We start from the raw sequence: 102,908 nt of genomic DNA, 5'->3' as shown, positions 1-102,908 counted from the left end.
GCTCTTAGTTACAGTCATGGAAAAAATTATTAAACCACCCCTTGTTTTCTTCAATTTCTTTTTCATTTTAATGCCTGGTACAACTAAAGGTAAATTTGTTTCAACAAATATAACGATAACAACAAAAATAGCTCATAAGAGTTTAATTTCAGAGCTGATATCTAGCCATTTTCCATAGTTTTCTTGATAATAACCAAAATCATTTCAGTTCTTACATCAATAGCTATGGCATTGTACAATGCTTTTAGGCATTCCATGTTTTCATTTCTGTCTGTTTTAGTCACATGATCCACACAGGAGTTAGTACTTGATTGCATAACCATTGTTTTTGATGACTTGTGATGGTCTAATAATTTTTTGGCAACTGTATGTGCTTGGGTAAATACAGGTGGATTAGACTTTTTATTATACTGTAGTACACACTGTATGTCAGTCAGTCAGTCATCTTCTGAACTACTTTGTCCTCAAGGGGGTCACAGGGGCGTTGGAACCTATCCCAGCTCCCTATGGACACCCTGAATGTGTTGCCAGTTCATTGCAGGGCTGACACAAGCCACTTTTACTAAGAGATCTCTGAAAAAAAGTGAGATGGTGATCTGACCTTTTTTCCACCATTGACCGATTTCCACAGCCAAGACAAAGAGGCATCAGAGGTGAGACAGGCTGGACTTTTACACAGCGGACCTGCATTCTGGAATCAAAGGGGCGGTGATGCAGCACAGCATATATGTGACATATTACTTGCGCATCGGAAATACCTCGAGCATAGCGGTGTTGCTGACCTCTACAGAGTCGACCCGTCTTTCTCCATTCCACAAACATTAGCATGGATAGAGTCCTCCACCCGAAGTGACAACAGCTCATGGATCTCGGCATCTCCCCAGTTCGACATCTTTCTGGTCACGTTGATATGTTTGTTTACTGCAAACAGCCCGCACTCATTTTTAAATCCTCTCTGCACATGGGTCACGCACGCAATATGTCATCAAAACATCACACCTTGGTTGCGGAATGAGAGGTGTTTCTTTTACATAGCGTTCCGGAATCACGATCCCACCTTTATTACGGCTCTGTAACTACCTCCAGAGGCGTTACAAAACAGAGGTGGGACCAAATGATCCCACCATTTCATTTACTCAGAAGTCGTACCAGAATAAAGGTGAAATATTCCCATAACAGAAGTGCTGTGTAAAAGAGACAAACAACCGATCACTCTCACATTCACACCTGTGGGCAATTCTAGCCTGACCTGTTAACCCAGGGGTGTCCAGTCCTGGTCCTTGAGAGCTACTGCCCTGCATGTTTTAGATGTATCCCTCTTCCAACACACCTGATTCAAATGATAAGCCTATCATCAAGCTCTGCAGAAGCCTGGTAACGACTGTCAAGTGTGCTGGAAGAGGGATACATCTAAAACAGGGGTGTCAAACATGCGGTCTGGGGGCCAAATGCAGCCCCCCAAAGGGTCCAGTTCGACCCCTGGGATGTTTTTGCCAAGTACAAAAATTCCACAGTCTTGAATTGAATTAAGCAAAAAAAAAATTTAGCTTGAATTAAGGAGAAAATCTTGAATTAAGCCAAAAAAAAAAAAAAAAATCTTTTGTGAAGTTAAAAAAAAATCTTGAATCAAGCCAAAAAAAATCTTCAACTAAGTTTTAAAAAAAATCTTAAATTAAGCAAAAAAAAAAAAAAAAATCCTCAATAAAGTAAAAAAAAAAAAAAATCTTGAATTAAGCCCAAAAAAATCTTCAGTTAAGTAAAAAAAATCTTCAATTAAGCCAAAAAAAAATCTTCAATTAAGTAAAAAAACCATCTTCAATTAAGCAAAAAAAATCTCAAATTTAGCAAAAAATCTTCAATTAAGCAAAAAAAAAAAACAACTTCAATTAAGTAAAAAAAAATCTTCAATTAAGCCAAAAAAAATCTTCAATTAAGTAAAAAAAAAAAAACTTCAATTAAGCCAAAAAAAAAATTCGATTAAGTAAAAAAATCTTCAATTAAGCAAAAAAAAAAAAAAATCTTTAATTAAGTAAAAAAAAAAATCTTTAATTAATCAAAAAAAATTCTCAAATTTAGCAAAAAATCTTGAATTAAGCCAAAAAAAATCTATAATTAACAACTTAATTTTTCCCCCCTTTGTTTTAGTACAAAAAATAACATTAAATCATGAAAATATTTACATTTACAAACTATCCTGTACCAATAAAATGTGAATTATCCGAACAAAAAAGAACAACCTGAAATGTCTAAAGAAAATTCAACACAATTTTAACAGTTTTTCTGCCTGTTCCTCAGTGTTTAGTGTCTTTGTAGATCTGATCCATAATGCACATGGAGAAATGAGAAGTTGAGGAATAATATTGTTAAAATTGCACTAAATTTTCTTACGTTTTTTTTTATTTAAATTTCAGTTTTTTCTTTTTTTTTTTTTTTGGGATAGTTTATAAAAGTAAGTATTTTTATAATTTAATGTTTGTTTGTTTGTTTTACACTAAAACAAAGACAAAAATTTGGAGTTGTCATTATTTCTAGGTTATTATGTTATTATTTTTCTGGTTTGGCCCACTGCAGATCAAATTTAGCTGAATATGGCCCCTGAACTAAAATGAATTTGACACCCCTGATCTAAAACATGCAGGATATTGGCCCTCGAGGACCAGGAATCGACAGTTAACCTATTAATGTATGCCTTTGGATGGTTCGAGGAGGCCGGAGTACCCAGAGAGAACCCACACAAACATGGGGAGAACATGCAAACTTAGTGAATATGTAATATTAAAAAAAAAGCAAATCATTTAGACTAAAGTATATGCATTTTGCCACATTAATAAGTTGCAGAAGAAGAAGTAGAGGCTGTCAACAACAGACTTGTAACCACAGATATGTCAAACAGCTTGCCAGTCAAGTTGAAATGAGGTGAACTGTTCTGTCCCCTTTTACTTCACAGACTTTAGCACCTGTCAACATTGTAAATCTAGACATTTGACTCTACAAACGATGGCTGTTTGATTTCCAGTTGCAGTATCAACTACAGGTGTGGTGTTAACTGAATCTATAAGCGAGCCTGTCATTTAGTATGGGAACTTGCATCCTTGGCAGGCCACATAAGGTTAAGGTACTGCAAAGTTTCCACTAGTTTGACCTCATACTAAAAAAATCTTAACATCTTAACTGACTGTTTCAACACTTTAAGAGTAACACTACTGTGTCACTGAAATAACATTCAGATTTTTAAGTTGTTTCAATCACCCACACAGGGCGTTGTTTAGATTCTTGAGTCATGATTTTATCTGTGTTCCTAATGAACAGTGATACAGTCAACACGGTTCAACACAAAACATCCCAACCTGTTTAGTTTGGTGTATCTTGTAAATAGATGTGCAACTGTGACAGAGAGTTTCCTTAATGATTGGTTTGTCATGCTATAAATTCAATCCGACCCAGCGAGCAGTATGGAATGCAGAAATGAAATGTCACAGTATTGTCTAGTAAAAACTGGGCACATCCAAAAACAATACAGATTTATTGTGTGTCAGATAAAGCATGTAGAGCTGATACAATGAAGACCAGTGTGGGTTTTCTGTTAGCTGTCAGTCATTTTATCTGATAACAATAAGCCCAGAAAAAATACAGATATTCAACTGCACTAAGCCCTAGAACTGAATATAAGAAATAAATGAAAAAAAAAAAAACTTTATTGTGGACTATTTACAGTGACAACAAAGTCTGAACTTTTCATAAAGATCTGACAGATTGAAGAATTTTTGTTTTATTTTAAAGGTTATACATTCATTCAGATGGTGCTTCAGTGGATCAGAAACACTAAATGTAGTTGTATACACAGGAATCATTTGTTCATGAAAGATAGGGGCTCAGTGTACACAAAGACTTAATAATTAATGGTCAAAAAGTAAGTACTGCAAAAATACAACAACCAGAAACAAAAATAAACGCCCTTTATTACTCTTCACATTTTTCTTTTTTATTATGCCATTTGTTCCATAATACTTGAAGACAATTATTGTCACATGATGAGCATCCCACGATGCACCATAATGCACTGCATGAAACCCTGATGAAGAAAAACATCAGCAATGGTTTCACTGTAGGTCACAGAGCACTTTTATTTTGCATCAAAGTGCCTTTGACTTGTGTATTACTGTTGTATTTGGACCACATATTTTCTGAATGTTCAATGTTGATTCTTTATCTTTTTTTTTTTTTTGGCTCCTTTGTTTTTCACATTCCTTTATTTAGCTGCTTTTCATCAGCTCTTAGTGATATTCTGTTTAATTCTCCACCTGACTATTGTACTACTGAAAATCACATAAAATAACCATAATAATAATAATAATAATAATAATAATAATAATAATAATAATAATAATAATAATAATAATAATAATAACTAGAAAACCACTCGGAGAGCGCAGACCTCCACCAAAGCAGATCAGAAATTTAATCATTTGTTCCTTGTGCCAGTATCAACATTTCCTGAAATTTTCATCCAAATCCGTCCAAAACTTTTTGAGTTATCTTGCACACAGACAGACAGACTCTGGCAAAAACATAACCTTCTTGGCGGAGGTAGTAATAATAATAATAATAATAATAATAATAATAATAATAATAATAATAATAATAATAATAATAATGAGAAGAAGAAGAAGAAGAAGAAGAAGAAGAAGAAGAATGGAACATTATTTAATCTTCTATTTGTCACTTTTGTGTTGTATTTCCGAGTCTGTCCACCAGGGAAAGTTATTATATTCCAAAACTGTCGTAACTGTATACTCATGCATATATGATTCATATTATCTGACATTCACATACAGTGTGGTCTTCTTTGTAAATGTCCGGTGGTGCCTCTAAGTTTCCTAACACTATGAACGTAACAGGATTTGCTTATCTCTAACCCTCCCACTCATGTATCCTGTATATAAAACCTGCTGTGGCATGTAGTTTCACTTCACACCGGTGTATTAAAGGAATGGTCCTCTCTCTAATGATAAGCCTCTGGAAGAATATATCATCTGGATGAAATATGGAGATAATGCACCTTTGTCTTTTTGTTATGATGGTAAGAACATCTATAAGCTGCTGGTCTAACTGAACAGAAGAACTGAATACTTCATAGATTGTAATAAGAACTGTGTTTTAAATAACTATACAGGTGTGTAAATAGAGCTGGACGTTTGCAAAATATTCAATCGCAATTTTTTTTTCTTTAATGTTAAGCAAGATTTATAATTGTATTGAATTATTTTCTGGCTAAATTTTATTTAACCTTTATTTAACCAGGTAAGTTAGTTGAAAACTGATTCTCCTTTTCAATAACACATGAATATTTGAACTGAAGACAAAGCTTGATTAAAGGAAATACTCTTTCTTTACTAAAACTATATGAAACATTTTCATCAGAATATTAACAAGAAGTGAATATTTTTGTAAAGATACACTGAACAAAAATATAAACGCACCACTTTTTTTTTGCTCCCATTTTTCATGAGCTGAACTCAAAGATCTAAAACTTTTTCTGTGTACACACAAGGTTTATTTCTTTCAAATATTGTTCACAAATCTGTCTAAATTTGTGTTAGTGAACACTTCTTCTTTGCTGAGATAATCCATCCACCTCACAGGTGTGGCATATCAAGATGCTGATTAGACAGCAGGATTTTTGCACAGGTGTGCCTTAGGCTGGCCACAATAAAAGGCCACTCCAAAATGTGCAGTTTTATCACACAGCACAATACCACAGATGTCACAAGTTTTGAGGGAATATGCAATCGGCATGCTGACTTCAGGAATCTCCACCAGAGCTTTTGCCTGTGAACTGAATGTTCATTTCTCTGCCATAAGCCATCTCCAAAGGTGTTTCAGAGAATTCATGAAGAAGACTGTGCGAGGAAAATGGTGGTCACACCAAATACTGACTGGTTTTCTGACCCCCCTGGACCACCCAATACAGTAAAAGTGCACATTTTAGAGTGGCCTTTTATTGTGGCCAGCCTAAGTCACACCTGTGCAATAATCCTGCTGTCTAATCAGCATCTTGATATGCCACACCTGTGAGGTGGATGGATTATCTCAGCAAAGGACAAAGGTGAAGTGCTCACTAACACAGATTTAGACAAATTTATGAACAATATTTGAGAGAAATAGGCCTTTTGTGTACATAGAAAAAGTTTTAGATCTTTGAGTTCAGCTCATGAAAAATGGGAGCAAAAACAAAAGTGGTGCGTTTATATTTTTGTTCAGTGTAAAAAGGCCTCCAGAGAAAAAATCTTAATTTTTGGATTTAGACCTTCTTTGCTTCTTTCAGAAAATAAAACCTTAATGATAATTTGATATATTGCAGAGTTGTATTTTAACTCAATTAATGAGATTTTCTGACTTCACTGACAAGGAACTAAGCTGAGAGAGCATACAGATAATATACTTTAAACTTTAAATTAATTAATAAATTATTATTATTATTATTATTATTATTATTATTAGTTTAGGGAGATTTTGTCTTGCATTTTCTTTATTTTTAATTTTATGTTAACAATAATATTCATCATTATGTAATAAATTCATAAACAGTAATGATGATGTTTATATTTTTTGCAGTGTGTGGACGTCCATGCCTCATCCTTGCCTATTTTGCATCGACAGAAGAGGAATTGGATCATAGAATCTTTTGACATTGATGAAGGTTATAAAGGACCTATTCCCTATTCACTGGGCCCAGTGAGTATCTATGAATATGTTTTACAAATATGAATGTGATTTAACACTACCACAAAAAAAAAAAAAAAATGCTGTGGCTGTATGTTGATTCCTTACAGATTAAAGTTGAAAAGAACATCAGGATTTTTGAAATACACGGTCAGGGTTATGACGAGGAGCCCAAAGGTGTGTTCCAGATAAATAAGAGGACAGGAGAGCTCACTGTGCACCGCACCATAGACTTTGAGCAATACAAAAACTTCACGGTAAGACAGAGTTTTATGTTTGTGTGTGTGAGAGAGAGAGAGAGAGAGAGAGAGAGGCGTGAAGGGCTGAACCATGATGTGACGTTTGCTTTCTTTTGGATTACAGCTGACATTTCAAGCATTTAGAGAAAACAGGTCCATTGACACAAAACTAGGCATTGAGATAACAATTAAGGATTCCAACGACAACCCTCCACTGTTTGAATCTGAAAAGTATGAGAATAGTATCAAAGAGTCAAAAGCACAAGGTAACATGCTTATGGATGTTTTCCTGATATTTACTGTGCATAAAGTACATAAAAAACAAATAAAAGAAATGTGTCTTTCTCTGAACAGGAACTAAAGTGGTCACTGTGTTCGCAAAAGACAGAGACACCACAAAGGAATTTAGAACATTTGATCTGCGAATAGTATCTGTCACTCCTAAACCATCTGACCTTGAGTTCTACCTGACCCAGAATGATGACACAGGATCTATTTCATTCAAAGGTTGTTTGGACCATGAGGTGAGCAGAACTGTTGGTTGATACAAGGATGATCAAACTAAATGTTTTGCTGAGACCCAGGAAAGTAAAGATTTTGACTTCTTTACATCCAATAATTGCCTTGATTGGAAACAGCATGATGCACCAATTTTTTTTTTTTTTTTTGAATGTCTTTCACGGTGGACAACGTTTTTATTTTAATTTTAATTTTTTTTTAACCCATAAAGACCTAGTGGCACTTATCTGGCAGTTCCAACTATGTTTGCCTTTTCTTAAATGATTTATTATTATATTATCCTCTGCATTTTGTGTTTTTTTGGGGGGTTTTTTCAGTGAAAATCAGGTATTTTCCTATATTTCATTTACTGATCTTGTAGATCAGGGGTGTCAAACATGTGGCCTGTGGGCCAAATGCGACCCGCCAAAAGTTCCAGTCCGGCCCATGGGATGGAAGTGCAAAAAATTCCACTGATGATATTAACAGTTAAGGTCGTCAAAATCATTTTAGTTCAGGTTCCACATACAGACCAATGTGATCTCAAGTAAAATAATATCATAATAACCCATAAATAATGACAACTACAAATTTTCTTCTTGAAAAATTATGTGGAAAAAAATATAAGTGAAAAAAAAATATTACGCTATGAAAATATTTACATTTACAAAACTATCCTTTCACAATAAAATGCAAATAAATACACAAATTAAAACAAATATGAACAACCTGAAATGTGCAGTTTTAACAATATTCTGTTACTAAATGTTTTGTGCATTTATAGATCCACTGTGATTGTAAGTTGTGTTAATAAGCTGAGATGTAATATTACAGAAATTGTTTTTTATTTTAGGTCCAAACTCCAAAATTTTAATAATATTATAATTATATTTGCCTCTTACCAAATTTTTAAGTAACACTGTGTGTAATGTACATGTATAAATAATAAGTTGAGGCATAACATTGTTAAAATTGAACAAATTTTTTAAATGAAATTTCAGTTTTTTTCAGGTTATTCTCATCTTTTTTGTAAAATGTAAATATTTTCATAATACAATGGGAGTTTTTGTACTAATACAAAGAGAAAAACTTGGAGTTGGCATTATTTATAGGTTATTATGTCATTACTTTACTGGTCCGGCCCACCTGAGATCAAATTGGTCTAAATGTGGCCCCCGAACCTAACTGAACTTGACACCCCTGTTTTAGACGTTCACAAAAGCTCAGAATAAAAGGTGAAGGTTATTATATCAGAAAAAGAGAAAACTGAAAATAAGTGACTTTTTCAGTAAAATATATCATTAACTGAACATAAACCAAGTGTCTCCATCCACTGTCATTGATCCAAGTCCATCAGTGCTGCAGAAGATGACAGCGTTTCCATGGTAACTACGGAGCCTCTGAACATCCAAATGGGTCATATCTGATGACCATGAAAAGATGACAAACTGTATTTTACTACAATTATTTACATGTACTGATAGGATTAATGGATCAACAGGTGTTAAACAGTTCAGATCAGTAGATTCTTTTGGTTGCCAGTGGCTGTTTGGGTCTTTATGGGTTAAATAAAGCTGTGAAAACACATAAATGCATTGCTGGATCTCAGGAGGTTAAAGAATTTGACATATATATAACATAAATATCAATTCTTTCAACACTTCTGTATACACAACAGAAAGCAGAAAAATACACCATTATAGTAGAGGCCAAAGATCACGGAGAAATACCGCTTTCCAGCTCCTGCTCTGTCGTAATAAATATAGAAGATGGAAATAACCACCTTCCTGTGATCACAGGGCAAACGGTGAGTATCTCCTTCCTCCAATTACCTCAGTTATGTCAGTCACTTAAAAGACTAGATTTTTCCATTCATTTTAATTCATTTTCTATTCCAGGGTTCAAAACGGGTGAAAGAAGGAGAAAAAAATGTCCTTGTCTCACGTCTGCAAGTCTTAGATGAGGACACTAACGGTTCATCAGCCTGGAGAGCGAAATATACAATTCAAGGAGACTCCAACAGTAACTTTGAAATCAGGACTGATCCAGAGACAAATGATGGACTTCTGTATGTAATAGAGGTAATGTTTTCCTGTGATTAGACATATAAATATTTGTCTTGTCAAATTCTGATGATGAAACTCAAATCTAGATCCTGAAACTCTTTTTGATCACACTTATACTCATGTCTGGTTCAAAAACAAGGAAGAAATATTTGACCAAGACAAACTATGTACTGCCGTTCCTGTTTAGAATGGTTATGCAAATAGTCATGAAAAAAATTATTAGACTATCAAAAGTCACCAAAAACAATGGTTATGCAATCAAGTACTAACTCCTGTGTGTGTCATGTGACTAAAACAGACAGAAAAGAAAACATGGAATGCCTAAAAGCACTGTTTTTGGTAGTACAATGCCATAGCTATTGATGGAAAAACTGAAGTGATTTTGGTTATTATCAAGAAAACATCAAAAATGGTTAAATATCAGCTCTGAAATTAAACTCTTAGGAGCTATTTTTATTGTTATCATTATATTTGTCCAAACAAATGTACCTGTAGTTGTACCAGGCATTAAAATGAACAAGAAATTGAAGAAAACAAGGGGTGGTCTAATTTTTACCGCAACTGTATTTCAGCCTTTTTTTTTTAATTTTTGTTTTTTTATTTTATAAATAACCATACCCAATTTACTATAAAACAAGGACTGCTTTTGACGACAGTGCTTTAGCTTCGGGCAGTGCTAGCAATTTCAGCATCAAGAGTCAGACTCATGGATGTTTTCCACACAATGTTTCTTTATCCCACTTTTAACTTCCTGTGGTATTGTAATGCTTATTCAATGACAGAAAGGCTACATGAATTCTGTCCAGCCTTACTAGGACTTGATGGGAGAGTCGAACTATAAGGCACAGTCTTATATCCCAAATAATCTCAACTGGGTTAAAGTTTGGACTCACATGCACATTGGCCAATTTATATTGAATAATTATGCCTCATGCTTCTTGAACTACTCCTACACAAGCCTTATGAACCAGATAAATCCTGATGTTGTGCAAACGTTATGCTCTTTAAAATAAATAAGTAAATGAGAAGCTAATCACTGTATCAGCCAGGGTTAAGAAACATGTCAACTACTGCTGTAATTATGCAAAGGGAGGCCCTTAACTATTTGCTTTGTTAAATCCAGGAATGGATCTGTTCCATTAGCCATGTATTGTGGAAACTGTCTTCATGTTATATAATGTGAGCGCACATATACTTACTAGGGCTGTCAAAAGTAACACATTAACACGGCTTAATCCATCATAATGATTAATCTGATTAAATATTTTAATGCAATTAACCCATCTGCAGCGCAGAATGACTCTGAATGTCTCTGGCAGTGCATTTGGGGCAGTTTGTCCAAGTAGAGTTTGCATCATGCATGTGCAAATGGGCAGTTGGTCAGGTAGTGACAGACAGCAGAACCAACCCATAAAGATAGAAGACACTGAACAGCATGTTGGCCCTCTAGATCACAGGTGTCAAACATGCGGCCCGGGGGCCAAATCTGGCCCGCCAAAGGGTCCAATCTGGCCCGTGGGATGAATTTGTGAAATGCAGAAATTACACTGAAGAAATTAACAATCAAGGATGTTAAAATCATATTGGGTCAATTGAATCTAAAGTGGGTCAGACCAGTAAAATACTATCATAATAACCTATAAATGATGAAAAAGGCAAATTTTTCTCTTTGTTTTAGTGTAAAATAATTTATATTACACAATAATGTTTACATTAGCAGACTAGGCTTTTACAAAAAATGTGAATAACCTGAAATATTTTATGAGAAGTATGTGGAATTATACCAATATTCTGCCTGTTTCTAAATGTTTTGTGTATTTCCACTGTGATCTGTAAGTTGTGATGCGTATGTATAAATGATAAAGTAAGGTGTAATACTGTTAAAATTGCGCTTAATTTTCTTAAGAATTCTCAGGTTGATCACATTTGTTCATGTTGTGTTCAAGTACGGTTCGTAGATGTAAACATTTTCGTTACGGAATTTGACTTTTTTCACTCAAAAACACAGAAAAAAACTTTGGAGCTGACATTATTTATAAGTTCTTATCTTATTATTTATATTATTTTACTGGTCCAGCTCACTTCATATCATATTAGGCTGAATGTGGCCCCTGAACTGAAATGAGTTTGACACCCCTGCTCTAGATGGAAATATGAGGACAAAAAAAACCCAAGATGGAACAGGTGTTTCAAGTTGTTTTGTTGAAACTGTTAAAGGTGTTTAACCCTCAGAGGGCCACGGTCACAGCCCCGTGACTCAGTCACATGACATTTTCAATACGTCATTACGTCGTAAGTAGATCATGTAGACCACTGCGGACAATTGCATTCAAAAGTGTGGACTTGGGGTATGACAAAACAGGAGAAAGAGCCTATGTAAAGATAGGCTTCTTTGTCAAATATTTGAGTATAGTTTTAATTTATTGCAATTTTGATTCTATATACCTAGTATTTGGAACCAATATTCACTTTAAAAGTCTTTGAAAAGGTTTGTTAAGCATATTTGTGTTATTTATGCAATAAATTATGTACATTTTTCAAATCAGATTTCATATTTTTTGAGTCTTTTGGCCTTTTGCATTGATATAGGTAAAAGTGAAAAAATAATTGGCAGATGAGACAGATGAAGTTGTGCTGAAAAAACAAGATACCAAACATGGGTACAGTAAACACTTCTTTATATAGTATAAAAAGGCAAAATCAAAAGTACTGAAAAACAGCCATAAAAAGCTCAGACCACTAAAGGTTAATAAACACATTAAGTGCATGTATAGTCCCTTCTTTCTTGAGTCTGTTTGCTCATGCAAAATGAAACGTGATTAATATAGATTAAAAATGAATGACATTTAATTGTGATTAATCGAAATTAATCCACAGCAACCCTGTGATTAATCTGATTAAGCACTGTAATCATTTGACAGCACTAATATTTACATATCTGTCTTGATCGCTTCTTCTCTCACAGCCTTTGGACTACGAGCAGGGCAGTGTGAGGAATGTAACTGTAAGTGTAGACAACGACATCCCCTATTACTCATGCAAAGTGCTGCGTCGCACCACCACTGGTCTTTGGAACGTGCACACTGTGGGCGGCTCCTCTGTTTGGACTCCTCACGAAGCATCCTCCATCAATGTGACAGTCACTGTGGAGGACGTCAATGAGCCTCCCGTCTTTGAAAAAGACTACAAGAAAGTTATAGTTGCTGAAAATGTTGATACCGGAAAGTATCTTGAGACATTTACAGCAACAGACAATGATTTTGGGAGTAAAAATAAAGTTGTGTAAGTCAGACTGTCTACGCAAACATAAGACATGAACATTTGTCACAAAAAACTTGTCTTACGGTAAACATTTGTGTGTTGCAGGTATAAAAAAGGAAAGGACCCGGCTGACTGGGTTGTAGTAGATCCTGTGACTGGAAAAATAACCACAAAAACCACCATAGACAGAGAGTCATCCTTTGTGAACGGCAGCATCTATGAAGTCACCATATATGCTGTGGACAACGGTGCGAATTTAGAATACAGACAGACAGACAGACAGACAGACAGATAGATAGATAGATAGATAGATAGATAGATAGATAGATAGATAGATAGATAGATAGATAGATAGATAGATAGATAGATAGATAGATAGATAGATAGATAGATAGATAGATAGATAGATAGATAGATAGATAGATAAACAGGATCAACAGTACAGTGCAAAAATAAATTGTAATGTGCAAAGTAACATGTAATTTTTCAGTAAGGTAAAGGTGGATACATATCAGTGAAGTGCATAGTGGAAATATGTTTATATTTGTTAATAGTCACCAGGGGTGTAAGAAAATATCGGTATCGCAATATATCACGATATTTCACTTGACGATACTGTATTGATATCAAAAAGTACTGTATTGATATTTTTAGGTATTTATTCCAATGCAGATATGGCAGAGGTTAATTTTTGTTTTCTGTTTTTCCAGCTCTTTTATTTCTATATTCACATGGGTATTTTACTTTTTTATTCCTATATTCACATGGATATTTTACTCTTTTATTTCTATATTCACATGGGTATTTTACTCTTTTATTTCTATATTCACATGGGTATTTTACTCTTTTATTTCTGTATTCACACAGGTATTTTTCTCTTTTATTTCTATATTCACATGGGTATTTTACTCTTATTTCTATATTCACATGGGAATTTTACTCTTTTATTTCTATATTCACATGGGTATTTTACTCTTATTTTTATATTCACATGGGTATTTTACTTTTTTATTCCTATATTCACATGGGTACTTTACTCTTTTATTTCTATATTCACATTGGTATTTTACTCTTTTATTTCTATATTCACATGGGTATTTTACTCTTTTATTTCTATATTCACATGGGTATTTTACTCTTTTATTTCTATATTCACATGGATATTCTACTCTTTTATTTCTATATTCACATGGATATTTTACTCTTTCATTTCTATATTCATATGGGTATTTTGTTCTGTTGTTTGTTTACTACAAAAGTACTATTGTGATACTGCAGGTCATAAATGTATTTTTTTAAACTGATAACGCTGTATTGTTAAATAATGAATATTTCAATAATCCAAAAAGCACTTTTGACTGTCTGAAAGAGGCAAATGTTTGTTTATGTTTATTGGGAATGCACAAAAATAATGTTCTGATGTTGGATGATTCAGGGACTGACCACTATGGATTCTTTTCGCAACAGAATACGAACATTTAAGCAGGATTTTAAACTGTAATGTCTGTAAAACATTGTTTATTTGTGTGGTTTCTTTTGTACTGGTAAAGCCACATGTTAAAACTTTATTTATTCAAATACTACACTAAAAGTTTTTCCAGGAAATAATCTTTTAAAAAAAGAAACAAAACAAAAAATATCGCCTTGTTAACAGTATTGTGATATATCGCGATATATCGTATTGTCATCCTAGTATTGTGATTTGTATTGTATCACCAGATTTGTGCCAATACACAGCCCTAGTAGTCACAGTTTTTAAATCAGACCACTGAATACAAAACTATTTCTGGTCACTAGGTCAACCACCATTGTCTGCCACCGCAACCCTCCACCTCTACGTCACTGATCAGAATGACAATGCTCCGTATCTGGGGAATACCACCATATACATGTGCCAGTCTGATGGACCTTCCATATCCAACATCACAGCATTCGACCCAGATGGACACCCCTATGGTGGTCCTTTCGTTTTTAAACTCCTGGGGGACGTCAAGGGCAAGTGGACGGTTGAACCTGAGAAAGGTGAGTGTTACTGTCACTGCCATCATGGTAGCCTTTTTGTTTTTTTACTAATGAATGATTGTGACTCCACCTGTTGACTTTGTATCTGTAGGGTACTCAGTGAACCTGGTGAAGGAGCCCACTGTCCACTCAGGACACCATGAGCTGATGATGGAAGTGTCTGACAGTCAGGGCAAGTCCTCCGTCCACAGCTTCTCAGTCACTGTTTGTAAATGTTCAGACGTGTCCAGACCAAACTGTTACGTCCGCAGAAGTGCAGGCCTCATAGCACCACAAGCACTTGGGATAGTTTTTTTCACCCTGCTACTGTTCGCAGGTAAAATGCAAGTCCTTAATATGGTGATTATTGTGAAAGTATATAATACATGCTGAATTTAAAGGGGTCATATTTTTCTAAACCTACTTTATTAGTCTTTGGTTCATTTATTTGTGTATTTGGACCCTAATAGTTCAAAAAGTTTGAATTTGAACCCTCCAGGTGCTGCAAAGCTATCGTTATATTCATTTTTGCAAAAATCGAGTGGATTTCTGCAACCTGTTTTAATTCCTGCTTAATTTGTTACATTTTATAACTAGTTACATCATGACATTTGCACATATAAGGTCAAGACTTCCGACGAACATTTTTCAGACTACGACAAGTTTTTATCAGCAGCAGTGGTTGTAGTCCATACTGAAAATATGTCCAAACTTCAAGCCGATTACCTAAAATATTCAGTTGTTGGTTGAACAGGACAGAGCAGCACAGCCAACAACCTGGAGGGGGCGGGGCATGAAGTGGCTCATGTGCATTTAAAGGGCCAGTGCTCAAAATGACCTTTATGGTGTCATTACTCAGAAATAGGGTTGAAGATGGACCTGTGGAGTTGAATTAATGAAGAATTCAGACCCAAGGATAGTGTAGGTTTTCCAATATAATCTTCCACCGGAGCTTATGGCTGACTTGTGTTGCAAAAAGTGTGTCCTCCACAAAAGTTTGTCTTCTCAGATTTATTGAACAAAAACACAAAAAAACAAAAAGCACATACATACAAGAATCCACTGCGTACGTTATTCTTTCCACAACAGTCAGAACACGGTCCAACACGGTTAGAAAAACCATGAGCTCTTCTCGGCTCTAATGCCGTATACCCCCCAGGCACATAGCACCCCCCCCCCCCCCCCCCCCCCCCCCCCCAAGCTAGTGCAACTTCTGAACGCCACAGGCTCCCACATCCATCCACCCATCCATCCTTAGTAACTTGCCCACACATTGACACAAAACAACCAAAACAACATGACTGTGCAAATAACAATGCAAAAATCAAAATTCAATCATGCAACACCTCTTCAAATGCAACCAAATTATAAGATTACCAATCACCAATCAATAACAGAACCAAAATTGTCATCAATTACACAAACCATGCACATGGCACCTATACATAGTATTTACAGTTTATGGAGACCACAGGGAAATGTTTTAAAATGCATAATTCCATTAAAAAAAAAAAAAAAAAGCAAAATATCACTCCTTTAAAGATTAAAATACGATAGTAAAAATGCATGTTAAAGTGTATTATTCAATTTATTAAAATGACATTAATTGTGAATATTTGGATTATGATATATTTGTGATGTTAAAATAAATAGCTCCATTATACACATGCAATGCATTTTGCTTTGATTTTCAGGTATTTTACTACTGGCTTTTCTGATGTCATGTAAAAGACAGAAATTTCCCATCAAATATGGAGAGTCAGAACAACATCTGATGAAATCTAACATGGAACATAAAGGAAATGACTGCATGGTAAGTGTATTGACAACCTGTACTTCATTATACCAGCTGGCTAATACAAGCAAACAATAAAAAAACATTTTTTTTTTTTTTTTTTATTATTTTTTATTTGTGTTTATTTTCTCCAAGTTGGATTTAAAATCTAAAAATAAATGTAAATGATATACCGTAACAAAATGGAAAAATGTTGAAATGAAAATTCATTGTCGCTATAGGTGATTTTGCCAAACCCAGGATTCAGCAATAATAACACACAAATAATAACAACAACGAAGACAACAGTAAGTTCTATATCATATTTGTCTCTAATAAGTCTCAAAGACTATACAAGCCTATAATATATTCAAGTATTTCTTGTCCTTTGACAGCAGGGAAATTCTAGTTATTCTGCATGTTTCTTCCACTTTTTTTCTATTTATTGTCAGTGTTTTTTATAGGGACAAATATATATTTAAGTTTTACATGTTTGTTTTTCCAGTTTGGAGCCTCACAAGGCCATTCAGCAACACATAACAGAACTGTTTTAGAAGAGAGGTCTACTCGGGAGGATGTCACTCGATGGGTATCGTATTTATCATCATTTTTTTAACCCATAAAGACCCAAACATCCACTGGTGACCAAAAGCATCTACTGATCTAAAAAGTGTAATACCCATTGATCAACTAATCCTATCAATACATGTAAATAATTCATGTAAATGCAGTTTGTTGTCTTTTTATGGTCATCAGATATGACCCATTTGGATGTTCAGAGGCTCCGTAGTTACCATGGAAACACTGTCAGCTTCTATAACATTGATTTACCAGTAAAACCCATGGAGTTGGATCAATGATAATGGATGGACACACTTGTTTTTATGTTCAGTTATTGATATCTTTGCTGAAAAAGTCACTTTTGTTTGTTTGTTTTTTCAGTTTCTGATGTAATAACTCTGAGCTTTTATGAAAATCTACATGATCAGTAAATCAAATATAGGAAAATACATGATTTACACTGAGAAAACATAAAATAAGGAGGATAATATTACAATCAATGGTGATAAATCACTTAAGTAGGGTTACGATAAGGTAAGATAAGATAAGATAAGATAAGATAAGATAAGATAAGATAAGATAAGATAAGATATACCTTTATTAGTCCCACAAGAGGAAATTCCAGGTTTACAGCAGCAAAGTACAAAAGCACACAAAAGCAAAGGAAGTGCAAAAACAAGATACACACAATCAAGAAAGCTATATTCGATGGCCAAAAAACAAAACCTCCTATCTGCAAATTTTTAGATTTTGAGTTTTTACATTAAATGGTGAGAACAAGGATGACTCCACATTTTCAGTCTATCTGCAAGATAATCCCGCCCTTTCTTATGACACGAAGGTCACCTGAAAACAACAACAAAGATCATACTATAATAAAACTAAACGTTTTTTTTTTTGTTTCCTGAAAAAAGTGCTTTTTCAGATAGGAGGTTTTGTATTCTGGCCATTATGCATTATTTACAGCTGTGCACATGCTGATCATGCAACAAGTTTATTGCACGCTTTGCTGTATTATTTATTGTAAATAATGAGAAAAATTAATTTGGGAACAGCCACAAAAGTAGCACTGGGTCTTTATGGATTGAAAAGTGTAGGCAAATGTCAAGAAATCAATGACAATCTGCAGGTAATATATTCTACTACAGTACTGTGCAAAAGTCCTATGTCAGCATTAGGTTTAGTAAAGCTATAATGGCCACACATATACATTTCTCTGTCTATGTATTAAGATACAATCTGGATATATGGGAAGTATGTACAGCAGTAAAAACAAGTTTCAGGGAAAAAAAAACAAACAGCTTCTATAAACCACAGTGGTACTATTTAGTGTGACCTCCCTTTGAACTTAATATCTCTTTAACCTTTTTGTTCAGACAATATGATATTTACTGTATAATTTTTTAAAATGTTTTGTACCAGGTTTCATTCAACATAGATGTCTCTAACTCAGGGGTGTCAAACATGTGACCCGGGGGCCAAATCCGGCCCGCCAAAGGGTTCAATCCGGCCCGTGGGATGAATTTGTGAAATACAAAAATGACACTGAAAATGTTAACAATCAAGGATGTTAAAATAATTTTAGGTCAATTAATTCTAAAGTGGATCAGAACAGTAAAATACTATCATAATAAACTATAAAAAATGAAAACTGCAAATTTGTCTCTTTGTTTTAGTGTAAAAAATGTAAAATTACACAAAAACGTTCACATTTACAGACTAGTCTTTTACAAAAAAAAAAAGTGAATATCTGAAATGTCTTAAGAGAAGTATGTGGAATTTTAATAATATTTGTCCTGTTATTTAATGTTTGGTGTATTTGTAGATCAACTGTGATCTCTAAGTTGTGATTCACGTGTATAAATGATAAACTAAGGCGTAATATTTTTAACATTGCACTTATTTTACTAAAGAATTTTCAGGTTGTTCATATTTGTTCATGTTATGTTCAAGTACAATTCGTAGATGTAAACATTTTAATTACGGAATTTTCAATGTATTTTTGCATGTATTGTAGAATATTTAAGCATATTTAAGTGTATTTTTGTGTGTCTTGTAGGATATTTAAGCATATTTAAGTGTATTTTTGTGTGTCTTGTAGGATATTTAAGCATATTTAAGTGTATTTTTGCGTGTATTATAGGATTTTTAGCATAATTAAGTGTATTTTTGCATGTATTGTAGGATATTTAAGCATATTTAAGTGGATTTTTTATTTTACGGAATTTACTTTTTTCACTCAAAAGTTCTTATCCTATTGTTTATATTACTTTACTAGTCCGGCCCATTTTATATCATATTAGGCTGGATGAGGCCCCTGAACTAAAATGAGTTTGACACCCCTGCTCTAACTGTTTATGCTGCTTCTTGTTATGGGGTCAGGGGTCACATTAAATAGTGACTTTAACCTTTAGAACCCATTTAGTTCACTTTTTTGTGTCTTTTAAAGCTATACACCTATTCCCTGTATTTTCTTGTTGTATCTGAAGAAAATAGAATGAGATAGAAATATGTGTGTGCATTTTAACTCTGCAAAAACAACAAAACTAAAGGTGGACTAAGACTTAACTGCACAATACTGTATGTGTCAATCTGTGTCAGTGCATTCATTATGGATATTCTTATGTTTCCAGTCAATGCGTGTAAAAACAAGACAAGGAATGAGTAGTACTCTGGGAAGCCTGGGCCAACATCGTAGAGGTTATGAAGACAGATACAATATAAAGGTACTGTAATCTGTACTGCACTTTATTATTTTTTCATTATCAGTTCTTTGTCTAATACATCTTCCATTTTTACCCCACCCCCCCATAGGGGAGGCAAGGGGTATTGTTTTTGTTTTGTTTGTTTGTTGTTTGTTGTTTGTTTGTTTGTTTGTTGTTTGTTTGTTTGTTGTTTGTTTGTTGTTTGTTTGTTTGTTTGTTAACACTCTAGCAACAAAACTATTGGTTGAATTCATACCAGTGAACCAGAATCAAGGTTATTATTGTAAACGAAATGATGAAAACTAGAATTGAAAAAACATTTTCGTTAACTGAAATAAATAAAAACTATACTTAAAAAAAACAAAAACAATAACTAACTGAAACTGTATTGTGTACTTATAAAACTAACTAAAATGTGTAAAAATTATGGATAAAATTCCCTTCGTTTTTAGGTTTTGTCAATGTCGGATTGATATGAAATTGATTTATTTCACTCCAGTAATTTTAGCTGCTGGCACCGTACGTCACTTCACAGTCCGTCAGTTGGTTTGGAGTCGTCTTCTGGTCCCCACTGTACCTGGAAATATGGCGACTAAAGCAGCAGAGTCCTATCTGGGATTTATATGAATACGACGGAGAGGAAGAGAAAAAAGTCAAACTAATATTAAAACTAAATTAAAACTAAGCATTTAGAAAAAAACCCAAAAAACTTAAATCTGCTCTAAAAACTAATTAAAATAAATGAATTAGAGGAAAAAAAAAACTCAGAACTAAATAAAACTAAACTATAATGAAAAATCCAAAACTATTATAACCTTGGCCAGAATAGATGTCATTACATTTTGGGAAAAGTAGGTCAAAGTTCAAAGTTTTTATTAATTTTTAAAATCTGTCTTCTTTTCCCATTTACTTATAATGAGTGAAATTTCAAATGTTTATAAAAACATCAATTTTGTTTCAATTTATTTCAAACTTCGCACATATATAAAGGCAACTGATATGCTGACATTAGCAAACGATGCTAAAATAAGCTACAGTATGTGCGAGGGGCGGGGTTTGTTGTGCCTGACACCATTTGTTTCTTTATATTTTGACAAGATAAATTGAATTTTATGTTTAACATTGATATTGTTTTTTTAAATGAGTGAATTCATTCACCTTTGTCATTTCCCAGGCCTGGGAACATCGCATAAATTCTGGACATTATGACGCACTCTTTCGGGAAACAATGCTCAATACTCTAGCAAAGGTAATTATAACAAAATTAAGAAAAAAATTGCAATTTAATGTGTGTGTGTGTGTGTGTGTGTGGGCTTGAAGTATACATTTTTCTGTTTGTGTAATGTTATGCTGCAGGGGATGTACAAACTCCAGGCCCCTGGGGAGGAGCTGGGTCATTATGACCCCCGTGTGTACGCCGAGGAGGGAGTCATGGAGTCCAACTACCAGCTTGATGCCATTTCCATGCCAGACATTTCTTTTGACCCTGACTTGTACCGGGGCTTGGAGGCCCAATTCAGTACTCTGACTTCCATCTGCTTTCCTAATGCTAAGTCCAAACAGGAAAATCACCTGAATCATGTTAAGACTCAAAGCAGTGAAGTGAGTAGAATCACAAATTATAGGTAAATATCAAAATATCCGCCTGTAGATCACTGGATTAAAGGCTGTTTGTGGCCAAAGGTTTTGTCAGTGACACATATATAGGTTTTTTGTGTGCTTCTGTTTTTGTTTTTTGAAGATTTTTATTAATGAAGAACAATTATTACCAAGAGTGTATAAAGTACTTTCTGATGGTAAATAACACTAACCTACATTTACAGAAGTCACTTTGCTTTTAAAATGGGCAAAAATAAAGTAGAAGAATTACTTAAAGGTGCGGGAGACTTTTGTCAAACCCCAGTCATATCCTCTGTGTCACAAATCCATAAGTCTTTCTGTGATAACTCACTTGAATCTCAACAATTGAACAATTTCGAAGTGCCATCCACCGTAAACAAACCATTTCTTTACAAACAGAGCTGGGAGGTAACTCGGGCATCTTTGGAATTTTGTTGTGATGTGCACTGTGGGAAGCGAAGGTTCATGCAGCTGCCTGGCAGCGGCAGTCGTACCATATGATATTATATGGCTGCAACAAACACGACACGGAAACGGCTGAAATGCGGAAGCGGAACAAGCGGAGCTCCACCTGGTAGCGGCAGCTGCAACAAACAAGATGCGGAAATGGCTGGAACTCCGTTTCCCTCCAGCTGTTTCCACGTTTCAGCCGTTTCTGCGTCGTGTTTGTTGCTGCCATATAATATCATATGGTTGCACGGCTGCTGCCGCTGCCAGATGGCTGCGGGAACCTCTGCTTCCCATAGTACATGCCGCGACAAAATTCCAAAGATGACCGAGTTACCTCCCGGCTCTGCTTGTAAACAAATGGATTGTTTATGGTGGATGGCACTATGAAATTGTTCAACGTGAGGGAATAGATTCAGGTGAGTAATCACAGAAAGACTTACAGATTTGTGATACTTGGGCTATGACTGAGGTTTGACAGATCTGATGAAAAATTGGTGACGAAAGTCTCCTGCAGCTTGAACCACCTACAGTATAGACTATACAGTAACATTAGGCCAAATATATGGCTGATAAAAGTTATCAGTGGTATCTCTGATCTTTCAAAGTTTACGATTATGTATAAAAATTTAAATATAACTATTATATTTTGTTGTGTTATAGGTTTGTTTTATGCACACAGCCTTACCACACCAGAAAAACTGAATGTAAAGATTTCTGTCTTTTTAATACTCACTGTGTGTTCTATGTCTAACATTAGCCACCTCAGATGATAGTATTTGTAGGAGGCTTTTGTTATAATATTGATGGTAATAAATGTAGAACAGGAGGTATATTCTCCGGAGGTCAATAACATACATACTCACTGTATGAACTCTGACCAAAACTGCACTGAATTTATTGTTTAAAAAAAAACAAAAAACAACCTCTTACTACTACCACTACTGCTGTTAACAATAATAATTACATGACAAAAGGTCAGAAAACATATTTATCTGTCTTTATGTTAATACAGACTTTTAACACTCTGGTGTTCCAATGGTTATTGCAACTGTTTTGATTGAAACCAGACTGAGCGAGAGAACATTTCACCCGTGAGACTGTTTTGAAGTACGGGAAGAACATTTCCTGATGATTCCTTTGTAGAACAAAAGACGTCTACTGTGACAGACATTACACATAGATTTAACCGCTCTCAAAGCATGACAAAAATTGCTTTCTAACCAGCAGTGAAACTCAGACATTATTGTGATCAAATAATAACCACAAAGGTCTATTTAGGTCAGCATAACATTCTCTTCATGCTTTGGAATCTTTTTTCAAAGACTGTATTAAATTTTTTTTTTTCTCATTTTCTTCAGTCTTGAAGTGTTTTTTTTTTTTTTAATATATGTAGGTGCAGCAACTTGCTCTATTCATGTGAACATAAAAAAATGAGTAGGTGTATTTGGAAATAAAAGCCTTCCTTGGAGGTCTGACATGCACTGATGAGCCATAATTCCATGGAAGTTGCACTCACCCATCAGCGTGTCGAACCAGTTTTGTGTTTACTGCAGAGGAAACAAGCGTGGCAAAGGTGTGTGTATTCAGGTGTGTCTGTTCTGGTAAATAACATCATGTCTACCGAAACCACGCCCTCAAACCCGCAGTCTAAATTATGTGTTGTCTGTCTGATATGTGTGAAAATGTGAATAATAACACTGGTCAGCAACAAATTTATTGTTTAAGTTTTTTGAGCTGATTTAGGATAATTTTGGTGTGCTGAATCCAAAAATCACATTCATTTTGCTCAATCAGGTCAACTTTCTGAACTATGCTACATATTGGCTTTTTAACATTTTTGCTTACATTTATGGGCATTTTCACATCACATGATACAAAATTCTTTCATATTTCTTGCAATAAACGAGTTCTGAAGATTTTACTTTTGCCAATTTATGATTGTTTTTTTTAATATTACAGGTGAATGAAATGGCTTCGACTAGAAGATCTTGCAAAAATAAGCCTGATGTATTCAGCTACATCTGCGGTGAATACATAATAAATAATAAATACATCCTGTTAGAAAATGATTTTTTTTCTCTTAAAACCTATTTTGGGTGAGAACTATATAAAAAAATCAACTGATAAAGTCACAAAAGTGTAATCAATTTTGTGAGAAGATCAAATTTTTCAGAATCAAATTAGCAAAAAAACCTGACCTGACTGAGAAAAACAGATGTCATTTTTGGATTTAGCGGTGCAAAATGGTCCTAATTCAGTTGAAAAGACCTAGACAACTTGCAAAAAAACATCTTTTTGTAACCCAGTGTAATGATCACCATTTTGTAGGCAGTAGATTACAACTTCAACCTTATTATGGGAGCTGTTTTATCTCCATATTCATCCTTGTATTTTCAGTTTAACATAACATACAGTAGGTTTATACTGAAATTTCTTAATTGTTGTATGCATTTACTGTGATATTTTTAACCTAATAAAATAAAAATTTTGATTTATTGCTGTGAGCCTAACTTGAATGATAGAACTCTGCTGCAAAAAAGAATTTGGGTTTCAGAATTCCTCCTCCTATTTCGTGACGTGTGCAATAATACTACTGATACCACAAATGTAGACTAAATCGGTCCTGGTAAATGTATTAAATTTTTAAACCTTATTTATACTTTTATGGCAATTCCCAAATGAATTTTTCTCTTTATTCCACCTTTCTTGATTGATTCATCACCATTTATTATGACATTATTCTCTGTATTTTACATTTTTAAGTGAGAAGCAGCATTTTTCCTATATTTAATCTGCTGATCAGGGGTGTCAAACTCATTTTAGTTCAGTTCCACATCCAGCCCAATTTGATCTGAAGTGGGCCAAACCAGTAAAATGATAACTGTGAAAAAAGGAAAATTATATTATGATCAGGTTTACATCTACAAAGTTTCCTTAAAAATCTGAATAGCATGAACAACTTGAATTGTCTGAAGAAAAACAACTGCAATTTTAACAATATTCTGCCTCTGTTTATCAGTTTATCGTTTACACATGTGCATTACAATCGCACAAAACATTTAGTAACAGGCAGAATATTGGTAAAATTGCATTTACTTTTCTTAAGACATTTCCGGTTGTTCATATTTGTTCAGGTTATTCACATTTTTTGTAAAAGTATAAACATTTTCATGTAATTTTACTTTTTTACACCAAAAAAATGAAGAGAAAATTTGGGGTTGTCATTATTTATAGGTTATTATGATAATATTTTACTGGTCTGACCCACTTGAAATCTAACTGGACTGTACGTGTCTGTATGTGGAACCTGAATTAAAATGATTTTGACACCATTGATTATTAATATCTTCAGTGTAATTTATGCATTTTAAAAATTCATCCCGTGGACCAGATTGGACCCTTTGGCGGGCCGGATTTGGCCCCCGGGCCGCATGTTTGACACCTGTGATATAGATGATCATAAAACCTCAGAGTAAATTTAAAGCTTGTAATACCAAAAAATGAAAGTGGAGAAAAGACAAAACATAAATCATATGTCTTATTTGTCAAACTACATGTTTTTTTTTTTTTTATATCGGTGAATCAATATTGCGGATTTCCACGTTCACTACAGAGACTTTGAATATCCTAATGAAACTGCATTTTACTTGAAATATTCAAATACATTGAAATGATTAGAAGTTAAAAAGTTATTCAACACTTTGCATCAGTAGAAGCGTTTGGTTGTTAAGATATCTCTGGGTAATTAATATGTGGCCTTTGTTTTTGTTCGTACTTATATAAAGGCCTGCTTTGATTATTATTAGTGTGCACTGTTTAACCCTATTTGACCTTCAATTAAAAATAAGGAACAAATGAATGAGTCCAATGAAGAGAAGTATACTCTAAATTAAAAAAAAATCTAAAAAAAGGATTTAAAATATAGATTCTAAGCAGTAGATCATAAATCTTTACACTACATATTAGAATTTCATAAGTCATGTTTCCAGCTCATTTTGGATTCATTTCACTCTTTCATTTCATTCAGTGTTCATTCCAAACCATTTCTTTAGTAATTATGGCTTTGCTGTATTACAGTCAAATATTTTCATTTCATGCATAAATCATGTTCATATTTTAAATAATATTAAGACTCATTGATGTGATGAGGACGCCCCCTGCTGGAGCTTTTTCAAATGACGTTGACCTAATACAAAGACACATTTCAAACAAATATGGAACAGCGAAAGTGAAAGCCAGTATGTTTTCTGTAAATCATCTATTTCCAGGGCAATAGACCGGACAGTTTTGAGCCAACACACACATAAAAAGCACAAATATAAAGATACATACAGAAGTTTAATTTCAGTGGTTTATTTTCCACCATATATTTAATATTTACTGTTGAGTTTACTTAATAAAAAGTACCATATTGTCTTAAAATATATATGTCTTTGTTAAAATCTAAAGCTGTGTTATGAGTCTTATATTGCATGTCACCATTAACCCTTTCATGCATGAATTATGAGAACCTTAATCAAGATTTTTTTCTCCTGAGTATTTTTATTCCTCTTTAAGCATGAAAAAAACTGCGATTGAATTTTTTTTTTTTTTTTATGAACCTATTTTTCATGGAGTCCACTCAGCTGGACACCGTGTGTTTAATTTTTAAAGCAAAGAAACATATATTTAAAACCCATCATCAGAAAGTGATATACTGTGTGAAAACTATGAAATAAAAACATTTCTGACGCAGCTAATCTGATGTTTTCTCACATTTTAACATACTCTAATCTAATACTTGTTATTACTCACTTCATGGAAATAATATGCAAAAAACCCCCAAAAAAACCCTTTTTGTTTAAGACAACTATTAATTATAACAATTAGCAGTTGATTTAAAAAACATGTTGGTGCAGATCAGGTTTATCCAGAACAACAAAGTTACAGTAATAGTCTGAATGTCAGTGTATGGGATGGTACATGAATGTCCACTGTGTTGGCTGATAAGGAACTACAACAACCAAACCCATGAATATACAGTCATGGAAAAAAATTATTAGACCACCCCTTGTTTTCTTCAATTTCTTGTTCATTTTAATGCCTGGTACAACTAAAGGTACATTTGTTTGGACAAATATAATGATAACAACAAAAATAGCTCATAAGAGTTTAATGTCAGAGCTGATATCTAGCCATTTTCCATGGTTTTCTTGATAATAAACAAAATCACTTCAGTTCTTATATCTATATCTATGGCACTGTACTGACAAAACAGTGGTTTTAGGCATTCCATGTTTTCTTTTCTGTCTGTTTTAGTCACATGATACATACAAGAGATAGTACTTGATTGCATAACCATTGTTTTTGATGACTTTTGATGGTCTAATAATTTTTTCCGTGACTGTACAAGAGAACAGCTGGAGAATAGCTGTCCACTGGAGTGACCACTATGCACGAAAGGGTTAAAAAACAAAAAAGAAATTTCTGTTTGCTTTGATATATTTATTGACCCTTTCATGCATACTGGTCACTCCAGTGGACAGTTCTTCTCCAGCACTTCTCTTATATATTCATGGGTTTTGTTATTTTAGTTCCATATCAGCTGACACAGTGGATGCTTATGTACCATCCCATAATACACTGTAATTCATTCCATTACTGTAACTTTGCAGATCAGGTTGGTAAACCTGATCTGCAGTAACGTGTTAAATCAATTGCTAATATTTATTAGACTGTAATCAACACTCTTCTTAATCAAAAAGGTTTATTTTGCATATTGTCTGCATGAAGTTAGTAATAACTAGTATTAGAGTATGTTAAAATGTGAGAAAACATCAGATTAGCTGAATGAAAAATGTTTTTATTTCATAGTTTTCACGCAGTTTATCACTTTCTGATGATGGGGTTTAAATACATGTTTTTTTGCTTCAAAAATTGGTGTCCAGCTGAGTGGACATTTTTGTAACTCCATGAAAAATTTGTTCCTAAAAAATTTCAATCGCATTGTTTTTTTCACACCTAAAGAGAAATAAAAACACTCAGGGAAAAAAACTCAACTAAGGTTCACATAATTCATGCATGAAAGGGTTAAGCAATTTAAATACATCCATCTCAGCCAGTATATGGCACATCATATAAATATCAGTAGACAAAGGGATTACTACATCCCAGTAGGTTTTGCTTTCCCACCTGCTTCACCCAGGAGGTAGCCATCATACAGTTCTCTGAGATGGAGGATAAGCTCCTCTGTGTTCTGTCCTGTCAGAGCAGATATAGGGATAACTCTGTGGGTTACAAGGCTCTTTAGAGTATGAAGCTTCTCCTGGGCCTCCGGCAGGTCCATTTTGTTGGCTATGATTGCATGCGGCCGTGTGGATAGACCTGGTTCATACTGATCTAGTTCATAACGCAGGTGTTGGAACTGAGTCCAAGGTTCTGGAGCAGAAAGGTCCAGAACGAAAAGGAGAAACCGACAGCGCTCTATGTGTCGCAGAAAAGAGATGCCCAGGCCTCGATTTAGATGAGCTCCTCGAATGATGCCGGGGATGTCAGCAACTACACAGAGAAAAGGTAGAGGTGTGATATTATTTCATAAAGTAGGAACATATCTGTGTACAAATATTATTATATAATTATACATAATAATATAATAATAATATAATATTATAATAATACAAATATTATGCTCATTATTTACTGTGCAAAAATCTAAATGACTTTATAATCATGAAATAAACGTCAGTCTATTTATTCAGATACTTGACAATACAGAAAATATGTACACAGTATTAAAAGTCAGCTTCTTGTGAGATCTCCATTATGACACAGGTTTAGGTCACAGTAAATAATTACCACTTTGGCCTTTTGTGAAACTTTAGCTTTAGGGTCAGGTCAAGCAGTGACATGATTACATGTTTTACGTTCAATGTGCTCTAACTTTGTACATATATAACCTATATCCATGTGCATTACATAGCTCAATAGGTATTTGTAAGTATTTAACCCATACAGACCCAGTGCTACTTTTATGGCAGTTCCCAAATAGATTTTTCTCTATATTTAACCTTTCTTAAGTGATTTATCACCATTTATTGAACTATTATCCCCTTTATTTAGATTTTTTTCAGTGAAAATGATGTATTTTCCTTTATTTCATTTACTGGTCATGTAGATGTTCATAAAAACTCAGATTAAAGTTGTTATATCAGAAACAGAGAAAACTGAAGAAAAAAATTACTTTTTCATTGAAATCCATCATTAACTGAACATAAACCCAGTGTCTCCAACCACTGTCATTTATCAAACTCATTGTGTTTTACTGGTGAATCAGTGTTGCAGAAGATGACAGTGTTTCCATGGTAACGATGGAGCCTCTGAACATTCAAATGGGTCATATCTGATGACCATGAAAAGATGAAAAACTGCACTTTACACCAATTATTTACATGGATTGACAGGATTAGTGGATCAACAGGTACTGAACATTTTTGATCAGTAGAGGATTTTGGTCACCAGTGGAGGTTTGGATCTTTATGGGTTAAACATAGTAAGGATAATGAACTAAAATTTTTGACCAAAAATATTTTAAAATGTGCTTGGTAACACGGTTTCATCAAAATGTCACTGATTTTAACAAGGTTTATGCCAAAGTGCTTAACATGCAGTTCCCACAGGAAATTCACTTAAATTTGCCTATGATGCGTTAAAAAACATATTAAGCTACATTGATGTCAAAATTTAGGAAAATATATCAGAAACCTTTGGAGTCACTGACAGATTTAATGTAACATGGTTTCAGTGGGGATAGTGACATGGTTTCAATTCCTGATCCTATTATGATGTAAGGACCAATGTATCTAGAAACACGTCAAATATTTTTAACACAAGCATTTACTATACAGGGTGTCCCATAAGTCTTCATACATAGGAGACATAATACATTCCATACATATAAGGTTCTAACATGTATTTCTTTATATTTCTTCTTTATAGTTCTTCAGCAGTGGAGGACACGCATTGAAATGTGTTCCCGACAAAATGGCAGTCACATAGAGCATATTATATAAATAAAAATGGTTTATGTCAAGAAACGTTTATTTTTCCTATGTATGGAGACTTATGGGACACCCTGTACATCACAGTAGTAAGCTAACAAATGACTGCATACAGAGTAGGATAAGTGACCCAGAATAGATGTGATTACATTTGGGGAAAAGTAGGTCAAAGTTCAAATTTTTTTATGAATTTAATTTTTTTTCTCCCATTTACTTATAATGGGCAAAATTTCAAATGTCTATAACAGTGTTTCCCAACCTTTTTTGAGCCACGGCACATATTTTACTTTAGAAAAATCACAAGGCACACCACCAAACAAAAATGTCATAAAAGTGTATTTACTGAAATATTATACAAATCTAGTCTCAATGTACTTACTCGGTGTGAAACCTGGACCTGTTCAGTTGAACACAAAGCTCATATTCCTGCAGGAATTGAAGAAAGACACACACAAATACTCCTCAACAGCTCTGAGTCTCTCTCTTTTTTCGGGGGGGGGCAGGGCACATCGGGGCACATTGTCACGGAGTGTTTGGAACAAGAAAGCTGAGAGCGGTTCGTCAGCGACCCCTCAGAGGAACCTCCTGATTGAAGTCCGATGTGTAATAGTATGGGAGGGATATCCCCCCTGCCCCAGCCTGATACCTGGGGTTTGGGGGTTATTCGCTAATCCGTGCGTCACTAGTGAGGGGGGGCTTTATCAGCAGAATGCACCGCATCGGGGCTGGTTCACTTTCACTTTTATTTTTATTTTTGCAAAGGCAAACAGGAGACTGTTGTGGTTGAGTGGATCGTTAGTGCGTCCACTCGTATGTATCTATATCACGCTGTTCTTCCAGTACCAGTCAGGTCAAATTGGATCATCTTCCACGGCACACCTGATGATTTTTTATGGCACACTAATGTGCCGCGGCACACTGGTTGGGAAACACTGGTCTATAAAAACATCAATTTTGTTTCAATTTCCTTCAAACTTGGCACATATATTGAGGCAACTGATATACTGACATCAGCACACAAAAAGTCATGATGACATTAGCTGGATCGACACCAAAATAAGCTACAATATGTGTGACACCACTTGTTTATAAATATTTCCTGTATCTTATAGTTAAATCACAGACTGAGAAAAGCATATATATGGTCATTATAAACTTGCTACACCAACAAACCTAAAGATGGCAGAATATTGTATGTATCACAATAGCTAAAAATAATCTATTGGTGACAATAAATAACAGTAGATATAATAATAATAATACATTAATTTTCAATTCAAGTACCTGCAACTTGCTCGTGGTCTCTGTAATTGACAATTCCTACATGTGGGTGAAGGGTTGTGAAAGGGTAGGCGGCCACAGCTGGCTTGGCATTGGAAATGGCTCTCAATAGTGATGATTTCCCAGCATTTGGAAACCCAACCTGATAAAGATGAAAACAATCTACGTGTTTTAAGTGCTGAAAACAAATATGTAAATGGTGAGTCAAGCACAAGCTTTTACTGACCAGTCCGGCGTGGGCCATGGTGCGCAATTCTAGCTGAAGGACTCTTTCCTCGCCTTTGACTCCTGGCGTTGCGTTCATTGGGGAACGGTTCTCATTGGACAGAAAAAAGCGATTTCCTTTCCCCCCGGCTCCTCCAAATACAGCCAGGTACTCCTGACCATGCTCAGAGAGGTCCACTATTGTTTTACCCTGCTCCTTCACCACCGTCCCTAATGGTACCTTTACAACCACAACAATATCAAAGGCAGTTGTAATGAGATAAGCTTGATAAAGCGGTCGTTTGCATGGCATTTGTTTTAAAGGGGTCATATTTTGCTAAACCCACTTTTATTAGTCTGTGGTACATTTATTTGTGTATTTGGACTCTAATAGTTCAAAAAGTTTGAATTTGAACCCTCCAGGTGCTGCAAAGCTATCTTTAAATTCATTTTGGCAAAAATCGAGTGGATTTCTACAACCCGTTTTAATTACTTCTTAATTTGTTACATCACGACATTTGCAACGAACATTTCTCATAATTGTTTGTCAGCGGCAGCGGTTGTAGTCCATACTGAAAATATGTCCAAACTTCGAGCCGTTTACCTAAAATGTTCAGTTGTTGGTTGCATTAACAAACATAAGTGGCTGAACGAGACAGAGCAACACAGCCAACAACCTGGAGGGGGTGGGGTCTGAAGTGGCTCATGTACATTTAAAGGGCCAGAGCTCCAAATTTTATTATTTTTTCTTTTAATTTTGCCTTTATTTAACCAGGAAGTCTCATTGAGATTAGGAATCTCTTTTGCAAGGGAGACCTGACCAAGGTAGCAGCCATACAAAGTCCAAACAACATAAAACACATACATGATACACAACTAACAATAAAACACAATAACAACTATTAAACCATAATGGCATCAAGTAAAACAGTGACTGCATTCTCCATGATACTTTTAAAGTTATTAATAGAAATGAATGTATGTAGTTTTACAGTTTTTTGAAGATTATTCCACGACCATGGTGCATGGTAGGAAAATGCTGTTTTTTCAAAGTTTGTCAGAACTTGGGGGACAGTCAAAAGCAACCACTTAGAGAATGACCTTTCTGGTGTCATTACTCAGAAATAGGGTTGAAGATGGGCCTGTGGAGTTTAATTCATGAAGAATTCAGACCCAGGCATAGCATTTACAGTTTATGTAGACCACAGGGAAATGTTTTAAAATGCATAATTCTATTTTTTTTTAAAAAAAAAGCTAAATATCACTCCTTTAAAATACTTGGACTTACGTTAATATATTTTGGGTTTCCGTTTCGCCCATAACAGTTCTTGCTGCGTCCTGGCTGCCCATCCTCTCCCTTGTAAACCGGAACTACTTCAGCCAAGGATTTAACAAACCTGTTAGCTGAAAATGCACAAATAAGGAATAGAGCTCAGGAATTGTGTATGTACCTGTTTGAAACGAAGTCATATTTAGTCCTGCAATCAGCCATGACTTTCAACATAAGGATTCAGCGTGAAAGGAGAGGCTGGGTAAGGTGGAAACCACACATAGAAAACAGACTAGCATCAATGTCATTATGTACAGTTTCATTTCAGGATGTCAAATACTTACCCTTGATGATGATGCTTCCGCCATCCCCTCCGTTTCCCCCGTCTGGTCCACCCCATTCTTTCCGAGGTTCACTGTGAAAACTGCAGGCTCCTTTCCCACCCGACCCAGCCATCAGCATCACTTTACGATGGTCTACAAAGAAACGGGTCTACAGGCATAGCTGAGTAAGTACTGACACTGGAAACAACTTCATCATTTACACTTTATCTTTAACTTTACACAAGGTTATTGCACTGGTGGTACATGCAGTGTGACGGATATTTCATTAAACTGATTTTGGTCACTTTCCAGGCAACAGTGGCCAAATCTGATCTTTATCACTCATGTGTGATACAGATATATATTCTTTTCTTCATGAAAGTGTGAACAACACAACTGACAAAGAATCTGATATTTTCTAATTAGATTTAGGTCACTTCTATATAGAATCTTGAATTAAATACAGATTTGATTTTTTTGTTATGCAACCTCAGTCTGAGAAGTCATATCAGATTTCAAGAGGCTGTTGTATGATTTTTAGTAGTTTTAGTTTAAACCAGCTCAGCTTTACACATTAAATACACTGAAATGCATTATGCACATTAAGGCATGCTGTTTTAATCCAAAGATGCATAATATTAAAACACTGCACATTAAATTTTTTAGGCACAGTATATTATTTTTTTAATAAAAACAAATGGATGGTTGATGAGAGCAAAATATTTCCACAGTGCTTTATTAGTACTTTAGCTCAAGAAAACACTTCTAACTTCACTGCATTTGTGCATACAGACCAATTCACACAGGAATCTGATATTTGCCAATATGACAGATAAATATAAGAAGGAAGGAAGGAAAAAGAAAGAAAGAAAGAAAGAAAGAAAGAAAGAAAGAAAGAAAGAAAGAAAGAAAGAAAGAAAGAAAGAAAGAAAGAAAGAAAGAAAGAATCTGAACTGACCGTTAGACAATGTGGATGCAACTACACATACTGATTGCTTTTCAGAACAGAATTTCTCAGGAGAAATCAACATTATTTATAAGAAGTCCTATGGAAGCTAATGATTATGTCAAACCTAAAATTTAGAAAGCAATCTTGAAAATTTTTATCCACAATTGTCCACATGTACGCCTTCTGACTCATGTTTTAGACCAGGGGTGTCAAACTCATTTTAGTTCAGGGGCCACATTCAGCTAAATTTGATCTGAAGTGGGCCGAACCAGTAAAATAATATAACATATATAACAATATAACATAGTAATATATAAATAATGTCAACTCCAAACTTTTCCCTTTGTTTTAGAGTGAAAAAAAGTAAATTTACATTATGAAAAGGTTTACATCTGCAAACCATCCTCTCAAACAATGTGAAAAACATGAACAAAGTGAAAAAATAAATGTAATTTTAACAATATTCTGTCTCAGTTTATCATTTACACATGTTCATTATAACGTACAGATCACAGTGGATCTACAAATACACAAAACATTTAATAACAGAATAAAATTGTACTTTCTTCTCTTTAAGACATTTCAGGTTGTTCATATTTGTTTAGGTTATTCACATTTTTTGCGAAATTATACTTTGTTTTAGTGTAAATACATGAAAATATTTACATTTACACACAGAAAAATTTGGGGTTGTCATTATTTATATGTTATTATGATAGTATTTTACTGAATCCTGCCCACTTGAGATTGAATTGGTCTGAATGTGGAACCTGAACTAAAAGGATTGTTAATATCTCAGAGCAGGGGTGTCAAACATGTGGCCTGGGGCCAAAACCAGCCCGCCAAAGGGTTTAATCCGGCCCACGGGATGAATTAGTGAAATACAAAAATTACACTGAAGATATTAATCAAGGATGTCAAAATAAATTTAGTTCAATTCCATCTAAAGTGGGTCAGACCAGTAAAATACTATCATAATAAACTACAAGTAACGAAAACCACATATTTTTCTCTTTGTTTTAGTGTAAAAAAGTAAAATTACACAAAAGTGTTAACATTTACCGACTAGTCTTTTACAAAAAATGTGAAAAACCTGAACAAATATGAACAACCTGAGATGTCTTAAGACACAGGTGTCAAACATGTGTCCCGGGGGCCAAATCCGGCCCACCAAAGGGTCCAGTCCAGCCCTTGGGATGAATTTGTGAAATGCAAAAATTACACTAAGATATTAACAATCCTTTTAGTTCAGGTTCCACATTCAGAACAGTTCAATCTAAAGTGGGCAGGAGCAGTCAAATACTATCATAAGAACATATAAATAATGACAACTCCAAATTTTTCTCTTTGTAAATGTAAATATTTTCATGTATTTACACTAAAACAAAGTATAATTTTGCAAAAAAAATGTGAATAACCTGAACAAATATGAACAACCTCAAATGTCTTAAGAGAAGTACAATTTTACCAAGATTCTTCCTGTTACTAAATGTTTTGTGTGTTTGTAAATCCACTGACATCTGTGAGTTATAATGTACATGTATAAATGATAAACTGAGGCATATTATTGTTAAAATTACACTTATTTTTTCAGTTTGTTCATGTTATTCACATTGTTTGAAAAGGTAGTTTGTAGATGTAAACCTTTTCATAATGTAAATTTACTTTTTTCGCTCTTAAACATAGAGAAAAGTTTAGAGTTGACATTATTTATATATTATTATGTTATTATTTTACTGGTCTGGCCCACTGCAGATCAAATTTAGCTGAGTGTGGCCCCTGAACTAAAATGAGTTTGACACCCCTATCTTAAGAGATTTAACAGTAATTGTACCAACATTCTGTGTGTTATTAAATGTTTTGTGTATTTGTAGATCCACTGTGATCTGTATGTTGTAATGAGCATGTAAAAATGAGAAGATGAGGCCAAATATTGGCATACATTGTTAAAATTGCACTTTTTTTCTTAATAAATTTCATTTTGGTCGTGATTTGTTCATGTTTTTCCACAATTTTTTAAAGGATAGTTTGTAGATGTAAAAATTTTGCTAATATAATCTTACTTTTTTCACTCTAAAATGTAGAAATTAGACTTACAAATTTTGGAATTGATATTATTTATGTATTATTATGTAATTATTTTAATAATCCGGCCCACTGCAGGTCGTATTGGGCTTTATGTGGCCCCTGAACTAACATGAGTTTGACAACCCTGTCTTAGAGTAATTTTTGCATTTCACAAATTCATCCTAAGGGCCAGACTGGACCCTTTGGCGGGCCAGATTTGGCCCCCGGGCTGCATGTTTGACACCTGTGTTTTAGACTATAAAGCAGGGGTGTCAAACTCATTTTAGTTAAGGGGCCATATTCAGCTAAATTTGATCTGAAGTGGGCCGGACCAGAAAAATAATAACATAGTAACCTATAAATAATGACAACTCCAAATTTTTGTCTTTGTTTTAGTGTAAAAAAACCCCCATTAAATTATGAAAATACTTACTTTTATAAACTATCAACAAAAAAAACCCCTGAAAAAACTGAAATTTAAATTAAAAACATAAGAAAATTTAGTGCAATTTTAACAATATTATTCCTCAACTTATCATTTCTACATGTACATTATGGATCAGATCTACAAAAACACTAAACACTGAGGAACAGGCAGAAAAATTGTTAAAATTGTGCTGAATTTTCTTTAGACATTTCAGGTTGTTCATATTTGTTCAGGTTATTCACATTTTAGTGTTACAGGATAGTTTGTAAATGTAAATATTTTCAAAATTTAATGTTATTTTTTGCACTAAAACAAAGAAAAGAAAATGAAGTTGTTAATTCTAGATTTTTTTGGCTTAATTGAAGATTTTTTTTATTTAATTGAAGATTTTTTTTTGGCCTAATTCAAGATTTTTTTTTTTAACTTAATTGAAGATGTTTTTTTTTTTTGCTTAATTCAAGATTTTTTTTTTATTTAACTGAAGAATTTTTTGGGCTTAATTCAAGATTTTTTTTTACTTAATTGAAGATTTTTTGGGGGGCTTAATTCGAGATTTTTTTTACTTAATTGAAGATTTTTTTTTTTTTTTTTTGCTCAATTCAAGATTTTTTTTTCCTTAACTGAAGATTTTTTTTGGGGCTTACTTCAAGATTTTTTGCTAAATTTGAGGGGGGGGGGGTTTGGCTTAATTGAAGATCTTTTTTTTACTTAATTGAAGATTTTTTTTTTTTGCTTAATTCAAGATTTTTTTTTACTTAATTGAAGATTTTTTTTGTCTTAATTGAAGATTTTTTTTTTTTACTTAACTGAAGATTTTTTTGGGGCTTAATTCAAGACTTTTTTACTTAATTGAAGATTTTTTGGGGGGGCTTAATTCAAGATTTTTTTTACTTAATTTAAGATTTTTTTTTTTGCTTAATTGAAGATTTTTTTTTTTTACTTAACTGAAGATTTTTTTTTTTTTGGCTTAATTCAAGATTTTTTTTTACTTAACTGAAGATTTTTTTTGGGCTTAATTCAAGATTTTTTTTGCTAAATTTGAGGGGTTTTTTGGCTTAATATAAGATTTTTTTTTTACTTAATTGAAGATTTTTTATTTTTTTGGCTTAATTCAAGATTTTTTTTTTTCACTTAATTGAAGATTTTTTTTTTTTTTTTGCTTAATTCAAGATTTTTTTTTTTACTTAATAGAAGATTGTTTTTTTTTGGCTTAATTCAAGATTTTTCTTTTACTTAACTGAAGAATTTTTTGGGGCTTACTTCAAGATTTTTTTTTACTTAATTGAATATTTTTTGGGGGGCTTAATTCGAGATTTTTTTTTAATTAATTGAAGATTTTATTTTTTTGCTTAATTCAAGATTTTTTTTTACTTAACTGAAGATTTTTTTGGGGCTTAATTCAAGATTTTTTGCTAAATTTGAGGGGGGGTTTTATCTTAATTGAAGATCTTTTTTTACTTAATTAAAGATTTTTTTTTTTTGCTTAATTCAAGATTTTTTTTTTTTTACTTAATTGAAGATTTTTGTTGTCTTAATTGAAGATTTTTTTTTTTTTTTACTTAACTGAAGATTTTTTTGGGGCTTAATTCAAGATTTTTTTACTTAATTGAAGATTTTTTGGGGGGGCTTAATTCAAGATTTCTTTTACTTAATTGAAGATTTTTTTTTTTTTTGCTTAATTGAAGATTTTTTTCTTTTTACTTAATTGAAGATTTTTTTTTTTTGCTTAATTCAAGATTTTTTTTTTACTTAACTGAAGATTTTTTTTGGGCTTAATTCAAGATTTTTTTTGCTAAATTTGAGGGTTTTTTTTGGCTTAATATAAGATTTTTTTTAACTTAATATAAGATTTTTTTTTTTTGGCTTAATTGAAGATTTTTTTTAACTTAATTGAAGATTTTTTTTTGCTTAATTGAAGATTTTTTTTTTAACTTAATTGAAGATTTTTTTGGGTTAATTCAAGATTTTTTTTTTTAACTTAACTGAAGAATTTTTTGGGGCTTAATGCAAGATTTTTTTACTTAATTGAAGATTTTTTTTTTTTTTTGCTTAATTCAAGATTTTTTTTTTTTTTACTTAATTGAAGATTTTTTTTTTTGTTGCTTAATTCAAGATTTTTTTTTTTACTTAACTGAAGATTTTTTTTGGGCTTAATTCAAGATTTTTTTTGCTAAATTTGAGGGTTTTTTTTTTGGCTTAATATAAGATTTTTTTTTACTTAATTGAAGATTTTTTTTTTTTTTTGGCTTAATTCAAGATTTATTTTTTTTTTTACTTAATTGAAGATTTTTTTTTTTTTGCTTAATTCAAGATTTTTTTTTACTTAATTGAATTTTTTTTTTTTTTTGCTTAATTCAAGATTTTTTTTTTTACTTAACTGAAGAATTTTTTGGGGCTTAATTCAAGATTTTTTTTACTTAATTGACGATTTTTTGAGGGGCTTAATTCGAGATTTTTTTTACTTAATTGAAGATTTTTTTTTTTGTGCTTAATTCAAGATTTTTTTTTTACTTAACTGAAGATTTTTTTGGGGGCTTAATTCAAGATTTTTTGCTAAATTTGAGGGGGTTTTTTTTGGCTTAATTGAAGATTTTTTTTTACTTAATTGAAGATTTTTTTTTCTTAATTCAAGATTTTTTTTTTACTTAACTGAAGATTTTTTTGGGGCTTAATTCAAGATTTTTTTACTTAATTGAAGATTTTTTGGGGGGGCTTAATTCAAGATTTTTTTTACTTAATTGAAGATTATTTTTTTTTGCTTAATTGAAGATTTTTTTTTTACTTAATTCAAGATTTTTTTTTTTTTGCTTAATCCAAGATTTTTTTTTACTTAACTGAAGATTTTTTTTGGGCTTAATTCAAGATTTTTTTTGCTAAATTTGAGGGTTTTTTTTTTTGCTTAATATAAGATTTTTTTTTACTTAATTGAAGATTTTTTTTTTTTTTTGGCTTAATTCAAGAATTTTTCCTTAATTCAAGCTACTTTTTTTTTTTTTTTTTTTTTTTCTTTTTTGCTTAATTCAATCCAAGACTGTGGAATTTTTGCACTTGGCAAAAACACCCCAGGGGCCGAACTGGACTCTTTGGTGGGCCCCATTTGGCCCCCGGGCCGCATGTTTGACACCCCTACTCTAAAGTTTTCTGGCTGATGTTGAACAGAGAACTTCAGAGACAGTTTATCATCTGTGTGTTCCTTATTCTATTGGCAGCATTAACATGAATCCTCCTGTATGTGGAGACAGGGTTAAACATTCAGGGTTAGTAGTAGCAGTGCACTGTCCACTAGTTCTCAGACTGACACCCAGTGAAATGATGGTGTGTCTGCTTCATAAACTCACCTGTTTCTTTTCTGACACCTCTCTCTTCTTCGTTGGTCCTCTGGTCTTTGCAGACAGAGAACAGGACGAGCTGAAACCTCTGAGTCCACCGGAAACTACACATTTACTGTCACTATGCAAGGTCAAGACGTTTCTTAAGAATGTCTGTGCCAATATATACTTTACATCCATGTATGAAGAAAACCAAGGACTCCGAGTCCTTGCCACCGTCGTAAACATTGTGATATTACCACAGAAAACAAGTATTCACTCAAAACAACCACCGACAAACCGGTAAACTGTTGGCCAAAAATCAAGCTAATTAACGGAAAAAAGTGTCTACACATAACCAGGATAAGCAGCGGAAAAAAGCCATTATTCAATCATAGTGTGGACATTAAATAAAGTTATAACACGTTATTCATTCCACTACATGTTGTCATTTCAAAGTACCGGAAGTACAGCAGTTAGAGAAACCTACGGAATCCGAGGAGGACAATTGGATTTTTTTTATCGTTCTCTACCGCCACCTAGTGTATTAGAGTGTACATACTTTAGATAGCAAGCAGAAAATGTGTTCAAATCCCTTCAGTGCAGGCGTTCGAGGCGTTTTTTTTTTTTTACCTCGAAACTCCAAAGGTATGCAAGGGGTATTGTTTTTGGTTCAGTTTGTTTGTTTGTTTGTTTGTTTGTTTGTTTGTTTGTTTGTTTGTTAACACGCTAGCAGCAAAATTACTGGTTGAATTCATACCAAATTTGGTTTATAGATTGCCAGTGACCCAGAATAGATCTGATTACATTTTGGGAAAAATTGGTCAAAGTTTTAATTTTTTATGAATTTTTTAAAACTTTTTTTTCCCCATTTACTTATAATGGGCAAAATTTCACATGTCTGTAGCAGCAAAAATATTGGTTGAATTCATACCAAATTAGGTTTATTGATTGCCAGTGACCCAGAGTAGATGTGGTTACATTTTGGGAAAAAGAGGTCAAAGTTAAAAATTTTTTATTAATTTTTTAAATATTTTTTTTCTCCCATTTGCTTATAATGGGCAAAATTTCAAATGTCTATAAAAACATCAATTTTGTTTCAATTTCCTTCAGACTTGGCACATTTATAGAGGCAATTGATATGCTGGACATCACCACATGCATAGACATGATGACATCAGCTGGATCCATGCGAAAATAAGCAACAATATGTGTGAGGGGCGGGGTTTGTTGTGCCTGGCACCACTTGTTTGTTTTGCATTTATTCAAGAAACTGCATTAATGAAATGTGTTTCATCCGACATTTTAGACTTTTTTTGCTTCATAATGAAAGGAATTAACAAGAAAAATATGTGAACGGCAAAAAATTTATCTAATCATACTTCATAATTTAATCATTTTATTCATTACTAGAAATTCCAAAGACAATACAAATAATAGATCATGAAATAGCTTAATTATGCAAGAATTTTACTGTATGTAATGTAGTAAATTCATAGAAAAAAAGTAAGGCTCATTTTGTTACATGTATAATTTATGCTGGTTGCAGCTATTTTTATTTTTATTTATTTATTTATTTATTTATTTATTTATTTATTTATTTATTTCCTAATACCTTTCAGCCAGTCTGTAGGTTACACATTGACTTCATCATAAACTCAGAGACTCCAGGTGGTGAGATAGGTCTGTCCCACTCAGAACAACTACTAAAAGTCTCTTTCTTATAATAAAATGACATCATCTAACTATATTTTTAAAATTAAAGTTTTTGCTTCTGTGTTGGAATGTTTCTGTGTCATCACTAAGATATCAAGTGACTGTTTAGCTTGGAAATTTTTCTGGTTCACCATTCTTGTCTTTGCAAAATATAATAAGAAAAGTGAAGCAAAACCAGAGTTCAAAATAAAGACTTCCATGCTTCAGTGCCAACATCTATTTTTTTTTTTTTTTAATCTATGTAACAACAAACCAAAAATGTGAAATCCTAAAACTGCCAACACCAAATTACAGTAATTACCAAGATGTATGAGCTTGTGTGAAAACAAAGAAAAAAAAAAAAACATTATTCAGACATATAAAAGGTGAATGTCAGTTTATTTTATATAACAAACAGTAACAAAAGACAGCTGAAAAGATCAGGCAACGAACGCAGTCGTACAATACATAAGTAATTAACATTCATATTTGGATTATGCACACACAATCTGACTCTTCCTCACTCTCACCTAACATTATCTTTGTCTAACATACATACAAACACACTCACACAATCATACCGCTCACATCAGTGATGACACAAAATACAGAACTTGAAAAGACTTGCCGAACATGTTCAGTTTACATTATAATGAAACACTGATACAGATTCATTGTAGTATAGAGAAGCCTGTGATCGTTGATTGTCACTGTTTGAGTGGTACATAATTATTAGCTGTTTGACAGCCAGGTATCTCCTATTCTTGATTAACCCTGATGAGTGACTGCAACTACTGTGTTATCTGATCCCTCTGAGGTAAGCTGAGTTACTACAAGACATACTGCAAAGGTGGAACCTCATAAACACACAAATAATCCTTTCTACTGATCAAACCGTAATAGATTGTGTAGACTATTGTAATGACAATACCTTTTAAATAAATAATGAACTAGATAGATAGATAGATAGATAGATAGATAGATAGATAGATAGATAGATAGATAGATAGATAGATAGATAGATAGATAGATAGATAGATAGATAGATAGATAGATAGATAGATAGATAGATTAAATGAATATTGAAAATAAAACAAGTGTCCTTGTCAAGCATATAATTAATGTTCTACACTTGTCTTATTTCTAACATTATTTTCTCCCTCTAATACAGAAGATGATAATATAGTTTTCACTGAAAAAGAATCCTGAAGTTGTAAGTTGTGATGATTGACTTCAAATAAATCATATAAATACAGAAGAATTTCCCTAAATGGCATAACAGTTGAAACCTGCAACAAAAGACAAGTTCATCCTAAACTATGCCAGGTTTGTATGTAAAGAAAACAAAAAAAATGTATATGTAAATTAAATAAAAAATACTGCGAGGACCGCCCTCATACATGGAGTGTATTGCACTTGTTGGAGTAGAGATGCAGGACACATTACTGTTCTGTTCCTGTGTTACTTTGGCTTTTTGAGATCGTTTCTTAAAAACAACTTGAGTCACATTACAATGCAAAATAGAAGACAATACATACACTGTCACTGGAAAATAAAGTGCAGACAAAGTGGCAATGCGTTTCAATGCAAAATAATTACTGAATGGCATCCAGAGGAGTGTAATATCTATTATCTCTGCACAAAAAAGATATGTTCGTACAGAGTAACGCCATTGTAAATACCACGAAGTATGATAAACACTTTTAAGTCTGGGTACTTCCACTGTCCATTGTGTCTATTACCTCAGTAAGACATACAGTATGTAGAGTGAAAACACAGAATGTAAGACTACACAGCGACACATCACAGTTTGACTAAACAAACTCCCTGATCAAGTCAGGTTTGAGGACCAATGTTTTCATGTTCATAAAATGTATTTCCCTTCATTTGAGATATAATAGTGTCTCTAGGAGCTGAAGCAGGAGCCAGACCTACTCTATTAAATAAAGATCAAATAACATTTTCCTTTAAAGCTAATTAGCTTTTTACAGGGAAAGGAAAGCTTCCACATCTGAATAGTTTTTACTGCTCCTTAAGGCAGTGCCATATTTTTAACATATGTTCAGTTAACACCTTAGCTTTTGGCAGGATGGCCGATAGTTCTGCGCGTCTATGAGCGACATCCCCATAGTGAGTGAAACAGATGAGGAAAGTTTCAAATTTAATTCGATTATTTATTCTGAGCTGTAAGTTATAATTAATTGGAGGAGGATAAGTCTGATGCATCCAGATGTAATCCACAGTGAAGCCTTGAACATCTCCATCTTCTTTTCTCAGTTTCATCCATTTTTAAAACAATATGGTGCTTTATTGCTGATAGTTTCCATATTGACCCTGAAATATGAAAGACCACAGAGAGCACATTACATTTCGTACTTAATATTTTTGCATACATTTACATTTCATTCAGTTTCAATATGTAACTTGTGTGTGGAGAAAATTACATGTATTAAAGCTGTAGTGCCAAAAATTCCACTACCCTGTAGTTAAAGGTGCTGGAGACTTTTGTGCAGGCTGCTGGGAGGTTTGCACAGCACGAGCCTCCATTTCCCACAATGCACGTCAAAACAAAAAATTCCGAAGATGCCCGAGTTACCTCCTGGTCTGAATGTAAACACATGGGTTTTGTTTATGGTGGGTGGCACTTCAAAATTGTTCACCGTAATGCAAGAGATTCAGGTGAGTAATCACAGAAAGACTTACAGATTCGTGATACTTAGGCTATGACTGGGGTTTTACAGATTTTGATGAAAAATTGGTCACGAAAGTCTCCAGCACCTTTAAGTAGACTTGGCTGATCATATGTGATCACTACTCAGATTCAGTTAGACAGTACTGTTCACACAGTGGCTTGAAAATGCCACCAATTGACCAGTATTTGTAACTGATTTTTAAATTATTATTATCATAACCTTTATTTAACCAGGAAAAAAGCTCATTGAGATTAAAAACCTCTTTTTCAAGAGTATCCTGGCCAAGACACCAGCAGCAGCAGCAGCACATTCACAAAATATAAATCACAGCCATACATCCACACTAAAAATATACATAAGAAAGTATACATAAAACACAATAAAAGTCAGTACGAAAACCATAAAACATTAGATAAGTAAGTGACTAAAGTGATTAAAGCTAGAAGCACTGCTGTTTTCACCTTTGGACACAGATATAAATGACAAGTATGGAGTTTGATGCTGAAAATAAATAATTGCTTTGACACAGTTGAGTTTGATTATGTGGTTTATGATGGTATGAAGCTATTATGTGATGTTATTATCTTTGCTAAACTTGCTGTAAATTATCATCTGATGTGAAGATTATAAGGCACAGTGTTATTTTGATATTTTGACTTTCAATATAACCGGCTGTGGGTTTTATGTTTGAAGACGAGAACTTGATGACACCATAATACAAATGAGTGTAAACAATTATCTTTATACTTTATTGAGTGAGTGATACAGTCTGTGGATACATAGTGTGGATCCATTGGTGGTTTTGGTAGTCCTAAGTGTGTTTGGGTACGTAACTTCCCTTTGCTGTTGAGACTCTGGAATATCAACAACCCCTTTAATCATATTTTCATTTCCATGATTGTTTTGTGACATACTTTACAGAATCAAGACATTCTCTGTCTTGACTGTCCACATCCATGAAAACAGATTTTTGGCAGAGAAATAGTGTTTTTTGCAGAAATTCTTATGCTCACTACTAAGTTCTTCAGTGCCTCTGTTCTGCTCCAATAGAAGGGCAACACTGTACAAATCCAGTTACTTTTAGTTCAGATATAGAATTATGTTTTAAGTGTATGTGAGTGGACTGGAAGCAAGAAACAATGTGTTACATCACATGACAGGTAAACGTATTCTGTAAGGGCGTAGACACACCAACCCGACTGCTGATCGTCGCCAGAAAAGGTAGCCCAGCTAATCAGTCAGCACCTGTCTCCCTGATATGGTCAAAAAAGTCTGAAGAAAACATCAAATTTGACTACTGACTTGGGCGTACGTTCTGTGCTTGAACGAGACATAAAACCGGAAATGACGGAACATCTCTCTAGACCAAAACACAGAGCTCACTGTCATCAGTCATTGTTGTCAGCAAAGGGTGTTGAGTAGTGAAGAAGGGTTGTTGTACTTGTTGAACGGATGGCTAGTAATAATAAGATACCGGCGCTGTCGGCTCTGGGGCTTCTTCTCGTGGAAGAAGAAAGATGCCGCAGGCAAAAATTAAGGAGAAATCGCACTATGCTAACAATGCTAACAGTGTTCACTTCATGGAATGAATGAAGTCCATAGACAACACTGACTGGAACTCATTTAGATATGTTATGAGCACTTAATGATCTATTATAGAAGACAGTAATAGTGTGAAATACCTTGGCATCAGTGGCAATTTCTCATAGATTGCAAGGGAAGCCTGGCTTCCCCTAAAATTACGAAAATTAAATGGTCAAATATGCATGGTTGTGTTGACATTTCATTGACTACAAATGTGTTAGAACACGTTCATCTCACAGACGAGTTTGTTCAGAATCAGCTTTATCACAAATCAACGGACTCGATATCGTTGACTTCTCATACATTCCCTTTGCATTGTTTTCTCATACGATCTATGGTCAACGCATTTGCCCGTAGATGCCCGGCGTCCATGGACTTCAATGGGACTGAGTGGAACAGTTTTTTTTCATTGCCTCAAAACTGGACGGTAAGTGGATAAATGCCACGATGTTGTCAAGCCCCCAGACGCCCGGCGTCTCTGGGGGTGAATGGAGCTGTGGGCGGAGCTCGGCCGGGTTGGACACCAGGCTTCTACATGCCGATTGGAGGATCAGTCGAAAGGCTGAATCCCGTTTGACTGACAGCTGTTTTGAGTTATACTCCTTCACTTGACACAGTTCAGTTTAATAGCAACGTGCATTCTGCTGTGAAATCAAGAGAGAAACCACTACAAAATTACTTGTTCATTTCTTACACTGTAAATAAAACACACTCATTGTGCTTCCTTGTTTCAATTTAACATAATTTCAACGTTTTCTTGTTTACTTGGTACAATAAGGTCACTGACCATTTTCTTAAAAAGGAACGGAGGGCCAAATTTATGTTTAAATAACTTGACTTTTTTTTTTTATGCAAGCCGACATTGAGCTTCCCCTCTCTGAAAGACGAGCAGCCGCTACTGCTTGGCATAGCTATATTCACATGTAAACTTCTCCTTCATTGATTCACTAGTTCAGGGCTATCCCTCCACCAATCAGATTGGTCCGACTGAACAACTTGGTAGTAGCCGATTACACATGTTGAATCGGCTGAAAAGAATGACGACGGCATCAACGACGGCAGATCGCTAAGAACACACCAAACAGACTCATGTCACTGACTTTGCCAGACTGCCCGACGACGTCTGACCACCCAAAATCAGGTTGGTGTGTCTTTGCCTTAAGTTGATAGGCTTTACCTGTTCATAGGTGTAGGGTCTCTGTGTTTGTGCTCCAGGGCCTCCTTGGGATGGGCGGTAGGAACCATACTGTTGGCTTTGACCCTGCTGATACTGAGAATACTGAGAGGATCCACCCTGGCCAGGCCCTGTAATGGAACGGTGACACTTTGTGATTTTGTTCATTTGTTTTGGGTGCACTTGAACCTGCATGAGTTGCTCTAACCGTATCCTTGTGCTGGTCCACTGTAGCCTTGTTGGGAGGAATACTGCTGTTGGGTGAAGGGCTGCTGCTGCCCAGAGCCCTGCTGATACTGGGCCTGCTGCTGACTGTACTGAGAGTTACCTGAGTGTATACATTCACAGGTACATAAGTCAGCTACATCTGGAATGTAATGATCTTACAGTGTCATCGAAATACAAAAGGAGCAACAGGGAGATTCACTGAGACAGAACTTTTACCTCCTTCATAGTAATGCTGTGAAGATTCATCAAAAGATCTTTCGTAGCTTTGCTCCCCATATGAAGACTGTTGATATGAGTACTCCCCATGACCTGCAGTGAACACAATTTAATACAACTACTGCAGAAGAAAAATAAACTCTCCGTAACAGAATTGGTAAAGTACCGTAACAAACTTGCAAACACAAACAACATGTTCAAGGCTTCTCGCTTCAAGAGAATACACAAACCACAAACGAATACCCAAGGAGGAAGAATGCACTCTAATCTCAATACACTGCTACGGCGCTTTCTGAAATCTGAAATTTCGGCACACCAAAGGGGACAGTATGGACACAGACACACTGGGAGGAAACAGAATTGAGACTAAGGTTGGCCTTTTGTAATTTTTCAATACTTTTCATCTCCCACTATAAGGGAAAGAGGAGGATGACTGAGAGGATGAGCTGAAGCATCAGCAAAGTAATAAATCTTGTTTCGTCTTGTGGGATAGTCTTAAGAGGAAATGACATGATCTATAATGGGGGGGGGTTGTGTGTTTGAGAGCTGTGTGTATGAAGTTTATGGCTGTGCATGATTACCATCAGGGTAATACTGCTGGTTTATGGGCTCGCTGGAGCTCTGAGTGTGTCCATACTGCTCTCCGTAGAACTCGTCTTGTCCCATGTACTGCTGTGCAGATCCTGCAAGACAGGCGACACCACGATTGGTTAAACAGCTGGTTGGACCAATTGGCTGCTGAGTTGGAGGCTAAGAGGGTGTGACAGGGCACTGGGGCAATTTAGATAGCCAGAAAAGTAATCTGTTTGCATATGTGTGGGTGAAAAATAGTAAAAAGTGTGTAACATTAAAGACAATTTCTTGACGTTTATCAGCAAAAAGAAGACAAAAATGATGAAAAAATAAATCTGGAAAAGTTATGATTAGGTTATTTCAAATTTTATTGGTGATGGCTTCTATGTAGTGAAATAATATGTACATAAGAGACTATTTGAGGCCAATCCAAATTTTATAATATTAATTCAACTGGAGCAATTCCATTAAAACCGAGTCATCATTTTAGAAGAAAAGTAAGATTAGTCAGCTATCAAGAAGAATCTGATCTCTGCTTTGTGGTGGTGTGCAGAAACTCCAGATTCCACCCCTTCCCTTTCCCTTCAAAATCTATCTAGTGAACTGAGGAAATGAGCAAAAACAACAAAAAATTTCAAAAAAGAGCCACGCGCAGAGTGATCATCAAACAGCAGTATCCAAATACAAAATCTGTACCAAAACATCTTCGTAATTAGATTTACAAAAATAGCACGTTGATATTTATAGAGAGAGAGCAACATAGAGTCTCTGATATACTGCCCAGATATGATATAGGAACCGTAGTTGATGGAGTAGCCCTAGCAACAGCCTGATGACCAATCAGGGAACAGCTTATGAGCAAGTCAGCCAGCTTAACTATGAACAGCACAATTCAATAACAGACGTCTTTCTTTAAGTACTTCGCCTAGTCATGTAGAGATAATAGTGTACCAGGGTGAATGAGGACTTAAAAGCGTAGCGCGTTGTCCTAGAAACAGTTTCCAGTCCTTTTTATACGTCTATCTTGTCTACATCCTTCAAAAGACATAAGTGGATAGGGTGAAGCTATTATTAGGCACATGCTGACACAGCAAAGTAAAGTGATCTACAGAGACAGGCACCTAATGTGACAAGAATGATACATTTCTAGGCTGCGTCTTAAAGTTCCAGTCACTCTAAATCTATGAACTTTGAGGTCAAGTACAAGTGGCACCATGAAATTACCCAACAACAACTTCCACAGTGTGCTTAGCATGCCCATGAAAGTGCAAAAGGCTGGCATTTACATCATTTAATGGAAAATACAAACCAATTCACTCTAACTGTTCCAAATCCACACGCCATCTATGAACAAATCCATTGTCAAACTAAAGAAAAATATAAATGTCTTCCCACCTACCTTGCTGTGAGGAGCGGTAGGATCCCATGGGTCTCTGAGCCATCATATTGTTTCCTTGACTACCCTGACCCATCATGCCCATGGCCTGCTGTCCCTGATAGTGTTGCCCCCCAGCCTGGGCTGAGGAGTAATGTGGAGTGGCAGACTGTTGGTGCATCATGGAGACTGGGAAGGAGGTGGGATTATGTGGAAAGACATCTCATACATTAAAATATACACAAACTCTCTTTACCTACAGTACATTATACATGAGCATCAGTGTTGAACAGCATACTGAACATTCTCAGACTGGCAAAAATGTGAAAAATTAAAACTGCTAAAAAAGAAAACGTAAGTAGAAGGAAGTCCACGGCAATCAGGGCACAGAAAAAGCCAGAAGAGGTTAATGACAGTGAGACGTCTCTTAAAGAAAAATCACTTTGAAGAGATGCTTTCAAGATGCTGCTCTGAAGTAGAGGTGCAAACAAAACCAGTGAAACCAGTGCATAAACAGAGGTTCAGTAAATACACATGAGCATCCAGGGGCAGGTAGGCTGCATCTCAGGGACAAGGGTTAGAATAGGAGAGGTAAAGCCTAAAGCAGGGAGGAAGGAGAAAACAATCCAGAAGGAAGGCAAAACACCTCTGATGAACTGAATGTGTTTTTTTTCCAATTGATGGGTATGAAAGTATGCCGATATTCTGCAAGATTTATGAGATATAAACACATTCGATTGTCTTTCAGAAATGATCCAACCTTAGTTTCCACTTCCTTAACAATTAAAAAGCTTTTCTTTCATCACCCTTTTTTGGTATTTAATGACCAAATTGTGCATCATTCCTAAAAGAAAAGGAGGATATGTCATGTGAATTAGTTTTACCGTCCGAATAACAACTCTTTCCCATAAAATGGCTAATTCCAAATAACTGGGGTCCTCTATACCTGGCTCACCTTGGTTGGACTGCATGTTGAGGTTGCTGCGGGAGGAGGAGGAAGAGGAGGATGAGGATGTGGAGGAAGAAGAGGAAGAAGAGCCATAGCCAGGCCCAGGGCCCTGGATCATGCTGCCCTGGGAGGAAGGCCCAGTGTGGCTGTAGCCGGAGGCTGAGGCCGAGCTGCCATAGCCGCTGGCTGGCAGGCTCAGGGATGTGGAGGGGATAGCCGACTGCACCTGACCGGGCTGCTGCTGCATGGGGGCATGGCTGGGCCCTGACGACACACACGCACAGTCAGAGCAGCCACGACACAATCCCATGTGGAACTATGTTAAGTTAATAACGGACCCACATTCAGTTCATCTTTACAGGAAGCTTTTTTTGGTTGTACAGGCAGGGAGAGAATAATGACAGCAAATGATATGTATAAAGATGTACTGGGAACAGAAAGAAGTTTCTATAATAACTGACAAAAAAAAGGAGGAAAAAAAATCACTCTTGTCAGACCATTAGCTGGATTTAAGACTAAATACCTGCAGGCAACAAAACAATAAAGAAGAGAAGCACTGTGATTGACTACCTTATTCAGTATGTGCAGACAGACATGCAGTGTAAACAAATACTCCAGACAGGTGACAGACAACAAGGTCAAGCTGTATATGCTGCACAGTTTGGGTTTGAATGGAAAATACTGTTGTTCTTGTGAACCATAGTTGATAAAATGCACATTTTGGCAACTTGTTCTCACCATTGCTCATCTGATTCTGCATCATTGATGTGGGGGGCAGTCCTGATGCCATGTTGTCATTAAGGTTGCCAGGAGCATGTACCCCACTCTGACCCATTCCTCCAGGTCCCATTGACATGTTGTGAGTGGGGGGCTAAAAGGTGGAAAGATAAAGAAATTAAATTAATTTTTTTTGCACAAAATAATATAGATAGCAACATTAATTTCTTATTATAGATGTGTTTTAATGGTCTGAAGTAAGGTGCCTGATTCACCCTTTCATGCATGACACTGGTCAACAACAAATTTATTGTTTATGTTTTTTGAGCTGATTTAGGATAATTTTGGTGTGCTGAATCCAAAAATCACATTAATTTTCCTCAATCAGGTCAACTTTCTGAACTATGCTACATATTGGCTTTTTAACATTTTTGCTTACATTTATGGGCATTTTCACATCATATGATACAAAATTCTATCATATTTCTTGCAATAAATGAGTTCTGAAGATTTTACTTTTGCCAATTTATGATTAATGTTTTTTTTTAATATTACAGGTGAATGAAATGGCTTCGACTAGAAGATCTTGCAAAAATAAGCCTGACGTATTCTGCTACATCTGCGGTGAATACACCATTGTACCTAACAGGAATCCTGTTAGAAAATGATTTTTTTTCTCTTAAAACCTATTTTGGGTGAGAACTATATAAAAAATCAACTGATAAAGTCACAAAAATGTAATCAATTTTGTGAGAAGATCAAATTTTTCAAAATCAAATTAGCAAAAAAACCTGACCTGATTGAGAAAAACAGATGTCATTTTTGGATTTAGCGGTGCAAAATGGTCCTAATTCAGTTGAAAAAACCTAGACAACTTGCAAAAAACATTTTTTTGTAACCCAGTGTTATGAAAACCTTTGTCAAGATTTTTTTTCTTGAGTGTTTTTATTCCTCCTTAGGCATGAAAAGAACAATGCGACTGAGTTATTTTTTTTTCTGTGGAATTAGAAAAATGTTCATGTTTTTAATTTTTGAAGTAAAGAAACATGCGTTTAAAACCCAATATCAGAAAGTAATATGAAAACAATGATATAAAAACATTTTTAATGCTGCTAATCTGATGTCTTCTCACATTTTAACATTCTAATGCTAGTAATTACTCACTTCATGGAGATAATATGCAAAAAAAAACCTTTTTGTCTAATAAATAACAATTGATTTACACTCAAACATGTTACTGCAGATCAGCTTCATCAAGAACAGCACAGTTACAGTAATTGTATGAATGTTAGTGTATGGGATGGTGCATAAGCATCACTGTATTGGCTGATAATGAACTAAAACAACAAAACCCATGAATATACAAGAGAACAGCTGGAGAATAACTGTCCACTGGAGTGACCACTATGCATGAAAGGGTTAATAAATATCATTATTATTATTTTTGTGTGTTCGATGAGGGAACAAATTGCATAAAAAGTGGAAGGTGAATGTTTAGTTTTGTGCCATAGGTCATCAACTGTCTTTATTTCCCCCCCAACGAATATTATGTAGAAATATTAAAATGGAATCATGCTGCTGAAAGTGACTAAAATGGGATTGGACAGATAAAGGTGGTGGTTGTCAAAAGTATAATAATGGAAAATGTGTCACCAAAACCTCAGGCCAAACTCACAGCAGGTAGTAGGGACTGCATGTTCTGATTAGAATCTGCTATTGTGGCCAAGTAGACTAGATTTCTGTGCAGGATTTGCTGATACCTGTCAAAAAAGGTAAAAAAAAAAAAAAAAAAAAGATTCATTTAAGCACCTCTATACCTCAGTTTGACAACCATCTGTCAGGAAAATAAGTCAACTTACTGTGTGCATTCAGCCGTCTTGCCTTTGCTTTGGTAATCCATTATACACTGTATTAAATGATGATTTTCATCCAACATCTTTAGGAAACAACAGAAGAGTAAAGTATTATTGAAAGATGTGCACTCTAAGACTGCAGTCATGTCGTCCTGGATTCTCATAACTTCTACCTGCCCGTGAACATTTTTATTTCTGGGTCATTTATTTTCTGTCTGTGGAGCAAAATGAACCTCAGGCTTCCGAGTTAAAGCAGCAGATCAGATTCTTTCGTTCTTAATAGGGAACATAATTGGAAAGTCCCTGCACGTTTAACCAGAAATATCCTATACATCAAGGGGTGTCAAACATGAGGCCCGGGGGCCAAATGCCGCCCGCCAAAGGGTCCAGTTCGGCCCCTTGGGATGTTTTTGCCAAGTGCAAAAATTCCACAGTCTTGAATTGAATTAAGCAAAAAAAAAAAAAATTAGCTTGAATTAAGGAAAAAAATCTTGAATTAAGCCAAAAAAAAAAAAAAAAATCTTGAATTAAGTAAAAAAAAAAAAAAAAACTTCAATCAAGTAAAAAAATCTTCAGTTAAGCAAAAAAAAAAAAAAAATCTCGAATTAAGCCAAAAAAAATCTTGAATTAAGTTAAAAAAAAAAAAAAAATCTTGAATTAAGCAAAAAAAAAAATCTTCAATTAAGTAAAAAAAATCTTGAATTAAGCCAAAAAAAAAAAAAAAAAAATCTCAAATTTAGCAAAAAATCTTGAATTAAGCCAAAAAAAAAAAAATCCTTCAATTAAGTAAAAAAAAATCTTGAATTAAGCCAAAAAAAAAAATCTACAATTAACAACTTAATTTTTTCCCTTTGTTTTAGTGCAAAAAATAACATTAAATTACGAAAATATTTACATTTACAAACTATCCTGTCACACTAAAATGTGAATAACCTGAACAAATATGACCAACCTGAAATGTCTAAAGAAAATTAAGCACAATTTTAACAGTTTTTCTGCCTGTTCCTCAGTGTTTAATGTCTTTGTAGATCTGATCCATAATGCACATGGAAAAATAAGAAGTTGAGGAATAATATTGTTAAAATCGCACTAAATCTTCTTACGTTTTTTAATTTAAATTTCATTTTTTTCAGGTTTTTTGGATTGTTTATATAAGTATTTTCTTTCTTTTTCTTTTTCTTTTTTTTTTTTTTTTTTTACACTAAAACAAAGACAAAAATTTGGAGTTGTCATTATTTCTAGGTTATTCTGTTATTATTTTTCTGGTCCACTGCAGATCATATTTAGCTGAATATGGCCCCTGAACTAAAATGAGTTTGACACCCCTGCTCTACATGGTTCAATCAAGGATAAGCAGAGGCAACAGTCTCAGCAAGACATATTTGGTTGGGATGTGTTGTCGTTACTTGCCTCCCATTCGACTCTCCTGCATCTTAGGCTATATTGGATCATCACAATTATTATTATTTATTAGTATTTGGTACTCAAGTGGTGCGCGCATTATGAACATTAACGCACCATGGGACGTGTACGACAATTTAATTCTATTCTAAAAGCCAGAAAAAAATGTTACTGTAAGGCTGTGTGAAATAAAGTATAACCTAGATTATTTATATTGACCAGATATTCACAATTTAACAGCAAAAATAAGGGTGGACAGTCTCCGTTTAACGCAAATAGATCTCCACATCATTTTTGCGCACGTCTAAAGCGCGTCTCCCACATCCCCGTCACGGCTTTGTTTGATTCACACCTTCAAGTGTCTGCAAACGTTACAATAGCAATTTCCATTTCTTCTGATATTCACCACAGGCTACTTTCTCTGCACTGGCATCGGACCGCACACTCCCATCCAGACAAGAATAAGCGATTTTATAGGAAAAAAAAAAAACAAACAAAAAAAAAAAAAAAAAAAACGTGGCGACAGCGTTCAGATTTTTTTACCTTTTGAATGGTTTGCTGTGTCACCTCCCCTTTACTCCTGGGGCGCGCCGATGTAAATGCCACCGACATTTTTGTCATATGGGAAAAAAAGCGCTTCTTTTATTCTAATATTTATTATCTTGAGCGCAGCCTTCTATTTGGTTACACAGTTTCTCCATTACCAGGAAATGGGGGGGGGGGGGGTATCGACAGTGTCAGGTTTGTGTCTCCAAGGATCTGAAATAGGAAAACACCGCATTTTACTGGATGTAGTTAATTTTACAAATCTGATAAAAGCGCATTTTATTAAATATATGTATATAACGGCTTAGTAATTCATTTCTTAGATAATTGGGGACAATCCCTCTCCCTTAGTTTTTGGTATAGTCCAGACAGTGAGTAGCCTACCACTTTTCCTCACAGAAGACGGGGTATCCTTTGATTCATGAGAGTCATCAGTCTACATTGTACAGGCTATCCAGTGTGCAAAAGCAGCAAGGGTCCATTGCAAGCAGTGATTGATTGCAAAAGTCCCCCCACCCAAGAGGATTTTTTTTTTTTTTACCCTTTCATGCATGAATTATGAGAACTTTAATCAAGATTTTTTTTCTGATGTTTTTATTCCTCTTTAGGCATTAAAAAGCAGTGCAATTGGAAAAAAACAAAAAAACCAAAAAACATTTATGAACCTATTTTTCATGGAGTTGCAAAAATGTCCACTCAGCTGGACACCATACATTTAATTTTTGAAGCAAATAAATATGTATTTACTGATAGACCGTGTGAAAACATTTTTAATGCTGCTAATCTGATTTTTTGTCACATTTTAACACACTCTAATACTAGTTATTACTCACTTGATTGAGATAATATACTAGTCAACATTTGCTAGGGATCAGTTTTATATTTGCACAATAATTGATGATGTATAACGACTTCATATATTATGTGTGTACTTTGGCTAGTCATGTAAAGAAAAATGGACCAAAAGGTAAAAAAAACATGAATTTTTATTGCACTTTCAGGCAAAAGGGTGATACAACCCTAGAAATTACAGTTCACAACAATTACTCTTCCAATTCTGTTTTCACTGAAACCGCTCAGAATGTTCTGAAACACATACGGTGTGATGTCAATAATGTGTGTGGCCACCATCCGCATCCGCAGGCTGTACTCCACTGGGAAAGTAAATTTTCAAGTTTCCAGAATTACACCCCCGAATATAGCAAAGTTATAGTCCTGATCCCTAGCAAATGTTGACTAGTGTATGTAAAAAAACAAAACAAAACAAAAAAAACACCTTCTTGTTTAAAAAAAAAACAAAAAAACCCCTGTTAATTACAGTCTAATAACGAAACAATATAAAGCATTTTTTTTTACACTTAAACATATCACTGCAGATTAGGTTTATAAAGAACAGCAAATTTACAATAACAGTATGAATTGCAGTGTATAGGATGATGCATAAGTGTCCACTGTATTGGCTGATATGGAACTAAAACAGCAAAATTAATGAATATACAAAAAAACTGCTGTAGAATAGCTGTCCACTGTAATGACGACTATGCATGAAAGGGTTAATCATGTAGTCCAGGGGTGTCACTCATTTTTATTTCAGGGGCCACATTCAGCCCAATTCAATCTCAAGCCAGCCAAACCAATGAAATAGTAGCATAAAAACCTATAAATAATGATAACTCCAAAATTTTTCAGTGCAAAAAATAACTTAAATAACACTGGTCTACAAGGAAAATGCTTCCAGAATAAAAGTAATAAAATTTTACCACATGAGAGTCACTGATAAAGAAAAGTCAAGTCAAAAATGCTGGTTGGCTGAACTTTCCAAGATACAGCCTTGGGTCAAAATGTGAAATTCAAGAATTAATGAGAGAATGGGTTTGACTCAAAAGGAATATTTGTCTCAGAGCTACAAGATCTACTTCAAAACACTGTCTGCACATTAGAATACATTCACTTTACAGGTTCTATTTAGTGGAAGATTTATAAAACTATTATATAAATGTACATAAACCAATATATATGTGTAATAACACTTTATCATATACCTTGAAAACATGAGCAAACCGACACTTTTGTCATTTATTTTCCAATTAATCTTATTAAAATACGTAACATTTAGCACATTTAATGTCTGAAGCAAATCATTTCTAAAAAACTGTAGACCAGTGTAACTTCAATTCTGAAAATTTTTACATTTTACAAACTATCCACAACAAAAAAAGATGTGAAAACTAAAAAAAAAAAAAAAAAAAAAAAAAAAAAATTTTGAAGAAAAATAAGCACAATTTTATCATTATGCCTCAACTTATGATTTATACATGTGCATTACAGATCAGCTCTACCAAGGCACTAAACATTTGTTAAAATTGCACTTTTCTTTAGATATTTCAGGTTGTTCATATTTGTTCTGTTTGACATTTTATTGTTAAAAGGATATCAGAATTTAATGTTCTTTGTAATAAATCAAAGAGAAAAAATTGGTGTTGACATTATTTATAGAAATAATGTTATATATATACTGAACAACAAAAGAAACGCAAGTTTTGGTCGTTAATTTAGGCAAGAGTTCAGCTGTCCTGTTGAGTTGTCAACTGAGATACACATTACAATAAGTGAGTTGTAACCATTGGAGCGTGTGTTTGCAGGCAAACATGACCACGAGTGGTGTTGAGCACGTGTACAAAGTATCAGAGGTGCGGTACGTTTTGAGTGATATGGTAGTGGGAGCAACAAATGGGAGTGGCAATTCCCTTTGTTTATCCGGGGGCTATAAAAAGAAATGGTAAGATTCAAAAGTTACTGCATTACCACGATGCCTCGCCTTAACGATAATCTGAGAGAACGCGCCATTGGTATGCTTGATGCTGGTTTAACGGCTCGCAACGTTGCCAGACGTCTGCAAGTGCACGAGTCCGCCATCAGTAGGCTGAGGACACGATTCCGTGACACAGGGACCACTCGGGACAGACCAAGATCCGGAAGACCACGTGTGACCACCCGTAATCAGGATCGCCATATTCGCTTGGCCCATCTTCGTGACCGTCAACTCAGCGCTTCAAGGACAGCAAGAGAGACCCACTGTAAATTTCACAGCTGGATATATATATCTCATGAAACCAATATTCATAATAAAACTCCCATATAAACCAATACCGAAACATATTTGCGTTTCTTTTGTTGTTCAGTATATATATTTTTTTCCCACATTAAAGAAGAAAATTTGGAGTAATTATTTACAGGTTATGCTATTATTTTCAAGTTTGATGCCCTTGACTGTTAATATCTTCAGGGTAATTTTTGCACTTTGCAAATTCATCCCACGGGCCAGATTGGAACTTTTGGCAGGCCGGTTTTGGCCCCTGGGCCGCATGTTTGACACCTGTGATGTAATCCAATGGAGTCTCCTCTCAATACTTGCAGAGACAAACACCTGCAGCTTCTTTGGGTTTTCATTGCAAGTACCCCTATCTGAAGCTTTTCATTGCCAAATAAAAAATACATGAGTTAACACATAATGTGAACCATCAGAATATAGTTCAATTTTTCCAGTAGTTCAGACCTTTGTTTGGCTCCATTTATAAACTTATGCAGTGGATCAGACCTGTAGCCCAATGCCAGACATTGTCCTTGGTTAAGCTGTAAAGAAATAATACCACTATTTATATCATGATACTTGTTTTCAGTGACTACACAAAAAAAAAAAAAAAAAAAAAAAAAAAAAATTGAAAAGCACTCAGAGCGCAGACCTCCGCCAAGGCAGATCAGTGCCCCCGCCTCGATCACCACCAAAATTTAATCATTTGTTCCTTGTGCCAGTATCAATATTTCCTGAAATTTTCATCCAAATCTGTCCATAACTTTTTGAAAGATCCGGATCAGTCTTTGCCATTTGATAGAACACCCCATTGTAAATCCCTGAGTCAAATTGCATGAGATTTGCACAATTCCCCCATATTGTGATTTCCACCATAAATATTAGTCCCATATTTATTTTACCTATATTTTAAGATTCCTTGACCATGAAAACATACCATTAGCAACTGGATTCATAATTATATTCTTATTAGTTCAGTAGTTATTCACGAAAATCACATTTCTCGTAATGGCGGTTTTCTTCTGGATCTAGCTCCTTAAGTATTAAAGCTACATGAAATCCGGTGGTATACTCCCGATGCGGAACTGACTGAGCTACACGATGGCGCTTGTCAGAAATTTCTACCTTTAATATTAAAGGCACAGTAGGCCAAAAAGTAAGGGCACCCCCATTTTTTATATAAATTGAGATAAAATCCGCCTTCTGGATCAGATCTGGATCAGCCTTTGAAATGTGATAGAGGACCCCATTGTCAATTCCTGAGTTAAATTTCATGAGTTTTGGTCAATAATTAAGCGAGATATTGGGAAACGAAGATTTTGGCCCCATTTACCACAATGTTAACGAAAATTTCAAAGTGATCCAGAATTTCTTCTGGATCACCCCCAAAAGTTAATCATTTCTTCCTTATCCCATTTCCAACAAACCCTGAAAATTTCATCCAAATCTGTCCATAACTTTTTGAGTTATGTTGCACACTAACGGACAGACAAACAAACCCTGGCAAAAACATAACCTCCTTGGCGGAGGTAAAAAAAAAAAAAAAAAAAAAAAAAAAAAAGTGAAACAAGAACATGAGGCAAGCGCATCAGCAATATCTAGTTTATTTAATCCATATGCATTTGGCAGTTCAGTGACAAAAATAAAGCAACGCATTATTCTTACATTAAAGTCTACAGTTCATTATGCAAAACACTGATAAATGTACAAATAGTTAACATGTAAGTGTACTCTTTGATTTGAACAAAAGGAGAATTCTACTATTCACTCACTACATACAACAACAACAAAAAAAAAAAAAATACACCTCAAAATACTGTAAGGAATAGTAAAAAAAAAAGTTGCATGCTGTAATGTGGCTCTTTTCTCAGCGTGCATTCAAATTAATGGAAAAAAAACAAAAAAAAAATAAACTGAATGAGACAGGTGACTTTAGAGGGAAATAAAAGTGATCTCTCAGCACATTACCAACAGATCTACTTTATCTAGTTTCAACATATAGATATTTACACAGTAAATTCATTAACAATTAACTTGAAGTCCAACCTTCACACCTGTCCACTCCTGGTTCTGTGGGTCTGAATGGTGCTCCAAGCTCTCCATCCAGTATATCCACCTCTAACGCTCCGACTTCTCAGAAACCATCCAGGAACCCCAAAAGTCTCTCGATTGAGCTTCCTCTCCTCTGCCCATGAAAGTCTGTTACAAACACACATAAATCACTTTACGTATAGAAAAAAAGTTTGTCACAGAGAACACTTTGTTTACCTGAAGTTATCAGAGGAAATGTTGTCAAAGAAAGATTTCGCTTTGTTGTAGTAGCATTTTGGTCCAAAATGATGATCCTCAAAACTGGCACAAGATTCCCCCCGTTCTTTCTCCTTTGCCTCATGATTTCCATCTGAAGAGAGAAAACACTTCATGTAAGCATGCTGAGGATAATGTGAACATTGGTTATTGCCCAAAATGTTTACCAAGTTAACCCATAAAGACCCAAAAATCCATCACCGACCAAAAGCATCTCCTGATCTAAAATATTTAATGCCTGTTGAACCACTAATCCTATCAATACATGTAAATAATTGATGTAAAATGCAGGCTGTTGTCTTTTCATGGTCATCAGATATGACCCATTTGGACGTTCATAGGCTCCGTAGTGAACATGGAAACACTGTCATCTTCTACAGCATGGATTCACCAGTAAAACCCATGGAGTTGGAACAATGACAGTAGATGGAAATGCAGTTTATAATATATTTTACTGAAAAAGTCACCCTTTCTGCAGTTTGTTTTTGATATAAAAAAACCTCAACTTTAATCTAAGCTTTTATGAACATCTTCATGATCAGTAAATTAGATACAGGAAAATACCCAATTTATACTAAAAATACAAAACAGAGGATATTATTATAAATAAATGGTGATAATTGACTTAGGAAAGGTTAGATATAGAGAAAATTTCATTTGTAAATGACAAAAGTAGCGTTGGGTCTTTATAGGTCAAACTTGTATGTTTTATTTGTCAATTTCCAGGAAATTGCACATATGCAAGAGAGATTGCAACAAGAACAAGTAAAGGGCAAAGTCAAAAGCTAGTGATTCATTTGTGGTGATTTGAGCTGTTGAACCAACCTTTAATGTTCATCCTGTTTTTCACTTCCCTCTCCAGCTCATCTTTAATGAACTGTGCATTAGAAGAATCAAAATCAAAGTCTGTGTCAAACTTTAAGATGGCAGAGGGAACTTTTGCCACCTTTAGCTGGCCCCTACTGCGATTCCTGGGTCTTCGCATTCCTAGAATCAAACGTGAGAGAAGTTATTATTTCATTTGAGATTCTTTGTGTAACACTTGGGCAAGTTAAATTTAATAATCACCTTGTCTTCTTCTGGGTGGGGGTTTGTTTTCATTGTTTCCAACATGCTGCTGCTGAGTTTCTTCCTTAACAGTGGATAAACCTGGGCGTGCTCTCACTTTAAAGACAGATATTTGGATCGTTTTTAAAGACTGTTTAGAATTCTACAAATGAAGACACTTGCACAGGATTGCAAATATGTTTAAAGCAGCGGTTCCCAACCTTTTTTGGCTCGTGACCCCATTTTAATATCACAAATTTCTGGTGACCCCAGACATTCAAAACAGAGACTTAAATGGGCTAAAATTAATTTGTTCTGATCATGTGAAAATTTGCTATACCATGTTGCAAATAAATGTTAATTTTAGATGACATTTAGTTTAAATAATGTATATTATTATTATTATTATTATTTCAAATTTTATGTTCTTATCCTGGTTTTTATCCTGGATTGTTTTTATCTTTCTGGTTTTTATTGTGTTTTATCACATCTTGTTTTTATTTATTTGATCTTATTTATTTTATTCTTTTACTTATCCATGCTGCTATACCAATGAATGGTGGAAAACTGAGCACTTTTTGTCCTGTCTGTAAGCGTGATCAAGTGCCTGTCTTGCATGTTCAATGTATGTGTTGTTGTAATGCCAAGGCAATCACCTAGACTGCAAAACAAATCTACCTACGGGTATAAATAAAGTAACCTTGACCTTATTATGGACAGGGGCAGAAAATTCAGGAGTAGATTACTGCACAAAGTGAGAATTTTATTTTCCTTGGTCAGGATATGTACAGTCAGTCCAGTTTGGATTTGCAAGGCTGACAATTAATACTGAATAAACAATAACTCAAACTATGAATTATGAAAGAGCTGCAGCATCTGAAACTGACCACAATGAACATTTGACAGATAAACAGAACCACAGTGCTTCAGTTTCAGCTTCAGTTTGTCATGTCTTATGTATTCTGATTGTCTCTGTCAACTCATGTATTTTTTAAGTTTTTTTTCATTTTTATCAATTGCTAGAAATTTCAGGCAACCCCATTTGAATTCCAGGTGACCCCAAGGCTGAAAAACACTGGTTTAAAGTCTCTTAAATGTATGCTTACGGGTCAGTCTTGGGCGTCTTCTGGGCTGAGATGTCTCTCCTCTGACCTTTTGGGGTTCTCTCCTCTCATAACGCCGCTCCTGGGATGCAGTCATAGTTCTCTTCTGTCTAGCCCTTTCTACACCGACTGTTTGAACAGCCTTTTCAACCCGTCTAACCCACACAGGCCCTGCATGAAGAATGAAACAACCGAAACCTGCTAAATACCATGAGGCTGGCTTTACCGATCAGCTTACCAATGACAACTTACCTAGGCCAAAAGCTGCAAACTGTCGATTTAGAAGGGAGCTGGCAGTGAGCTGATTGTAGGCAGACATCTGTAGGGGACTGTGGGAGTAGCTGCCAGACATGCCTGCACTAGTTGACTTCACAAAAAGATTTAAACAGTTTCGCTTTCATTTACTATCATCAAGTTTTTTGCGTTTTTTTTACTCTGAAACTGTACCTGCACAATCGCTGGATCCTGTGGAAGCCCATGTGATCTTGGAGGTTCACACAATGAGAGACTCTGAATGTCACTGCCCCGGAAAGTGATGTACTCATAGACATCATCTTTAGGTGGTGTTGGTCTATCAGTTGGTCTTCCCTCTGTTCCATGACACTTGACTAGACAATAGAAATTGTTTGAAACCTTTTTAATCAAGAAAACACATTTTAACATGTGATTCACCATTTAAAATACATAACCCCCATTTTTTTTAAAAAGCCTTTCATGCATGAATTATAAGAACCTTAGTCAAAACTTTTTCCTAAGTGTTTTTATTCCTCCATGGGCATGAAAAAACCAATGCGATCAATTTTTTTTTTCCTCCATTGAGTTACAAAAATGTCCGTGCATTACATTTTTGAAGTAAAGAAACGTGTTTAAATCCCAATATCAGAAAGTGATACGAAAACAATGAAATAACATTTTTAATGCTGCTAATCTGATGTTTTCTCACATTTTAACATATTCTAATGTTAGTTATTACTCACTTCATGGAGATAATATGCACACAAAAAAAAAAGTAACAATTAACAACTGATTCACACTTAAACGTGTTAGTGCAGCTCAGGTTTATCTAGAACAGCATAGTTACAGTAATGGTATGAATTGCAGTACATGAGATGATGCATAAGTGTCCACTGTGTTGGCTGATATGGAACTAAAACAACAAAACCCATGAATATACAACAGTTTTGAATAACTGTCCTCTGTAGTGACCACTATACATGAAAGGGTTAAATATGCTGTTTAACTCACCTTTTGCCAGCACTACAGTAGAGTTGAGTTTATCAATAGTGTACAATATTCCCTCATAACGATTTTGGGCTTTTGAAATCAATGAAATTTTACATCCAAGGTATACATTTGCTGAACTCATCCCTGCTGAGGCTGTAGGATATACTACTTAGAATAATTGCTTTCTAGTCACATCAAACAGCATCTCATAAAACCAAGAAGCAACTGGAGGGAATTTATGTGCATCCACAGGTGGCACAAACCAAGTGATTATGGCAGCGCACCTGATCACAATCAGCCCCTCTTCTAAGAAATGACTAGTGATGTGACGTTCACGAACGAATCGAATCTTTTGAACGGCTCTTTGAAATGAATGATGGGAACCCAGTCTTTGTAAAGAGCCGTTCTTTTTTTTTTTTTTTTGACTGTTAACCCTTTCATGCACGAATTATGGGAACCTTAATCAAAATTTTTTCCTGAGTGTTTTTATTCTTCTTAAGGCATGAAAAAAACAATGCGATTGAAAATTTTCTTCTGAAAAATAAATTTTAAAAAATAAAATAAAAATAATTTTATAAAAAATAAAAAAAATACATAAAAATAATAATAATGAAAAAAAAAATTCTTATGAACCTATTTTTCATGAAGTTGCAAAAATGTCCATTCAGCTGGACACCACACGTTTAATTTTTGATGCACAGAAACATGTATTTACTGATAAATTGTGTGAAAACTATGGTGTCAGAAAAGATATGTAGTGTCTTAAAACTTTAATAAAGATATGTGTGAAAAAAAACAAAACAACGAAAACAACAACAAAATCCATGAATATAGAAGAGAAAAGCTGTAGAATAGCTGTCCACTGTAGTGACCAGTACGCATGAAAGGGTTAATTTACCAACATACTGTTCTTGTTCTGAGAATTACACTACCGTTCAGGTATTTAGGTAACTGCAGTGCTTAATCACTGTTGTGTTTTGTGCATTTTTTTCCGTATGTTTACACACATTGATTGCTCTTGTTTTGAGGAGAATAAAATGTTATTTCATAAGAAAATATTTTATTTTCTTCTTCATTTTTAGGCTAGTCCACATAATGTACCGTGATGTTTTTTTTTTTTTCAAATTCCAGCATTTGTCTAATGTCACCTCTCATGTCATGTATTTAACCCACACATTTGAACAAACTATTCTTTTTTAAGGTAAGATAATATTTACTGCCGTGCCAATTCAACACCTTTAAAATGTCATGTCAATCATCACATGTAGCCTTTTTAGTCATTAAAACATTGGCGTTTCAAAATAATGCAAAAAACATAAAAGAGCCAGTCTTTTGAACGGCTCCCTTCAAAGAGCCAAAAGTCCCATCACTAGAAATGACAACTGAAACATCATAAAATAACATCTTTTTTTTTTTTTTTTTAAATATCTGTTAAGTCTGTTTTTAGGTCGGGTTATTTTAAATGAATGCACTAATAGAAGTTCTGACAAAAATGCCAGTGGGCCTGAATAACAGCTGTGTAGACTGGTAAACTCAGATCTGTCTCTGCATTCAGTGTATGTCAGTGTGTGTCAGTGTATGTCAGTGTATGTCAGTGTATGTCAGTGTGTGTCAGTGTATGTCAGTGTGTGTCAGTGCTGTGACAGAGGCAACAGCTGTTGACAGTCTACTGCAAAAAAAAAAAATAGCAACGTTAACACGCAGCCATTTTGAGCGTGCTAGGATAAACTACGGTGGCTAAATGCTTCGATATTCTGCAAACACCCACAAAGATTTATTTATCGAAAGGAGAAACTTTCTCTGTTAGACTCCTTAATGTGACTAGTTCCCACCAGGAGCAGCTCAGTGAGCGGTTCTGTTGTTTACCTCTGAAACTGTCTCACTCGGTTGGCACACTGCACTGCAACTCGCGACCATTTGTTCCAAGCTTTATTTTCTTGAAGGAGCCAATCACAGCGTACGGTGGTGATGCGTCACGGATAGTGCATCCAATCGGCGCATGCGTCTCACGAAGAAGCGTAGCTGGGCAAAGATGGCGGCGGGCTCCGATTTGCTGGATGATGTTTTCTTCAACACAGAGGTGGACGAAAAAGTAGTTAGTGACATAGTCGGATCTCTGGAGTCTGAACTAACTGGGGCAGGTCACGTCAACACAGCGGTCAGGGTCCAGTCTGCAGCAAGTCACTTTGTTAATTCAGCTGCCGATAGTAATTCCAATGTTCAGGGCAGCAAAATGGGACTTTCTCAACAAGAGCTTGCTAAAGCAGGTAAGATAGCTGCCCACTCCGTTTAGCTAACATTAGCTTATTTTGGTCACGTTGTTCTGGAGATAGTAGCTAATTGGGAATCACTTTTTGCCCGAAACTAATGTGAATCGGAGAGTTGTTCGACACCTCTTGATTCATGTGTTTCCGCTCCTGTAGGGACGAGAGTCCACGGAGGTGTCATTAACAGTACAGGGTCCCAGGGTTCAAGCATGGATGGAGCTGAAGGGACCAATTCAGCGGCGGGACCGAGCGTGACAGCCGCACAGACTCAGTCCAAGCCGGCGACAGCTAGCGGAGTTGTTACGGTAGTAACCGACGCAACGTCTGGTGTTGGGAAACCTGGGACGACTGGTGTTCAAACTTTGAATGGAAGTACCGTGGTGGTGAACTGTCACACACCCGGAGGCGCATCTGTTGACAGCAGCAGTAAAAACTCTCAGTCCGCTGTTCCGGCTGTCAACAACGGACCTGGATCTTTGAGCAAAGGAAACACAGCGGTTTTGCCTGACACACCACCGAGTACTATTATACGAACTTCTTCGACAAGTGTGCAAAATGCTGTGACTGCGCCTGTGAACAGTGTACCCACAGTCACGCTTGCAAGGCCACCTATGCAAACTCTTATCAATACCTCGCAAAGCGGCGGCACCCCCCCCACTGTTGTAACATCAGCAGCCGTCACTGTCACCAGCACCACTGCTGCTGCCACCAACAACCCTGACACTTCTAAGCCTGTGTTGCAGACAGGCGCAGCCGTTGTGGCTTCAGGTGTTGTATCGGTGCCAGCTGCGACCATAAAGAGCCCGACTGTTGTGCAAAACTTAAGGACTTCTGTGCCGTCGACGATAGCTGCAGCTCCTGTCGGTGGAATACGAGCGATTGCTCCACAGGTGTTGGCCCCTCGACTCACCCAGCCACAACAAAACGCTCCAAACATCCAAAACATTCAGCTCCCACCAGGTAACTGTCATAAAATGTTCACAGAGTAAAAGAACGTCTACGGATGAGGGGAAATTCACTTTAGAGGTGGAATAATAATATATAATCACTGTAGTAAATATAAAATTAGCATTATTTGATGAAAAGCAAGTGATGATTTGATACATTTTTATTGATCTCAAAGGGCATGCAACCGTTTACAGATGGATGAGGTTCTAACTACAAACACAAAGTAGATTTGTGTTGCTGTCTGTTGGTTTTCAGTTGATTGATTGACTGTCTTGTCAGAGAGAATACTTAACAATTCCCATATCAGTTGTCATAATTTATTAATCATTATCTCTCAATTGCACGTTTGCTTTTCAAGAGTGGTTTGTTTCTGACCTCAGCTTTTACTCCAAGATTTGACTTTGACAGATTTTAATTTTGTCCTCCAGCTATTTCATTAATTTATCAGATTTTCTTTAGCAGTATGAGTTTTTTCAAAACTCTTAAGAATTCCTACATGGACACTAGCTTTGGCTGTGGGCTTGTAGTTTTTTTTTTTGTTTGTTTGTTTTTTTACTAATCTTATTTGACTGGTTTTGTTTGGCTGAGTAAAAAGCTGTAAGCACAAGTGTCTGTTAAAAATATGACAGCCCTCTCAGTTCATGCAAAAATCAGAAAAAGAAAGTCTTTGAGGCCTGCAAAAGTCATGAAATTCAGTGAAATCATTGACATCATGGGGTTTCATTTCATGAATAGTTATGTCACAATGTGGAGCAAGAAGTGTTTTTGTAAAAGCTGTTTGAGGTTTTAAAACAATTTAAATTGTGTATTAGCAGTCATTTCATTTTTTGCACAAAAGCCTGTATTTGTTGCTGTTCCTGTTCAATTTTCATGCAATAATTAGCCAAAGCACACCTTTGTACATGCGCTTAAAAGTAAAGAGTGGTCATGGAAAATATCTTTGTTAGTCCTTGAAAAGTAGTGGAAAAGTTTAGAAATTTATTTTGTAAAACTGTGTGAGATCCCTGTATAATCAGTAGCTCTATAAATATAAACATGAGTAATTCATGCCCCTCATCAGAATATCCTGGACATATAATACACACTTAGATCATGACAGACAAAACATGAACTAAAACAAGGTCATTTTTTTATGTTTGCCCTTTGCAGGCATGGTCTTAGTTCGCAGTGAGAGTGGGCAGCTGCTGATGATTCACCAGCAGACGTTGGCTCAGATGCAGGCTCAATCACAGTCCCAAAGTGCCATGACACCCCGACCTGCAGTCCCCACCAGCACTCCACCTGTCCAGATCACCTCTATACAGGTATGAGTGCTTCTGCACACAGGTGCACAGATACATATAGAAACTGTTGCTCATTCATGCCAGAGAGTGATGCACAGATCTGAAAATAGAGTAATAATCAGAGCTTCTTATAAACAATCCAATTACATCTTCCACTTCTTCTGAATGAAATTGTAAGGTAAGAAAATAATTCTCAGATTTAAAAAATATTAAAAGTAACTGTTCTCAGGCTAGGCTGGTGCAAATTATTCACATTTCCTATTCACTTTGGTTATTTAACAGTAACCTCTCAATTACATGCTTTTAAAGGATACTAATTCCCAAAATTCAATGGCAGTAGAGAAAAAGTGGACTTAGTGCTTCCATAGTAACAGGTATTTAAGGCCACAGAGCTTTGTGTTAAATCAGGTCTATCTGGAGGAATGTTTCACTACCTGATAAGACATGAAAACTAAATAGAGTACTGTGTTAATTTCCCTGTCTTGCATATATCCTGGTTTGTTTTTTTTGTTTTTTTGTAGGCCCCAGGTGCATCACTGTTGGCTCGCCAGGTTAACCCCACCACCATTATCAAACAAGGTACTACAGTTCAGACCACTGTGACAGCCACCACCACACTGCAGCGGCCTCCTGTTCTGCAGGTAAAACCACCAGTCTGGTATTTATTCCTACTTTTAAAACTCAAATGATTATATGGTCAGACTACACCAGTGGTTTCCAACCTTTTTTGGCTCGTGACCCCATTTTAACATCATAAATTTCTGACAACTGCAGACATTCAAAATGGAGACATTTTTTTGCTAAAATTATTTTGTTTTTGATCATGTAATACAGGGGTGTCAACTCATTTTAGTTCAGAGGCCACATACAGCCTAATATGATATAAAATGGGCTGGACGAGTAAACTAATATAAATAATAGGATAAGAACTTTTTCTGTAATGAAAATGTTTACATCTACGAATTGTACTTGAACATAACATTAACAAATATGAACTACCTGAAAATTCTTTCGTAAGATAAGTGCAATGTTGACAATATTACGCTTTACTTTATCATTTATACATATGAATCACAACTTAGAGATCACAGTGGGTCTACAAATACACAAAAAATTGAATAACGGAGAATATTATTAAAATTCTACATACTTCTCCTAAGACATTTCAGATTTTCACATTTTTTGTAAAAGGCTAGTCTGTAAATGTGAACATTTTTGTGTAATTTTACTTTTTTTTTTTTTTTTTTTACACTAAAACAAAAAGACAAATTTCAATATTTCTAGGTTATTATGACAGTATTTTACTGGTCTTATCCACTTTAGAATGAAATGACCTTGATTGTTAATATCTTCAGCATAATTTTTGTATTTCACAAATTCATCCCAGGGGCCGGATTGAACCCTTTGGCGGGCCAGATTTGGCCCCCAGGCCACATGTTTGACACCTGTGATGTAATAGTTTGCTACACTATGTTGCAAATAAACGTTAATTTTAGATGACATTTAGTCTATATAATGTATATTATTATGGACAGAGGCAGAAAAGCCAGGAGTAGATTACTGCACAAAGTGAGAATTTGATTTTCCTTGGTCAGGATATGTACAGTCAGTCCAGCTTGGATTTACAAGGCTGACAATTAATACTGAACAAACAAGAACTCAAACTATGAATTATGAAAGAGCTGTAGCATCTGAAACTGACCACAATGAACATTTGACAGATAAACAGTACCACAGGGCCTCAGTTTTGCCTTCACAGTTTGTCATGTCTTTTATGTTTTGAGATTGTCTCTCTCAACTCACCATATATTTTTTTATTTGTAAGGTTTTATTTTATTTTTATTGATTACTGGAAATTTCAAGCGACCCCATTTGAATTCCAGGTGACCCCACGTGGGGTCCCAACCCCAAGGTTGAAAAACAGTGGGCTACACTGTTCCTTGGTTCCTTTCAGTTTTTGATCTTCTCTCTTCCTCTTAATTTTTTGTTCATTTTTGACACTAAGCACCAAGCAATGAGGCAGTTAGTTAACTCTTTAAGTGCCAGACAGTTAAGGGGTTAATAAGCCTTAAAAGTGCCACAGAATTTGGCTGTTTTTCAGTATTTCGCGTCGTTTTTATAATATTTGAAGAATCCTGCAGGAAACCGCTCGGTAACATCCGACCGATTGCTAATTAGATTCAAAACGCACCGGACGCCGATTCATTATTGATCGTAATTTGCATAATTCATAATAATAATAATAATAATAATCTTTATTTATATAGCACTTTTCATACATTAAAAACTGTAGCACAAAGTGCTTTACATATCAGTTTAAAAATCAGTACCGCCCCCCACCCACTCACCCACACACACACACACACACACACACACACACACACACACACATATACATGCAAACCCACAAGCTCACACATACTTAAGAAGACTGACTGAGCACGGGTAGACCAGAACAAAAATGTACAAGTAAAAGTAAAACATCAGTTTAGGAGGCGCTGTCTCAGGGAGCCATCCGCACCAGGAGGCAGCCGCCGACCCCGGCGACCAGGCACCAGCAACACAGCCCCGCATCCCAACTAGTGGGAGAGGGCCAACTGGGACCCCCACCCACCAGAAAGGAGCGGACCCCAGTGAGAGAAGGCGCCACAGCCCCCGGAGTCCACAGCCGCCCCCCGGCATGGAGGGCTCCCTCTGATGAAACACCGGAGAATAAGAAACATTAAAAAGATATAAAAATATTATTCGGTCGTGTGACCTCAAATTCCCGTCTGCTTGGTCTCAAAAGGGGGACACGGAAAGAACGTCATCGAAATGTGAGAAAGAAATGGGGGTGGATGGTTTGTTTGTACACAAATATGGCGTGTTCTCCAAAGCCGATCTGATCGGCCCGTGGCACTTTACAGGTCGTTTTCGTAAAGCCGATTTAATCGGCCCATGGCACTGAAAGAGTTAAAACTACCATTTGGTCTGTATGAAAGGTGCTGGGTATTACCCCTTTTAATAGATGATCCACGGGGTCATTTTTGTTTTTAAGATTTGTTTTTCTGCTTTTAATGCATTCATTAGATTGCTGAAATTTAGATAGACAGGAAAAGTGTGGGAAGGGAAGCCAGCTGTTTGATCTGATAGTATGGTAGGTCAACAGAGCGCTGCATCTGCAGTCTGTTAAATTACTTTCTCTTTGGTGGGTTGATAAAAGTTTCCACCTCCTACACTGAACTTTTAACTGCAATCTCCAAAACCAATCCTGCAGTTCCTATGGCTTAGAAAGACCAATGACATGAGTGGCATCAACATCATAACGGTCTATTTTCACTTGCTACATCAATCTGACCAGAACACAGTTTTATTATTGTCATTCAACCCATGTTTTTTGTTTAGAAGAGCAAATCAGTATTTTTTTTCCTGTCTCTCTTTCCTTTAATTTTGCACTTTTTTGGTTTCTACAATGTTTCCTGGCAATTCTCCAAAGGTATTTTGGCAGATTTGTCAGTAATTGTGTATTAAAAGATTCCTGACGTGGACAAAATGAATGGCGAGAAATGTTATTCTAGTCAGTGCATTTGAAGAAGGAGGAATGCACATGTTGTTACTACCAGTACCCACTTACTGCTTCTCACAGGACTGAAGCTCTCTCACATTTTGGAGAAAAGGCGTTAATTTTTCAGGATGAGAAAAGTTGTTTATATTTTTCTCCTTTTTGCCGAAAAGCAAAGCCTGTCTTTTGCACTTAGACTTTTTGAGCAATTGAGACTGATTTCCTACACCGAAAGGCTTGATCATAAGAGCCCACAGGTGTGCGGTCATCTTGTCTTGTCTTGTTTGTGGTGCCTAATGATCACACAATAAAAGAATAGATTTTTGCTTCAAGGCCAGTATATTTGTTTTCATTTGTGCCTTTTCCAGGAGCCCTGTTGTATTAAGCTATGTTGTGAATTCTTCAGGTTGGTGTGGAATTCCCTTTAGAGGTTATTAAATTTTATTATCCTCATTAGCAGCCTTACAGTGTGTTTTGTAGTGCAAGGTTGTGCTTCTAACCCTATTGTAACTTAGGGGTAGAAAAACAAAAAAAAACAAAACACTGAACACTTCAGAGATGGGAATTTTAATTAAAATGTGAAATAATTTATTTGATACAAAAACTACAAAGACTGTGATTATATTTTTTCTAAGTGCCTAGAGTACAAGTGACTATATGCATTTAGTCCACACATAATAAAGTGTCGGCTCTAAAAGCATATCTGCAGCATATCAAGCACCAGTGGAGTGTACTGTCCACTGAGAAAAGGCACGTCACTGCTATTCTGACCTTGTCATTCTGTCTGATCTTGTGACTGTACATTCCCTGATTCATATAGAACACCATCATGCTGGGAGGAACGGCCACCACTGTGGGACAGCCCACCACAGTGCAGCCTGGATCTGCAGCCACAGCAGTAACACAGAGGGTAGGACCCCATGGGACCACTGGGACCCCTGTCACTCCAACAGCTATCACAGCTGTAAGAGACAAGTACTAACCTTGAATGCATTTGACTGTGGTATCTATCAAAAGTGTTTGTGCTAGGGATGCAAGTTAGCCATTAATCCATTAATCGTTGGTTGGTTGACCTTATCGATCAATTAACAATTAATTGATGGGCGGCGATTTTTCTGAGAATCTGAATTTCTCTTTTGATCATGTCTATAAGAATAAAAGCTAAATATTGTTTATACACTTTAGGAAAAAAGCATGTCATATTCCTTAATGATTAACTAAATGTACCACTGGGTACAGTACAGGCAGTGACATTTATGGAGTAGAACTAAATAAATTCTGCAGGGAAATTCAATAAAATAAATGGATCTGGAAAGGGGGCAGTTTTGAAGAAATGGGCATTTCTAACTTTGCATCACTGACCATGATGAAGCGAGATTTCAGAGGGATGCGATTCTAACTCATCAACGCCCTGATCTGGTTCGATGACTGGCTATCCCAGCCGCGCCGTCGCAGCGCGGACAAACTGGCAGCCTTCAGACAGGACGTGAAAAAGGGCAATTAACTGACAATTAATAATTTAATCAAGCAAATCTTATCAACAATTAATTGGTAGTCGATTAGGTGTTTACATCCCTAGTTTGTGCATAACCCACTATCCTGACAGTAAATTGTGTGCATATTAAGATATTCTTTCTTTCTTTATATTTCCACTCTAGTGTGGTATGTAGGTTTAAGAGTAATGTAATTGTGTGTATGTATTTTCAGGAAACACTGGAGAATGTAAAAAAATGCAAAAACTTTTTTTCAACGTTGATCAAACTGGCATCAAATGGGAAACAGTCCTCTGAAACGACAGCTAATGTCAAGGAGCTGGTCAAGAACCTGCTGGTATATTTTTTCCTTTTTTATTCCTCCATCACACTCCACTATGTTTCATTCCACCTCTATCTTAAAACTTGATGTGTCATTCCTCATTTTGTATCACACTTACCATTTTTTACCTCCGCCAAGGAGGTTATGTTTTTGCCAGGGTTTGTTTGTTTGTTTGTCTGTCTGTTTGTTTGTTTGTCTGTCCGTTAGTGTGCAACATAACTCAAAAAGTTATGGACAGATTTGGATGAAATTTTCAGGGTTTGTTGGAAATGGGATAAGGAAGAAATGATTAAATTTTGGTGGTGATCGGGGGTGGGGGGGCCACGGGGGGGGGGGGGGGGGGGGGGGGGGGGGGGGGGGCACTGATCGTTACTGTGCAACATAACTCAAAAAGTTATGGACAGATTTGGATGAAATTTTCAGGGTTTGTTGGAAATGGGATAAGGAAGAAATGATTAAATTTTGGTGGTGATCGGGGGTGGGGGGGCCACGGGGGGGGGGGGGGGGCACTGATCGTTACTGTGCAACATAACTCAAAAAGTTATGGACAGATTTGGATGAAATTTTCAGGGTTTGTTGGAAATGGGATAAGGAAGAAATGATTAAATTTTGGTGGTGATCGGGGGTGGGGGGACCCACGGGGAGGGGCCACTGATTAGCCTTGGCGGAGGTCTGCGCTCTCAGAGTGCTTCTAGTTTGTTACTGTTTTCTCGTAACTTGGATCTGATATTTTTTTTCCATAACAGGAAGCAAAGATAGAGCCTGAAGATTTCACCAGTAGATTATATCAGGAGCTCAACTCCTCACCACAGCCCTACCTTGTGCCTTTCTTAAAGGTGAGACCAACACATACAAAGACTGTGTATTTACAGTGTGTGTCCATACACAGACTCTGTTGTGCCTTCTTGTTTCTTGTCATAAAATCCTCACTGCATGCCCTCAGATAAAATCACTGGGCTTCTGGAAGTACAAGAGTAGACATTATCATCATCACTATCAACAGGCTTCGTAAAGTTTCAGCTGACGGGTAGCAAATAGGAGGTTATTAGAGAAAACTACATAGAAAATCTGAATATACTTAAGAACAAAACCCAGAATTAATGCCTAAAGTAAACTTAATCAAATTACAGCCAAGTATGTCCCAAAAGGAGTCATTCTAATGATAATGTCGGATCATATATTGTCCTTTATGTCTTCTGTCTTCAGAGAAGTCTCCCAGCACTGCGTCAGATGACCCCAGACTCAGAGGCCTTTATCCAGCAGAGCCTGCTTCCTCAGCCCAGCACTCAGCCTACTGCTGCAGCCTCCACAGCCCTCACCGCTGTGGTGCTGCGACCCCCCCTCTCCAGCGCTGCCACTGTAGTGACCAGCACCCCTGTGACCAAAACCACAGTCATCAGCCTCACTCAGACGCCTCACAGTAAACCCAGCCTGGTAATTGTACTGTTTCTGCAAATCATTTATCATCATGTACATTTTGAAACACGTATGCAAGTGCTACATTTTTTTTCATCATCTTTTATTTATTTATTTATTTTTTTTCCAGATTGTGCCCCAGCAACATGGAACGATGGTGAGGCCTCAGGTGACCTTAACTAAGTCTCCCATAGTAACACTCAGAGGACAGTCTCACAGTCGCATCATTGTTGGCCAGCCACAGGTGGTCAAACAACTGCAGACAGGTGTGTGCTTGTGTGTACTCAGCAGTCCAAATTTATGCAACACGCTTTAGTTTGGAAGTGCTGCCTCCTTGTGGACATTATTTGGCACATGTTTGATATGAATTTTAGCATATACACTCAAGGAAAAAAGAAACGCATCATTTTCATTTTCTCAGTTTTTTCAGAAATATGACAGTTATTGCAAAATTGCAAACTACAATGAGTTCAGTACTATTCTGAGTCAAAATGAAATGATTGTTTTCCTGCTTCCGGTTGATTGATTTTGATTAGCAATAAGAACTGTATTTTTGTATTCCTCACCCATGTCTGCTCATGAGTAAAACTCACAGATGAATTGGACCTCTCCTCAATTGTGCACAACCATTTCGTATAAAAAGACACCAAAATGGAGCAAAAACACATTTGTCCACAATGCCACGACTACTGCAACCGGAGAGAGATCGGGCCATTGGCATGCTTCAAGCTGGACGGAGCAGACGGGCCGTAGCCAGGGTGTTTGGAGTCCACCACTCTACTGCAGTTGTAACATGCAGTCAACCAGATCTGGGACAGTCGGAGGAGGAGCCGGTGGTGTGGTAACACTCAGCAAGGAGCACAACGGAGGAGTTGTGAACTCCAAACACCCTGGCTACGGCCTGTCTGCTCTGTCCAGCTTGAAGCATGCCGATGGCCTGATCTCTTTCCGGTTGCAGTAATCATGGCATTGTGGACAAATGTGTTTTTGCTCCATTTTGGTGTCTTTTTATACGGAATCGTTGTGCACAACTGAGGAGTTCCAATTCATCTGTGAGTTTCACTCATGAGCGAGTGGGTGAGGAATACAAAAATACAGTTCTTATTGCTAATCAAAATCAATCAACTGGAACCAGGAAAACAATCATTTCATTTTGACTCAGAATAGTACTGAACTCATTGTAGTTTGCAATTTTGCAATAACTGTCATATTTCTGAAAAAATTTAGAAAATGAAAATGGTGTGTTTCTTTTTTCCTTGAGTGTAGTTGCCAAATTTTATGCATTTTTCCATTCTTCACATTAACAAATTCACCTCTGACTACAACTCATTTTGCTTCTATGTGTATTTTGTGTCTATATTAGTACCAACAGCAAAGCCGACATTGGCTCCATTCGTCAAAGGAGTACAAGTAGTCGGTCAGGCAGCGCTCATTGCTGCTCAGAAGAACAAGCTGAAGGAAGCAGGAGGAGGAACATTCAGGTCTGTGGCATATTCAGAGAAGAAACGTATGTCAGCGTCATAGACATTTGAGAATAAAATCTTTGCAGCCTGTGGTTTACTGAGACTTTAGAACAGCAAAGGAGTTTTTAAAACAAAGTCATAATATAATGAATGCAGCATATAAAGCAATAACATTTTATTTTACATTTTATAAAATCCACATTATGCACATTACTACAGCTATTAAGACCCTTTCAGTGCAGGACCAACATTTACTTTAGTAAACAATATATAATAAAAACAGGGGCAGGTCAGGTGTTTTTTGACACCCACCTTCATAGTGTACACTGTATATTTATGTAAACACTAATTCTCAAGTCAAGTTAGGCAGCTATGAGCTCAGCCCACCGAAAACAGCACTGGATGAAATTAGATTTTGTAGGATCTGGCTGCTGAAAATTTCATGTTGCAGAGAAGTCAATTGTTTAGTAACTGAAGAAAGGCAAGGATATAGTCACTGGTTAACTGTTATTGATAAGAAAAATGTGTCGAGCTACTGTGCGAGTGCCTGCACAGATTCAGAACAATTGAGTCTCCACAGGCTTTGTTTAGGCTTAAATTATTAAGTTTATTTCTGTAGAAGTGTACAGAACATAAAAGTGCTGTGGTTTTACTTAAGCTGTATTGACTTTGAGCTTTAAAAAACGGATCACTTTTTCTTTTGTTCAGGGACGACGATGATATCAATGACGTGGCCTCAATGGCAGGAGTCAACTTGTCGGAGGAGAATGCTCGTATCCTAGCAACCAACTCTGAGCTTGTTGGCGCAGTCACTCGCTCCTGTAAGGATGAGACCTTCCTTTCCACCTCTTCTCTTACCCGCAGAACTATTGAGATTGGTGAGGCACACACACGCAAAGTCAAGAAAACGGCTGTACTGTGAAAGGTTAGCAAAGTTTCACAGTGTCAAATTCTTCGTTCACTGTGGTTACAGGAAGGAAGTTTGGTATCAGTGACTTGGGGACAGATGTCATCAACTTCATTTCCCATGCTACTCAGCAACGGCTACAAAACCTGTTGGAAAAAGTGTCCCAAGTGGCACAGCAGAAAAACATAACATTTAAGGTGATAATTAAGTTCAATAAACGCAGTTAACAGTTACAGTTTCTCTCATTGTGTCTTTCTGACCTTTTTCAACATCGCTCTCATTTCATCCTTCAGGAAGACGAGCGGTACGAGCAGGTCAATGACGTGCGAGCTCAGCTGAAGTTCTTCGAGCAGCTGGATCAGATGGAAAAGCAAAGAAAGGAGGAGCAGGAGAGAGAGATCCTCTTAAAGGCTGCTAAGGTAACAACACACACCAAAAGGGCTCACATCGTCCTTCACTACTGGAATTTATAAAGATGGTGGACGAGTGATTCCCGGGTCAGTTACATTAGTACGCAGTTCATCCGCTGCTAATAGTCACTGGTGGGCAGAGTGTGTAAGTGAATGAATAAAAAGACTGATTGAATAAATTGAACATATTCATGCTAAAATATTAAAGTATCTTTTACTCTGCCGCAGTCTCGGTCAAGGCAAGAGGACCCCGAGCAGCTCCGACTTAAACAGAAGGCTAAAGAGGTGAATACATGCTTCTATAATCGACTGTGAGATTAAGCTTGATTAAGCTTTGTGTCAAGCCGCTCAACGGAACTGTATTACTGCTCGCTTTGTAGATGCAGCAGCAGGAGCTAGCTCAGATCAGGCAAAGAGAAGCCAACCTAACAGCGCTGGCAGCAATCGGCCCCAGGAAAAAACGGAAAATGGACTCTCCTGTTAGGGGTGCCAGCGCAGAGGTGAGAAAAATGTGACCGCTGATTTGCCTCAATGAATTGTACTCATTCTGAATTATTCTGAGTCGGAAGAAAAGGTCAATATAAGACTAAATTCTTTTGTTTTTTCTCTCATTTCACCATCCAGAGCTCAGGGTCTGGCCCCTCCCAACCTGGAGGCTCCAGCGCATCAGGCTCCAGACAGTTTATGCGACAGCGCGTCACCAGAGTCAACCTCAGGGACCTGCTCTTCTGCCTGGAGAACGAAAGAGGGACCAGTCACTCACACCTGCTCTACAAAGGCTTCCTCAAATAGCGTTCGTATTAAAACGACTCGTCTCACTCAGTAGCATTAAGGAAGCAGAGTTGACTGCCAGCTCAGACCCTTTTCCCACCAGTACCTTGGTTTGATCATTCTCCGTCAGATGATGAGATGTCTATCGGTGGGAGCGGAATTATCTGGAACACAGAAAAGACGTCAGCTTTTAAAAGCGTTTAAACACAGGCCTTTTGTATTTCCACCACGAAGGCGGAGCAGATATTCCAACTCGGGCCTCCGATTTCAGCATGCGTCTCAGCTCAGTTCGCTCCACAGAGAGGAATTGCACTCAAATACGCTTCACTCATGCACAGCTGCGCACGAGGAACATGTCATTATCTGAACGCTTCACAACGGAAAAACATTGCCAGTGTCACTGCACTGACGTCAGTGCTGTAGCAGCACGTCGATGTGAAGTGGTGCTTTAAAATAAAAAAAAAAGTGCAAAATTCAGGCGTAACAGTCTGATTTTACAAGACCTCTGTTTTCAACGTAAGCACTCTGAGAAGAACGCAAAGACAACCATGTCTATTTAAGTTCTTGATAGACATTTTAATTTATCCCACATTTATACTCTATTTTTTTAGCAGTTTTAATACCTGTGGATTGTTTTACAGAGACTAATAGTCCTGTCATCTGCTGAGTTGCCTTCTCACCAAATTAAGCCATATGAATTAGAATGTGTTGAACAGCGACTATGAGAGAATCCATCACTTTATTCATGACTTCTCTTCACATGCATTGGATGTGTGTGTTTTCTTTTTGTCTTTGCTTGGGAAAAAAAAAAAAAAAGATTATGAATATGTTGTATATTATGTAACTGTGTTGGTAACTCTCACCTTTCCTTAGGGTTTTGCTACACAGCGGTTGAAAGAAAAACACCTGTTTTTCCCGATTCTAGCACATATACTACACAGGCACGCCTAACATTCCCATTGATCATTCAACACTGCACACCAAACTCCTCCGCAATCACAAGTTTCCATTACTTTCTTCACCGATAGCGTGAGACCTGAACTGCTATGACAGTGAACATCCATCCTGAGATAATTTTCATTTGCTGCTTTAATGTGACAGACACCTGGAAACCTGCAGGTCTTCTGGTTTATGCATTGATTGCATTAAGTAGTGATATTTCCTTTCATACAAGTCTTAAATGACTACAGTCTTGTCTGTAGAGTATGCAGTATTGAAGACTAAAGTATCATCGGAAAGGGTGTTGATCGTGATGGATTTCCCATCTGCATTACAGCACATTGGAATCTGAAAATATCTTTTAGTACCATAGTGAAAGAACTGGAAACGTGGCAGCCTGAGGTAAAACTTTCACGTTACAATGGTGTAAATTGGTCATGACATGTATTTTTTTTTACATAAAGCATCACAGACGTTTAAGTCAGGAGCCGAAATCTGACTAATAATGGAATTTGGAGAAATGAGTTCCCACTTACGTATTTGTTCTGGATTGCAGTCAGTTAATGGTGGAAAGACACATTTTTATTTTTTGTATTTATGAACGAGGGAGGCCATGTAGGACAAACATGGGCATGAAATGCAGAACAAAAACTGCACTTTGACAGATCAATTTTCTAAAACAAGTTGATCAGATGAACATACACTTTATAACATTTTATATTTTTAGTGCACATAACTAATTTTGGTCTTTATACCTTTTGTCGTTTTATGAAAGAATGTTTATTGACAGATTTTATTACTGTATATATCTAGGTGGATTTTTTGTAGATTCATCAGGTCACATTTTGTCGTTGGATGTTTCTTATTTGTCATTTAATAGGACAAATAAGAAACATGCGTATGTGATATGAAACAATAATATCTTGTCAATATCTTGTAAATTTAGCACAGCTACTTGTTTATCTGTAAATATCTGGATTTAAAAAAGTTTTTAATTACTATTTTATAACTGATCAAGAGATAAATATGTTCATTAAAATAAAAAAAAAAGAACTAACCTGGTGTGGCAAGTCTTTTGTTGAACTATAATGCTTAGAGGGGAGACAACTAGGGATGTAACGATTACCAGTATAACGATAAACCGCAGTAAAATTCCTGACAGCATTACCATTTAAATTCTAATTATCATGATAACCATGTTTGATTACCGCACTTTTCCGGAGAAAACACCTATGTAAAGATATTATTTTATGTCAAATATTTGAGTATAGTTTTAATTTATTACAATTTTAATTGTATATACCTAATATTTGGAACCGATATTCACTTTTAAAGTCTTTGAAAAGGTTTGTTAAACATTTATGCAATAAATTATATACATTTTTCAAATCGGATTTTATATATTTTTTTGTGTTTTCTGTCCTTTTATGTTTTTATAGTAGGTTAAAGTGAAAAAAATAATAGACAGATGATATAGATGAAGTTGTGCTGAAAAAAAAAAAAAGATGCCAAACATGGGTGTAGTACACATTTTTTTATATAGTATATAAAGGCAAAATCAAAAGGACTGAAAAACAGCCAAAATAGGCTCAAACCGCTAAGGGTTAATACTTGAATGTTTCTGCCAACAGAAAGTACATTGTGCCAATTATTTTATTTATTTTTTTTGTTTTGTTTTCAAAATACAACTTGGTTAAATTATTTCAGTGTGTGTATGAGTACTTTTTGAACATTTTGAGCACAATTTCAACAATACCACGATAATAATGATAACCATGATAATTTTGGTCACAATAACCGGGATATAAAATTTTCATATCGTTACATCCCTAGAGATAACAATACCGAGAACTGATCGCAGTGTGAGTCAGCAGCTTCCCACCGCCAGTGATGGATAAAAACATTACAACAGAATGTATATTTATGTGTCTGGATCGGATGACAGTTACTTTTTACAATGAGCCCAGTGTTAAAACACAGTGAACCTAAATGTTTACACTTTGGTGGTGATTGTATTATTCTTGGTACAGAAATTCACAGAGTTGCTAAGAGTATTTTGTTTTCCATTGAGACAACAGCTTGTCACAGAAATGTTTTTACTTCATAATGTAAATAAAACTGATGTCAGGGGAAAGCATCTGCTCCTAATGCCCATAGCTAATAGTTTTTAAATTAAAAAAGTTTGTTAACTCATCTTATCTTTTACTATTTAGCTTTACCAAATGCTCTGCTCACTCCCTCTGAGTTAAATCACTGCATCCTACCATGGTGATGTATGTTCTTGTTCTGATCTGATCTGCACTGAATCAGTGATATAACTTTTTAAAGCCACGTTATATTCAATGGATCCATCTGAGAACCTTTCAGGATTTTTACCCTAAAATAAAATATATTTTCCAGACAATTATTGTTTGCAAATAGATCAACATATAATCTGATTGTATTTATATTTGTGTACATATTTAGATGTTTCATTCAAAAGCTGTTTGTGGTAAAACAGTTTCTTTTAGTATTTATTAGGGTTTGTCTTAACTCCTTAGATTACTCCATAAGAACCAAATGTGACTTTTGTGGCACTTCCCAAATTAATTTTTTTTCTGTATTTAATGTTTCCAAATTGATTTATCAACATTTATTTTAATATTCTTCTCTGAATTTTGCCTTTTTTCCAGTAAAAATCATCTATTTTTTTTTAAATATTTAATTCACTGATCATGTAGATGTTCATAAAAGCTCAAGAGTAAATTCAAAGGTTATTATTATTATTATTATTGTTATTATTATTATTATTATTATTATTATTATTATTATTATTATTATCATTATTATTATATTATTGTTATTATTATTATTTTTATTATATCAGAAACAGAAAAAACTGAAGAAAAAGTGACTTTTTCAGTAAAATGTATCATTAACTGAACATGAAAGAAGCATCTCCATCCATTGCCACTGATCAAACTTCATGGGTTTTACTGGTAAATCAATGTTAAAGAAGATGGAAGCGTTTCTACGTTCGCTACGGAGCCTCTCAACGTCCAAATGGATCATATCTGATGACCACGACAAGATGACAAACTGTATTTTACACCAATTTTTTACATGGATTGATAAGATGAGTGGATCAATAGTTTAGATCAGTAGATGCCATCGACCATTATGGATTAAATAAAAGTAGTTTTGCTGTTATTAAAACTTGCTTTTCCAATAATGTCTTTATTTTTGCTCCAAGTGTCACAAGAAGCGATGAATTGTCCAAAGTTGGTACACAATTACACAAGCCAGTGTACACACCCTGGCCAAAACAAAAGACCCCATCTGGATTTAACTCAGCAAATAGCTCAGACTCTTCCACTGAATAATAACTGCACTGATAAATATATTTAATCGTCCACAACTCACTGATGTAGTGAGTATCCTCTCATTTACAACCATCACAGTGCTAGGAAGCATAAACATTAGCCAATGCCAGGAATCATCAGACTCATTAGACGTTATTTTTTACATAAACAGTCACAGAAAAAATTATTAGACCATCAGAAGTCATCAAAAACAATCAAGTACTAATTCCTGTGTGACTAAAACAGACAGAAAAGAAAACATGGAATGCCTAAAAGCGCTGTTTTTGCCAGAACAGCGCAATAGATATTGATGTAAGAACTGAAGTGATTTTGTTTATTATCGAGAAAACATGAAAATGGTTAGATATCAGCTCTGAAATTCAACTCTTATGAGCTATTTTTGTTGTTATCATTATATTTGTCTAAATAAATGTACCAGGCATTAAAATGAAGAAGAAATGGAAGAAAACAAGGGTGTCTGCGACTGTAGATAGACCACCACAGAGTCCAGACCTGAACCCAAATGCTAATCTTTAGAATGTGGAGAAGACCTGATGCAGAGGTGCAACCCTTCCAGCATCAATACAGGAAATTAACCCTTTCATGCATAGTGGTCACTACAGTGGACAGTTACTCTACAGCTGTTCTCTTGTATGTAGTTCCATATAGGCCTGGCACAAGGAACAAATGATTAAATTTTGGTGGTGATCGGGGGGGGGGGGGGGGGGGGGGGCACTGATCTGCCTTGGTGGAGGTCTGCGCTCTCAGAGTGCTTTTCTAGTTTTCTTATGGGGCCACATGAGAAACTTTGACAATTATTAAGGGCCGAATAAATGCACTTGCAGCTCTGCTCAATATACAGTATATCTCTATAAAAACAGTAAATGAAACAATACAATGACACAATGAAAATGTGGAGCACAGAATATAACTATTTAATGAATATTCACAAAATTATGTCCAAAAATATGCAAAACCAGCTCCATGTTAACTTTACATTAAAAACCATAAATGCAGCTTTGTTTGTTTGCATATCTCAGTTCCTTTTCTGACTTCAGTAAAGAAATATTTAGAAGTCCATGTCTTGTTAAAATCTTTGCATTCTTAATGAAACTTTCTTTCTTTTTTTGGCATTAGCTAACATCTTAATGGACAGAAACTGGCCAACAAACCAATAAGCTTTATTATAACCATAAGCTTTATGCTGAGTACGGAAAGTATGTGCGAAAAAATGCTAATTTAGCAGATCCTACAAAATAAAAGCTGTGCTGTTGTTTTGGTTGCATCTATTACCATGATATATATTTGCGTTGACTTTTAATTTGCCAGTGACCTCATGCGGGCCGGTCAGGGTCAGCAATGTGGCCCCCGGGCCTTACTTTGCCCAGGTCTGCTTTAAACCCTTTACAAACATGGGGGTGAGATGTCTTCAAAAGGCAGTGTGGAAGGACAGGACAGTAAGTGAGAATCCCCACAGACAGAGTATGTAAATGGATTCATCATCATTGTTACTTATTTCATCTTTTAAAATGTAAACGTATTCTACAATACAAAACTGAAGGAGAACACACTTTTTGAATCACTTTAGTCCATCTGTTATTTGTTTCAATCCTTTGAAAAGCCTGTAGGCATAGTGGTACTTTGTTTTTACAGTTTTAAAGGAGTGATATTTGGCCTTTTTTAAATAGAATTATGCATTTTCAAACATTTCCCTGTGGTCTACATAAACTGTAAATGTTATGCTTGGGTCTGAATTCTTCATTAATTCAACTCCACAGGTCCATCTTCAACCCTATTTCTGAGTAATGACACCAGAAAGCTCGTTTTGAGCGCTGGCCCTTTAAATGCACATGAGCCACTACATGCCCCACCCCCTCCAGGTTGTTGATCATGCAGCTCTGTCCCGTTCAGCCCCTTGTGTTCATTAATACAACCAACAACTGAACATTTTAGGTCATTGGCTCCAAATTTGGACATATTTTCAGTATGGACTACAACCACTGCTGCTGACAAACAATTATGTCGTACTCGGAGAAATGTTCGTCGGAAGTCTTGACCTTATGTGTGCAAATGTCGTGACATAACTAGTTATAGACGTAACAAATTAAACAGGAATTAAAACGCGTTGTTGCTCGTCTTATCTCATTTTATCTTGTCTCATCTCGTCTCATCTTATCTCATCTTGTCTTTTTTCGTCTTATCTTATCATATCATGTCTTATCCTGTCCTATCTCATTGTGTCTTATCTCATCTTGTCTCATCTCGTCTCATCTCACTTTGTCTCATCTTGTCTTATCTCATCTTGCCTTATCTCGTCTTGTCTCATCTCATCTAATCTTATCATGTCTTAGCTCGTCTTGTCTTATCTCGTCTTGTCTCGTCTCATCTCGTCTTATCTCATCTCACTTTGTCTCATCTCGTCTTATCTTATCTCATCTTGTCTCATCCCATCCTATCTTGTCTCATCTCGTCTTATCATATCATGTCTTATCCCATCTTATCTCATCATGTCTTATCTCATCTTGTCTCATCCCATCTTATCTCGTCTCATCTCACTTTGTCTCATCTTGTCTCATCTTGTCTTATCTCATCTCGTCTCATCTCGTCTTATCTTATCTCATCTCATCTCGTCTTTTCTCATCTTGTCTCATCTTATCTTGTCTCATCTAATCTAATCATGTCTTATCTCGTCTTGTCTCATCTCATCTCATCTCACTTTGTCTCATCTTGTCTCATCTTATCTCATCTTTATCTCATCTCGTCCCATCTCATCTTGTCTCATCTCGTCTTATCTTATCTTATCTTATCTTATCTTATCTTATCTTATCTTATCTTATCTTATCTTATCATGTCTTATCCCGTCTTATCTCATTGTGTCTTATCTTGTCCTGTCTCATCTCGTCTTATCTCATCTCACTTTGTCTCATCTTATCTCATCTTGTCTCGTCTTATCTCATCTCGTCTCATCTCATCTTAACTCATCTTGTCTTTTCTTTTCTCATCTCGTCTTATCTAATCTTATCATGTCTTATCCTGTCTTATCTCATTGTGTCTTATCTCGTCTCGTTTCGTTTCGTCTCGTTTCATCTCGTCTCATCTCGTCTCATGTCATCTCACTTTGTATCATCTTGTCTCATTTCATCTTATCTCATCTTGTCTCATTTTATCTTATCTTATCAGCACATATGACAGTTTTTGTGACGTATGTCTTCAGATGTCACACACACTCTTGTGTAGCTTTAATAATAATGTTTCCTACTTGTCAAAAGTCATATTTAATCTTCTGTGCTGGTGGTGTATACAGTCTCACTGCAGTGTGGGGAATTATATGGAGATGGTGTCAATATTAAACTAGCCATTAATGCTGAATAAGAGAGCGTTCTAAGACTTAATTTAACCTTGAAATGTCATTTTTTGTACTTCTGAACAGTTTCTAGGTACATGTGTTGGCTGGCTGACTGTTGCATTAAGATGTCACTGTCATCCACCATGTTCCTCAGTCATTACAGTCGATTGGTTAGGGGCAGAGGAGTGAAGACACTATGTTTCATGCTTCATTAGTTCAAAATCATGCTTTGGCGACGCTGCATTCCCATAAATTTCATTCCTTGCCTTCATATTGCATTGCCAACAACAGCCCAAATCTTTAACCCTTTCATGCATGAATTATGAGAACCTTAGTCAAGATTTTTTTCTTCAGTGTTTAGCCATGAAAAAAACAATGCGATCGAGTTTTTTTTTTTTTCTATGGAGTTACAAAAATATCCATGCATTTAATTTTTGATAGCAAAGAAACGTGTCTAAAACCCAATATCAGAAAGTGATATGAAAACAATGAAATAAAAACATTTTTAATGCTGCTAATCTGATGTCTTCTCACATTTTAACATATTCTAATGCTAGTAATTACTCACTTCATGGAGATAATATGCAAAAAAAAACCCTTCTTGTCTAACAAATAACAATTGATTTACACTCAAACATGTTACAACAGATCAGGTTTATCAAGAACAGTAAAGTTACAGTAATGATCTGAATTACAGTGTATGGGATGGTGCATAAGCGTCCACTGTGTTGGCTGATATGGAACTAAAACAACAAAACCCATTAATATACAAGAGAACAGCTGGAGAAGAACTGTCCACTGTAGTGGACAGTGCATGAAAGGGTTAATTTCTTGCATTCTGTTCATTACGATGACTGTAACGTAATAGCAAAGAAAATGATCACAATTAACTGACTGAAGCCACACCCCCCCAACATAACGCAATGGATAGACAAAGTAAAAAAAGGTTGTTATTATGGAAAAAAAACTACTGCAAGATTACAACTGAAACTAGAAAAATTTGAAAGAAGATGGAAACCAATAATTTTTTTGTTTTCAATATTGCATTTTTTTTTTTTTTTTACTTACACATGTTGCTTTTTGGTAGCTCAATTATTTTATTCTATTTCTTTCCCTCAGTAGCACCTGTTTTTGGTTTTGCAAATACACTTATCTGTACTGGTGGAATATTAGAAGTCAGATTTCAAGAATGTTGTTGGTATCTGTGTAAATTATATATGACCTTGACTTGTTTTTGACCTGTATGTAAAAGTTGTAGTATAAGTAGTTGTGAGTGAAAGTAATGTGACATGGATTGAGTGATTTGTAGACTGAGGCTGGTGTGATTTTTGTACATCTTCATGTGTTTTATATTGGTGGAATAAATAAAAATTTCAATAAATAAATAAATAAATAAATAAATAAATAAAATGACTGTAAATGTTGGAAAATCACATACGTATGGACTCTTAGAAGTAAGTAGATAATTTTTTTGTATAAAGTACTTACAAAAAACATTACTGTCATGAAAAGAAGTTATTATTATAGAAGTTTTTGCTTTTACTTGTTGGGAATTGATTGGGGAAATCAAATTCCCTGTGATCTACATGACACACAAGATGAAGCAATATGGTCAATATTGACAACACAGCAAATTTATTCGCAGCTTTTTCATGCTGTTTTTCTGTAATAGCCTTTAAAGCTGAAGGCCCAATTCCATTTCCTATTGTCTCTCCCCTACTGTGTGAGGTAAACATCTATGGATCATTATTATACTTGGCAGCGGAGAAAGTGGACTATATGAAATTGATGAGCTGCAGAGCAGACTTCGTCCATAGGAGGGCACTGTTGCATCACCTCAGAAGTAAACATGTTCACATCTGAAAGCCAAAGCTCCCTGGCAGATGCATTCACTGTCAGTGAGGCTTGTATGACCAAAGACCGCAGAGTGCACACAAAATGTTAGAAACAGGAAAACCACTGAATTACCAATTAAACCAGCCTTTTAAAATATAGTTATACATTAACATGGGTTCCTTTATGTAAAGCCTGTAGTTTAATGCCACCCTGAAGATCTCCATTCGCAAAACTCACCCATACACACACACACAGATGGACATATCCAGTACGGATCAACGTAAAGCGCTTGCTGGTAGTCCCTCAGCTTTGGTGGATTTGAGCCTTACAAACGTGTTTGTTCTGTTCCCTCTGCAGACAAGGTATCTCATGCCTGTAGCTGCCCAAACCATTGTCTTGATATCAAGGCATAAGCAGACTTCTAAATCTTCTGCAATATGAGTTGTCAGGCTATATTTGCTTACGTTACACTGGGACACCAAACTCAATTCCGCTGTCTTGTTTGATTTTGCATAATGAGAAGCTGCTGGCTGTTCACAGGATAATGTCTTTGAGTGACAGCTATGAAGATGAGTGAATAAATTTCACATACTTCATATATTCTAGAGAAGCACTACGGACTTTAAAAGACGCGGTGAATAGAATGAAACTGAACTACCTTTGCTCTTTCAGATCGTACGTGTGGTTTAAATATAGTATACACCTGCACCATGTGATTATAAATGACTTTCATAAATTTTTCAGAAACATGCACTTTAAAACATTAGCTATTGTTTTGTGGACGGGAACAGAGTGAACATTATTCTTCTGCAAAGAAATGATTACGAGGCAGGAAGATGAATTAGACCTGTTTATCACATTAAAACGTTCACTAATGGTTTAGTACTGACAACACAAATTAGCAGTAATACATTGATGTCAGGGGCAGAAGAAAACAAAAGTTTTCTGTTAGGGCTGGGTCTGTTACACATAGTATAGTGGATTACACTTCTGCAAAAACATATGTAACTAAGCTATTCATCATTTAGAAAGCACTGAAATAATATTAACAGTGCTCAATCAGTTACACAATGTTGAGCTCCATAATTAGATTATATTGCACGTATTTATCGTTAAAGATTCAAGATTCAAGAAGTTTATTGTCATATACACAGCAGGACTGAGCAATGAAATTCTTACTTATCAAGTTCCCGTCACATGACTAACGTAAATGGAAATAAACTGTACAGTTAAAACAATTTAAACTAAACTAAATCACAATATCGGAAATAAAACTGTTTACTGAGCAAGGAAAAATAAATAGATAAAATAAAATGAAGTAAATATTCTGTGCAAAGACTAAGTGTATCAAAGAACAAAGAAAAAAAGATTGATTGATTATGCTATATACAAAATACTGTCACAGTGGTAAGACTTTGAATGCAAATATCATACATCCTCCTGAGATCCAGCAAGTAAACATGTTCACCATTTTACATTCAATAATTGCCTTAATTAGAAACAGCAAGATGCAACAGTTTTTTCAGATACATTTTAATTTTTTTTTTCATTTAATGTCTTTTTCAGTGGACTTTCTTTTTTTTTTTTTTATGTAAAGCTGTGAACTCTTGTCTACTACAGAGGACAAAAACACATTGCTGGGTCTCAGGAGGATATTCTAAAATCACTGAGAATAAAATAAAAAAAAATAAAAAGCTAAAATGTTAGATCAGGCATGTACATTGAGATCAGCTAGATGTGTATGACAACCTCTTTTAGAAGAAGAATCTTTATTTGTTTATTTGTAATAGATGATGAAATTGAAGCTTTTAACCCAGGGGTGTCAAACATATGGCCCGCGGCCCAAAACTGAATATGGATGAATTTGTGAAATGCAGAAATGGCACTCAAGATATTAACAGGTTATTATTTACAGGTTATTATTTGACTGATCCAGCCCCATTGAGTTCATATTCATGGGCTGTATGTTACCCAGGGGCGTAGAATTGCTTAGGGACGCTAGGGACACGTTCCTACCAATATCCAGCCACTACTGTGTAGTCACTATCAATACAACCGCTGTCCATAGTGTTTAGTCAATGATTATGGCACACAAAGGGTTAAAAGTCAGTCTCTGTTAGAAGTCCCGCCTCTAACGTAAATATCACTCTCCAATTGGCTCTACAGTTTTGCTAACAAACATGTGATTGGCCATCCCAGCAGTCACTCTACCTACTTGTAAAAGGAACCTGCTAGTTGGACTGCTAACGTAAGTTGACAATATGTTTGGCATTTGTTCTAACTGAGTCACGTTAGCTAGACAGATTTTAATATCAGTGGTGTCATTTACATTTACATTTGTACATGTGTCTGTTTGCGTGCGTTCGTGTGAGCGTGTGTGCACCCGGTAATTAGGACGTAAAGGATGTCAAAGAAAAGAAAACTGGTCATAAGACACTTCTTTAGGAATCATAGTGTAAGTAGGTTCAAGGGTAAAGAACTGTAGAGGCTCAACAATACAGATACAGAATAAAAGACACTATTTAATGCCAAACAGATGCACTTTTTAAAGACAGTTTTACTTATTATTTTCATGTATTTCTATGGAAGAGAGCAACCCCAGATAGCAAATATTTTGGCAGTATTATGGCATACATTTGGCATTTTGGGCTTTCTTTTGGCATCATGAAAACCTTTAGGCTTAACTGTGGTATGATTAAGGTTATTCATAATTAGGGATGTCCGATAATATCGGCATAAAAATGTAAAATCGGTGAATATCATTATAGTTTTTTTTTGCCTATCATTAAAACCGATAAAATAATGCCTTGATTTCACCGGCATTTACCGATGTGTAAATGAAGCATTGTTTGTAGCTGAAAGAAATGTGCAGTTTTCACAATTGTACAGTAGAGTTGCCACACTGTAATAGACTCATGGAGGGAGGGAGAGAAAATAAATAAATATGGCATTTTTTTCACAACTTAAGTTGAAGTATGTATTCTTTGCACAGACTGTTTACATTTTGAAAGCCTTGTTGCATTTGAGAATGCATCCAATGGGGCATCACAATAAAATTAGGCATGATGTGTTAATTCCATGACAGGAGATATGTGATGTTACCTAAAATTAGTTTAATATCCCACATGTATCGGCAGCGGTATCAGTAGATATGGAAATTGGAAATTAAGTGTTGGGCATATCTGTTTTTGGCAAAAAAGCTAATATCGGACATCCCTATCCATAATAGATATGGAGGCTCCAGCAGTATATGGCTGAGTTCTGGCATAAGTCTGGTTAACCAAAAGACTGGGCAAAGAGCGGGATCCAGTATAGGGATGGTATGGCATGTTTATGGCAAGCCAGAAGATTGACTAAAGAGCGGCAACATCTTATTCCATATATGGATGTGTTTTGGTTGTGTTTTGGCATATTTCTGTGAAGCCAAAACACTGTGCAAAGAGCAGGAATTTCTACCCAGAAGAAAACCACACTTCATTTCAAAAGCATGATCAACACAAATTTTGGGTGAATTTTGGCCTCTCTTGGGGTCAGTTTCAGCTACTTTTTGACTGGATTATGGGGATTTGGGGCTTTTCTGGGACAATTATGGCTATATTTTGGAAGTCCGCAATTAGTTTTGGGTGAATTTTGGCTTCCTTCTGGTTTGATTTTGGCTTGCCTATTTTGGGCCATATACCTCCGCCCAGAACTTTGCCAAAATGGCATGCCAGTTTTGGGCCAGATTTAAGCCATAATGATTTTGCTATCTGGGACTGTTTAAAAAGCACAAATAAAGAAAACCTGTGGGGGAAATACAATAAAACCTCAGATTGTAAATGTGATTCTAGATGTGATTTTATCCATATTTTTGGGGAAGAAATGACGTGTAAAAATTGAGAGTAAAAGCCTTTTTTTGTTCAGGCAGTAACTGTACCATCAAACTCTATGATCATTGTATCCCTAATCTGTTCATATGTCATGCATCAACATATTTATGTCAGGTGACAGACAGTAGAGAGGAGGGAGGAGGTAGAGGAGGAGAAGAAGGAGGAGGTAGAGGAGGAGAGGCTGGAAATTCACAGTTGAGTTTAAATAATGGATATATTAGTCATGACAAGAACGCAGAATGCATTAAATTCTTGTATTCTCTTCAGATCTTCAGATATGCATTATCAACATGTCAATTACTGATTTGATTTTTTTTCTGACTATGATTGTTTGCTTGTTTGATCAGCTTTACATGACGTGAAATTATGAAAATGCAAAAAAACATCAATTTTCAGGACTGCTGCCTCGGAGCACTTTTGTGTCTCCACCAATGTCAAAATCAAACCTACTCCCTTGATGTTACCCCTAAACTAAAATGACTTGGACATCACTAACATGGCACTAGGAGCGGTGGTTTGCCATATCAGCAAAAGTGGGGGTAATGCTTTGCTCAAGGGCATATCAGCAAATAATTTCTCAGCCAGTCCAGGGAATTGAACCGGCAACACTTTGGTCACAAGCCATTCTCCAACCTTCTAATTCAGGGGTGTCAAACTCATTTTAGTTCAGGGGCCACATACAGCCTAATATGATCTAAAGCGGGCCGGACCAGTAAAAAAATATGAAAAAGTAAATAAATAGTAAATTTAAAAAAGTATAAATAACAGGATAAGAATTTTTGAGTGAAAAAAGTAAATTCCAAAATGAAAATGTTTACATCTTTAAATTGTACTTGAACATCACATGAACAACAAGAAAAGCACTCAGTGAACGCAGACCTCCGCCAAGACAGATCTGCCCCCCCACACACACATCACTGCCAAAATTTAATCGTTTCTTCCTTGTGCCAGTATCAACATTTCCTGAAAATTTCATGAAAATCTGTCCAGAACTTTTTGAGTTATCTTGCCAACAAAAAAACGCGAACACGGAAACACACAAACACACAAAGCAAAGTGATCACAATACCTCCTGGCAGAGGTAAATATGAACAACCTAAAAATTCGTTAGAAAAATAAGTGCAATGGTAACAATATTACACCTTAGTTTATCATTTACACATGTGAATCACAACTTACAGATCACAGTGGATCTACAAATACACCAAACGTTAAATAACAGGGAGAAAATTATTAAAATTCCACATACTTCTCTTAAGACATTTCAGATATTCACATTTTTGTAAAAGGCTAGTCTGTAAATGTAAAGATTTTTGTATAATTTCACTTTTTTTACACTAAAACAAAGAAACAAATTTACAGTTTTCATTATTTCTAGGTTATTATGAATTTTACTGAATTTTATTTTATTGTATTTTACTGGTCTGATCCACTTTAGACTGAAATGACCTAATTAATGATTTTAACATCCTTAATTGCTAATATCATCAGTGTAATTTTTGCATTTCATAAATTCATCCCAGGGGCCGGACTGGACCCTATGGTGGGCCGGACTTGACCCCCGGGCTGTATGTTTGACACCTGTGTTTTTTTTTTTTTTATTATTATTTATCTTTTCATGAGCAATGTAACAGAACATACCAAGGAGCAGAATTACAATGCATTCATTATACATTGCCTTTTTATATCATTTTTCCCCATTCCCAATCCAACCCCAAGGCCCTCCAAGAAGGGGCAACAGCAGAAACAAGAACATCACAACAGTCTCTGAGCAGTAGAAAATCAAATAAGTACAAGCAGTATCAAATCTGTGGTGTACAAGAATATTAACCGAGCTAATGGAAACAAAAGAAAATAAAAATAAATACATACATACATACATACATACATAAATAAATGAATAAATAAATAAAAAGTCATAGCTTGTAGATACCTGTGTTTACTTTTAAATATTAGACATTACCTGGATGTATCAAATGTGACAATAATTGGTAGACAGAACAAATTACAACAAAAAACAACAATACCTAAACAATAATAAAATAGAGTAGGGTGGAGGTGTGAGAGATCAATCTGAAGGCAGCGTTTGTAAAGACTGAAAGTAATCTAAAAAAGATTGCCATTTATTAAAGAATTTAGTTGAGGAGCCTTGTAGTGAGAGTCTAATCTTTTCTAATTTAAGAAAAAACATAACATCTCTAAGCCAAAATTAAATAGACGGGGGTTTAGGAGACTTCCGACACCTGTGTTTTAATTATTGACCATAAAAATGCAGAGATCTATCGTGTTAATAAGCATTATTGTTCTTATGATTGAAAATGAACATTATACTCTTGTGACTTTATCAAGGAGTTTAAGAAGAGAACAGTCTTCAACAATGCAGTGTTAAATAAACACACACATATCTGTTTCTGACCACATGTCCTTCATGAATAAAAAAGAAAAAATGTTTTTTTCATCATGTATTGTGTGTTCATGGAAATACAAAATTATGCATTCACTCCAGGTCTGCTTTTCATACTAAGGTGCTGTTATAATACTGTTGTTGTCAACTTTACTCTCAGTGCAAATTGTTGCATTTTTATGAATAAGTGGCCCTATAGGGACTGTGATGAAAAACAAAGTGCTTACCTGTTAAGTAGAAACCTGGCATGAATGGAAAAAAAAAAAAAAAAAAAAAATCCTTCAGGTCCGATGCCAGTGTTTGTTTTTGTTTTTGACATTTCTCTGTTGGATTGCAGGAGGCATACTGGAGGTTTTGGCCTTACAACTGTCAGCTTCTCAATATTTTGAACTCTACTCCTGTCACCCAGAGAGATTGTGGTGTTTGAGCCTTGATGGTTAGAAAGCACAGAAGGAGCTGCAGGTTTAAGAACCGTGTTTATGACCTGAAAATAATAGGCTAGACCACGTTTAAAGTCAACACTAACAGTCATCTAAAATTAGCTGCATCAGCCCTCCTACTGTAACTTATGAGAGGAGTGTGATGTTTGCTGTCTTTGTACTCCATGTACTGCAGCTCGGTACGAATTCAATTAAAGATGACCTTCTGATAATCTGTTTTTGGAAAAGTAATTGTTTGTTCATTGCTTTTCGATACCAGATGCTCTTAAATTACATGCTAATCTTACTGGGAAAATTATATTTGTGTCTTCATTAATTCACAAGGCTTCATTCTTTATTAAATTTATAAAGCAAACATTATGTTTTTGTAGGAGGGTTTTTTGTTTTTTTTTTAATCTTCATAACTTTACAACTCACATTTATAACACTTTTGACTTTGCACTAGTTTGTCACAGTGATCTAATAGTTATTTGCAAAGCTGTATAAAGTTCAGCCTTTCAATAGAAATTATACTGGTATTCAAGTAGAATGAGTGGTTTTTATTGAGTATAAAAACAGGAAGAAAATACACTTAGAACAAAAAGTGCAAAGTACAACAGTAAAACATTAGCTGGCTGAAAAAAAAACAAAAAACCCCCTGCCAAACAGAAAGAGGAAAAAGTCAGAAATCTGAAATTGAATTTGGACATCGTAGCACTGAAAATGAACAGATAGACGCCAAGATTACAGTGTATGTTATCTCACTGAATCCGAAATGCCAGTTTGGTTTCCAAGTTAATAATTCACAGAGAGAGAAAGAGAGAAAAATCCAGCCTGTCTTGACATTCTGTAGCTGTCAGATCGGAAAGGTTTGGTTTAAGATTATAATGAGAAACATTGGAGCTTTTTAAATAGTTGCATTGTTTGCTACTTTTCACCCAGCAGTGCTCGCTCTGTGTGGGTTTGTGTGTGTGTATGTGTGTGTAAACGACACAGTAAGAGATGACAGTCTGCCTGTAAGAAGCAAATTTATTTCAAAGTTTCTGTACGATCGCAAAGTAATGTTGAAAATAGGGAGAAAGCCACAGAGTAAAAATGAAATTAGCAACTGTAATTTATAGACTTTAAATAAAACTGCCAAAGTAAGTGCAATTAAAATGAGAGAAAAATAAATGGTATGATTTACTGTGGAATTTGAGGAACATTAATAACTGTTTTGCATCTTTAAGGTCATACACTTTCCTGATGGAAACAATAATATGGGTATTTTCACTGATGATTGACTGGTTAAAGTGGTGCATATAAATCCAAAGTCACCTGCAAATTAACCCTTTCATGCATGAATTATGAGACCCTCAATCAAGATTTTTTTTTTTCCTTCGTGTGTTTATTCCTCTTTAGGCATGAAGAAAAGCATGCCTAAAAAAACTTTTTTTATGAACCTATTTGTCATGGAGCTGCAAAAATGTCCACTCAGCTGGAAATCATGCGTTTAATTTTGGGAGCAAATAAACATGTATTTACTGATATATTGTGTGAAAACTATGAAACAAAAACATTTTTAATGCTTATTATAGGTAATTCATCTCTCAGACGGGGTAGTTGTTTGTTTACTTGCTTTACTAGTTTGTCTGATAAATGAATTACCCACAATAATTACATGTGGAAGATAGTATGAACCTGACATTTTTAATGGTGTTAATCTGATGTTTTCTCACATTTTAACACTCTAATACCAGTCATTACTCACTTCGTGAAGATAATATGCAAAAAAAACAACAACAAAAAAACAAAAACAAAACTTTTACAAAAACTGTTAATTACAGACTAATAACAACAATTGATTTACACTTAAACATATTACTCTAGATCAGGTTTATCAAGAACAGTAGAGTTACAGTAATGGTATGAATGTCAGTGTAATACTAGTTATTACTCACTCAGATAATATGCAAAAAAAAACCAAAACCTTTTTGGTTAAAAAAAAACATACAAACTGTTAATTACAGTCTAATAACAATTAACAATTGATTTAGATAAAAGAACAGGATGGCTACAGTAATGATATGAATGTCAGTTTATGAGATGATGCATAAGTGTCCACTGTGTTGGCTGATATGGAACTAAAACAACAAAATTCATGAATATACAAGAGAACAGCTGGAGAATAACTGTCCACTGCAGTGACCACTATGCATGAAAGGGTTAATCTCAAAGATCTACTCATATTTACAATCAAACAAAGGAGTTTCTACACTTTATATTAAATATAAACGGGAGAAAGAGGCCAACATAATCATTTCAGAAGAGGACTGGTGGAACATCTGTAAAACCCAATCAGGCATGTCAAATTCAGGTCATTGGAAGGAATTCACCTGGAAAAATATTATCAGATTTTTCATTACCCCCAAATTAAAACAAATGCAAAAGAGCCTGTTGAGTTATGAGAATTGTTGGAGAAAATGTGCAAACGCTCTTGCAGACCATTTTCACATTTTCTGGGATTGTCCAAAAAATTGTCCTTACTGGATTAAAACGATGAAAATGATTAACACAATAATGGGGTTTGAGATTAAACATAATTTCTGCACAGTTTATCTTTGAAATCTACCACCCACAGTCAATTCTAGAGACAAATAAATGATTAATATAATGATGGCAGCCTGTAAAAAAGCCATGACAAGAAAATGGTTGAGCAAAGAACCCCCAGCAAAGAAGGAATGGATTGGAATTATTAAAGAAATATACAATACGGAAAAACTAACTTTCTCCTTGAACCACAATTTGGACGAATTTACTAATTATTGGCTAAAATGGACATCTATCCCAGAAGATGTGACGCCCCAATGGGATAGCACCTTGTTTTTCTCATGAGAAATTAGGGATGGGAATTGAGAACCGGGTCTTTTTGAGAACCGGTTCCCAGTAGCTCGATTCCTTGGAATCGTTTGCCTGCCTGCTTATTGTTTCTGCTTACCGATTCCGCATTCATTGCGCATACATGATGACATCACACATACACTGCATTGTTTTGGTCAGAACGTAGCCAACGTGGTGTTGAGGCAGAAACAGTCTAAACAGACGACACCAGGTCCACTGGAACACTGTCAAAGCTTCCATGTCTTCAAAAGGGTGGAATCCCTCCAATATCCTCAAACATTTGTCCACAGCATGTGAATCATTTACAGGAATGTCACATATTTGGTACGCTACTTAGCGGCGCTTGTGAATGTAGCAGCAGAGTGAACGCCGGGCCCAGTTCCGGTTCTGGTGTGGGCAACAAACGTCGTAACTCTTCAAATACAAGTTTCCGAAGGTAAGAAGGGAAAGGAAATGAGGTGCACAACAACGGGAGACAAGCTGAGCCGAGTCGAACCGGTTCCATGTAGTAGAAATGCGGCAATAGAGGAATTAGTAAAGAGTCTTTAGTTTCACTTTCACTGCATGCCCCCCCCCCCCCCCCCCCCCCCTCCCCCGAACTGTCCCGGCGACATCTGTTATTATTATTTGTACATACTGTATATGTTATATTTTCTGTGGAGAGATGGTAATATAAAAGACAGTTAATGCAAACACACCTGTTTGTACTCTTCTATTGCCTCACCCAATGAGAATCGATAAGAGAATCAATAAGGAATCAGACTGATAAGCAATAATGATAATGGAATCAGAATCGCTAAATTCTTAACGATTCCCATCCCTATGAGAAATACACATATATGTCAATATCTGTGTGTTTTACTATCAACATCAACGATCACTCACTCACTCACCCATTTCAGGAAAATGTGCATAAATGTTTACGAAAATGATGGACGTAAAAATGTCAGCAGGTTTATGGGACATGATCGGATGCAATAGGAGAATATATCTGAATCATCTGACTTGGACTGAAACAGGACAATACCCAAACTAACTCAACTCTCTTATTATGATGGGATAACACTGTGACTCACTGACCCACATATTTATCGTTGTACTTTAATTTTTGATACTGTGATACTAATTTTCTGTCTGTGCTTGTTGAGGTCTTTTGTTTTGTATGTCTTTACTTTTTGTTTTATTATCTGTTAAAAAAATGTAAAACCTGTTAAAAATAAAGTCTAAAAAAAAAAACAAAAAAAAAACCAATCTCAAAGTAATGTTGAAAATAGGGAGAAAGCCACAGAGTAAAAATGAAATTAATCAACTGTAATTTATAGACTTTAAATAAAACTGCCAAAGTAAGTGCAATTAAAATTAGGCAAAAATAAATAGTATGATTTACTGTGGAATTTGAGGAACATTAATAACTGTTTTGTATCTTTTACCCTCTGGTATCCTGTCCAGAAAGGCCCTTACTAAGCACCAAGTGTGTCTTTTTGGCACATGTGGTGGAAAAATTTACTTTTTATATTTTATACTCTGTATATTTTATACTGTTAGTACATCTTCTTTTAATGCTGAGTCATTATTCATTATGTGTGATGTTTACCACTCTGTAACACCCCTGACTCGGGAACGGAGTTCTTACCTTGAGTTAAAACCCAAACACCTAAATGTCTGGATATGTGATGGTGCCTGCATGCTAGATATTATTTAAACAAGGTAAGGGGTAAGAGGCCATATTGGCCCGGAACCGGATGGACTGGTATGGAGTGGTATGATTTACATATGGGGTTGTCATTTGGGTGTCACCATTGGGGGGTTGGATTTTTGGTCTATATAATCTTTAATATTTTCATGGTTAATCAGACTTCACTTACAGAGTTTCTCTGTGATTGACTTCTCAATAAATGCATTTATTTATTTTAACTCTAACTTTCTCTCCTCCTCTTTGTGTGTGGGTTATCAGTTGAACATTTCCACAACACACACTTGTGGAATAATGTCAAAAAAAAAATCATACAGTTTGTTTTTAATTTTTTTACACTTTTTTCTATTTCATCAACTTGAGCCATAAATAAAAATACCAAATACTCAATAATTGTCACATTTTTTAACCCTTTAAATGCCATGTTTGTATTGTAAACCATTTTTTTGGATGTAAAAAAACACAAAAAAATAATTTTTCTTTAATATACTACATAAAAAGTGGATCACATATTATTAGATTTTTTTCATCCTGGCATATGTCAGTGATTAATTCCAACACTGGTTAATTTGCATTATTATTTTTGGCGCTAGGTCAAATGTTCAAAAATACAAGCATCTGTCCCCAAGTGTGCGTAAAATGCACACCTAAAAATCAAACTATTAAATATTATATACTGATTTATTTTTCTGCTCTAATTTGATTTTATTTTTGTAAATCAAGGTCAGCCCTAATCATACATATCAAATGGAAGAAATAGTGCGTTTTAGGCACACTTGGGAGACAGATGCTAGTCTGGTAATTTTCTTTTGTTTACAATGTGCACATTTTAGTTTTTGGCCAGAATTTTAAAGATCATGCACAAATGAACAACTTTTGAATTCTAACCTTATTTAAATTGGGAAAAGGAATCTGAAGTTTTTTAACACGAAGTGCAAAGTGTGCCTAAAAGGCGCACCTGGACACCGGAGGGTTAAGGTCATACAGTTTCCTAATGGAAACAACAATATGGGTATTTTCACTGATGATTGACTGGTTAAAGTGGTTTTACTGGCTTATAATTGCTGAGCTGACAATTGTGCAGTGACTTGGCAGCCATGCAGGAGGCTGGTTCCCAAATCAAATTTTCTCTAAAAGGTCAGGGTAGGCTCATGCTATAGAGGAAATTTCATGGCACTAAATCAATCCTAACAATAACATTACAATTCTGACTGATCACCCCCCTCTCGCTCTACATTTTTCTTGTTTATTGGGTGACATTACTCCACTCAGCGAGGCAAACGCTGTTATGCAGCGGTCTGTTAAACATGTCACAGGTCGAACATATGATTTTGATACAGTCATGGATTAACATTTATAAAGAACATGTCAAAAGAGACAGCATTTCCACTCTGCTATGTTAAATAAAAACAGCCTAAACCATCAGTCAAAATTATGATCTTGGTAATTAATAAAGAATTCTCCACTGGAGCATCCTGTGCATCATATATTCATATCTTCCTGCTGGTGTTTACTGTAGTTGAACCATTCTTTATATAATAGATATGGATTTCCATTATTCAGACAATCCTGGAAGCAGAGGGAAAGGAGAGAGGAGGTCCCTCAGGGCTGAGAAACAACCTCCGCCTGCATCCTCTGCGCATAATTGAACAAATTAGCTATGAGCAGCTGTTACCTATTAAAATGACCTGCTTTCATTTTATCGCCGTGGACAAGAGGTCTGATAGCATCTGCATGCTACAGCTGTCAGCCATTCTGATTAGCTCGCCGATTCCTGCTTTCAGTATATCATGACAAACATAATTACCTCAACATCTCTTTTTATGGATTCTACAAATCGCCAGGCACAGAGAGCACGCCAAGTGTCCATCAATTACAGCCGCAGTCTGCTGTATTCCGTCCACTCGGTTTGCATTGACTTTGTTGAACTACCTCGCTTTAAGAAAAAGTAAGGCTCTAGTGTTACTGTAAATGACAGCTCTTTGCTTCTCTCTTTTCACGGTTATAAAAGAAGAGTGTTGTACATTCAGTATGAGCGCTGTGGCTTAGACTGCCTGCCTTCCTGCTGGGTCTCAATCATTAGTCGACCTCCTGCGACCACATGATGGAGAATTCTTGCTCTCACACTTGCTTTTCTAATCAAGAACATTGAGCTCAAGAATGGAGACTGAGGCAATTACAGCCCATTTGTAAAGTTTTGGTATTCATTACTTGTGAAGTGGCTATAAAAGATTACTTAGACTCAGAACTATGTGCTTTAACTTAAGGTGACTGTATTGAATAGAACTGCTCAGGGATTTAAGGATAAAAGAGGATGAAAAAACAACGGTAAAGCTTTGGATTGAGTAATCATAAATTAGGACTTATTGTGTAAAATGAGCTGTCTTTTCTTCACAGCGTTATACTTCGTTCATCGTAGCACCTGTAGGAAATACCTGGTTCTTTAGCTGTAAAATGCCTAAAGGTGCTCACCGGTCAGTCTGTCAGGTAAAGTTTATCTGAACATTTTCATCGAACTTTATGACAGCAGTGAGAATGGACCAGAACAGTACAGTTAGAAGCTCTGAAACTTAACTGTGAACTAAAAGATGTGAAAACGGAGTAGAGTGGGATCACAATTACTGTCCTTTCATATTTAATCACAGGTTGATATGAGAATACTAGTCAGTGCATGAATAAAAAATATATCTGTCCCTGAATGGCTCGTCTGATTGTATAGGCGTGACATGCCATCCATCTATTCAACATTTCATTTGCATCATTGTTGTAACGGACTGTGCCGCTGTTTCATTAGCCATGCTTCCATTTGGACGTAAACCCGCCTCAGTCTGCTGAAGAGCAGCAGTAGAGCACACACATGACGGAGCTGTGTCAAAGGACAGCAGAACTGAGGAGTGTGTTCTATCTAAGCCATACATACTTCAACCATTAATGTGTTTGCATCTGTCCGTCCGACCGTCCGACCATCCATCCATCCATCCATTCACCAACCCCACTCATCCATCCATCCATCCATCCATTCACCAACCCCACTCATCCATCCATCCATCCACCTACCCACCAACCCCACTCACCCATCAATCCATCCATCCATCCATCCATCCATCCATCCATCCACCCACCAACGCCACTCATCCATCCATCCATCCACACATACATACATACATCCACCCACCCACCAACCCCATCCATCCATACATACATACATACATACATCCACCCACCAACTCCATCCATCCATCCATCCATCCATCCATCAACCCCCTCACTCACTCACTCACTCACTCACTCACTCACTCACTCACTCATCCATCCATCCATCCACCCATCAATCCATCCATCCATCCATCCATCCATCCATCCATCCATCCACCTACCCACCAACCCCACTCACCCATTAATCCATCCATCCATCTATCCACCCACCAACACCACTCATCCATCCATCCATCCATCCATCCATCCAACCATACATACATACATCCACCCACCCACCAACCCCATCCATCCATCCATCCATCCATCCATACATACATACATCCACCCACCAACCCCATCCATCCATCCATCCATCCATCCATCCATCCATCCATCAACCCCCTCACTCACTCATCCATCCATCCATCCATCCATCCATCCATCCCCTCACTCACTCACTCACTCACTCATCCATCCAGACCTTTCTATCTCCCAGGTATTAGGGACTTGTCCATATCCTAGGTATCTATACTAACCACCTTGGACTGCCACCCTTGATCTGGAAGAGCAATGACTCTTTGATCCTTGAAAAAACTAATTTCTGATCCAAGTGCAAGGAATCC

The 102,908-nt window shown here is 35.8% G+C and overlaps 5 protein-coding genes across 7 annotated transcripts; 2 read left to right on the top strand and 3 right to left on the bottom strand.

The window, feature by feature from the left end:
• Window positions 1-4,980: 4,980 nt before the first annotated feature.
• Window positions 4,981-23,379, top strand: LOC115423250 (cadherin-13-like). 2 transcript variants are annotated; one of them, XM_030140029.1, is made up of 17 exons: window positions 4,981-5,080; window positions 6,616-6,735; window positions 6,834-6,980; window positions 7,087-7,228; window positions 7,317-7,486; window positions 9,139-9,267; window positions 9,359-9,541; window positions 12,492-12,808; window positions 12,893-13,035; window positions 14,585-14,809; window positions 14,901-15,125; window positions 16,483-16,601; window positions 16,805-16,870; window positions 17,068-17,151; window positions 19,757-19,849; window positions 21,003-21,077; window positions 21,185-23,379. In XM_030140029.1, exons 1-17 carry the CDS (start codon window positions 5,045-5,047, stop codon window positions 21,455-21,457), a joined length of 2,547 nt encoding a protein of 848 aa, XP_029995889.1. In that variant the 5' UTR covers window positions 4,981-5,044; the 3' UTR covers window positions 21,458-23,379. The 2 variants fall into 2 exon arrangements, with proteins under 2 accessions (XP_029995889.1, XP_029995890.1); XM_030140030.1 differs by lacking the exon at window positions 16,805-16,870.
• Window positions 23,380-27,868: 4,489 nt separating this feature from the next.
• On the bottom strand, window positions 27,869-40,246 carry mtg2 (mitochondrial ribosome-associated GTPase 2). The gene is made up of 6 exons (XM_030139985.1): window positions 39,794-40,246; window positions 33,034-33,181; window positions 32,708-32,823; window positions 31,442-31,660; window positions 31,219-31,357; window positions 27,869-28,435 (listed from the first exon to the last, which is right to left on the bottom strand). Exons 1-6 carry the CDS (start codon window positions 40,010-40,012, stop codon window positions 28,041-28,043), a joined length of 1,236 nt encoding a protein of 411 aa, XP_029995845.1. The 5' UTR covers window positions 40,013-40,246; the 3' UTR covers window positions 27,869-28,040.
• A 1,594-nt stretch (window positions 40,247-41,840) lies between these two features.
• LOC115423095 (calcium-responsive transactivator-like) lies at window positions 41,841-54,897 on the bottom strand. The gene is made up of 11 exons (XM_030139814.1): window positions 54,765-54,897; window positions 52,827-52,903; window positions 52,643-52,727; window positions 50,989-51,121; window positions 50,257-50,514; window positions 49,326-49,490; window positions 47,935-48,036; window positions 47,354-47,446; window positions 47,118-47,237; window positions 46,913-47,040; window positions 41,841-43,792 (listed from the first exon to the last, which is right to left on the bottom strand). The coding sequence occupies exons 1-11, from the start codon at window positions 54,840-54,842 to the stop codon at window positions 43,766-43,768; spliced, it is 1,266 nt and encodes a 421-aa protein (XP_029995674.1). The 5' UTR covers window positions 54,843-54,897; the 3' UTR covers window positions 41,841-43,765.
• A 4,547-nt stretch (window positions 54,898-59,444) lies between these two features.
• lsm14b (LSM family member 14B) lies at window positions 59,445-63,851 on the bottom strand. Its single transcript, XM_030139248.1, has 8 exons — window positions 63,561-63,851; window positions 62,763-62,923; window positions 62,568-62,682; window positions 62,319-62,486; window positions 61,234-61,329; window positions 60,991-61,152; window positions 60,127-60,259; window positions 59,445-60,057 (listed from the first exon to the last, which is right to left on the bottom strand). Exons 1-8 carry the CDS (start codon window positions 63,679-63,681, stop codon window positions 59,907-59,909), a joined length of 1,107 nt encoding a protein of 368 aa, XP_029995108.1. The 5' UTR covers window positions 63,682-63,851; the 3' UTR covers window positions 59,445-59,906.
• A 1,715-nt stretch (window positions 63,852-65,566) lies between these two features.
• On the top strand, window positions 65,567-79,176 carry LOC115422738 (transcription initiation factor TFIID subunit 4-like). Of its 2 annotated transcripts, none has more exons than XM_030139247.1 (16): window positions 65,567-65,806; window positions 65,963-66,766; window positions 67,904-68,058; window positions 68,559-68,678; window positions 72,399-72,542; window positions 73,286-73,408; window positions 74,140-74,229; window positions 74,600-74,827; window positions 74,940-75,075; window positions 76,173-76,290; window positions 76,981-77,150; window positions 77,246-77,376; window positions 77,473-77,598; window positions 77,818-77,874; window positions 77,970-78,089; window positions 78,214-79,176. In XM_030139247.1, the coding sequence occupies exons 1-16, from the start codon at window positions 65,572-65,574 to the stop codon at window positions 78,379-78,381; spliced, it is 2,925 nt and encodes a 974-aa protein (XP_029995107.1). In that variant the 5' UTR covers window positions 65,567-65,571; the 3' UTR covers window positions 78,382-79,176. The 2 variants fall into 2 exon arrangements, with proteins under 2 accessions (XP_029995107.1, XP_029995106.1); XM_030139246.1 differs by having other exon boundaries at window positions 76,170-76,290.
• The last annotated feature ends 23,732 nt before the right edge of the window (window positions 79,177-102,908 follow it).

Source organism: Sphaeramia orbicularis, chromosome 7 (genome assembly GCF_902148855.1).
Source record: "Sphaeramia orbicularis chromosome 7, fSphaOr1.1, whole genome shotgun sequence".
In the NCBI taxonomy this organism is placed as follows: Eukaryota; Metazoa; Chordata; class Actinopteri; order Kurtiformes; family Apogonidae; genus Sphaeramia; species Sphaeramia orbicularis.
Note: the sequence above shows the minus strand (reverse complement) of the source record. Positions and strands in the feature narration are given on the sequence as shown.

What these genes read in the sequence shown, in the direction of transcription:
- LOC115423250 (XM_030140029.1), top strand. Translation starts at nt 5,045, where the DNA reads ATGGAGATAATGCACCTTTGTCTTTTTGTTATGATG. An exon ending in AGCAATACAAAAACTTCACG is followed by an intron (nt 6,981 to 7,086) that starts GTAAGACAGAGT and finishes TTTGGATTACAG; the next exon opens with CTGACATTTCAAGCATTTAG. An exon ending in GACGGTTGAACCTGAGAAAG is followed by an intron (nt 14,810 to 14,900) that starts GTGAGTGTTACT and finishes TTGTATCTGTAG; the next exon opens with GGTACTCAGTGAACCTGGTG.
- mtg2 (XM_030139985.1), bottom strand. Translation starts at nt 40,012, where the DNA reads ATGTTTACGACGGTGGCAAGGACTCGGAGTCCTTGGTTTTCTTCATAC. An exon ending in AGGTGTCAGAAAAGAAACAG is followed by an intron (nt 33,182 to 39,793) that starts GTGAGTTTATGA and finishes CTATGCCTGTAG; the next exon opens with ACCCGTTTCTTTGTAGACCA. An exon ending in CCATGGCCCACGCCGGACTG is followed by an intron (nt 31,358 to 31,441) that starts GTCAGTAAAAGC and finishes CATCTTTATCAG; the next exon opens with GTTGGGTTTCCAAATGCTGG.
- LOC115423095 (XM_030139814.1), bottom strand. Translation starts at nt 54,842, where the DNA reads ATGACAAAAATGTCGGTGGCATTTACATCGGCGCGCCCCAGGAGTAAA. An exon ending in AAGACGGCTGAATGCACACA is followed by an intron (nt 52,728 to 52,826) that starts GTAAGTTGACTT and finishes CTTTTTTGACAG; the next exon opens with GTATCAGCAAATCCTGCACA. An exon ending in ACAGCATTACTATGAAGGAG is followed by an intron (nt 47,238 to 47,353) that starts GTAAAAGTTCTG and finishes GTATACACTCAG; the next exon opens with GTAACTCTCAGTACAGTCAG.
- lsm14b (XM_030139248.1), bottom strand. Translation starts at nt 63,681, where the DNA reads ATGAGTTCAGCAAATGTATACCTTGGATGTAAAATTTCATTGATTTCA. An exon ending in AAACAGGATGAACATTAAAG is followed by an intron (nt 60,260 to 60,990) that starts GTTGGTTCAACA and finishes TTCTCTCTTCAG; the next exon opens with ATGGAAATCATGAGGCAAAG. An exon ending in ATTTCCTCTGATAACTTCAG is followed by an intron (nt 60,058 to 60,126) that starts GTAAACAAAGTG and finishes TGTTTGTAACAG; the next exon opens with ACTTTCATGGGCAGAGGAGA.
- LOC115422738 (XM_030139246.1), top strand. Translation starts at nt 65,572, where the DNA reads ATGGCGGCGGGCTCCGATTTGCTGGATGATGTTTTCTTCAACACAGAG. An exon ending in ACAAGAGCTTGCTAAAGCAG is followed by an intron (nt 65,807 to 65,962) that starts GTAAGATAGCTG and finishes CCGCTCCTGTAG; the next exon opens with GGACGAGAGTCCACGGAGGT. An exon ending in CCGCAGAACTATTGAGATTG is followed by an intron (nt 77,151 to 77,245) that starts GTGAGGCACACA and finishes CTGTGGTTACAG; the next exon opens with GAAGGAAGTTTGGTATCAGT.